Source organism: Micromys minutus (assembly GCF_963924665.1).
Source record: "Micromys minutus genome assembly, chromosome: 1".
Taxonomy (NCBI): domain Eukaryota; kingdom Metazoa; phylum Chordata; class Mammalia; order Rodentia; family Muridae; genus Micromys; species Micromys minutus.
In genome coordinates, this window is record NC_137969.1 from 19680156 (window position 1) to 19824334 (window position 144179).

General features: G+C 38.7%; 1 protein-coding gene across 2 annotated transcripts; it reads left to right on the forward strand.

Annotated features, from left to right (window-relative positions):
• Positions 1–24003: 24003 nt before the first annotated feature.
• RAB28 (RAB28, member RAS oncogene family) lies at positions 24004–106877 on the forward strand. 2 transcript variants are annotated; one of them, XM_080927073.1, is made up of 8 exons: positions 24004–24261; positions 28596–28692; positions 33704–33792; positions 54904–55033; positions 96875–96978; positions 101525–101602; positions 104830–104924; positions 105967–106877. In XM_080927073.1, exons 1-7 carry the CDS (start codon positions 24187–24189, stop codon positions 104917–104919), a joined length of 663 nt encoding a protein of 220 aa, XP_080783199.1. In that variant the 5' UTR covers positions 24004–24186; the 3' UTR covers positions 104920–104924; positions 105967–106877. The 2 variants fall into 2 exon arrangements, with proteins under 2 accessions (XP_080783199.1, XP_080783198.1); XM_080927072.1 differs by lacking the exon at positions 104830–104924.
• The last annotated feature ends 37302 nt before the right edge of the window (positions 106878–144179 follow it).

Here is a 144179-nt window from a genome sequence, read left to right on the forward strand (position 1 = left end):
AATGACCCCACAGTCAGAAGCTGATTCAGTGGTATCTGCTCAGGAAGAGCTCAGTTGGGTCCCCCCTCCCCCTCCCACTCACTGAGCCCATTATTTTGGGAAAAGAGGTGAGTTTTTACACTTTTTTTTTCTGGCAGCCTGCGGCCTCTCAGCTAGTTTCAGTTTCCATTTTAAAAATACAATTTTACAGGCTTACTTGTTTGAATTCCCTTTTGACAGTTAACAATCGGAAGTGAAATGGGACATTCTTCCAGAAACTAAATGACCTTCATTATCAAACTTATCACTGGGTGGGATTTAATTTAGTCCAAAATATTTTATACTCCCAATTTTCTTGAGATCACAATGACATGAGCTTGTTTTAGAAGTAGAATATATTCGTATAAATTATTTCAAAGACAGTGACTCAAAGGAATTCTACAAATTAGATTATTTGCTTCTGCTCTCTCTTTTAGTTTTAAATTATATCACCTCATCCAACAGAATCCACATTTTAATGAGGAAAATTTAAGCATATCAAATGTGCAGTCAACATTAACAAGTTAGTATGTGCAAACCCTTTTGCAATTTTTGATTGCTATAAAATGGAAATTACTCATTTATCAAAACCTTTTTAAGTCTTAACATATGGAAAAACATCAGATTAATATTGTACATTTTAAAATAAATCACTTAAGCACGTCACAAAATTTTAATTCATATTGACTGGCTGTGACTTGCCCTGTTATATGAAGGCCACATTTTAGAGATAATTTAAATAAAATCTAAAATAAGATAATTGGGTTTTCAAGGTTAGGCCACTATTTGATGCAATTGTAACTTTCTTCTGATGTAGAAGTGATGTCTGGGTAAATCAGGTTGAACCCCTTACTTTAGGCCTTTTCCCTGAGTTTGAATTTTGACTTCAATAAAAAACATATATAAAAAACATAATGTTAGAACTTTGAGGATGGCGCTTAAACATGTCTTTACTATTATGAAGAATTAGGTGGTGTTGTGGGTGGAAGGGGCATTTTCATTTGATGTCCATCTGAAAGAATCTACTTCACTTGCAAACAATTCTGAGAGATTATGCTCATGGTGACCTTAGAAACCTGTGACATCACATCCTCTTCAGAGTTTCTCTTTGTCTTTTGGTTCTCATGCAGAATAAGGAAGTATGTATAATTCAATACTATGTAGTAACTTTCTGAATGGTCTTTCTCATATTTCCCCTTTGGAAGCCATTAGATAATTTGTTTTTATAGTCCTGAGTTAAACATTCAGTTTCTCAGCACAGAGCATGTAATCACCAGATTATTAGACGTGTCATAATTTAAGGAGGTGTTCATGCTTGTTTACTTCTGTGCTGAGAGTTTCTCAAAATTACAACCTTTAATTCTGATTCTCAATAGCAAGGAAACAAAAACAAAAAAAAAAAAAAAAAAAGAAAGAAAGAAAGAAAGAAAGAAAAGAAAAAAAGAAAAAGAAAAATCACCCAAGATGCACATAAAAGATGCATTAAAGGGGTTTCCTACTCTATGTTTTTTTATTATCCCTCTACCTTACCACCCACCAGCATTGTGAATTTAAGACAGTCAACATAATTGAGTAAGTAAATTACCAAAACCTAGGCAGCTGCTGCAGACACCTAGCAGTAGGCTGTACCTTGGTTCTAATGTTCTCGTATTAGCACATTAAAACAAGCAGAAAGGGGCTCTTAATTACACTTTGCTTTATGGGAACACAATAAATTCCTTTTGTTGACCTTGCTGCCAACTCAATGGTGTTTTTGTGCAGGGTTGAATTAAGAGATATCAAAAGCCGTAGATTGAAGGATTATTCCGAGTATTTAAGGAACGTGTAAGTAGGTAGTAATGAACCCATGGCACAAACCAATCTGCTGGTCTACATGCAGAAGTACCAGTTATCCAACATTTCAAACTGACAGCTTGTAAATGTAAATTTTATTAAATGCACAGCAATAAAAATTTGTAGGTTTCTGTCACTTTGAATTTTAGTGGCTCGGAATGAGGCCTTTAGCCTTTCAAATCACAGCAGGCAGAAGCAGGGCTCTCATGCATTCCGAGTTTAAAAGCCAGCGACCGGTCTGTCTCAGGGTTTGCTTTTGCTCACATAATATCCTTTGCAGAATCCAAGATGGATGGGTCGTGTCACTGACAGGCCTGCAATTTCCATCGCCTTCCTCTATCTGGGTTAACACAATGTTTCTCCTGCAGCCCTGGTGGAGGTGTGGGTGTGGAGTGATAAATGGATAAATGTTAAAGAAATTTCAAAAAGTAAATTAATAAAGGAATAGGAAATGGTATCTTGTGGTAATTGCCAACATGGAACAAAATTTGTATACTGAAAAAGTTCAGGCTCAGTCGCATGTAAGTTATAGAAAATAGCCAACTGTCTGAATTCACATAAAGTAAGCCTGTTGTGAGAAATTATTGTGAGGACTGAACCCTTGGTTAAAATGTTTTAAAAGATTTCCAAAATACAGAAAGGAAATTAAAACATGCATAGATCAAGGCTTCGTTCACGACCAAAATGATAGTTGGTTTTTCAAGGAAAGAAAGACCAACGTTAGTCACAAACAGCAACTCTTCCCCATTCCCTGCCCTGGCTTAATAACACAAGTGTTTAGTTTCTGTTTTCATCATCCTGCAGAGGAACAGCTTTAACTGATACCTGACCAAAGTGAAAGTTTAAACATGATCATCGAATATGCAGTTTGTCAAGTAATATTACTTTGCTGTGGTGAACACTGTTGCCGTAAACGGCTTTCTCTGGGAGAAAGAGTTTGGCCACCTGCACTTGTTAAACACCCCCCTGGCACTTTTCTTTTTTCTAAGAGTTGAAGTATTAGCTTGTGCTCTGGCCGCATTCCAGTTTGTGCTAATGGCATTCGTCCTCTCAAAGTTTCCTTTGCAGTTTTAATTGGATTTGACCCTTTTCTTCACTTTAAGGAGCCTGCTCCCCGAAACAGTCTCATTCTGGCAGAAAGAGGGGAGACAATCCTCCTTTCTTTGCCCAAGCTTCTGGAGAGTATTACGGTGTGCTGTGCATTATCAAAGTGAATTTAAACACAGCACATGTGCTGTGTCAGAGTTCTAGTTACAATTAAAAAACGTTCTTTGAGACGGGCACAGACTCTTCCTTCAAATGGCTCTATTTTTGAGTATTTTACTCTAATTTTAATTCAATACCTTATTTAAAAGGTACAAATCAAGAATGCCTTATAATAATATATATATATATATATATATATATATATATATATATATATATATATATATATATATATATTGAAAGTTCAAACCTTGTTCAAAGACCTGTTTGGATTAGCTACCACTAACTTGAAGCTGTTACAAAGGTTGTACTTCTTCATATTGTTATGGTTTGACAACTGAAACTCAAGTTAAATATAAATGTATCAGTTGCAGCTTTTTTTTTTTTTTAAGATTGCCACTTTTAAGATCATCTTTTATTTCAGACTTCTCCATTTCTTCTGTATCTTCTGGTTGAATCTGCTGCCAAGATCAATTATTGGTCTGATAAGAATTCTCAATACAGCCAGATTTCTTCATTTCAATTTTTTTTTTATTTTGAGACAGAGTCTTAGTGTGTAATCCTGGCTGGCCTAGAACTCTATCTATAGACCAAGGTGACCTTGAACTTGCTCACCTCTGCTTCCAAGCTGTGGTTCATGTCACTCAGCACTATACATAGCTAATGTCTTTTTGTAAAATTCTACCGGAATTACAGATAATTATGAGCAGCTATGTGGGTGCTGGGTGCTGGAAATCAAAATATTTTTCTGAAAGAGCATTAAGTACTCTTATTTGATGATCCGTTTGTTTCTCTAGTCTTGGAAAACAATCCAAAGAACATAGCATGTGTGTGTGTGTGTGTGTGTGTGTGTGTGTGTGTGTGTGTGTGAGAGAGAGAGAGAGAGAGAGAGACAGACAGACAGACAGACAGAGTCAGAGAGAGACACAGAGAAAAAGACACACACACACAGAGAAGACAGAGAGAGAGAGAGGGAGAGAGAAGAGGGAGGGAGAGAGAGACAGAGAGACAGAGAGAGACAGAGAGGGAGAGAGAAGAGGGAGGGAGAGAGAGAGAGGGAGAGAGAAGAGGGAGGGAGGGAGAGAGACAGAGAGAGACAGAGAGGGAGAGAGAGAGAGACAGAGAGACAGAGAGCTAGAGAGACAGAGAGACAGAGAGGGAGAGAGAAGAGGGAGGGAGAGAGAGACCCTGAACACATGCATGTTTGCAGTATTGCAGTGCCTGCACATAAGTTAGAGGAAAATAATAATTGTCCCAGGGACTTGCTGAGTCATCTCATCACCCCGCCTCTATCTCCTTCTTCACGTCTGCCTTCCACTCCTACAGATTTATCTATCTGTCGCTGGAAAAAGAGAAAGCTGTGATTCCATCCATACTAAACGGTTTTTCTGTTCTCATTTCAGAAGCAGTATGCCAACTAATTGCATAGCATTTGCCTTGAACTAGGTCTCAGAAACCATCCAGGGATGCCTAAGAGTATTCAGCAGGGTGCGCACAGATTACATGCAAATGCTGAGGCATTTTAGATAAGGCATTTTAGCACCCTCAGATTTTACTTTCTTTTTTCAAGACAGGGTTTCTCTGAGTGGCTCTGGCTGTCCTACAATGAAACCAGGTTGCCTTTGAACTCAGAGATCTGCCTGCCTCTGCTTCCCTAGTGCTAGGATTAAAGGTGTGTGCCACCACCACCCAACAAGTATCTTCAGATTTTTATATCCTTTGAGGGTTGGGACACACAGAGGCAACTGTCTCTTGGCGAGCACTGTGGGAAGAATAGTGCTAGAGTAATAACAGAAAGTAGTTCTTAATATCATGACTTATTTTGGAGCTGTAATTTTAGAATTTATATTTAATTATCCAAAGTATCTGTCTACCCTTTCCCCCAACTTACATGTGTGTGGCTAATACAAATCATAAATTATATAGCATAAAATAATAGTCTTTTTCTCCCTGCTCTTGTGTCAGTTCCAGACCCTTTTCAGTAATCATCCTTGATAGTGCTTTGATATTTGATCTTCCGGACAGACACATTTTTTCACACATAGTTTTTGTGTTGTGTGATTTACTTCATGAAATAAAATCACCCTATACTTGTTATGCAGTTTGATCCTGCTTTGTGTTCTTATAAACCCTCCACAGTAGGATGTATACAGCATTCGCCTTTCCATATTGACACATATAGACATGGTACTTAATGCTCTAAATTTAGAGGATGCAAATTATATTCCTAGTCAATACCCCATTGATGAATGTTGTATTATTATAACCATGTCCCTTAAATACTCTTTTTTATATAGATAGGCTGATTGCTTTAGAATGAATTCCTGTTGGCTGGGCTGACGTTGTCTCAGGTTGCAATTGAGGCAACCGTGATCTGGAGAGATAATCTCTTTTTTTATATTTTAAAGATTTTAAAATGTAAATGTGAGTCTATGAATAGATAAGGTTGTGAGTCACCTGATGTGGGTACTGGGAGCCACGTTCTGTCCCTGAGTCTATGTATACATATGGTTGTGAGCCACCTGATGTGGGTACTGGGAACCAAGCTCTGTTCCACAGCTAGAGCAGCAGTAAACACTCTTAATGGACAAGATGACATTATCTTTCTCAGGACACAGGCTTTGGACAGAACTGCGATGTTTACCTTTTTCTCTCAACTTTAGTGAAACTTCTGTTTTATGCACTGGACATTCTAAGGAATCCTCAGATCTTCCTGGACAGCCAGTCTAGCCAAATCAGTGAGCTCTAAGTGCCTGACAGACCTGTTTCAAAGTCATGTTGGAACCTGAATCATCCTGCTCAGTAATCTTCCTAGTATTACTAGTAATACTTCCTAGTTGCCTTACCATTGTTGACAAATGTGATTGGTTTCTGTAGATGAATCTTGCACTAACCAGTTTTGCAAAGTCTTTTTAGGGAGCTGAAGAGATGCCTCAGTGGTTAGGAGTATTTGTTCCTATTGCAGAGGAACCTGGCTTGGTTCCCAGCACCCTCTGTTCAGGTGGCTCAACCCACCTGTAACTCCAGTTCTAAAGTATGTGATGCCCTCTTCTGGCTTCTGTGGTAACTGCATGCATGTGGTACACAGACATGCATGCAGGCAAAGCATCCATAGACATCTGCTAAAAACAAGCAAGCAAGCAAAAACAAACAAACAAACAAGACAACCCAAATAAATGCATTTAGGGCTAGGCTATACTTTTTCAAGTTGTCCTCTGACTTGTATGAGCATTCTGTGGAAAACACATGCACACATATGCAAACACAAAAATAAATGCATAGAAATTTTAAAAAGTATATGTAGGTTTGTTAGTTTGGTTTTCTAATATTTTCTAAGTAGATGATCTTACCACCTACAGAGACACTTTTGTATTGTTCCTTCTGGCTCTTCTGATGATACATAGAAAGCAAAATAATGCTTCAAAAGTCTTTGTGAAGTCTCTCAAGAACTAGTTTGCAAATAGGATTGGAGAAGTTTTCTTCTATTTCTCATTTTAAGGGTTTTAAAAGACATCATACATGAATATAGACTTTTAGTGAATGTACTTTGGCTTCTGAACATTTTTTTTAGTCCTGTGTGTATGTGTGTGTGTGTGTGTGTGTGTGTGGCACTGGGGTGTTATGTACACTCCAGTGCAGTGCTCACAAAGGCCAGAGGCATCAGATTTCCCTGAGGCAGAAGTTACAGGTGGTTGTGATTCATTGGACAAGGGTGATGGGGACCAAACTCAGGTCCTTTGCAAAAGCAGTATGTGCTCTTAAAAGCTCTGTCTTCTCTCTAGGCGATAGTTTCTGTCACCTTTTAAAAGGACCAGGGTGATTTTACTTCAGAAATGGTCAGTCCTGTGTACAACATAGACATTAATGCAAAACATCATTGATGAAAAAAAGTTTTATTAAAATAAAACTCCTACTAAAAACCATGACTAAAGAAAATTTTAGTTTAAAAGGTTTCCCTCTGGCGTTGGGACAGAAGGAAGATACTAGCTTCGGACACTGCTCTGCCCCATGGGCAGTAGACGTCTGTGATTATAAAACAATTGAATTCCTTCCTCTACTTTTGTAAGACTTCATGTCATCTATAACCACAGAGTTAATGTCATTCACTTGCCTCATTTTTCTGATTCACTATGGATTGTCTTGTGTGCTCTCTTTATATATATATATATATATATATATATATATATATATATATATATATATATATATATATATATATATATATATATATATATAGTTAGTATTGTATGGTCAAGGAAAGACTGCCTCAAATCAAAATGGTGGGGAGCCATTCTGGCTATGAGGTCTGTTTATAGGTGGAGTGGTTAGATGGGAAATGCCCCGAGGGACATGTCCATGTATTTCCCTGTACACCTGTGGCTTATATGACACTCCATCTTTGAGGGTAGCATTTATGGGAGATCACCTTAAATTATTTAGACTGTCTCTGAATGCAGTCATATGCAAAGGAAGAACGTATTTAGAGAAGGGAGAGCTCATTAGGTGATTGGGGCTGATGGGGAATTATACATTGACCTCCCGGGGGTGGAGAGGGGAGCACCAGGAGCTTGAGGAGAGAAGGAGGACATGAGAGATGCTAGAGCAGCTGTCTTCCTAACTTATGCTCACAACCGAAAAAGAATACAGCTCTACCATTATAAGCACGATGTTTGTGGGATTTTTCTTTAAAAGGAAATCTATTTATTTATTTATTTATTTATTTATTTATTTATTTATTTATTTAATGTATAGGAGTACACTGCGGCTGTCCTCAGACACACCAGAAGAGGGCATCAGATCCCATTACAGATGGTTGTGAGCCACCGTGTGGTTGCTGAGAATTGAGGGATGAAAGACTGTACTCTCGTGGACTATGAGCACAGTATTTTAATAATACTAGAATAATCAGGGAGATACGTCTACAAGATTATGAAAAGGCAGCCGAGCTTTGGAATGTTCTAGAGTTTTACGCTGCCATGATTTCTAGTATATAACACAAAAGTTCTTTTAAGGACACAAAGGTGTAGGAAGGAGAGAGGGAAGGTAGAGGTAGATTCGAGAGGAATTGGGGGAAGAAAGAAGAGATGAATATAATCAAAATACATGGTAAGGAATTCTCAAAGTATTAATAAAAATACTAAAAATGATAAACTACAAAAAAATTCAATAAAAAAATAATGTTGTCCCACCAGCGACTACTAGATGACCATTTCTGAGCTTAGAAATAAGTGTGATGTCTAAGAAGTGGAAAATTACTGTCAGGATTTCTAGGAGGAACTTTTCAGAGGCCATTACTGCACCCATAGGGGACCTTCTCCTGAATTCACTTCATTAAGTGTTTTTCTCGTTTACAGGGACCCTCGTCTTGTGACAGTGCACTGTGTGTGGGGTGGGGGTGGGAGGGGAGAAGCAGGAGGCTCTTAGCTTTGTGAATCAAATAATGGAGCTGGGAGATAGGTATTTTCCCCTGACGGACTTCAGCTGTGACCCCGACTACTGGAGTTCACCTTTAATGTAATTGCAGCCCAGCGAGGGACTCCTTCTGGAAACCAGCTGCTTGATCCGGGATTCATTTATCAGGGGGATTATGACTCCAAACATTTTTCTAGACTGTTGTGACCATTTAAAGGGAGGGGGGCAAAGAGGAGTCTGGGGAACTAATTAGGAAGGAGTGGCTCCCCTCAGTGTCTTGACCTTAACCCCATGGAGAAAGTACAGGGATTTGCTTTACTTAGTAAGTGAGGAACACAAATAGTTGGGAAAAATGCTCTGGGGTGTGACTTCCAGGAAATCATTGACCTGATGAAAGAAAGAAAGAAAGAAAGAAAGAAAGAAAGAAAGAAAGAAAGAAAGAAAGAAAGAAAGGAAGGAAGAAAGAAAGAAAAAGAAAGAGCAAAACACCAGAAAAGCACAACATTTTCAACCCAACACTTGAAATTATCACGGTAATATAATTTAGTTTGTGTTTTCCTGGTTGCTGATAAATAAAGTCTGTGGTTAGCATACACAGACTAATATAAAGACTATTGATCTTTCGTAAGCCTTGAAGTTTTCCCACAATGAATGTGGGCATCCTGTGTGCGTGTGTTCCTGTGCATGTGTGAGTTTGCTTGCAGTGTTGGGGTTTGAACCCAGAGTCTTAAACATGCTGAGCAAGCACTGTATTTCTTAGCTACCTCTCCAGCCCAGTATATTCTGTCTTCTATATACACACATTTTAATAATTTTCATTAGTTTTGAAAAAGGCATTAATATTGGCATCTTCCACTCCCTTTGTCCTCTTCTGAACTGTGGTTGTGTGTTGTACCTTCTTTTAAAACATTATTTTAAAAAAAGATTTATTTATTTCCTGTATGTGAGTACACTGTAGCTGTCTTCAGACACACTAGAAGAGGGCACTGGTTCCCATTGCAGGTGGTTGTGGGAATTGAACTCATGACCTTAGGAAGGGCACCCAGTGCTCTTAACCACTGTGCCATCTCTCCAGCCCATGTTGTACCTTCTTATTCTATTCTATTTCTTGCATTTTCTGCCATATTTATGTTAGGTCCTGGGCGATTTTATTATATCTATATTCTGTTGCAAATGAGCCATTTAATGCATTCATAGAGTCTTTAATGTCAGTGATTGTAGTTTGTGTCTTAAAAGTTCCATTAAAAAAACAAACAAAACGAAGTTTAGGTTTGTGGAAGAAGGACTTTATATAGAGTTTATAATTTGCTAAATGTATGAGAAGCAGGAATGTGTGTGTGTGTGTGTGTGTGTGTGTGTGTGTGTGTATTTAAAAGCCTGTCTTGTTTTCTCCCCAAGCCTCCTGCTATACATAAACTTAGACATAAATGAAATTTCACATATAAGCAGTTAAATAAAAACAAATAGTTGAATTTCGATTTCTTAAATAGTTTTTAGAGCTATTTCAAATAATTAAATCCAATTTAGGTCTTACCATGCTTTCGTGAGGTCACGTGTATTTCCATCTTATATATAACAAGACTGAGGTCAACAGGCCTGCCTAGGGCCACCAAGTTGGTTGCAAGAACTGAAATGAAGCCAGTGTGTTATTGATTTCATGGTATTCACATAGTAATGTTTATGAACCTGTGGGAGTGAGGAGCTGATCATTAGGAGGAGTTGTGCTTTATTATATAGAAATGGACCCTTTCTTTTGAAAAGCTAATTAGGTTTTGCGCCAGACTCAGTGTTTCCTGAGTAAATGACATGGCGTTTTCAAAATTTCTTCTGTCATTTCCCATACTTAAGATGTCATGTTCTGCAAAGCGACTAGTAAACTGTGGCTTGTGATACCTGAAGATTTGATGCATACTTTTTCCATTTTTTTTATTAGATAGTCTCTATATTTACACTTGAAATGTTATCTCCTCCCCCACCCCTCCCTCTTCCCCCTCCCCGTCCACTTGTCCTCACAAAGGTGCACTTGCTCCTAATCACTCTCTCCACCCCCATTGCCTTGGCATTCTTCTACATTGGGCAAACATTTTCTCCCTGGACCAAAGGCTTCTTCTATTGATGCCAGACTCTGCTGTCCTCTGCTACATATGCAACTGGAGCCATGGGTCTCTCCATATGTGCTCAGTGGTTGGTGTTTTAGTCCATGGGAATTTTGGAGGGTTTGGTTGTTTGATAATGTTTTTCTTCTTATGAGGTTGCAACCCCTTTCAGCTCCTTCAGTTCTTTCTTTAGCACCTTACTTGGGGTCCCCGTGATCAGTCTGATGGTTAGCTGCAAGCATGCTCAGCTCTATCTGTATGACTCTTGCAGAGCCCCTGAGGAGACATTTCTGTCTGGTTCCTGCCAGTAAGTACTTCTTGAGTATTCAGAGCTTTCTGGGGCTAGTATCCACTTATCAGTGAGTGCATACCATGTGTGTTCTTTTGTGACTGGGTTACCTCACTCAGGATGATAGTCTCTAGTTCCATCTATTTGCCTAGGAATTTTTGAAGTCATTGTTTCTAATAGCTGAGTATATTTTTGTTTAAATACTCTGGTGAAGGAATTTGGTAATATACAGCAGTCCTGATGAATCTGCTGCTTCATACTACGTGGTTAAGGAAGTAGATTTGTAAATTTATCAAAATGCTAATCAATGTTTATTTTGTGTCCTTCACAGAAGGCACCGGAGTTCTCTAGAAAAACAGAACTCTCTTCCCTTTACTTTCTCTGTCTTTCTCTGTTTCTGTCTTTGCCTCTCTCTCTCCCTCTCCCTCCCTCCCTCTCTCTTTCTCTCTGTGGTGTGTGTGTGTGTGTGTATGTGTGTGTGTGTGTGTGTGTGTGTGTATGTGTGTGTTTATGTGTGTAGGATCACAAGATTGTGAATATGGGTATTTTATGGGACTAGCAACTCTGATAGAACTTTTATACTTTGGCCATCATGAGGTTGAATTTCTTCTACAGGGAATCCCAGTTTTTGAAATTAGTTATCACACAGCAGGTAGTCAATCTACCACAAGTTGTGAATAAATAGGCTAAATCCAGTATTTTTTTTTTATTGAATTCAATTAGATTTCTTGAGGACAATGATTCTCTTAGGGTCACACCAAATCTTTTGCCTAATTTAATCACAAAGCTTACCCTTTCTAGTATTTGAAAAACAAAACAAATACAAAAACAAACCCCCCCAGTTTCTTCCCCTCACCCCCTCTCACTCTGTATCAGGGTTGACCTGGAACTTACTATGTAGCTCAGGCTGGCTTCAAACTCCCTTCTGACTCAGTTTCCCTCTTCAGATCTGGCGCTGCTGGGGTGATCCTCACTGGTTTGCTATGGCTGCCTTGCAGCCCAGCTTCCTTGTGTATGTCGGCTCTGATGGGCGCACTTGATGCCATCCCCATTGAAACCACCACAGTGAAATAAGATTCGTCCCTGTAGTTTCTGTTCTTCATAGGACTAGGAGACTCACAAAGATGATGTCAATGGTTCACATTCATAAAAATGACTGCAGACAAAAAGTGGAGGTCACTCAGGTCTACGCTGCTGTCTGACCACTGTGCCTTCATGATCCTTCATCCTTCTGTGACACCAATGTTTGTAGATCATATGCTGGAACTCCATACAGATTTAAGGAGAAACTAAAACCTTTGGCATATGAACCATTTAGAAATGAGGGTTTAAGATGGACATTGTGGTACATGACTTTAATTCTAGCACCCAAGAAGCACATGCATTCTGATCTCTATGAATCTGAGGCCAGCCTAGTCTACAAAGTGAACTCCAGGGAAGCAAATACTGTTACATAGAGAGACTCTCTGAGAGTAGCTAACTGACTAGCTAGCTAGCTAGCTAGCTAACTACCTAACTAACCAACTAACTAACTAACTAACTAACTAACTAACTAACTAACTAACTAACTAACTAACTAACTAACTAAGGGTTTAAGTATTAGGTATCTGTGGGCTTAAATAGGTCCAAAGAGATTGTAGCATCTCAGAGCATTCTCCAGCACTTTTCAAAAGGTTCAGTGATAGCCTTTATTTTCTTTTGAGCTTTATTCAGAGACAGTATCCTAAGGTTAAGATAATAGCATCATACTAGTCTGAATGTCTTACAGTTACATTTAACAACATGGATAAACTGGAAGTCCAGATGACATAGCTAGAGGCCACCAAGGGAGACACCTTCATGGAGAGGGAAGGTCTATATAAAACAAGGTTTCAGTAGGATCAAAGGAAAGGATGTTTTGTCTTGTGAACCCACTACCATCCTGTAGAATCTGGAAATGTCCAAGAAGTCACTCAATCCTTTCTGTGGGTTCTTGACAGCCAGGGAAATAAATATTCTAACAGGTTTCACAACCAAGCTTTGAATTGTACTGTATTTACTCCCCAACTTCTGGTTTTCACAACACTTGCACACATATTACCTGATTTAAACATGCCAGCCTGGCTGCTGGGTTGTGACAGGTCTGGTTTTCGCAGCTGTACAGTTGATTTGAGACGTCTCCGGCTCTGTTCATTTTTGGTTTTGTCTGGAGCTCTGCTTTGGGGAGCAGTGAAGCACGTCCCCCAAGCAATGAGGCAGAACTGTAGACAGCTGGGAAGTCAGAGCCCACAAACCACCAGCGGTCTGTCAAGCATGAGTTCTTCTCTTCCGACAAAAGCTTTAAGATAGTTGCGAAGCCAATAGATTTTCCTTTTTTTTTTTTTTTTGACAGTTTTCATACTTGTATATGGTACATGATGTTTGTTCTCAACATCCTTCTCCTCCTCCCCACCGATTCCTTTCTTATAGTCTTGCCTTTATTGAAACATTCTTTTTCTTTTAAATGAATGTTCATATGTTATATTCTGATCAATGGTCCCCCTCACCCACCTCCTCCCAGATTCTCCCACCTTCTTATCCATATGACGCCATGTCTTCTTCCTTCTCCATCTCTTTAGAAAACAAATAGGCAGAAAAAAAAAAAAAAAAAACCCAGCAAGAAGTAGAACACACACACACACACACACACACACACACACACACACACACTCACACATACATACACAGAATCAGAAACCATAATATTCAGGAAAAAGACTGGTAAGATTAAAAGAAAATGCCAAGACAAATCAATATGAAAAAAAAGAACCAACAACCACCGACAAGAACACTTGAGTTTGCTGTGTGTTTATTATTTAGTGCTGGGCTCGGGGGCCCATTTTTTTTATTCATCATTTGTTTACATTTCCAATGTAATCTCCCTTCCCTGTCTCCCCTCCATAAAGCCTCCACAGGACCAAGCATCTCCCCTTCTACTTCTGTTGTGGTCCACTCTTAAGTATGGCTTACAAACCCAGTGAGAGTCCCTTTTTTCTTCTTCCTCTATGTTTAATCCACCTGCCCCCTATCTCTTCATAACTATTCCATTTCCCCTTCCTTGGGATACCCTTCCCATTAGTCCTTTACTTTATACCTAATCTCTGGTTATTCAGATGGTATTATGTCTATAGAAAGCTTAAACACTGACATCCACTACAAGATACTGCATACCTTAATTTGTCTTCTGAGGTCTGGGTTATCTCACTCAGAATGATTTTTTTCTAGTTCCACCAATTTACCTAAAAAGTTTCATTTTCTCTTAATAGCTGAATAATATTCCATTATGCAAATGTGGCCCATTTTCTTTATCGATCCATCTGTTGATGGACATGTAGGTTGTTTCTAGTGCCTGGTTGTGGTTAATAGAGTATCAGGGAACATGAATGAGCAAATGTCTCTAGTATGATGTGGAGTCCTTTGGCCATGGGCCTAAGAGTGATAGAGCTAGACTTTCCGATCTGTAGCCTGCATCTTTATCTGATGGTGTTCTTTACCATACAGAAGCTTTTCAGTTCTGTGAGGTCTCCTTTATAGTTGTCAGCAATTTTTTTTATGTACTAGTAGAATATAGTGACCACACAGCACATTTCTTTTTTTTCAATTTTATTGGATATTCTTTGTATTTACATTTCCCTTCCTCCCACTCCCCTCCCTCCTCCCCCTCAACTTGTTTCCATGAAGGTGCTCCCTCTCCTGATCACCCTCTCCACCTCAGTGCCTTGGCTGGTTGATGATGTTGTTCTTCCCATGAGGTTGCAAACCTTTCAGTTCCTTCAGTCCCTTCTCTAGCTCTTTCATTGGGGTCCCAAACATTTTTCTTATCCTCTGGAAAGTGTTATTGTTAATTATATGACTTTTATTGTTGATTTATTTTTCATCTTTCCTTCACCAATTTCAAGTGACATTTATATTGAATAAAAAATTACTAAAACTATATTCCGTATGAAGTCATAATTCTTTGTAATTTATGAATAGGGATTTATAGCTTAGTTTTTATTTCTCTAACTAAGTTTTACTATGCATTACAATCACACATACACATACATATAATTTTAAGTAATGCATTGTTGCCGTGATAATTAAGTTTGATGTCTACCATCGTCTACATAGCCTTTTGGGCTCCAAAATGGAGAACTTTCTTCGGTAGCAGCATTTCCCTTCTCTGAACTTGTCTGAGGAGTTCAAAAGCCCTCACATGTTTCTTTCTACCTGTCATGTAACCTTGGTTAAGATTACAGGTCCAACTTCCTTTCTTTTGAGATTCCTGGAATATCTCTTTGCTAACGAAGCATCTCAGTACCTTAACCCTTCAGCCAATGACATTTGCCCATCCTGGATATTTTGACCTCCATCCCCAAAGTAAAGTTAATCTGCCTCTCACAGCTGGTCCTGTGTCATTTCCATATGAACTCAAAGGGATTCTGAAACCCTTGTCTGTCATCTCTGCTCCCTTTGCTGTCATGGGCAGTTATTAGCCGATAACCCCCAGGGGCAAGTAGGGTCACAATAAATACATATTTACACAAATATTAAGTATAAATGTTGAATCACCCAAAAGTACACATGTCCATCTGACCGTGGATCAAATCGAGAAAGAAAATTCCTCCTATTCCAAAATTGTCTTTCCCAGAGGCAATGGCTATTTTGACTTTTTTTTTTTTTTATATTATTTTCTTTACTTACATTTTAAATGTTATCTCCTTTCCAAGTTTTTCCTCTGGAATCCTTCTATCTCATCCTCTTCTGCCTCTATGAGAGTGTTCTCCCACCCACCCACTTCCTGTCATCTCCCCACCCCAGCATTCCCCTACACGGGGGTATTGAGCCTTCACTGGGCCAAGAACCTTTCCTCTTGTTGATGCCTGACAAGGCCATCCTCTGCTATGTATTTTTCTGGAACCATGGATCCCTCCATGTGTACTCTTTGGTTGGTTTAGTCTCTGGAAGCTCTGGAGGATCTGGTTGGTTGATATTGTTGTTCTTCCTGTGTGGTTGCTCCTCCTTCAGTTCTTTTTCTAACTCCTCCATTGGGGACCCCACTCTCAGTTCAATGGTTGGTTGAGAGCATATGACTTTATTTCTCAGGCTCTGGCAGAGCCTCTCAGGAGACAGCTATATCAGGGACCTGTCAGCATGCACTTCTTGGCATCCACAATATTATCTGGGTTTGGTGACAGTATATGGGATGGATCCCCACAGTCTCTGGATGACTTTTCCTTCAGTCTCTGCTCCAAACTTTGTCTCTGCACTTATTCCTCTGAATATTTTGTTTTCCCCTTTGAATAAGAAGTACAGCATTTCCTCTTTGGTCTTCCAACTTCTTGAGCTTCATATGGTCTGGGGATTGTATCTTGGGTAACCTGAACCTTTGGGCTATTATCCACTTATCAGTGAGTGCATACCATGTGTATTCATTTGTGATTGGGTTATCTCACCCAGGATGATATTTTCTAGTTCCATCCATTTATGTACCACATTTTCTGTATCCATTCTTCTGTTGAAGGACATCAGGGTTCTTTCCAGCTTCTGTCTATTATAAACAAGGCTGCTATGAACATAGTTTTGACTTCTAATGGCTGCAGATTTTTAAACCTTGCATGAAAATACTCATAGAAGTTGTGCTCATTTGTGTCCAAATTCTTTCATTCAGTATTATGTTAAATAACTGGATAAAAAGATAAGAATTACGTGACGGTGAAGTGCATGTCCCTAAATGGGACACATCATTTAGTGCTATATCACTCCCTGCTAGGAGGCTCAGGAAGCATCGCTGAAGGGAAGAGCTTAAGAGGCAGAGGATGGGGAGATAGGCAACAAAAAAGATAACTTCTAGACACGACACAGCCATTGTACTCATGAACTTATAGCAGCCATGGTTATCTGCACTAGACATGCACAAGATGAGACCCACCATTATTCACCATGGGTGGGGAAATGGGTCCATGAGACACCGTATTTGAAGGACTTTGGCAGTAAAGGTTATTGAGGGAGAGGGTGTCATTTTCCTCAGTAGTGTGGCCATGCACTTCTGTTCTTGCTCCAGGAAATATCCTCCTACCCTACCTGTCATTAAATTCAAAGTGTCATACTCAAGAAGACCCAAAAGTCGGAGGAGGACCGGTTAGGAAGATAGTTTCCAGCAAGGGGGAGTGGGGAGGAAAGGGATTAGGGAACAAAAAGATCTGTGTGGTGGTTTGAATGAAAATGGCCCCCACGGGCATACAGAAAATGACATTGTGGGAAGTGTGTCCTTGATGAGAGAAAGTGTGTCACTGGGTGTGAGCTCTGAGGTTTCAAATGCTCAAGCCAGGCTTCATGTTTCTCTTTCTCCTCCCTGAGGACCTGGGTGTAGAATTCTGAGCTACTTCTGCACCACCATGTTTCTGTGTGTTTCCACGCTTCCTGCCATGATGAGAAAGGATTTAAACCTCTGAACTGTAAGCCAGCCCTAGTGAAATGCTTTCCTTTATTAGAGTTGTTGTGGTCGTTGTATCTCTTCATAGCATGACAAATGCCAAATAAAACACTTGGTATATAAGTGTATGAAACTGTCAAACAAAGAAAATACATTATAATTCTTTCATCCTCTCGCATATAGCAACACATTAATCTCCATTGCTGCATAATATTCTGTTGTGTGGTCACATCACATATAAATGATCGATGAATGTCATTGGAAAAGTTCGGAGTATTATGGGTAACACTCCTATGGATTAAATTATTTTGCATGGCTTTGAAGAGATTTTCATTGAATAATTTACTAAAAATAACTTTTTAAAAAAGATTTATTTATTATATAGCTGTCTTCAGACACACCAGAAGAGGGCATCAGATCTCATTACAGATGGTTGTGAGCCACCACGTGGTTGCTGGAATTTGAACTCAGGACCTCCGATAGAACAGTCAGTGCTCTTAACCGCTGAGCCATCTCTCCAGCCTCTAAAAATGACTTTTTAAATAAAAAAAAATACATTTAATTATTATGATTCTAAAACCTGGGAAGTACGCAGTGCTGATAAGGTTACTGTCTGATGAGGGCTGGGCTTCCTTATTCTTTCCCTGTGTTCTCTCACAACAGAGGGGTAGCAGGACGTTTGGGGTCTCTTCCATATAATTCCAGTCATGAGAATCCTGTTCTGATATGTCATCTTCCAAGGGTCCTACTTCTCACATTCCACACAGGGATTAGAGTACAAAATTTGAATTTGCTGCCAGTGATAGAGAAGTTCACACTGTAGTCATAGAATGAGAATCTGGAAAAAAAAAAAAAAAAAACTGTCAAATAATACAATTAAGCCCTACAGAGAAATTTATAACCTTAACAGTAAAGGGCCAGTTAGATTTTCCCCTTTAGGATGGAATATCGGTGATCCAAAAACATGTCCTGGATGACAGCATCTGGGAGCGAGGTCAGTATAGCAGGGAGAGCACTAGTGAGGTGAAGAGGGATTGGCAGTGTGGAAAAGGGATGTCCACCTTCCTGCAGGCTCAGAGCCGGCACACATGCCCACCATCAGCCTACCTGCCTGTGTCACTTATAATTCCTTCTCAGTGAAACCCAAGGAGAAACCAATGGTGGCAGTAAAGCTGATATAATGTTTCCCATGAAAACGTTAATAAGTAACTCAAGTGAATGTCTTTCTGTGCCAGCCATTATCTCATACTTAGTCAAGGTAGGTTTGTTGGCTTCTTTTCCTTGGTCTCCCAGAGTTGCCAGGTATTTTACTTACTGAAGACTTCCCTATGGCAGGATTGTGGACCCCGCATCTGTTCCACCACAGGGCATGGCCACTTGGGGAGGCAGAACGTGGGAGGTTTGACTGCGCTTATCCCCTACCCCATCTGGCTGGTGCTGTAGGGAAGCACCACTGAGGTGCTACTCACAGTGGCATTCGTGGTGGTGGCCTGGGACAGCCAGAGTGCAGAGAAGTCTTCCACAGATGGCCTAAATGGTGGGTCTATAGGCAAATTTCTCCATGGCTCCTCATGGCAGATCTTGATGCAAAAATCTTGATGCAAAGATGTTGAAATCTGTCTGTGGTTTCAACCACTGATTGCTATGATGATACGTGGACATGTAAAACCACATACCACTTCTCAGGGTGAGCTTGAGATGAAATACCTTTGGCAGGGAAGAGTGTGCCCTCCAGGCCTCTAGGTACCTCATTAGAATGGAGATCTGTCTTAATCCTACACCACAGGTCACATCTCTTTTCCTATTATCTTGGTCTGAGATGTTAGGGATGCCTCATCTACATGTAGAGGGGCTTAGGGAGTGGCCCTTATGTGACTGATGGCCACAAATTTATGGGGAGGTGGTAGCTAGTGATAGAGGCCTGGTGTATGGGAGCAGATGAAGCTCCTACTGCCCCCTTCAGGGTCTCTGGGGCTTCAGAGCTTTCAGCTCAGCCGAGGAATAAGGCTACCTCTCACTGCCCCACACCCTATTAAACTTTATTAAACTTAATTTGCTTTGTGTTTTATCTTCACAAATAAATGTTTTCATAGCAGCAAGTCAGTATCCATTATCACGAAGCATGCTTTTTCAAGGGAGTTTGACGCTCCATCATGAATTATTTGCTCTCCAAGTACTTAATTTGCCAACCGTAAGTAAAGTCCACAGCTCTCTATTAAAATTTCAACCACTCTGTTATGGAAAGTCAATTAGATGGCGAAAGCTCACCACCTTTATGGCAGTCATCACAAACTACAGAGTTCACGTGGTGCCTGGGCCAAGGCTGTATTTAGGTGGGAGGGTTGGGTTGACTGTCTGTCCTCTACAGTTTCATGTGTCCATTTGCCAACAGTGCCATCTTTCACGGTGATGAGAGTCATCTCCACTTCATAACTGTGTTTGAAATGGTTTCAGCGTCCTCTCAGGACAACTCTATCTTGCTGATGCTCAGTTCAAAGATGTACTTCCACACTTCATGTGGTGAGGCTAATGAAATGCCTTTTTGTATCACTGGATTTTTTTAAATTAGATGTTTCTGATCTGATTTCTTGTGTGGGGGCTGCTACAGATTTTAAAGCTCTGATAAGCTTTTTACTTTCCAAAGTCTTGAGAATTTTGTTGATTTCTGTTAATGGCAAATTACTTTTGTATCAAATATCTCTTCTCCATATTCCTTTATTTCCTGAACCCCCATGATTTGATAGACTAGTTTTTCCTGGTTTCCAGACCCCTTCATTTTGTTAGCATTCTGAGAATACTTTTTTCTATCTAGAGGCCTGTATCACTCCTTAAAAGATCCAACTGACCCATGGCCATCAGTCTACTGATGGGAACTCCCATTTTGCTCGATGTGCGGCATTTAATTTTAGATTATTTGATTTGTGTTTCCATAAGGAAACTGGTAGCATAATTCTGTAACTCTGCTTTCTACTTTCACCAGATCCATGTCTTGTGGCTGCACCTTCACCTTCACCTTGGCCAAGAGGGCAATTTCGAGATTAGAAGTAAAGTCATCCCAGTGGAGTGTGCCAGAAATCCTGGGGTAGGCACACATGCACTGGACTGACAAGCGACCCCAAGATATGAAATTGGTTTCTAGGATATGAGCATTTGGCTTTAGTAAATGATGTCAAATGTTCTTCTAAAGTGTTTACAGAGATTTACATCCTTGTTACCAGTGTATGGAAAGATGAAAGACTCCAAATCACCATTATTGTACTATATCTTCCTTCGTAAGTTTAGTGAGCTTGATACATACAGCATAGGGCTAGCTTACTGCAGTTGTCTTTCACATTTCTCCTATTACTAATGAAGCTGAGAACCTCTTCATGCTATTAACTCCTCTGTGACATGCTTATCCAAGCTCACACTTGGTGTTCTATTTGTGTGCATGTGAAATTTTAGTAACATGGGTATAATTTCCAAATCTAGCTATAAGTCCCCTGTGACTTATATGCAATGAAATCAACTCTTCCTGTTTTCAGTTTTATCCATTTACTATTATTTGTGGTGCTGTGGGTCAAAACCAGGGCTTTGCACATGGCAGGTAAGTATTCTACTGCTCAAAAACATCCTTAGCCTAAAGGGGTCTTTTGATGAGTAGAATTTTGAAATGGTTTAAAGGTTTTTCTGTGGGCCTGATTGTGTGTGATATAAATATGTATGTGAGCCAATATAATAACTATGTGTGTGGGTGTACATGTCAGGGACATGTGTAGAAGTCAGAGAACCACTTTGTGGACCCAGTTCTTTTCTTCTACTTTTACTTAGGTTCTGAAGGTTGAGGTTGGGCTATCAGGCCTACCCATTAGATTGTCCCTCTGGAGAAAATTTTTAGTCTTCAGTCATGCATCCATTGCACATAGCTTTCTAGTTAGGGATGGGACTTTGTGTTTGTTTCTTCTTAGTGCTGGGATTTTTGTCTAGTTTGAATCTCTGTATTGTGTGTGATGCCAAAGTCTCCCTGAGTTCATATGTGTATCAGTTCCATTCTTTATATAAGGCACTGTTCCTTGGAGTCATCCCCTATCTCTGGCTCCTAGAATCATTCTGTTCCTTCTTTTTCACTGAGGACTGAGGCTTGAAGGGCAGGTTTGATAAAGACATCCTATTTAGGGTTGAATGCTCCGAAGTGTTTCACTTTCCACATATTACCCAATCATGGTCTCAGTGTTAATTACTTTCTACAAGAACTAGCTTCTCTGATAAGAGTTGGGTGATGCACTGATCTATGGGTATAGTAGTATGCTACTTGGAGTCATTACTATGTTTCGTTAACAAATAACAGTAGTAGGTGTTCTTCTAAGGCCCATAATCTATTTAGTCTCAGATTCTTGACTCCATTAACAGTATCACGTATGCCTCCTATCAGATAGATAAATCTGATAGATTGTTAAATCCTGTGTGTGTGTTTGTGTGTGTGTGTGTGTGTATGTGAAAGTGTGTATGTAGTAAACTCCCGTAACAGTTGTGAAATTACTGCATCATTATATCTTGTAGGCAAGTTGCTATTGTAGGCCACATAATTTGTACCTGGGTGAAATTGATTAATTTTCTTCTCTGGGAGACATTTCAGGTTCAAATTGCAATAGTAACTATTAGATTGTTAAGAATATAACCCAGGGAGTCCTGCATGATTGCACTGTCTTAATCTTTGCACATGGGACTCAAAGGCAGATGGATCTCTGTAAGTTTAAGGTTTATAACAGTGAGCTCCAGGCAAACTAAAGGTTACTTAGTGAGACCTTGTCTAAAGAAAAAAAGGTTATAGCAGAATGTTTTCTGAGATTATTTTACCTTCATTAGTGATGAGTAATAACATTCCCATCTATGAGTTGTTTTAATATTTTTAACCTATCTGAAAAATCCTGTTGATCTATTAGTGTCCCCTTTTGGACTAGCTTCTTGTGACTGCTATAGCAAATTACCATAAACTTGCCAGTTGAAACTAACACATTTGTTTGAAGTTGTGGGGACAGAGGTTCTAAATCAGTGCCATTGGACTGAACTCAAGGTATGGGGAATGTGTTCCCTCTAAAAGCTCCAGAAGAGAACTTGTTCTCTATCCTGGCCAGTTTCTCCTGGCCACCAGCATTCCTTGGTTTGTGGCTCCATCACTGCCATCTCTGTTTCATGGTTATATTGCCTTTTTTTTTTTTTTTCTTTTTTTGGTCTGATCCAACTCAGATTCCACTTCTTCCTTATAAGGATATATGTGAATGAATTGAAGTCTTACTACATAGTCTTCTTGTCTCTAGATCTTTAATCACATCTATTACATAAACTTAGTATTTGCTAAGGGGGTCTTGTTATCTTTATGTGATGTAGCCCACTACATACTCTTCCTTCAGACTAAGACCTATAGGCTTGTTCACGTCTATGTCCTCAATGCTCAGAAGTCTTCTGAAGAAGGCAACAGTCACTAACACTTGAAAGATTAAGCATTATTGAGTCACCTTAAACATCTTTAGTGTGGGGAGTTTTGGTTTTATTTGAGAAGTCCTGCATATTAGACTAATGGTATTAGGATGTAGTTGGAATTTGCAGTGAGAAACTAGAAGAGATTATTCTAAGGACTAGATGTTACCCAGCTACAGTCTTCGTTTATTCTTTGAAGGGGTCTAGTACTTGATTGTCATGAGTACTGTACCTGAGAATCCAATGACATTTTTGTATTTTGTGGATTAGTTGTATTTTCCTTCAGATTGTTTCTTGGATGTATTCAAGGCTAACAGTCTTCCATACTAGAAGATCTTTCCCCCTTTTGCTTTGCAAAAAAATTGACTTTAAGTTTTTAAATTCTCATTTAAGTTTTCTTATCTTGTCTTAGATATTTAAAATACTGTTATAACACAACTGTTTTCATTTTCTATAGCAGCATCGTCCTATGGAACTTCATAAACAACAGTTTTCCTCCAGCAAACTGTACTTGTTGAGTTCCTGAAGGCACAAAAGGCAAAGGAGGCCCTGATCCCGCTATGGAAGGTTGCTTTAACTTCACGGGGACCCCAGGGTTCCCGGCCACTCTGAGGCTTGCTGCTTTGAGGCAAAGCCTATGAGGCCAGTGGTGCTCAGTTCACTCAGTTCTGCCTTACTAATGAAATGTGGAGTCTGGCTGTTCAGAACACGAAGAGTTAGAGGGTAAAAGAGGACCCAGCACCAGAGACCCAGGACACTCCGAGGCTACAACGTCTTCCATTCCGCCGAGGCCTTAGCATTTCCAGCTGCTCCATTAGCAAGCCATCCTCCTGGTAGGTGCTCACCTTCTCTGGCAGGAAGGATCCCGTGAACGCGCCGCCTGAAGCGTCCTCGGCCGCCCAGAGACAGATCCCGCCCCTTGCCTCTTCTAGGCGCCAGGTTTCTATGGCAACCCAACCTCGCCACGGCCCCACACCCTTGGACTAAATCACTCATATGAGTTATGTTCTCAGACCTTATGGAAATAAGAAAGAAGGACAGAATGCCCGAGAGCTACTCTGCTCTCATGTGGTTTCACTTTAAGCGAGTAAAGACACGGTTGCTTTTGTCTCCTTGCCAATATTGCGTCCGCGAGCAAACCCGGACGCCCCGTCTGCATCTACGTACTCCCCCTCCATTGCAGCGTGATGGTTGGAGCAGGGGCGGGGCCTCTTTTGAGTGACGTACGGGGCGGGGCTTTTCGGGGGCGGAGCCCTGCTAGGGGGAGGGGAGGAGGGCAAGATGGCGGTCGGTGAGTGATTCTCCCTGGGTTCTTTCTGGGCCGAGGAGACGCCGGGGCGGGGGACCCGCTCGTGCAGCCTGCTGGCCTTCTCACCCCCGCCCCCGGAGGCCTCCTCTTTCCCGTCCTCCACCTCGAGGGCGGGCCAGCATCCTCCGACACCATGTCAGACTCTGAGGAAGAGAGCCAGGACCGGCAACTGAAAATCGTCGTGCTGGGGGACGGCACCTCCGGGAAGGTCAGTCTCCGGCGGGCCCGGCTCCCTGGGCTGCAGGAACTGTGGTCCCATCAGGCCTGTCGGGCCCTCAGGAGAGCCGAGCGCTGTCCAGCACTGCGTCGTCCTCAGCAGTCCCTCAGACTTGGCCTGGCTCGCTTCAGGCCGCGGCCTTCCTCGCGCCTGCGCCCTGTGCGCGTGCCCGCCGCCCTCCGGACAAGGCCAGCTCCTGGGGAGGGCCACTACCCAAAGCCACACGAGTCGTGACGATGCGCTGGCCTGGTGCGCTCCGTACACCTTAGCTGCCTTTTTAGTGGCCTCCCTCACTTTAGTTCCAGTCTGAGCACCACTCAGTGCAAGGGTTCATTCCGTCGGTATTCGTTGAGCTCCCGTGCTGGTCAGGATGTCGGGGGACACTGGGACCTCTCTGCCTTAAAACCTAGCCTTCTGTGACCGTTGGTTGCAGGAATGAATGGGCGCGAGCAGGAGGGTACCCGCAGGCCGTTAGTTCCCTGACTCCTCGGCGAGAGTTCTTGACCCCAAGTTGTGAACCGAAATGGGATAAACGTTGCCTCAGTGCCTGTTACTCGCTCTAGGGAGAGGGTCCCCAGCATCTTTGAGGACTGCGGTGTACCTTCCCAATAAAGTGATGCCCTCCTGTCTGGGCGCCCCCACACCTGTCGCAGCTCTCTTGGGGAAGGTCGCTAAAGTTTCTCTTCCTCCGTCCTGCCAGCGTAAGGTCTTCCTAGGAATCAGGTCTCCCGCATCTGTGACTGCTGGAGTTGGACCCAGTTTCTGTGGTGACAACTTTTGGATCATTCCCGGAAGGATGCTTTTGCACACGCTCTTTCGTGCTTTGGTTCTGAAATTTGGGTTCCCAGGGTCGCTACCGAAGGTTTCATTCTTCGGTAAAATTTGGAGTCTTCTGTTAATCCATTCCTTATTTCCCTAGGATACTTGTCTGTCGAGCACTGTCCTGAAGCAAACAGTTTAATGCAATTCTATATTTTTTGAGCAAAGAATAGAGCTTGGCTGCTTTTGTTTAGGACGTGCATGAAATATTGTGCACTTAAATGTTTCAAAGAAGCAAATTGATGTACGTCAGCATTATTTCTAAACTTTAATTCAACAAAAAGCTAGATTAGTTTATAGGTTTCATTACTTAGATTTTCTTTTGAACTGCACAGTGAACAACTGAATTAGCCTTGCATTTCAAACCATGACACTTCATAATATTATTACCTAAAAACCCCTATATTGCCTGTTAAGTCTACTATTATTTTTATTTTTATTTATATATTTATTAGATATTTAAATATTTAAGTATTTACAATATTTAAAATTTAAATATATCTCATCCAGTATTTAAAATAGTTGATATTATATTTTTTAAAGTTTCACTCATTTGTCTGCTAATATTTAATACATGCTGAAACACTGATAGTTATATATATATATATGTATATATATAAAAAAGTTTAGACAGTCATACATTATTTTGTCTTTGTTGCAAGTTTAGTGTAATTAGTTTGCACCTCTGTTAAAAGTTCTGATCAGTGTTGAACAATGTATAATTTTTTTTCTCTTCTGTATGTTTGCGTTAAGGTTGTCACTGAAGAATGAGTGATCTTTTTATGGTGCCCTGACTTGGCCTTTATCTGCTTAAGTAATATATTTTAAAATGTCATAACGTTTCCTTCTCTATACCTCCTGAAATGAACCTCTGACCCTTAACTGTGTTCTGTGATTACCACAGCAAACTCTGCTTTCTAACAGTGCACTCAGCTCTCAGATTATCCACAGCACCATTCTTGTTCTGCTTCTTTTACTTTTATGAAACCGCCTAGCTTTCATTATTATTTGTATCCTCACGTAACTCTTTGCCATCTTTGTAGTAGTTGAGCTTTCAACACTATGCAGGCAGAAGCGGTAACAGCACTGGGAAGACCAGTAGCAGTTTCTGGAAAAGATGCTTTATCCATCCCTCTAGAGCCACGTTTATGTCTTTCCTTTCTGTTTTAGATATTCAGTTTAATCACACATTTCTGAAGATTTTTTGAAGCAAAATATTCTTTTGTTATTATAATAAATACAATGATACCTCTTTGGTATCATCTCAGTGTATAGATTGGATAATGTTTCCCAAACCAACAGAAACACACATCAGCAAGTAAATAGAAATATTTCAGAAATGGTAGCTGGTTGTTCACGTTAAGAAGGGCATTTATACAGAAACTTGTGAAAAATTATTGCATATGAAAAATGACACTAAGGATAAAGAATGGAAGAGGACGTGCCTCCCACATATGCAGCTGATTCTCTCATTTTTATAGCAAATGTCAGATGATTTAACAACCTATATGTGTGGCTTATGACGTAGATGTTTGTCAGTTTATTACTTTGAATTTGGAAGCCCTGTGATTTTGAGTCTTTGTGTTTGCCTCAGAGTTTTGTGGGCAGGGCTTTAAAAATCTGAAAATCTTGTTTTCAAGGAAAGAACTTTACTCAGAATCTTTCCAAATATAATTTTTTTAGTAAATGAAGTATTAGGTTTTCTTATTGCATTTTCCAAGTAAAAATTGTTTTGTTGTTTTTCTTCCCTGGCTTTGTACTCTCCCAATCATACTGGTATTCATTTTTGAATATTATTGAATATAAAAACAATTCATTAGAGAATCTTCAATGAAAGTGAAAAATATTCCAACTAAGGCTGTACATGTGCCTTATTTTCCTGACTTTTAAATATTTTCAACCATTGATATGTGAAACATTTGGAATACTTGCAATACTGTAAGTAATGGTATTTTTCTCTAGCCCACTGAGCCTCTTTGCACATACCTTGGTGCTTTATGTTTGCCAGACTTAATGGAATAATTAAAACTGACTGAAATCCAAAAGATCTTTAAAAACCATATAGCTTCATCTTCGGTTCTGGTTTCTCATTTTGATACTGTTACTAGTTTTAATGACATAATCCATGCAGTGAGTTTATTTCTAAGTGTCTGGTCGAACATCTTTCATATGGGAGTGCTCAATGAATACTTGCTGCAAAAATATTAGACATTTATTATAACTACATTATTGGATTATTAAAGAGTTTGGAGTTACAGTGCAAATTGTCCTTTGTGGGAAAAATATATGGCCCTTGAGTAAAAGAAATGTAACTCACCTTGCTAAAAGAACTTGACTCATGGCCAAGGGTTTCTTAGAACTCCTGTTCTAATATTATAATTAACTATTTATCTTAGTTCTTTTAAGAGCTGACTTTCAGAATAAGACAAAATTAAAAGGAAAAAAAAAGATATCAAACAACAACAATAACAAAAAACAAAACAAAACAAAACAAAACAAAACAACAACAACAACAACAAAAAAACCCCAGCTAACCTGTTCTGAAGCTTAATGATGCTCCCTTTCTCTGCCTTTGGGTAGGCTTTCAAGTAAGAGCAATGCATTTGAAATGCTTCATTCTGAGTTTAGAATCATTTCAGTTGTTACTAGGAGTATCTTTTGCTTTGAAAAGAAATGACTCTCTAAAGGAAAGCCCTTCAGTGAAATTTAGAGCTTTTATTTAAAATGTACATGAACATCTGTTGTTTATAATATCTTGTGACTTGTTAGCACTGTCTTCAGATAAAGAATAGTTATTTTGCCTGTTTTTCTTCTAATCTCAGAATACTAGCCCTTTTATTTAAGTGGTACATATTATCATGACATTTCTGTATAATTTTTTTTTGCTGTCTTAAGTGTAGAGATGAAAATGAACAAAATGTTTCTTATAGAAAAGCCAGAAAAATTCTACAAGTAGCTTTCTCTTAATAAGTCTTTCTTTTTTTCAATTTTATTGGATATTCTCTGTATTTACATTTTACATGTTATACCCTCTCTCCCCACTCCCCTTCAGCCTCCCCCTCAACTTGCTTTCATGAAGTGTTTCTTATTATTAGCTAATAGTACAGCTATCCTCAGAGCATGTAACCTTAGAAGGAAACTTAAAAGAGTTCTCTGAAAGTTTTATTGAAGCAATATGTAAAATTGAGATCTTAATCATATTGTTGCTTTAGCTCCCATTTATAATTCTCAGAGTTTATAATTTCCATCACGGAGTAGGAGCTTGAAAAATCAGAATACCTAATGAACTCTAACTGATTAGATTAGGCTACTGTTTCCACTGCTGGTTATAGGCAAGTGTAGTATTCCTGGGGAGGGTGAGTCTCTACACTTGTGACTGATTACAGCTGTTAAAGGTTGTTTGTTTGATTAATTAAAGTACACATGTTAGAATCACTTAATGTTTACATTTTTAAACAAATTAACTTTGCTATTCTGTGCATCCATTTTTTTTTTTTTTTTTTTAGACTTCCTTAGCTACGTGTTTTGCTCAAGAGACATTTGGGAAACAGTACAAGCAGACTATAGGACTGGATTTCTTTTTGAGAAGGATTACCTTACCAGGTGAGAGACTATAAAACCTACAAGATTGTGCAAGTCTCACTCACAGAACAACCTTACTACGTAAGAGACTATAGAACCTTACCTATGTGAGGCCTCATAAGTCTCATAGGAATATGTTCAAGAAATTAGCTATCATTAGCATCTAGTATGAGAGTATACTGTCCACTGGGGTAAGAAAAAGTTTATATGTTTCTCTATTCTATTGCTATTACTAGCAACTCTGTATTTTCTTTCTTGAGAATAAACAATAGTTACTTATACAATTACAGAAAACTTTAAAAAAATTAAATTCTATACATTTGTTGACTGCTATTGTATTAATTAAATGTAAAAATATTGGGAAGGATCTAAAAATATTATTTTGATTAGCTTCTGTTCAGTTTTTGTTTGGAAGTTGGAACAGAAGTATAATGTAGCTATGGAACTTCTGTGCCCTAATATGTGAATGCTGTTTTATGCAAGGCAGCATGAAATTGCTGGCATTTAATAGACCACTAAAATTTAGGGTCCCTAGGCACTCATAAAAGTACAGTTTGAGCATTCACGATGTTTCAGTTCACCATGCAAAGAAACTATTTAGATGCCAGTTGCAGCACATTTTGTGGGAAATTCAGGGAAATAATAACACAAAAAGAGTGGTTTATATTTCAGGTTAGTTTCTGAACAATTGGAGCTTTAAAATGTATCCATTTAATTTCAGTGATTAAATGATGTTTCAAATACTTTATTAAAAGTAGTTATCTTGATTGATTTTTAAAAAACATCACTGTCTTTTCTGTGATTAAGTGGTTGCAATTCTAATATCAGATTCCTATTCTGAAATGTGAATGTCAGTATCATTGGAATCAGTTCCCTTCTCAAATGCCCCATCTATTGGTAACTCCTATGGAAATTATAGAGCAGTTAAGGAAAGCTTTTGGCTATTGGAGATATTGTTTATATCTCATGACTACTATCTGCTGTTGTATTTTTTGATGGTTTATGATTGGATCTCAATCCAAAATAGGTTGGGTGATACAGTATAAGAAAAAAATCTAAATTCTAATTTTTCCATTGCTCAATTATTGTTCAGAGCATATGTGTAGTTTGCTCATTGTTCATTTATATTTTCTTTTCCTGTAGTCAAGATTGAAATATCATTTTATTTGCTCATACTGAGCGAGCAGCTGCTAATAGGATAGATGCACAGGTTCTACAGCGTGCTTACTGAAAATATCACTGTGCAAGCCTGACTTAGTGATTCTGATTGTTGGATACAGAGAGCCCCAGTCCAGTGTTTTGTTATCAGTTATTTTCCTGTTAGTCAAAGCAACAAGTTTCCTTGCTAGTTTTGTTTAAAATTTTTAATTTTTTAGTTGAAAGACTGAAATAAAGGAACAAAAATCTGCCCAAATATTAATATTATAAACAAAAGATAATTTTGGATATTTTATATATATGATATTTCTGATGATTTCTGACCTGTTGCACAGTGATATGAATTAAAAAATTGTAACTGCTTTGTAAAATATTGTTATTTTTGAAATACAAATTTATGTTTAGGTTTAGAAAGATTTTGTGTTAAAATGGCATTAGGAAATATATGCTTTTAATGAATGTATGTTTTAATTTTCCTAATGAAGTTCGATAAATAGAATTTCAGAAAAAAATGATGTATTTTTAGAGACAGTTTTAGTTACTTAATGGATGCAAAATTATTACAGGTATTTCAGTTAAAATTATTTTTAGTATATTTTGATTTAATATAAAATTTAATATAAAATTATATTTTAAATAATATTAAATATATATTTTGTATACTCTGGCTCCAGTTTCAAGCCATTGTAATGTCTAAGGTATGATGATTAGTGTTTGTATCATTTGTTAACTAAAACATCACAAGAAACATTCTTTGAATTTATAGTAATGTAGCATAGCATGTGAATTTAGTATTTGTTATGAGTTTAGTCACATTGTTAGGGCTGTAAACTCCCTGACCATTTATTTACATTCTCTTCATGCATCTTTTCAAGGTCATTACTTTGTGATACTAACCCGTTTTAGTGTGTTTCACGATCTGGTATGCTGTGTAGTCTGGATGCAACCACTGTGCAGATTTTGTTGCTTAAAATAGTGTATCGGTTAGTCAGAGATTCTGCTGATAGAGCTTCTTAAGAGCCTTAGTCAAAATACCTTCAGGAAGCCTGTGGTACAGTCCAGTAAACAGCGCTCATTCTACTGTGAAAAGGATTTCTGAGTCTTTGGCACAAGAAGTGGGCAGGCCTGTGTTTTTGAGTTCCATCGTGACTGTGCGGCACTCTAAGCAGGGTTAACCAAGGCACCAAGTGTACTTATACAGGGTCGCTGGTGAATCCCTGTGGTGGCTTGACTGGTGACAAATGCAGCTTACCTGTAAATACCACTTCATTTAATTTTTTTTTCCTAGCCACATGTCATTTCTTACAAAGGACAGGGATTTTATAGAAGTTTGCATTTAAGATTAAAATGCTGACAGTTTCTTTAATGTTCTTTATGTTTTGAAAATTTGGTTTAGATGGATTTTTTAGTTTAGGAAATATTATATTAATTAACTGAGCATCTTTGTGTAGCTTTATAACTCGTATTGAAAATATAATAGCTGTTGCATAATATGCTGACAAATACTTAAATGTAAATAAGTTTAAATCATAGTTTTATGTTATTTTTGGGTCTCAGGTAGAAAGTATCCATTTTATTTTTAGTTTTATATACTAATAAGTCTAAAATTAAAATGTAGATGTTACAGTATTTTTCTAAGGATATGAAATAACTATGATGATAATATCACTCATTGAAGGTAAAAGCTATAGTAATTTTTCTTGCTAGATTTTTTGCAAGTAAAGTTACATGTTACTAATAATTCTAGGGGGATTTTACTTCTTAGTGACTGGAATCTATATCTTAAGAAAATAAAATTTAAGCAAATAACAAAAAGTTTTCAGAAAGATAAAGATTTTAAAATTACCTTCTTGCATTAATATAAATCTTCTAGATGACAATTGAGTCTCTGAGCTATCTGCTTAGGTGACTCTCACCAGAACTTGGAAGCCTACAGTAAAGAGTGTTTCTCAAGTTATAGCAGAACTATTTATAATGTGAGATTCAGAGAAGCTTTGGACATTAGAATGAAAAAAAAAAAAAAAAAAGGAGATGGGGAAAAGCATCCTATCTAGATGCTGGTTTAAGCAGTAGGGATAATCGGGCCTTGAGGAAATGGGATTAAATACTTAGTAATTATTAATGTGTGGCCTGAAATTTTACTCTGTGTGCATTTCTCTTGGGGGGGAGGGCGCTGTCTTTTGCTGTAAACTGAGGGCTTCGGTTTTGCAAGTGAAATGGCTGCAGGCTTCAGAACTTCCTTCATACCTCTCTAGTGATGGTTAGCTTGTTCCCCCGACTTGAGATGGCATTGGAAAAGACCAGTTTAGCTTTGGTTTTCATAAAAATTAGAATTTTAAGAAACTGGACTTATATAGTTTGTTGGCTAATAGTCTGTGATATTAGTTTCAGATTAATAGAGCTTTAAGAAAGTTCTGGTCATTATTCAGTGTTGGAGCTGCATGTATGGCAGTGACCGCGGCGATAAATTTCAGTAGCTCCGTTAGTGCTAATGGGTGCTCCTCCTGGACACCCCTGCACTGCAGCGGACGGGACACATCCACACCCAAATAATGGAGGGTTGTAATCCACGTCCACAGAACGAAGCTGAAGTGTAAAACTTTGGTGATTAATTCATCCTCATGTTTCTTTTTAGAAGTATAGTTAAAAGGTGAAATGGACATTCTCAGATTTTAGCGTTTTACATCGATTTAAAAATTCATGGTTTTAAAAATTCATGGTTTTAAAATCTGTTTTCTTTTTGAAGAGAGTTCATTTTTTTTAGTTTCTAAATTTTTATTTAAAAAATTTCCCAATTTCTGAATCATTTCGAGGGTACCAGGACAGACTTTGGAGAAAACACTGTAATTTTAATGAGAAAAAAGTTTGAAAATTTTAACTAATATATATTGTACGTAGTCTCTGAATTTTGCAGCTAAATAATTAGTTATATTGTTAAAAGAGAAAAGTTTATTCAATTTTTGTTCATGTCAATATTTTGTAAAATGCATATACAAATTCAAGGGTTGCCTTTTAGTGTTCTTGGTGGCGTATACAATGCGTGCGTGGGTGGAGCACTGGATCACTATGAAGGCTTTGAAGGACACAATAATTTGTTTCAGTCATCATGCTTTGTACAAGCATGACTGAGTTTAGAAATACACTTTTCCTGTAAACACTGTTTGGGCTCTGAATGGAGCTCTTTAACATTTATATTTTAGAGATTAAATACAAAAACATACTTATTATGTTTTCCTTTACATATAATAGCTGACATTCAAGTTAAAACTTCATTTGAATAGAAATTATGAGTGCATTTTTATAGTGTTTAGAGCACATGGAGTTTAGAGCTGACAACACAGTTCTTGAGTAATTGGGTAGGTTGTGTATAAAACTTTTATCTTTGTATTGAAAGGGTTTTTCTTTCTCTGTAAACATGTTTTATATCGATTCATTCTCTGAAAATAATTTGTTAAGGTTTAAATTTGTAAATTAATGTATATAGTATTTTATTTGTTCTATTTTTATTTGTGAGATGTGTCTCAGTGTGTAGACCTGCTGTCTTAGAACTCTAGGACAGTTCACCAGCTCACAGAGATTCTCCTGGAATGCTGGGATTAAAGACATGTATCACCATGCCATGCACTGAATTTTATTTTATATTAAAGGAAATAATAAAGATGTTTCCATAGAAATATTAGGTAAAGTTTCCCCTGCACAATTTGTTTGACAACAGCGTTTTCAGTTTTAGATATTTGACCATGTAAACTTGCAGAACAAAATGCAAATTAATGTCAGAGTTTAATGTTGTTACTTCCTGCTCTGTGATACTGTGCTTAGCTGTTAGACTGTTAGTTTCTCTGCATTCCTACTTTATATTATTTTTATATTCTAGGAAATTTGAATGTTACTCTTCAAGTTTGGGATATAGGAGGGCAGACAATAGGTGGCAAGATGTTGGATAAATACATCTATGGAGCACAGGTATGATGCAAATTCTGTGATTATCTTAATATTTTGCTTACTTTCCTTACAAAAGTATTCAGATATACATCATACATACATAAACATACTTTTACTTTTACTTTATTTTTATTTAATGTGTATGGATTTTTAAAATTAATTAATTTAAATTTGTTTTGCTTGCACGTATGTCTGGGTATCACATGTATGTGGTGCATAAGGAGGCCAGAAGAGGGCATCAGATTCTCTGGGAGTGGAGTTGCAGATTCCTGTAAAGCTGCTATGAGGGGGCTCTTAAACCAGTGTTCTTTTAGGAAAACAGCCAGGGCCATGTCTCCAGCTGGCTAATTTCAGTTTTTTTGTTTGAGACAGGGTGTCAATATGAAGCTCTGGCAGGTCCAGGCTGGACTAAGAACTTAGAGGTCTTCCTGTTTCTGCCTCCCAAGTACTTTTATTAAAGGCACAGGCCACCACATATGGCTTGCTATTTTAATTTTTATCTGATATGTAGATTTTATATGTACTAGTTCTTTGGTTTCATTTTTTTCTAGACTATATTTGCAGTGGTTTGGTGGAAATTGGAAAATGCTTTAAAACTATTGTACATATTTTACTAGATACTACTGTTGTTAGTTGAATAAACACAGTAATTTGGTTTCATGACTACTACCAATAATCTGATAAATTTAAAGGGGTATTTCATTTTAAGTTGAAAAAACTTATAAAGAAAAAAATATATCTAAATATCTGTCTTTTTGACCTGTGTATTGACTTATTAAATACTTACAATTCAGACTAATACATGTAACTAATTCTGTATTAGACAAATAGATATAATTATATGTATAAAATAATGCAATAGTTTAATAATAATAATAATAACAGTATGATTTTAGAGAAAAGTCTACATATAAATGATATTTGAATATTTGCCTAAATTTCTTTTGGCAGTTTGACCTTGTAACAGATATAATTTATGTTTATGTAATTTATGCTTGTGCCTTTTTTTTTTTTTTTTAAAGGCCTGACTAATTCTATGGTACAGGCTGACCTAGAACTCACTTGTAGCCCAGGCTAGCTTTAAACTCATGGCAGTTCCTTTCTGTCTTAGCCACTAAGAGTTAAATTACAGGTTTGAGCCACTATGTCTGGCTATAATTTATGTTTTAAATAAAGTTTACAAATAGAAAATGTACTTTAGTAAAACTTTTTAGGAATTATTTTATTTTAAAGATACCCAGTGAAGAATAAGCCTTTTAAATGGTTTGGCAGATTGCCTTTCCTTTTTGACAGAGATGTTAAGGATGCAGTAATGTTACTTATCATTGTCTACTGAAGTAGCATGTTTGTGAACAAGCGCAAAAGGGCATGGCACTTACTGCACTCCTACCCAGGACTTGTGTATGGACTATGTACTTTTGCTTTTGCTTCTGGTTTTAGTCTGCAGCTTCTCCATTATTGTGAGACATGAGGGTAATCTCTAAATGTTCATAGTGCTTTATTGGAATTTGGTGTTTTAAGTATAGAAATCATAATTTGCTTAAGTGAAACTATGTTTCTTATAAAAAAACAAATTTGTAGGATAAAGACAGAACTTTATACAATTTGGCTCTTATCAGTAGGCATGGAAAATGGAATCTATTTTATTCTATAAAATATTGAGAAGTAGAAATGAGATGACAGGCTTCTGGGTCATTTGTGATGGCCCCAGAGGCAGTTGTTTTCACTTAGGTTTGACTCTTAAAACATTCTTCTTTATCTTTTGTGCATTATTTTGTTTCTTTGGCAAAGTCTTTCTGTTCCTGCTCACATGCACACTTGTGACCTGATAGTTTATATGCATCAACTTTTAAAGCTGCAGCTCATGGCTTTTGGTCCTTCTTTTTTTTTGCAGTTTTTTAGAGCTTTTCCCTCTATGGTGCTGGAACGTTAATCCTACAGCTTTATACACATGAGGCTAAAGCTCTGTCACTAGCTACATCCCCAGCCCTTGTTGTCTCTTATTAAACGAATCCTGATTAAAATAGATAATAGGCAGAAGAGAAGTAGCTGGCCGGAGGATGCAGGGAGCCACAGTCCTTGTTGTACTACGAGAGTGAGTAAATTGAATTTGAAAATAACAGATCTTTTTCTCCTTGTCACATAAAATATATCTACAGGCCACATACCTTTTTTTTTTTTAAATAAAAATTGAGATGGTCACTCTTCTAGTGATAAATGACACAATGTGTCACAAAGAATAGTTTATTTTTTAAAATTCAATTGTGTTTATGTACGCACACACATGTGCCACAGCGCACTTGTAGAGGTCGGAGAACAACTTTGTGGAGTCTGTTTTTGCTTTTCACCTTTGTGTAGGTTTATTATGTTGATGTGTCTTGTGAGCCCAGAATATTTTTGTTGGTAGACAAATAGAAGTAATTTATGCATCATTGGATAGATATTATAAAAGTTGATTTTTTTTTTGCTTTAAAATTGCACAATACACTGTGTATGAATTGGATTTTATTATTTTTGCTTTACTTTAAATCATGAAAAATATATCATTTAAATGAATTATTTGAAAATATATTACTTTTATATAAAAATATTATAGTGAAAATCATAAAATATATTAACTGTTCTCAGGTGTCTAATTTACTATATTCACAATATTATGCAACTATGTCCTTAAGTCAATGTATATTTTGTAGTGTTATATATGTGCTTAAAATGTGAAGTTGAATAGAACTTTCTTCAGGTTTTGTTTGTTTGTTTGCTTTTGGTTTATTCTGAGATAGGATTTTCTTTTTTGGTATAATTTGATTTTCCTGGAACTCACTCTTTACACCAGGCTGGCCTTGAACTAAGGCTTCCCAATTGCTGGGATTAAGGGTATGCATTGCTGCATCTGGTAACCAGAATTCTTATATTTACTTTTGAGGACACGTGGGTTTGGTGAAATAAACTTCATTTTCTAGAAAAAAAGTGAGTGTTATGTGCCTTCTTCCAATGTGTTCTGCATGGCTCTACCTTGATGTACACATTGACTTCTTAGCCACAACTTTGTTACCAAGCATGTTCTCTGTTATGCTAAATAACAGCATAATATAGTGTTTCTGAGAAATTCATTCTAAAAACTTGAAATTCTGAGATGAAATAAATTATCATAAGTTAATGATAATGCAACAACCTTTTTTTATGCTCTCCAGAAATTCTAAACCTAAAAGGTTTGTCAGATACACAAAAGTATATTCACCAGTAGGCACTTCTGTTGGGATATATGTAAATACCTCAGCCAAGGACACCAACATTTGGGGAGTTACTTTTTAACAGGACATAAACGCTTCATACACAGTGTTCTGGGAGTATGATTTTAGGATTCTAGCTTAATATGCTACTTAGGAAAGCCCTGTTGAGGTTTTCTGACTTCTGCATTGCTTATAGAATCATCTTACATAATTTTTTTTAGTATTATAGAAGAATTATCTTTTAGGTCTGGGTCAAGTATAAGGTGTAAAGCATTGTTCTTATGTGCATGTGAATATTTTTTAAAGTGTTAGTGTCCAGAAAGAAATTTATTTGGAAGATGGAAGTTTACTAGGTTTTAGATAAAATTGATCATTTTACCTTCTTCACTTTTTCTCCTAGCAACATAAAACTTTAGCAAAAGTCCTATTGAATAGTGTAGGTTGAAACCAAGTGTACTGACCTCCAGAATTAAAGATATTTTGACAAGAACTAGTTTTAAAAATTAAAAGAAGTTCTAGTAAATGCCTAGATTTTAAATTGACTTGAAAATGTCTAGAAGTCTTCAGTAAGATGTTATAGGCTATTTTTCCTAGTGGTTAGGAGCAAATACACAGTACATAGTGTTTAGTGCCCTGTAACCTGTGGCTAACAGAGGGTAATAGCGAACCTCGGGGAAGGGCTGGATGGTTCATTTTTGTAGCTCTTTCCATCCTGGAATCTAAGTGGTTTGCAAACACTGCTCTACTGAGGATAAACTCAATGAAGTGCAGTCATTTGTGAGGTAGAACACAACTACTGTTGTGCCCCACACAGACGAGCCTGCTTGTTACCACCAAGAAAATGATTTGGTGCCAGCATGACAGCCTGAGACAGATTGTATCTAAAAGTTCGACTCTTGAGACCTTTTACTATGATTTTTTATTGAATATTTGCCAAATGTAGCTATATTTATAGCCTTCATACACTGGTGTTTCTTTAAAATGTTTTTATTTGTAGTTTTAAAAATTAAATCGAATTATATTATTTCTGTCTTCTTTTACCTCCCTTCAGTCATTTCTATTTCCCCTTCCCTTGGGTCCTCTTCAAATTGATGGTCTCTTCTTATTTAATTATTATTCTTATGTATCTATAAATGCATAATTATATAAATACAACGTGCTGAGTCCATTTGTACTAGTAATTCTCTAAATTGTAAGTATACTATGTTATAGCCATTGCATAGTATCTATGATTTAATTAATTTCTCTGGGTAATTAAGAAATGAAGTAAATTATTTCTCTTGCGGGATAGATGAAAAAAAAAGCAAATCAATGAACTCTTTTATTTTTTTATTTTTATTTTTATAGTTTGGGCTTTATTGCTAAAGATGGTTGTAAGCCACCATGCAGGTTCTGGGAATTGAACTCAGGTCAAGAGAAACAAGTATTACTAACCTCTGAGCCATTTCTCCAGCCCTGAACCTTATTCAATATTTTATAATTATTAAGACTAAGATTACTTCTTGAGTTCCTTGTATATATTGGATATTAGCCCTCTATCAGATGTAGGATTGGAAAAGATCCTTTCCCAGTCTGTTGGTTGCTGTTTTGTCCTTTTGACAGTGTCCTTTGCCTTACAGAAGCTTTGCAATTTCATGAGGTCCCATATGTTGATTCTTGATCTTAGAGCATAAGCCATTGGTGTTCTGTTTAGGAATTTTTCCTGGTGTCTATGTGTTCTTCCCCACGTTCTGTTTTGTTAGTTTCAGTGTACCTGGTTTTATGTGGAGGTCTTTGATCCACTTGGACTTGAGCTTTGTACAAGGAGATAGGAAAGGATCGAATTGCATTCTCCTGCGTGCTGACTGCCAGTTGAGCCAGCACCATTTGTTGAAGAGGCTGTCCTCTTTCCATTGAATGTTTTTAGTTCTTTGTCAAAGATCAAGTGACCATAGGTGTGTAGGTTTATTTCTGGGTCTTCAATTCTTTTCTATTGATCTACCTGCCTGTGTCTGTACCAATACCTTGCAGTTTTGATCACAATTGATCTGTAATACAGTCTGAGGTTAGGAATGGTGATTCCCCAGAAGTTTTTTTAATTGTTGATAATGGTTTTTGCTATCCTGGGTTTTTCTGTTATTCCAAATGAATTTGCAAATTGCTTTTTCTAACTCTATGACGAATTGAGTATAAAGAATTTTGATGGGGATTACATTAAATCTGTAGATTGCCCTAGGCAAGAAGGCCATTTTTACTATGTTGATCTGTCCAATCCATGAGCATGGGAGATCTTTCCATCTTCTGAGGTCTTCTTCAATTTTCTTCTTCAGAAACTTGAAGTTCTTGTCATACAGATCTTTCACTTGCTTGGTTAGGGTCACAGCAAGGTATTTTATATTCTTTGTGACTGTTGTGAAGGGTGTCGATTTCTTTGTTGGCCTGTTTATTTTTTTGAATAGAGCAAGACTACTGATTTATTTGAATTGATTTTATATCCAGCTACTTTGCTGAAGCTGTTTATCAGCTGTAGGAATTCTCTGGTGGAATTTTTGGAGACACTTAGGTATTTTATCATATCATCTGTAAATAGTGATATGTTGACTTCTTCCTTTCCAATTTGTATGTTTTTGACCTCTTTTTGCTGTCTGACTACTCTGGCTAGTACTTCCAGTACTATATTGAATAAGTGGGGAGAGAGTGTGCAGCCTTGTCCAGTCCCTGTTTTTTAGTAGGATTCCTTTATCGTCTCACTATTTAGTCTGACGGTGGCTATTGGTTTGCTGAATGTTGCTTTTACTATGTTTTCTATATGGGCCTTGAATTCCTGATCTTTCCAAGACTTTTAACATGAAGGGGTGTTGTATTTTGTCAAATGTTTTCTCAGCATCTAATGAGATGATCCTGTGGTTTTTTTTCTTTTGAGTTTGCTTATATACTGGATTACACTGATCAATTTCTGTATATTGATGCATCTCTGTATCCCTGAGATAAAGCCTACTTGATCATGGTGAATGGTCGTTTTGAAGTGTTCTTCTATTCTGTTTTCAAGAATTTTATTGAGCAATTTTTCATCAATAACCACAAGGGAAATTGGTCTGAAGTTCCCTCTCTTTTTTTAATTGAACAACATTATTTAAATAGAAAAGATAAATGTACAGATTTTAAAAGCATTTTTGCATAACAGTATATGATTACATTTTTGTCAGTACTTGATTTTTTTTTAAAGGTTTGATAGTATGTATTAAAATCTTACTAGTTATAATGAGCATAAAGGATATGTAAAACAAGATATAACCTGGAAGTACTCAAGTTTTCTTGGTGTGTAAAGATTAAGCATAATAATTTTTCTTTTTTTTTTTTTGGCCTTTGTTTTTCGTGAACTTCACACATTCTGTGAGTTGTTTCTCGGGTGTTCAGAGCTTTCTGGGATTAGTATCCCATTATCAGTGACTGCATATTATATCTGTTCTTTTGTGACTGGGTTACCTCACTCCGGATGATATTCTCTAGATGCATCCATTTTCTTAAGATTTTCATGAAGTCATTGTTTCTGATAGCTGAGTGGTGCCCCATTGTGTAAATGTACCACACTTTGTGTATCCATTCATCTACTGAAGGACTTCTGGGTTCTTTCCAGCTTCTGGCTATTATAAATAGGGCTGCTATGAACATTGTGGTGCATGTGTCTTTGTTGTATGTTGGAGCTTCTCTGAGGTATATGCCCAGAAGTGGAATAGCTGGATCTTCAGGTAGGACTATGTCCAATTTTCTGAGGAACTGCCAGACTGATTTCCAGAGTGGTTGTACCAGTTTACAACCGCATCAACAGTGGAGAAGTGTTTCTCTTTCTCCACATCCTTGCCAGTATCTGCTGTCATCTGAACTTTTGATGTTAGCCATTCTGACTGGTGTGAGATGGAATCTCAGGGTTGTTTTGATTTGCATTTCACTGATGGCTAAGGATGTCGAGCACTTCCTTAGATGCTTCTCAGCCATTTGATATTCCTCAATTGAGAACTTTTTGTTTAGCTCTGTATCCCATTTTTAATAGGGTTGTTTGATTCTCTGGTGTCTAGCTTTTTGAGTTTGTATACCTTGAATATTAGGCCTCTATCTGATGTGGGGCTGGTAAAGATCTTTTCCCACTCTGTTGGCTGCTGTTTTGTTTTCTTGACAGTGTCCTTAGCCTTACAGAAACTTTGCAATCTCATTAAGTTTCATTTGTCGATATTTGACCTTAGAGCACAAGCCATTGGTGATCTGTTCAGGAAATTTTCTCCTTGTGCCTATATGTTCTAAGATTTTCTCTACTTTCTCTTTTAATAGTTTCTGTGTACCTGGTTTAATGTGGAGATCCTGGATCCACTTGCACTTGAGCTTTGTACAAGGAGATAAGAAAGGGTCTATTTTCATTCTTTTGCATGCTGAGTGCCAGCTGGACCAACACCATTTCTTGAAGAGGCTGTCCTTTTTCCATTGAATGTTTACAGCTCCTTTGTCAAAAATCAAGTGACCATATATGTGAGGGCTCCTTTCTGGATCTTCTACTCTATTCCATTGATCCACATGCCTATCTCTGTACCAGTACCGTACAGTTTTTAACACAATTGCCTTGTAATATAGCTTAAGGTCAGGGATGGTGATTCCTGCAGATATTTTCTTGTTGTTGAGAATGGATTTCGCTATTCTAGGTCTTTTGTTATTCCAGATGAACTTGCACATTACTCTTTCCAACTCTATGAAGAATTGGGTTGGAATTTTAATGGGGATTGCATTGAATCTGTAGATTGCTTTTGCTAAGATGACCATTTTTTAAAAAGATTTATTTATTTTATTTATATGAGTACACTGTAGCTGTCTTCAGACACACCAGAAGAGGGCATCAGATCCCATTACAGATGGTTATGAGCCACCATATGGTTGCTGGGAATTGAACTCAGGACCTCTGGAAGAGTAGTCAGTGCTCTTAACCACTGAGTCGTCTCTCCAGTCCCAAGATGGCCATTTTTATAATGTTGATCCTTCCTATCCATGAGCATGGGAAATCTTTCCATTTTCTGAGATCTTCCTCGATTTCCTTCTTCAGAGATTTGATGTTCTTGTCATACAGGTCCTTCACTTGCTAGAGTCACACCAAGGTATTTCATATTTTTTGTAACTATTGTGAAGGGTATCTTTTCCCTAATTTCTTTCTCCACATGTTTGTTCTTTGAGTAGAGGAAGGCTACTGATTTGTTTGAGTTAATTTTATATCCAGCCACTTTGCTGAACTTGTTTATCAGCTGTAGGAGTTCTCTGGTGGAATATTTGGGGTCACTTAAATACACTATCATGTCATCTGCAAACAGTGATGTTTTTACTTCTTCCTTTCTAATTTGTATTCCTTTGATTTCCTTTTACTATCTAATTGCTCTGGCCAGGACTTCCAATACTATGTTGAATAGGTAGGGAGAGAGTGGGCAGCCTTGTCTAATCCCTTATTTTAGTGGGATTGCTTCAAGTTTCTCACTGTTAAGTTTGATGTTGGCTGTTGGTTTGCTGGATATTGCTTTCATTATGTTTAGGTATGGGCCTTGGATTCCTGTTCTTTCCAAGACTTTTAACATGAAGGGGTGTTGAATTTTGTCAAATGCTTCTCAGCATCTAGTGAGATGACCATGTGGTTTTTTTCTTTGAATTTGTTTATATCGTGGATTACGTTGATGGATTTCTGTATATTAAACCATCCCTGCATCCCAGGGATGAAGCCTACTTGATCATGGTGAATGATCATTTTGATGTTTTCTTGGATTCGGTTTGCAAGGATTTTGTTGAGTATTATTGCATCAATGTTCATAAGTGAGATTGGACTGAAGTTCTCTTTTCCTGTAGGGTCTTTGTGTGGTTTAGAAATGAGGGTTATTGTGGCTTTGAAAAATGAGTTGGGTAGTGTTTCATCTGACTCTATTTTGTGGAATAGTTTGGAGAGTATTGGTATTAGGTTGTCAATACATGTCTGATAGAATTCCTCACTGAACCCATCTGGACCTGGACTTAGTTTGGTTGGGAGGCTTTTGATGACTTCTTCTATTTCTTTTTTTTTTTTTTTATTTTTATTTTTTAAGATTTGTTTATTTATTTCATATATGTGAGTACATTGTCATTGTCATCAGACACACTAGAAGAGGGCATCAGATCTCATTACAGATGGTGTGACCCACTATGTGGTTGCTGGGAATTCAGGACCTCTGGAAGAGCAGTCAGTGCTCTTAACTGCTCAGCCATCTCTCCAGCCCAACTGCTTCTGTTTCTTTAGGTGTTATGGGATTATTTAGATGGTTTACCTGGTCCTGGTTTAACTTTAGGATCTTGTATCTGTCTAGGAATTCATCCATTTCCTCCAGATTTTCCAGCTTTGTTGAGTATAGTCTTTTGTAGTAAGATCTGATGATTTCTTGAATTTCCTCAGTTTCAGTTGTTATGTCTCCACTTTCCTTTCTGATTTGTTAATTTGGATACTCTTTCTTTGCCCTCTTGTTAATCTCCCTAAAGGTTTATCAATCTCTTAATTTTCTCAAAGAACCAGCTCTTGGTTTTTTTTGATTCTTTGAATGGTTCTTTTTGTTTCTATTTGGTCAATTTCTGCTCTGAGTTTGATTATTTCTTGCTGTCTACTCCTCTTGGGTGTATCTGCTTTTTTTTGTTCTAGAGCTTTCAACTGTGCTGTCAAGTTGCTAGTGTATGCTCTCTCCAGTTTCTTTTTGGCAGCACACTGAGCTATGAGTTTTCCTCTCAGTGCTGCTTTCATTGCATCCCATAGGTTTGGGTATGTTGTGTTTTCATTTTCATTAAATTCTAGAAAATCCTTTATTTCTTCTTTGACCATGGTATCGTTTAATAGAGCATTGTTTAGTTTCCATGTGTATGTGGGCTTTTTGTTGTCTTTGTTGTTATGAAAGACCAGCCTTAGACCATGGTGATCTGTTAGGATGCATGGGAGTATTTCAATCCTCTTATATCTATTGTGACTGATTATATGGTCAGTTTTTGAGAAGGTGCTGTGAGGTGCTGAGAAGAAGGTGTATTCTTTTGTTTTAGGATGATATGTTCTGTAGATATCTATTAACTCCAATTGGTTAATAACCTCTGCTAATTTCACTGCATCCTTTTTCAGTTTCTGTTTCCATGATCTGTCCATTGATGAACATGGGGTGTTGAGGTCTCCCACTAATATTGTGTGGGGTGCAATGTATTTTTTGATCTTTAGTAGGGTTTCTTTTGTGAATATGGGTGCTCTTGTGTTTGGAGCATATATGTTAAGGATTGAGAGTTCCTCCTGACAAATTTCCCCTGTAATGAGTAAAAAGTGTCCTTCCTTATCTTTTTTGATAACTTTTGGTTGAAAATCTACTTTATTCAATATTAGAATGGCCACTCCAGCTTGTTTCTTGGGGCCGTTTGCTTGGAAGTTTTTTTCCCAACCTTTTACTCTGAGATAGTGTCTGTCTTTGTCTCTGAGATGAGTTTCCTGTATGCAGCAAAATGCTGGATTCTGTTTATGTATCTAGCCTGATAACCCATGTCTCTTTATTGAGGAGTTGAGTCCATTTATGTTAACAGATATTAAGGAATAGTGGTTGCTGTTTCCTGTTATTTTTGCTTTTAGAGGTAGAATTGTGCCTGTATGTCTTTCTTCTTTTGATTTTCTTGCTTAGGTATTTTCTTGTTTTTACTAGGATGTAGTTTCCTTCCTTGTATTGGGTTTTCCACCTATAATCCGCTGTAGTGCTTGGTTTGTGGTCAGATATTGTGTAAATTTAGTTTTGTCCTGGAATATTTTGTTCTCTTCATTTATGGTGATTGAGAGTTTTGCTGGGTATAGCAGCTTGTGCTCTCTTAGGGTCTGCATGATGTCTCTCCAGGATCTTTTAGCTTTCCTAGTCTCTATTGAGAGGTTGGGTGTGATTCTGATTGGTCTGCCTTTATATGTTACATGACCCTTTTCTTTTACTGCTTTTAGTATTCTTTCTTTGCTTTGGGCACTTGGCGTTTTGACTATTATGTGTCGGGAGGAATTTCTTTTCTGGTCCACTCTATTTGGAGTTCTGTAGGCTTCTTTTATGGTTATGGTCATCTCATTCTTAAGGGTAGAGAAGTTCTGCGATTTTGTTGAAGACATTTACTGTGCCTCTTAGTTGATATTCTTTGCCCTCTTCTATTCCTATTATCCTTAGGTTTGGTCTTTTACTTGAGTCCTGGATCTTCTGAATATTTTGGGTTAGGAGCTTTTTGTATTTTGCATCTTCTCTAACTGTTTTGTCTATGTTTTCAATGTTGTCTTCGGCCCCTGAGATTTTCTCTTCCATCTCTTGTAGTCTGTTGGAAATGCTTGCATCTGTGACTACTGATTTCTTTTGTAGGTTTTCTACCTCCAGGGTTGTCTCTTGTAGTGTTTTCTTTATTGTTTCCATTTTTATTTTAAATTTCTTCTTCAATTCCTTTATCTCTTTGGTTCTGTTTTCCTCTAGTTCATTGATTTCTTTGAGTGTTTTTCTTGTTTCCTGTTTAAAAGTTTCTGTTTCTTTATGCTTTTCCTCCCTTTCTTGTTTAAGCATCTCTATCATCATCTTGAGTTATGATTTTGGATCTGAGTCTTCTTTTTCTGGAGTGTTTGGCATTCAGCTGTTTGCTGTGATGGGAGACCTGGGTTCTGGTGTTGCCAGGTTGTCTTGGTTTCCATATAGTAAGTTATTTCTCTTTCCTCTTGCCATCTTGTTGTCTGTGATTATATGTGGTCTTGTTGTCAGTGATTGGTTCCTGTCTCTCCTGTGTACCTGGCCTGTGTCCCTGGATTTCCGCTGTTCTCAGTGGCACATGGCCTGAGTGTTTGGTCCGCAGGCATCGGCCCTCTGGGTGGAAACTGAGTCCCTAAGGCAGAATTCCTGTTCCCCTTAACCAATTGGCGGGGGGGGGGGGGGTCGCCCTATCTGTGTGCTCGGCCCAGTCCTCTCTGTGCCCTGGCTACTTGTAGTGCAGTCTCATGAGGCCTGCGTCCCTGGCTTTCTGCTGTTCCTGGTGGCAGATGGCCTCTGAAGTTCTCTTTCTTTGGAGGATCTTTGGGTGATTTAGGAATAAGCTTAATTGTGGCTTCGAAGAATGAGTTGGTTATTGTTCACTCTGTTTCTATTTTTGTGGAATAGTTTGGAGACTATTCGTATTAGGTTTTCTAAGAAGGTCTGATAGAATTCTGACCTAAACCTTTCTGGTCCTGGGCTTTTTTTTTTTTTTTTTGTTTGGGACGCTTTTGATGACGGCTTCTATTTCTTTAGGGGTTATGGGATTGTTTAAATGGTTTATCTATTCCTGATTTAATTTTGGTACCTGGTGTCTGTCTAGAAAATTGTCCTCTAGGGAATCAAATAATCTTATTAAAAGATGGGATAAAGAGCTATACAGAGAATTTTTAACTGAAGGATATGGAATGGCTGAGAAGCACCTAAAGAAATGTTCAACTTCCCTAGTCACCAGGGAAATGCAAATTAAAACAACCCTGAGAGTCCACCTCACACCAGTCAGAATGTCTAAGATCAAAAACTCAGGTGACAGCAGATGTTGGTGAGAATGTGGAGAAAGAGGAACACTCCTCCATTGTTGGTGGGGTTGTAAGTTGGTACACTCTGGAAACCAGTCTGGCTGTACCTCAGAAAACTGGACATAATACTACGTGAGGGCCCAGCATTACCACTGTGCATATACCCAAAAGAAGTTCCAACATCTAACAAGGATGCACAACCATGTTCATAGCAGCCTTATTTATAATAGCCAGAAGCTGGAACAAAACCAGATGTTCTTCAACAGAGGAATAGATACAGAAATTGTGGTACATATACACAACGGAGCACTACTCAGCTATCAAAAACAATGACTTCATGAAATTTTTAGGCAAATAGATGGAACTTGAAGCTATAATCCTGAGTGAAGTAACCCAGTCACAAAAGAACACTCATTGGTATATACTCACTAATAAGTGGGTAGTATCCCAAAAGGCTTGGAATAACCAAGAAACAATTCACAGAACATATGAAGCTTAAAGAGAAGGAAGGCCAGAAGGTGGATGCCTCAGTCTTTTTAGAAGGGAGAACAAAACATTTATGGGAGGAATTAATCGAACAAATAGAGGATCAGGGATTGGAGAAAAGATCATCTAGAGACAGCTGGGGATCCATCCCATATGCAGCCACTAAACCTACAAAGTATTACCAATTTCAACTAGTGGCAGGAACCTGATATGGATGCTTCCTCAGAGGCTTAGCCAGAGCCATACTGATATAGCGGAGGATGCTTGCACCTAACCATCGGACTGAACACGGGGACCCCAATGAAGAAGCTAGAGAAAGGACTGAAAGAGCTGAAAGGGTTTGCAACTCTATGGGAAGAACAAAATGATCAACTAACCAAACCTACCATAGCTCCCAGGGAATAAAACACCAATCAATGAGTTCACATAGAGAGACCCATTGCTCCAGGTGCGTATGCAGCAGAGGATAGTATTCTCTGTCAACAATGGAAGGAGAAGCCTTTGGTTCAGGGAAGGCTTGTTTTCCCAGTGTAGGGGAATACCAGTGTGCTGAGGTTGGAGAGGGAGCACCTTAGTGGAGGCAGTGGAGGAACAGGGTATAGGATTGAGTTAAAAGAACATAACATTTGAAATGTACATACAGAGAGTATCCAATAAAAAGAAAAAGAAAAAGAAAAAAAAAAAGACTAAGATTACTATAATCTTATTTCAATAAAAATATAAAAGCAGTCACTAGAAAAATTATTAAGAATATGAAATGTTATAATTAATTTTCTCTAGATTTTCTAGTTTTGTTGAGTATAGGCTTTTGTAATAGGATCTGATGATTTCTTGAATTTCCTCATTTTTTGTTGTTATGTCTCTCCTTTCATTTCTGACTTTGTCATTGGATACTCTTGATGAGCTAAGGGTTTATCAATCTTATTGATTTTCTCAAAGAACCAGCTCTTGGTTTTATTGATTCTTTGTATAGTTCTTTTTGGTTGATTTCAGCTCTGAGTTTATTTCCTGCCATCTACTCCTCTTGGGTGTATCTGCTTCTTTTTGTTCTAGAGCTTTCAGTTGTGCTGTCAAGTTGTTAGTGTATGCTCTCTCCAGTTTCTTTTTGGAGGTGCTCAGTGCTGTGAGTTTTTCTCTTAGCACTGTTGTATCCCATAAGTTTGGGTATGTCATCCCTTCATTTTCGTTTAATTCTAAGAAGTCTTTGATTTCTTTTTTTATTTCTCCCTTGACCAACGTGTCATTGAATAGAGCATTGTTTAGCTTCCATGTGGGCTTTTTGTTGTTGTTGTTGTTGTTGTTATTGGAGACCAGTCTTAGTCCATGGTGATCTGATAGAATGCATGGAATTATTTTGATCTTGTATCTTTTGAGGCCTGTTTTGTGACCAACTGTATGGTCAGTTTTGGAGAAGATGCCATGAGGTGCTGAGAAGAAAGTATATTCTTTTGTTTAGGATGAAATGTTCTATAGATGTCTGTTAAATCCATTTGGTTCATAACTTCTGTTAGTTTCACTGTGTCTCTGTTCAGTTTCTGCATTCATGATTTGTCCATTGATGAGACTGGGGTGTTGAAGTCTTCCACTATTATTGTGTGTGGTATAGTATATGCTCTGAGCTTTAGTAGTGTTTCTTTTATGAATGTGGGTGGTCTTCTATTTGGAGCATAGATGTTCATGATTGAGAGTTCCTCTTGATAGATTTTTCCTTTTATGCATAAAAAGTGTCCTTCCTTGTCTTTTTTGATGACTTCTAGTTGAAAATCAGTTTTATTTGCTCTCAGGATGGCTACTCCAGCTTGTTTTTTGGGACCATTTGCTTGAAAGTTTTTTTCCAACCTTTTACTCTGAGGTAGTGCCTGTCTTTGTTGCTGAGATGAATTTTCTGTACACAGCAAAATGCTGGATCATCTTTGCATATTCAGCCTGGTAGTCTATGTCTTTTTATTGGAGAATTAATTCCATTGATGTTAAAGGATATTAAGGAATAGTGATGGTTGTTTCCTGCTATTTTTGTTGTTACAGGTAGAGTTATGTTTGTGTGATTTTCTTCTTTGGTGTTTGTTGCAAGAGGATTAGTTTCTTGATTTTTCTAGGGTGAAGTTTCCCACTTTGTGGCGGTGTTTTTCATCTATTATCCTTTGTAGGGTTGGATTTGTGGACAGATATTGTGTAAATTTGTTTTTGTCCTGGAACATCTTGGTTTTTCCACCTATGGTAATTGAGAGTTTTGCTGAATATAGTAGCCTGGGCTGGAACTTCTTTTTCCTTAGGGTCTGTATGATGTCAGTCCAGAATCTTCTAGCTTTTATAGTCTCTGTTGAGAAGTCTGGTGTAATTCTGGTCAGTCTGCCTCCATATGTTACTTAACCTTTTTCTCTTACTGCTTTTAGTATTCTTTCTTTGAGCATTTGTTGTTTTGACTATTATGTGTCTGGAAGAATTTCTTTTCTGGTCCCGTCTATTTGGGGTTCTGTAGTTTTCTTGTATGTTCGTGCTCATCTCTTTTTTTAGGCTAGGGAAGTTTTCTTCTATAATTTCGTTGAAGATATTTACTGGGACTTTCAGTTGATATTTTTTGCCGTCTTCTACACCTATTATCCTAGGTCTTCTTATTGTGTCCTGGATTTCATGAATGCTTTGTCTTACAATCTTTTTGATTTTTTATTTTGTCTGACTTTTGTGTCAATGATTTCTGTTTTATCTTCTGCTCCTGAGATTCTCTCCTCCATTTCTTGTATTCTGTTGGTGATGCTAGCATTGCATCTCGATATCTTTTCTAGGTTTTCCAATTTCAGGGTTGTCTCCTTTATTTTTTTCTTCATTGTTTCTATTTCCATTTTCAGTTCCTTCACCTGGTTGTTTGTGTGTTCCTTTAGCTCTTTAAGTGATTTTTGTGTTTCCTCTTTAATGACTTCAACTTCTTTGCATGTATTCTCCTTAAGTGTGTTATTTATGTGCTTCTCAAAGATCTCCATCATCATCATGAAGTATGATTTTAAGTCTAAATCTTGTTTTTCTGGTGAGTTCAGATATCCACTATTTGTGGTGGTGGGAGAACTGGGTTCTGATGTTGCCTGGTTGTCTTGGTTTCCGTTTCTTAGGGTCTTGCACTTGCCTCTTGCCATCTTGTTACAGGTGATGATATGTAATCTTGTTGTCTCTTATTAGAGCTTGTTTCTCTTGTGTGTCTGTGGGCCTGTGGTCTCCAGACGAAGATTGTTTCTGGGTGTTTCTCAGGGCAGGTTGTGAATTTCGAAGTCAGAGCTCAGTCCTGATGTACCTGGGCCAGGTCTGGCCTTGGGCCAGAAGTGTCCACTCCCAGGCAGTAACTCTGCCTGTGCCTTGAGTGTTCTGGGTGGCCTCTCTCAGGGTAGAACGTGGGTAGAAGAAGTTGTCTCACCCTTCCACCTTTCTGAGCTCCCAGGGACCTGTGGGCTGGCGGGCTGCTGGTCCTGATGAAACTCCCAAGGCAACTGATACAAGAATTTATTTTGGTTTATGGTTATAGAGGGTTAACTGTCAGTCACAGTGGGGAGGCATGACAGCAGATGACAGGCATAGTTATAAGCACAGGAGTCTGAGAAATCATATCTTCTGCTGCAGATTCAAAGTGTCCTCATCAGAATGGTGGTATTCCTTGGACTAACCCCTTATGTGGAGGCTTTTGACAGTTGATGTGTTGGTGTTCTTTTATAAAAGACTAGGGTAGGAGAAGGATTACTGGATCCTCAACTGGGATTCCAGCAGCTCCCTCCCACACCTGTCTGCCACGTGTATGTGATTCTGTCCTACTTGAACTTGGTCTCTTGGTCTTGGGAGGTACTGGAGTATGTACAGTATATAGAAGGTTACTTGAAGGGCTGCTCCATCTCTGCAGCTACAGGGAAAGCAGTATCTAGGCTGGAGAGAGACCTCCTGGGAATATGGCTGTAAGTAAGCCCTGTAAACTTAAGACTTTCTTAAATTGGATTTCACTTTATTTTGGAATTTAAGTGAAATGTACTTTATTTTGTCTTTGGTGCCCTTTACTGATGGGTGTATCCCTTTGTACACCCCCCAGGGAAAGAGTTCCTGTAGTAAATACCTAATAATTTTCTATTGAATTATGCACAGAGTGAGTGAATAACAAGAATTTGGGAAGATGAACGTTTGATAAGAAGTTTTACGTTGCTTTGGCCCTGGATGTGTTATTCTTTTACTTACAGCTCTAGGTGCCAGAGGTATCAGGTCCTCTAGGGTCTATTTCATCCCACTTGGGCTTTTTAGTTTCAAAGAACTCTTTTTCAGTAGAACGCTGCACTTGTAGATGCCTTTATCCTGGATCTCTGCTGACACTGTATGGAAGAATGGGAAAGTTCTGTATTTTAATGAAAATGTTAGTCTTTCAGTGGGCCTTAGTTCAATGAGAGGCTGGCTAGAAGAGTCGGAAACTTTCTTTTACCCAAGGGATATGATGCTTTAAAGAGTATTGCAATGGTTACATTCTCCTCATCAGAACCAGGAGCAGGAGGTGACCTTGTTTTTTTTTTTTTTTTTTTTTTTTTTTTTCCTGCTCTGCAAGTTCCTGGAGGTAAACCTTGTGAAAGTGTGGTGTGGTCTGAAGACTGGGCTGCTGAGAGTCCTGCGAACTTCAGTCAGTCTGCAGTTCATTGCAGCCTATTTGTCCTTCAAGTAGAGGAAGGCTACTGATTTGTTTGAGTTTATTTTATATTCAGCTACTTTGCTGAAGTTGCTTATTAGCTATAGGAGTTCTCTGGTGGATTTTTTGGGATCACTTAAATATACAATTATATCATCTGCAAATAGCGATATTTTGACTTCTTCCTTTCCAGTTTGTATTCCTTTGACCTCTTTTTGTTGTCTGATTACTCTGCCTAGTACTTCCAATACTATATTGAGCCACTGATAATTCTTAAGTAAAACTACATTCAATAGAAGTTTATGACATATACATGGACTAGAACCTTTATTAGAGATCCACATGTCTATACCTCTTGAATCCTAGGCATGTACCACTGTGCTAGCCAGCAGTACACAGTGGCAAATGTGTTCTGCTTGCATGTATTTTGTCTAACTTAGCTATTGTTTTTTACATTGAGTAAAGAGTTTCATGTATTAATTCAAAGGTTCCACAGTCTCAAGGATTAGTTATCACATCTTGGCCTTTATTTAATGAGTTTTAAACATCTCAAAGTTACCATGAGAATGTAATGGACATTGAATAATAATTTTTTTATTATTTAATGATAAAAAATATTAAAAATATGGCTAGATGGGGTGGAGGTAGAGAGATGATTTAGCAGTTAAGAACATTGGATATTCTTCCTGAAGACCTGGCTTCAATTCCCAGTACCCACATGGCAGCTCACAACTGTCTGTAACTTCTTGGATGTGATATCCTCATACAGACATACATACAACATAAGTGTACATAAAAATAAAAATAAATAAATTACTAAAATGTCATGTACAATTATGCAAACTGCTAATTTCACATTATCTATTTAGTGTGTGTTCCTAGTCTTCTAATCATATAGATGTATTAAACATCCTAAAAGTGAGACCACAAAGAATAATTAAAGGTGTGTCCAGGCCTGGAATCCAAGGGTACAACTCTTTCAGCCAACAATAAATACCATCACCCCCCACCACAGAGGGAGTAGAGTCAGTAAATTGGGGAGTGGTTATCTCTAGAGTTCAGCTTTGAAACTATATTTTTCAAGAAATTAATATTGTACTTTTTATTTTAGATAACTCTATTTCGTTAATGTTCTAAAAGGTTTTTGAAACTGGGTCTTGCTCTGTAGTCTAGACTGTTCTTGAGTTCACTATATAGTAGAGGCTAGACTCAACAGTCCTTCTGCCTTAACTTCTGTAGTTCTGGGAAAATAGCTGTGAGACACCACATCTGACTTTAAAATTACAGAATGATAAAATTGAAAAAGATCTTGGAAACTACAGGAATCTTATTTTAAGATACAGTTGTTTTTCAATGTGTATGGATATTTTCCCTGCATGTTTTATCTGTGTATGACAAGTTTGCAATTCCCCCATAGGCCAGAATAGAATGTTGGATTCTCTGCAACTAGACTCACAGACTGATGACAGCTGTCATATGGGTGCTGGGAACTCAACCAGGTCCTCTGGAAGAAAACCCAGTGCTATTAATTTTTGACTCATCTTTTTACTCCCTAGAAATCTACTTTTAAAGATAAGAGATAGGTGACTTAAGGGTCAGTGTGGCTTAATGAAAGCTCAGTACTGGAAGATCATACTAGCAGCCAGTCTTTTTATTTTAGGACTTCAACTATTAATTTTTGGCAGTTTTTGTAAGCGAGTTGTTGACTATCCTCAAGATTTAATTTTTCATATAAACTTAAAAATGTTGTTAGAAATGCTATGTGGTCAAAATGAATTATTTACTAACTGCTATAATCTCTGTTGTCTATGCTCCCAAGGTTGTTCACGTTTTTAGTTTATGTGTTGGGTAGAAATGCTACGTAGTGTTCCAGTAGTGTCTGTATTCAGTAATGTCACATTGCAGCTGCAGTGGAATACACCCTTATTACTAACTTACTACCTTCTGTGACTAATGTGTTGTATACCAACCTATTTATATGTGTAGCTAACCTGGAAGACTTTCTTGAACTTTAGCATTCATCTCCTTAGCAGTCAACATGATGCATGTATGGTGTCTGCAGACAAGCATGTTTCATCATTTAGTCCCTGGCTACAGTCCTGGTTTCATCAATTATCTATCTGGGTCACCTTGGTTATTATAACCATTTATCAGTAAAATGGGGATCATGCCAATCTCTGGAGGAGCTGTGAGGATTGGTGTAAAGATGTCAATCTGTGTTTGATGTTTAGCAGATGCAAAAATAGTTATATTATTATAACATAAGAAGTAGACATGAATCCCATAAGTGACTTCTCCTGTAAGCAGAGATTTGTATTAAGTGTTGAACCACACACTGGATGAGAATCAAGAATGTAGTGCTGTTATTTTTGTGTATGTATATACTTGTCTTTCTTCCTTCACAACATAATGGGATAAATTTAAAATGAATATGATCTATAAGAGGCAGGAAGCAACCCCTCTCTTATATTTAGGTTTTCTTGGACTCTTATTATAGTATCATGTCCAGTTTTACATTGCTCATTTTAAAGAGGATGTCAAAAAACTTTATGTAGTGTGTCCTGGGAAGACTCAATAGCATGATTAAAGGGACAGAAAATAGGCCCTTTGAGGCAGCCTTAAGGAACAGAGTTTATTTACTCTGGAAAGCAGACTGCTAAGGAGTTACTTAACTGTCTTCAAGTATAGGAAGGTTATTATAAGCAGGATACTTTTCAGTTGTTCTCTAAATGCACAGAGGGCTAAAAGAGGAAATCCACAATTCATTTAAAGAAAATTGTGTTAAACACTGAAATTGCCTATCAAGGGACATCATGGAATCTTCATTTTTGAAGACATCTAAAATTGCAGAGGCAGCAGATGGTCACTTACTGGAAAGTTTGAATGGTTGACTTTGTGAAAGTGAGAGGCAGTGTGTAGTCCTTGTGCTTTACTGTGACAGAAGTTTCTTATCCTGAATTCACTAAGAATTCTTTCGGTATCTTATTGGGAAATTACAACTTTGAAAAAATGCCTTAGCTTGCATTGCATCTTTTTCTCAGAATTTATTATAAATGGGATTATTTGTTATTGTTTCTACTTAGAACGCATATTTAAGTTGAAATCAATTATATATAAAAGCAACTGCATTTTATAATATGCCTGCTATATCTGAAACTTTGAAGAGTATTATTAATATTATTTCAAAAGTATGTTATAAATATTCTATAATTCTTTTGCAACAGGGAATCCTCTTGGTATATGATATTACAAACTACCAAAGCTTTGAGAATTTGGAAGATTGGTATTCTGTGGTGAAGACAGTAAGTGAAGAGTCAGAAACTCAGCCCCTGGTTGCTTTAGTGGGCAATAAAAGTAAGTTGTTACTCCTTATTTATGTATAAAAAGTTTTGCTTCTGTGGACTGAATGTTTGTGTTTTCCTACCAACTGATGTATTGAGACTAGAGTTTCCAATATGGTGGTAAGTAGAGGTAATAGCTTTTACAAAGTGACTGGGTCATGATAGCAGAGCCCTCATGAATGGGATTAGTGGTCCTTACAAGAAGAAACACAGCAGGATTCTTTTTCTTAGGAAGAAGGTGACCATCAAACCAGAAAGAGAGGTCACATCAATATCTGCTGTTACCTTGATGTTGAACTCATCAGTCCCTGGAACTAAAGGAAATAAAGTCTGTTCATTGCTCTTTGGTAGTTGATTATTGTAGTCCAAGTGAGACCTGGTAAAAGCATTTGCCTTCTTTTTTTTTTTTTTTTTTTTTTTTTAAAGACAGGGTTTCTTTTTTTGTGTTTAGTCCTAGTTGTCCTGTAACTTCACCCTGTAGACCAGACTAGCCTCCAACTCACAGTGATCTGCCTCCCAAGTGTCCGGCTGACATTTGCCTATATTGTTGATCATTTTATTCCTAAAATATATTTGCTATCTGGAAACAGCTTTTTTGGAGTTTAAGTAGAAAAAAATTTAAAATATGAATACCCAGCCAACATTTTTTTAGTGATATCTAATCTTTGAGCTTTGTAGTATATGATATGGATCATATTGAAAGAATAACTTTCAACTATGTGAACAGTCATACCGTGAGATTAAGACCTACTTTTCAGTAGCTTTTTTTGAGGATTGCTCTATCATAATTGTATTGTGACTTTTGGATGCTTTTGTAAAGGTAAGTTTAAGACTATTAGTGTATGTTCTGGCTTTCTGTGAAATTCAGGAAACAACATGGACTGTTAAGAATGGTAACAAAGCCGTAGATTTTATGACACTGCATTATAGTTTCAGTTCTGTTCTTGGGGTTTTGTGACATCTCACTTTATGACTATATTTTAGAGAAGGAATAGTTCCTGGGTGGCAGTTCATTATTCCTCTTACCATCTTTTATAAGCTTTTCCTGAAGTTTGAAGGGTTTATTTCTGAAATGCAGATGTGTGTGTGTGTGTGTGTGTGTGTGTGTGTGTGTGACAGAGAGAGAGAGAGAGGGAAAGAGAGAGAGAGAGAGGAAAGAGAGAGAGAATTGTGTTAGGGAGAAATACTTGGTAAAAAGTACAGATATGTAATTTTTTGAGATCAGTTTCTTGAACTATGATATATAGCATCTAGAAAGCATAAAACTGAACTGGCAACTCAAATACTATTTGGTTCATTGACCTATAGTACTTTTGAAAAGAAAATATTAATAAATTTTTAGATACATGAGGCATTATGGTATAATCTGATAGTCTCCAATTTACTTGAGGTCAGAGAAAGAGAAAATGAACTTAAATTATACCATGGAGGATTTAGTTGGGAACTGTTTCCTTGAGTCCAAGAGTTGTTAAATCAATGCCTATCTCTACCACCAAGAGAATTACCTTCACTAAATGTCTGAAACATGCAATACATTTTTCTCTGTAATTATTTAGGGAATAGTATTTCCTAAAGGGTGACCTAGATTTCTGCATTGTAGTTTTATATACTAAAATTTGCATTTAATAAACCTAATTTCTAATTTAAAACCATTATAAAGCAGGTGTGAAGCCATTTCTCTGCAGAGTTAAAAATAATATTGTCAGCTGTCTTGAAAAAAGTATTATATGTCACAAAATGGCATGGTCTTTGGTAGAAATTGTAGTGTTATTTTTTCTTTAGTTTAACTAAAAATTGCACATCTGTTTTATAAGTAATTCTTTTGGAGTGGATTATGATTTGTAGTTCATTGAAATCTCCCTTCCAAATAATAGGTTTTGGTCACTTTGGGTTCTATTTCTGTGTACAGCTTTTCATTTGAGATGATAATTTCTTGGTCAGTTGTCATGTTCCCAAAGCATGAACTTATTATATTCTACTTATACTCTTGTTGGAGGTTTCCCATCACTCCATGGGAAGCTGTAGGGGAGAGAGGGAAATTGTGATTTGTTTTTGTTTCTTTCAGGTTATAATCTAAGCATCATCTGAGATAATTGGCACAGTAGTATATAATTATATGCAGTATGCTGTGTGCTTAGGTTATCCTGTGACACATCCACTGTTGATTGATGTCAAAAACAGAATATTAGACTAGACTAAATACTGGTCTAGGCTGGTGGTGTTATGCCCAGGTAATAAAAATAAGACCTTATGTAAGTTATTTAATTTTTTTTCAGAAAATAGATTTCTGTATTTGAAGTTTACTGTTATAAAAATTTGTACTTTTAATTTTTGAGTTAGTGATACTCCCTTTAAAAAAAAAAAAACAAAACTATGTACTTATCATATGCTCCTTCAGAACAACACACAGCAAAGAGTATAGTTATAAAGACTGTTACATCTGTGACACAGGTGAATGCTCCCTGGCAGTTATTTACTGTGTAATCTTTCATTGGCCCAATTTCATGTGATTATAGAATGAAGGATTATTCTACAGTTAAGCCTATTAGGCCTTTAACTTTGAGTTTCCAGAATATTTTACAATTTGTGTTTCTAAATTGATGTTACATTAGTTAATATGATAGTGTGTGTTTATTTTTCTATTTGGGAAATACAATTTTATTTAAAAGTAGCAAAATTCACAAAAGACAACACATTATCAAAGCAAGAGAAACAGTGGATTAAGAGTAGAAACTGGTTTGTTATACTGTTGTTTAAATATGGTTTCCTTTGGCTAAAATTCGTTTCTATTTTTGTTTTCTTTTGTTGAAAATAAATTTTTTCAAACAATACATTCTGACTATGTTTCCCCTCTCCTATCTCTTCCCAATTCTTCCCCATCCAGATCCACAGCCCTTCTGTCTTTTCTTAGAGAACAAACAAGCACCTAAGGAATAATGATAGCATAAAGCACACACTTCCCACACAGGAATTCCATAGAAACACAAAACCAGGGACCATCATATATGCACAAAGGACCTGTAAGGACTCTCTACACTACTGCTGGGCATGAGCCTACAATTAAGAGTGTTTTGTTTCATCTTGTTTTACATGTACGTTATGCTCATTGTAACTAGTAAGATCTTAATGCACACTATCAAACCTTTAAAAAAAACCAAGTACTGACAAAAATGTATTCATATACTTTTATGCAAAAATGCTTAAAATCTGTACATTTATCTTTGTTTTTTAAAAGAAAGTTGTTCAATTAAAAAAAAAAGAATCAACAAAACTAAAAGCTGATTCTTTGAGAGAATCAACAAGATAAACAAAGGATTAGCCAAAGTAACTAAAGGGCCTAGAAGCCTTATCCATATTAACAAATTCAGAAAAAAAAAGTGTTTTGTTTTGTTTCCCCAGTGAGACTCCCTTGGAGACAAGGAATTTCTAAGAGATTGGAGCTAGCTTTTTGGTTAGGGGTGTAGGCATGTGTCCACATCTCCTCTCAGTTCCGGGATACCAACTGGTGTAGACCTGTGAAGTCCTGTGCATGCTGTCACAGTTCGGATGTTCACCTTATACACCAGCTGTGCTCTTTAGAAGGTCTTTTCTTTTTCTATGTCTTCTGTGCCCTCTGGCTCTTACATTCTTTCTGCTTCCTCTTCTGTAGGGTTCCCTGATCCCTGAGGGGACAGTTTTGTTTGTTTGTTTGTTTGTTTTTGTTTTTGTGGAACACAAAGCATACCTAAATACATCCTGTTTAATCCTGAATATTCCAAGGTCTTTCACTCTGTGCACATTGTCTGGCTGTGGATCTCTGTTTTCCTTCCTGTCTGTTGGAGGAAGCTTCTTGGATGACGATTAAGCAAAGCACTGACCAATGAGTATAGCAGAATATAAGAGTCATTTTATTGGTAGAACCATAGTATTTGGCTTTACCCTAGGTCCCTGGGCTATTCAGTTTCCAGTTCTTAACCACTTGAATAGTGTTGGGTGTGGTTTCTATTTTATGGAAGTAGGCTTCATTTAGGTTTTCTTGAGGGTAGAGCTTTCCAGGGTGAGGATTGATAGGATTTCAGTTCTTGAGCTTGGGGTTGAGCTCAGGGATTGGTGGGATTTCAAGCAGGCTTTTTACTCTGTAGGGTGGAGTCTGCTCACCTGCATCTGGAGGGGTTGGAGCCAGCCTTTGTCACCATTGGAGTGTTCTGTGGGCAGAGCCTGATGATTGGATGTCCTCAGGGACAAGGTCTGGCCTTTGAGTGGCTTACAATATCCACATGTAAGTGAATACATACCATATTTGTCTTTGTGGGGTCTGGGTTACCTCACTCAGTGATTTTTTTTTTCCTATCTCTATCCATTTATATCTGAATTTTATAATTTTATTTTTTAAAAAGTTATTTATTTTATGTATGTGAGTACACTGTAGCTGACTTCAGGCATATCAGAAGAGGGCATCAGATCCCATTACAGATGGTTGTGAGCCACCATGTGGTTGCTGGGAGTTGAGCTCAATACCTTTGGAAGAAGAGTCAGAGTGCTCTTAACCGTGGAGACATCTCTCCAGCCCACATAATTTCATTTTTAATGGCTGAGTAATAATCCACTGTGTATATATGTACCCCAATATCTTAATCCATTCATCTGTTCTTGGACATATAGGCTGTTTCCAATTTCTGACTATTAAGAGTAGATCAGCCAGAAACAACTCACAGACTATATGAAGTTCAAGAAAAACAAAGGCCAAAAAAAAAAAAAAAAAAAAAAAAGATGAAAAATCATTATGTTTAATCTTTACACACTAAGAAAACTTTGAGTATTTCCAGGTTACATCTTGTTTTACATGTACTTTATGCTCATTGTAACTAGTAAGATTTTAATGCACACTATCAAACCTTTAAAAAAATCAAGTACTGACAAAAATGTATTCATATACTTTTATGCAAAAATGCTTTTAAAAGCTGTACATTTATCTTTGCTTTTTTTAGAATAAAGTTGTTCAATTAAAAAAAAAAAGAGTAGATCATCGATGAGCATGGTTGAGCAACTGTCTCTATTGTATTCTGTATTGTAGAATGAAGTATCTTTGGTTATGTGCCCAAGAGTGGTGTAGCAGGATCTTGAGATACACTTGCTTTGTGTTCTATTTATTGAAGACAAAGAATATGTTGCTCAAAAATACAGCCTGTAGAAATAGTAAGTCTTAGGTAAAGTCAGTGAGAGACGTATTTGTAACATGTTCTGAGCTTATCATTAGTAGTGTATGTCATTACTTGATTTTTGTTAAAAATAGAAACATTTTTAGAAAAATACAACACTTTTAGCCTATATATTATTCTAAAACTATGTCAGATATTAGTTAGTGATATTTCTTAGTACAATCTAAGATCGTTCCTGAAATATAGAATGTTGTTTAAGATCACAGGGCTTTGGATATAGAGAGACTTACTTTACAAATCCAATTTCTACATTTAACAAAACTGTGTGTCTTCACATCTTTAAGTCTTGATTCCTTACATCCGGAAATGAGAATAGGAGTTTCTGTTTGATAAGTTTAAAGATTAAATGAAATACTATATTATATGAAAAGCAATAAATGTTTTATATATAGGAAACATTCAATTTTTACTTCAGTGTTAATCATAATTTTTTACAAGCATGAAATATGCATAGCTTCTATCTGGATGATCACAAATATAGTCCATTAGATTCAAAATAGATGTCCTGTGAAACTGTCAGGCAGGGAATGATTTTTAGGAAATCCTTTGTCACTGTCTTATTCTACCCATCCGTATGTGCTGAGGGAGGGCCATTGTTTCCACAAACTTTAAAATGATCGCTATGACATATAAGCTGGCCATTGTTAATTTTCTTAAAGACTGAGCCAGAGTCACTGCTCAAGAAGTCGGCAATGATTCCACTGTGATCTTTGTCCATGTTACATCTGGAAACAATTATATGCATACAAGGCAAAGAACTGAATCCACCTGGCTTAATCCCTGTTTCTTTGCTGTTGAAAGTTGTGCTTTTCCAGCTTTGGGGAACTCTAGCTTGAAGAGGCCATGTTGCAGCACTTAGGAGTATTTGGTTTATTATGTTCACTTATGGGCACCTTGGTGGGTCTGGCCATGTCCCTCCTACAGATAGCCTTCTGACTAGTGTTCCTGCTCCTTGCTTTGTGCAGTTAGTTGCCAAAGGAAAACTCATAGGCTGCTCCTACTGGAAACCTTTAATCCTTTCTCATTGTTCTGAGTGAAATCCAGTCTCCTCCAATTTAACAAGGTCTAGGTGGTTTGACTCCGACCTGCTGCAGATTTCATCACCTGTTTCCAATGCTCAGGCTTGTTCCTCATTTCTCCATCCTCCTCTGCCTTTTCATAAGCCATCAAAGTTCATGCCTTCTGCAAGACATGCTTTTCTCTGGTTTCTGCTTTCTGTTAGCTCTATTTTCTCACTCTCATCTTGTCCTAATAGTCATCTCCCCTTTTTTATTGGATATTTTTAATTTACATTTCAAGTGATATACCCTTTCTAGGTTTCCCCTCCATACCCCGTATCCCATCTTCTTCCTGTTTCTATGAGTGTGTTCATTTATCCACCCTCTCCCGCCTCCCTGCTCTGACAATTCCCCTATATTGGGGCATTGAGCCTTGGCAGGACCAAGGGCTTCTCCTCCCATTGATGCCCAACAAGGCCATCCTCTGCTACATGCACAGCTGGAGCCCTGGGTCTGTCCATGTGTCCTCTTTGGATAGTAGTTTAGTCCCTGGGAGCTCTGGTTGGTTGGTATTGTTCTTATGGGGTTGCAAACCTCTTCAACTCCTTCAATTCTTTCTCTAACTCCTCCATTAAGGACCTCGTTCTCAGTTCCATGGTTAACTGCGAGAATCTGCCTCTGTATTTGTCATGCTCTGGCAGAGCCTCTTAGGAGACAGCTATATCAGGTTCCTGTCAGCCGGTACTTCTTGGCATCAGCAATATTGTCTTGGTTTGGTGGTTCTATATGGGCTAGATCCCCAGGTGGGGCAGTCTCTGGATGGCTTTCCTTCAGTCTCTGCTCCAAACTTTGAATATCGATGAAAAAATACTCAATAAAGTTCTGGAAAACTGAATCCAAGAACACATCAAAATGATCATCTATCATGATCAAGTAGGCTTCATCCCAGGGATGCAGGGATGGCTCAGTATACAGAAATTCATCAACGCATTCCACTATATAAACAAACTCAAAGGAAAAAAACCTAATAGTCATCTTAGAGTCACTGCCTTTGGCAAGTCAATCTGAAGGAGCCATGTAGGCCTTTGTTGTGGTCATTCAGCTCAGTTGTTTGTAGTTGTAGTGTCATCTGCCACTGTTCCTTGTATGTCTTCTCTCTAAATCTAAACTTCATGAAAATTAGGGATATCATTACCTGCATAAGGATAAAGCCTATTCATGAGATGATTGAAAATAGAAAAAAGGGTTTGTGGCCTAGAATGTTAGTCAGGGAAATGATTTTCATGGTTGAGAACTTCCCACATGGATACAACATGAAAATGTTTTTTTTTCTCAATCAGAAAGGGTATCATTATGTGTCCCTAAGGCCAATTTGTCCCCTGGATTTCACCTTAGGGAATATTGCCAGTAGGAGTTTCTTAGAAACTACATAGCAGTTATATTATGCTTGCTCATGTTTGAAACAAAATATAGATTTCATGTCATTTTTTAGATTACATAAATATAAAAAGTTTAGAATGTTTGCTGTTTTCTAATTTGATTTTTTTTCATTATTTCCAAGATTTTAATTTATGTCTGCAATGGAATATAGTTTTAATTTCTCTTGAGTGCTTTAGGCAAGATTATAACAAATACAATGATATTTGGGAATGTTAACTTTTTAAAGATTGATTTAAAACTAAGTTCATGCTTTATAACTATATACCATCTTAATTTGTCATTTTCTCTCTTTAATCTGTGGCGTGTTCTTACCATCTGATCAGTCAGCTTGCTTCTTCCCCAGCTAGCTCACATTCTGAGGTGGACAGATTGTAAACAGAGGTAACAGGGGTTACATGGGAGCTGCCCCGGCCCTGATTTATAGCTTCTCGGTTAGTGGTGGTAGGGTGGTTATCAGGAACATGGATTGGGGGCAGGAATTACCATGCGCCAGCATAGAGTGGATGGATGAATGATTTCTGCTCTTAAAGATATTAACCAGATCCTTTCCCAAATAAAGACTAATAACTCAGATTTTTAAACAATCTTCATGACAGATGAGGGCATAGAGAAGAGTGCATCAGGACTATTTAACAATGTTGAGTGTATATTCTTCCTAACAGTGATTGATTGTTCCTGGAGTACTATCTGTCCAGGAAGTGATGTTTTACACTGGGAAGTTGAAAGGTTACATTTTAACACACCCTATAAGTTGTGTTCTCTGTACTCAGTGGATGTGTATTGGAAAAATAAGTGCATTTGAAGCTGAAAATTGTATTCATGTTCCCAATAAAAGTATCACAAGGCTTTAAAAAGCCTTTTTTTGTTGTTGTTGTTAATAAACTGTGAGAAATGGCTGTGTAGAATTATAGAAACATGCTTACGTACACTGTAAATCCTTTGAGGCTTTGAAATTCTTTTAACTGGACAGTAAATAGGTGAGACAAATAAATAGTTAACATTTGATTCTTACCCTAAAGGGTTCATATCAACTTCTATAAAATTTATCAGCTACAGTATTATAGCAAGGGCATTTATTTCAGAGAACTGTAATTTATAAAGCATAAACACCTCTCTTAAGGAATTGTGAAGTTTATTCTGTTTATACTTCTAAACTGAAGCCTTCTGCCCCTTTTGTTTTTTTATTACTTCGCATCTTTTTAATTTTTTATATTTTGAATATAACAATTCCAGAACACCAGACCCAAGTGTTATTTTAGATAGACCTGCTGCTTTTGTTCCCACAGCTTCTGTTTCTTTACACGTACAGTTTTAAAGAACAGCTGGGGTTACCTGCTCAATAGAAGTGAATTAACCACGTTGAGTCATCTTTATAGATGAAAAGAGGGTTCAGAAAGTTGAAGAGATGGCTCAGCAGTAGAGAGAGAGTCTTGCAGTTCTCAGGCAGCTGATTCCTTTCTTAAAACACAGTTGCACTTGGCTTGTAGTATACCTCAGATTGTCCTCCTACTTCCACTGGCCATTTTTCAATTTCTTTGCTGATATATCTTCATTTTCACAAATTCTTTTTTTCAATTTTATTGGATATTCTCTGTATTTATATTTCAAATGTTATGCCCTTCCTCCCCTTCTCCTCTCCCTCCTCCCCCTCAACTTGCTTCCATGAAGGTGTTCCTTCTCCCAATCACCTTCTCCACCTCAGTGTTTTGGCGATTGATGATGTTGTTCTTCCCATGAGATTGCAAAGCTTTCAGCTCTTTCAGTCCTTTCTCTAGTTCTTTCATTGGGGTCCCCATGTTCAGTCTGATGTTTAGCTGCAAGCATCCTCATCTATATCTATATGACTCTGGCAGAGCCTCTGAGTAGACATCCATACCTGGTTTCAGCCAGTAAATACATCTTGGCATCAGCAATAGTGCTTGGGTTTGGTGGCTGCATATGGGGTGGTTTTCCAGGTGGGGCAGTCTCTGTAGATCTTTTCTTCAATCCCTGCTCCTCTATTTGACCTTGTATTTCCTCCTCTGATTTGTTCTCCCTTCTATGAAGGACTGAGGCATTCACATTTTGGTCTTCCTTATTTTTGAAGTTCCATTTCTTGATTCTTGATCTTAGAGCACAAGCCACTGAAATTTCAGGAAACTTTCCCCTGTGCCTATGTGTTCTAAGGTTTTCCCTACTTTCTCTTCTAACAGTTTCAGTGTACCCGGTTTAATGTGGAGATTTTTGATCCACTTGCACTTGAGCTTTGTACAAGGAGATAAGAAAGGGTCTATTTTCATTCTTTTGTATGCTGAGTGCCAGTTGAACCAACACCATTTGTTGAAGAGGCTGTCCTTTTATAATTGTATTATTTATATACTTTTTGGTATCTAGTTTCTTGTTCTTTATATATTTTGAATATTAATCCTCTCTCAGATATCAAAATAGTTAAAAATCTTTTTCCATTCTGTAGGTTACTGCTTTGTCTGAATCACAGTGTCCTTTATCTTACCGAAGCCTTTCAGTTTCCTGAGGTTTACTTTACTAATTGTTGATCTGAGTGCCTACGCTATGCTTAGCGCCTGTGCGTCTGTTCAGAAGGTCATCTCCTGTGTCAGTGCATTCAAGGCTCTTCCTCACTCTGTCTTCTCCCAGGTTTGTGTGTATCTGGCTTTATGCTGAATTGAGTTTTGTGAAGAGTTATACATATAGTTCTATTTGCTTCTTCTCTATGTAGATTTCCAACTTGACTATGAAGATGCTTTCTTTTTTTCCATTGTATATTTCTGGCTTTATAAAAAATCAGATGTTTATAGGTGAATGTATTTATGTCTGGGTCTTCATTTTGATTCCATTGATCATGACCAACATGTTTGTTTTTATGCCAATAGTATGTGTGCGTGTGTTGCTTTTTTTTTTTTTTTTTAGAAAATATTAGTTTATTATCAGTGTGTTATTAGAAAAATATTGAAGGCGTTAATTCCAAATTTATTTAATTGACATCTTTCTTGATGCAGATAATTTTTATATCCACTTAGGTACAAAAGTTTTGTAAGAATGATAACACTTTTATTGCATTATAATTTCATATTTTTACAAGTCATAATGCACACACCGAAGTATATACATGGTGCAAACAGATGGCAGTATAACCACTAAAAGATTCAAAATTCAAACTAGAATTTTAACAGGTAAAATACTTCACATGTTTTTAATGGAAAGTAACTGTTGAGAAATGTTTTGTTATTGCCTCATTTGAGTCATTCCCCATCAGATGAACATAACATTATCTTCTCCATTCAAAATGGCACATTTTATCTAAGCCAATTTTGTACACATGTATGCAACTTCTGTAAATATACATATGTGTACATATGTACAGATAGAAATCTACAGTGCACAGACGCTTCTGCTTTAATACCCCTGAACATGTTGATTAAAATGATTACAATGTTTCTATTATAAAAACCACTTGGAAAGTTGCTGTAACTTCATAGGATTGAAGGTTAGTCTTATAGAATTAACAGAAAAATATGAGGTAAGCAATATGTCCTTTACAAAAAGCTGGATAGTGGTCCTGCACTCGTCTTTTACATTACTGGAAAATGGTATTTTTCATTTGAATGTTTTTACATCTTCTTTGTCTTGGTTTTTGCATGAAATATACAAGAGAAGTTAAGGTGATGTTGTTGGAGGAGCTGTAGGAGGCCTGTTTGTTAGGTTTCTATGGGTTTCTGTTTGTCTAAGTTCCAGTTCTCTTCTTTGGAGTTGTTACTGATTTCTGTTGGCCTTGTATTACTGCTGCTGCTGCTGCTGCTGCTTTTGGTGTTCTGGGAATACTGGGCGAGTTTACCTCACAACATTTGTTACATAATAATATACATGATGTTTTTTCTAAGAAGGACTGAGGCTTCCACATTTTGGCCTTTCTTCTTTTTGACTTTCATAAGGTCTGTGAGTTGTTTTTTGGGTTTTCAGTGCTTTCTGGGGTTAGTATCCAATTATCAGTGACTGTATATCATGTGTGTTCTTTTGTGACTGAGTTACCTCACTCAGGATGATATTCTTTAGTTCCATCCATTTGCCTAGGAATTTCATAAAGTCATTGTTACTAATAGCTGCTGGCGAGGATGTGGAGAAAGAGGAACACTTCTCCACTGTTGGTGGGGTTGTAAACTGGTACAACCACTCTGGAAATCAGTCTGGCGGTTCCTGAGAAAATTGGACATAGTCCTACCTAAAGACCCAGTTATTCCACTCCTGGGCATTTACCCCAGAGATGCTCCAACATACAACAAAGACACATGCACCACAATGTTCATAGCAGCCCTATTTATAATAGCCAGAAGCTGGAAAGAACCCAGAAGTCCTTCAGTAGATGAATGGATACACAAAGTGTGGTACATTTACACAGTGGGGCACTACTCAGCTATTAGAAACAAAAGTTTAACTCTTGAGACACCCAACTCAGTGTTTACTGTTTCTGCTGAGAGGACGGGCTTTCTTCTGTGGCACTGTAGTTGAACTTGAAATCAGGAATGTTAGCATTAATTCTTCTTTGAAAGTCTGTAGAATTCAGCTCTAGAACCATTTGTTCCTACACTCTTTGGTTGGAAGACTTAGTGACTGCTGTTTGAGTAGCCACTGTAGGTCTTTTTAAATCATCCATCTGATTTTAGTTTAACTTTGGTAAATGGTATATATCTAGAAACTTACAGATCTTTTAGTTTTTCCAATTTTGAGGTTTTTAAAGTGTGTCATGAGTCTCTGGATTTCCCAGATGTCTGTTGTTATGCGTTCCATTGTTTGTGATTTTGTTTACTTGGATATTCTCGTTCTGCACTTTAGATGGATCAGGGTTTGTCAGTTTTTGACTAGTTTTCTCAAGGAACCATGTCTTTACTTCATTGCTTGTATTTTTTTTTCTTCTATTTTACCGATTACAGCTCAGAGTTTTATTATTTCTTGCTGTCTAGTCCTTTGTATGTAATTTCTACTTATTTCAGAAACTTCAGGTGTGCTGTTAAATTACTAATATGAAATCTCTCCAAATTTTCCACATGGCACTTAATGTTGTAAATTTACCTCTTAGAACAATCACTATTGTGTCCCATAAGTTGTTTTATTTATTTATTTATTTTTCCAATTCTAAATGTTTTCTTTTCTTTTCTTTTCTTTTCTTTTCTACTCTTTTCTTTTTCCTGTCTTGACCCATTATTCATTCAGTAGAGAGGCTTGCTTTGTGTCTGAGTAAGCAGTCAGTTTTGGAGAAAGTTTCCTGAGGTACTGACAAAAAGGTATATTCTTTTGTGTTGGGGTGGGTGAAGTGTTCTTAAGTATCTGTTAGGGCCATTTGGTTTACAATGGCTGTTAGCTCCAGTTTAGTTTCCTCTGTTTACTTTCTTTTTGGATGACCTGTTGGTGAGAATCGGGTATTGAAGTCTCCCACAATCCGTGTGTGAAGGTCAATATGTGATTTAAGCTCTAGTAGTGTTTCTTATAGATCTGGGTGTCCTTGTGTTTGGGACCTAGATATTAATAGTTGAAATGATTTTTTTGGTGAATTTTTTTGATGAGTATGTTTTATCTTTATCTCTTTTGATTAGTTTTAGTTTGAAGTTATTTTGTTAGATATTAAAGTATTTAACTCCAGCTTGCTTCTTAGATTCATTTGCTTAGGATATTTTTTTCAATTGTTTACTATGAGGGAATGTTTATCCTTGATGTTGAGGTCTGTTTCTTGGATGCAGTATCAGGATGGATCCTGTTTTTGTATCCATTCTGTTTGTCTAAGTGTTTTTATTAGGAAACAAAGGACACGTTTATAGGCAGTAACAGGCAATCCTGCTAAATTTATATATTTCTTCTTTTTCTTTTCTTTCTGAGCAATGCTAAGGCTTGAACTTAAAGTCTGATGCATGCTTGATAAACATCCTACCATTGAATTGTCCATCTAGGCAGTGCATATATTTATTATGAGGACTAAAAAAACCCTAAGCTGAAATTTTGTTAAATATCTTTGAAAAATTTAATGATTAAAATGTTGGCTATAATTAATATTTAGAAATTAAAGCCTTTTCACTTTTCACTACACAATTTTTTTAAATTAAAAAAATTAAGTTCTAAAAGTGATGCAATTTTGATAGCTCTCTGAATTGTGAGAGCTGTTGTACTTTTGCTGTGGATTTTTATCTCAAGTTTATTTTTCTATTCAGACATGTGTCTAATGAAAAAAAAGATGCTGCACAAACCACTGCTTGAGCCTGAATGTGCTTCTGTGTTTGGTTGGGCTATAAATGTTATTTCTGGCTGTGTCCTTCATACTTAGCTCTTCTTACAACAAATGGAAAGTCCTTAATTGTACCTAAGGGAATAGTTAATCCACAGTGGACAGATGGTGGACAAAAGCTGAGTCTAGTAAATGAAATAAAATTATAAATGGTAAAGATGTAAGTACCTACAAAGTCAGGCTGTTATGACAGATCATGTATTTGAGATTAGCAAGTCTTGTGTGTAGAATAATAGTCTTTTAGGCATACTTATGTTGTGTGTGTATGTGTGTGGGGGGACTGTATAGCCTGGTTAAAAATGGTCTCCACAGTTATGTATACATTTGAGATATGTCTCTGATTCTAAGAAGAAAGGCTGATGATCTCACATTTCTGTAAAGTGACTGCTCCTTGATTGGAAGCAGTTAGTATTGACCTAGAACAGCTCTTGGGCTTTGTGGATCTGAGTATTCTGTGGAGTATGGTCTCCAGTGAAAGGCTAAGTATTAATGGAACATGGTCACAGTCTTTTCACATAAAGGAAACATGTTACTTGTAAGTTTTCTTTTGATTTTACTTTTACAGTTACATTGAATGTCTTTATTCATTTAGTCATCCATAAAGCAAATATTGTCCCACATGCAATGGATAATAAGTCTTTTTAGGACTTCTTGTGTGGTATGTTACAGAACATTAACTGCAAGTAACCACCTGACCTGAGGGATGCCTGGAAGCATCATTATAGTGAAATGAACTTTTCTTCAGATATCACTGTAGCACACTGATTTATAGCAATGTCACAAGCTGCTACTATGAACATATATTCTCATTGTTATTTAGAGAAAAATAGAGAATGAGAGTCTCCTGTTGTAAAATGTATGTTATTGACAATGGGAAAATGTGACTATAACTGTAGTCTCATTTTGTTTAATAATTAAGGAATTAAGCATGCTACATGAGCTGATGTTCTAAAATGCGGTAAGCTTTTTAAAATGCTATATGTGTGTTAAGAACTAAAATATCCATGATTTGTTTTTATGTTTTTATTGGATACTCTCTGCATTTACATTTCAGATGTTATTCCCTTCCCCCAAATCCCATCTCTCCTCCCCCTCCCATTGTCTCCATGAAGGTGCTTCCTCTCCCAACCCCCCTCTCCACCTCAGCTCCTTGGCATTCCCCTACACTGGGAAAAGGAGCCTTCCCTTGACCAAAGGCCTCTTCTCCCATTGATGCCAGAGAATGCCACCCTCTGCTGCATATGCACCTGGGACCATGGATCTCTCCTGGTGAACTCATTGGTTGGTTGTTTGGATAGTTGATAATTTTGTTCTTCCCATGGGGTTAAAATATCCATAACTTAAAACACCTTTAAATTAAGTGTCATAGAAAAATAGGAAGATTTATGTAATTATTTAGTAAAGCCAATGCATAAAGCATAACTTCTGCAAGTATATATATAGTTTACAATTTAAACAATTTTAATTACTTAAAATATTATTTCTCCCGTCCCTATCTTCTCTCCAGTATTTTCCATACGTGATCCCTCAAATTCATGGCCTTTATTGTTAAGTTAAAAAAATATATTATATTTAATGTATATTCCTATATATAAAAATATAACATGCTCAGTCTCTATAATGAACCTATAAGCATATAATTTCAGGGTTGATTACTTGACTTTTCAATACAGATGATTTTTTTTTTTTTTACTTTTTAAGATTCATTTACTTTTTTTTATTCGTTCATTTATTTTATTGATGAGTGCTTTATCTGCATATAGATCTGCACGGCAAAGAGGGTATTGAATGCCTAAAGCCACCATGCAATTGCTAGAAACTGAACCCAGGACCTCAGTGCTCTTGACCTACGGGCATCCTCTCTATACCCACCTAGACCGTAAAATTCTTCTTTTTTTTAATTGAACAACTTTATTTTAAAAAACAATGATAAATGTTCAGATTTTTAAGACCTTTTTACATAAAAGTATATGAATACATTTTTGTCAGTACTTGATTTTTTTTAAAGGTTTGATAGTATGTATTAAAATCTTACTAGTTACAATGAGCATAAAGTACATGTAAAACAAGATGTAACCTGGAATTAGTCAAAGTTTTCTTGGTGTGTAAAGATTAAGCATAATGGCTTTTCATTTTCTTTTTTTTTTTTTCTTTTCTTTCTTTTTTTCTTGAACTTCATATAGTCTATGAGTTGTTTCTGGGGTGTTCAGAGCTTTCTGGGGTTAGTATCCAATTATTAGCGACTGCATATTATGTCTGTTCTTTTGTGACTGGGTTACCTCACTCAGGATGATATTCTCTAGATGCATTCATTTTCTTAAGATTTTCATGAAGTCATTGTTTCTGATAGCTGAGTAGTACTCCATTGTGTAAATATAGAACAATTTTTGTATCCATTCATCTTCTGAAGGACTTCTGGGTTTTTTCCAGCTTCTGGCTATTATAAATAGGGCTGCTATGAACATTGTGGTGCATATGTCTTTGTTGTATGTTGGAGCTTCTCTGGGGTATATGCCCAGAAGTGGAATAACTGGGTCTTCAGGTAGTACTATGTCCAATTTTCTGAGGAACCGCCAGACTGATTTCCAGAGTGATTGCACCAGCTTACAACCCCACCAATAGTGGAGAAGTGTTCCTCTTTCTCTGCATCCTCACCAGCATCTGCTGTCATCTGAATTTTTGATGTTAGCCATTTTCACTGGTGTGAGGTGGAATCTCAGGGTTGTTTTGATTTGCATTTCCCTGATGACTAAGGATGTCGAGCTTGTCCTTAGATGCTTCTCAGCCACTCGATATTCCTCAATTGAGAACTTTTTGTTTAGCTCTGTACCCCATTTTTAATAGGGTTGTTTGATTCTCTTGTGTCTAACTACTTGAGTTCTTTGTATACCTTGAATATTAGGCCTCTATCAGAAGTGGGGTTGGTAAAGATCTTTTCCCAATCTGTTGGCTGCCATTTTGTTTTCTTGCCTTACAGAAACTTTGCAATCTCATTAAGTCCCATTTTTCAATATTTGACCTTAGAGCATGAGCCATTGGTGTTCCTGTTCCCCTGAACCAACCGGGGGTCAGGGGTGGTGGCGTGCTTTCTGTGTGCTCAGCCCCGACCTCTCTGCACCCCAGCAGTCTCACCCTGGATCTCCCCCAGATGATTTTTAATATGTCATGAAACATATGCTCTTAGGAAGCTTAAAAGCTTCTACAGGTAAATCTTTTAGTGTTAGGGAAATACTTTTCAGCTAGACTTTCAATCTACAAAAGAAAGACAACATTTAATTTAGTTGTAGTTCTGGGAAGAAGAAAAATCTGAAAAGGTTAAGGGAAAAAAATAAAATTTAAAAGTTTAAGAGAATAGAATAGCTCGGAACTAGGTTTTTGTAAAATTTTCTAATGTTGCAACCCTTTAATACAGTTACTCATGTTTTGGTGATCCCAACCATAAAATTGTTCTCTTGTTACTTCATAATGGCAGTTTTGCCACTGTTAATAAATTGTAATGTACATATATGATATGCAGGATATCTGATATGCAGCCCCAAAGGGGACCTAACCCGCGGGCTGAGAACCAGAGTGCTCTAAAGATTTGATCTCCATCACCTCTCAAGTGCTGGAGTCACAACCACATGTCATCATTTTTAGTTTTATCATTCTTTTCTTAATTAATGATTTTAGTGAGATGTAAATTAATGGGCTTCCTGACCTTTTATACATAAATATTATTATATTTTGTTTTTATGTATTCTGTTGGCTAGTTAGTGCTTAGGAAAAGATCAAAGAAGAACTTTTTCTTGAGGTCCTTGAAGGAAGCTTGATCTTGACTTTTGTGGACTATGACAGAGTTTTTGTTATTTGAGACAATAGTTTGTATTGCTTTGATAAGACAGTCTAAGGAAGCCAATGGTTCTTCTGCTGAGAGTAAGGATGCTTTGCAATCTCAAGTGGATATTTTAATACAGTATTTTCTCCTGGGCAGGCTTTTATTGTTGAGAATAGGGTTATTCTCAACTCCCCTTTTGAGACTGTTTCCCAGTGCAAAGTCAGATTGTCTTCAAAGGCATTGTTTTTTTCTGTTCCCATTTTTCTCAGTGCTGGAATTATTTGTGCATACCCTGCACACATAGCACATAGGTCCATTTTTAATACACAGAATGTTTTAGAGATTTCTGACTTTATACTCGGGGTTTAGTGCTGATTTTATTATCTTTAACAGCATCCAAAATGATTTTTTAAAAGATGGGATTTATTTATGCATTTAGTTAGTTATATTTTTATTATTTATTTATGTATATCCATTTTATATACTGCTGCATTTCACAAAGGGATTTTCTTTTAAGTGTATCATATATTTTGACTATATTGACTATTCCATAATCTTCCCTTCCTTCTTTTTTGTCTTCCTTTCTTCTGGCTTTTTCTTAACTATTCTTCTGTTATCATCTCATGAGCATACATGTGTATATATGATCACATACACACAGTCTGTCATCTACAAAGGAGAGAAACATGTTGTATTTATCTTTTAGACTCTGGCTTATTAATAACATCTTGATAACATTTTGATATAATTGGCTTATAATTTGTATGAGTTATGTTTAAAATCTTTGTTATTGCTTCCTTTTGGATTTATTTCTGTTTTATGTGCATTGATTGGTGCTTTACCTCCCTCTGTGTGAGGGTGTCAAAATCCCCTGGAAGTGGGGTTAGGGAAGTTGTAATCTTCCATATGGGTACTAGGAATGGAACCCAGGTCCTGTAAAGAGCAACCAGTCCCTCATTGTTGCCTTTTAAATGGGTTTTCATTTTATTAATTAGTATCATTGGTTTTAATTTTTTCCACAGTGTTTTATCTGACTTATTTGTAGTTTGTTTTGTCTTCCATTGTCTTCTGTAAATCAACTAACTTCTGTTTTTTAAAATTGTTCCTCTTGGATACTTGGAATTTTTCCTTTTTTTTTTTTTTTTTTTTTTTTTTTTTGAGATGTTATTCCTCTACCCCAACCTGCTCCCATGCCCTTCCCATTGCCTTCACAAAGGTGCACTCCCTTCTGATTCCCCTCTCCACCCCATTGCCTTGTTATTCCCGTACACTGGGAAAATGTGCCCTCTCTAGAACAATATTTTTCTATTGTCTAATTGCAGGCAACCTAATTTTATGCTTAAAATACATTTTGACAAAGTATTCTTAAAATTTAACAATATTTAAAATTATCATTAAATTACTAAATTTAAAACTTATTCCAGAGTTTTATCAGCAGCATACATTAAAAATTTCAACCCCTCTACTCCAAACAGAAGTAGTTTTATACTTTTGCTGTTTCTTTGACATGTTTTCATGTTAGGTTTTTACTCTGGTTTTACAATATACTTTATTTCATGGTCACATCACTAGCTTTTCTTTAGTTTTCTTCCTTCCTTTCGTCTCTTACTTCCTTCCTTGCTTCCTTTCTTCCGTCCTTCTATCCTTTCTTTCTTCCTTCCTTCCTTCCTTTCTTCTTTTCTTTTTTTTTTTCCTTTTAACATGTCACTCTATATAGTTCTTCTGTGTTAGAATTAACTATGTAGCACAGGCTGGCCTCAAACTCATAGAGATCTGCCTGTATGGTATATATAAACACATATAGGTGTTCACCTATACATACAAAAATAATAAATATTTTTTAAAAAAGAAAATGAAAAACTGAGATGTTAACTTTTACTATTCCTTCTACATTTTTGCTTTCATAGAGTTTAGAAGATTTAAAAATATTTTGTAGTATTGAAACTTAGTATGTTTAGATTAAAACAGTAGATACATTATGGTACATATATGGCTCTTAGTCTTCAAAACTTTCGTTATTATTAACTCAGAAAAAATTATCTTTTCCTCTTCCCAGCTTCTATTAGGAAAGTATTTGAGCTGCTTCAGGTATTTTCAAAATCTCTTAAATAATTTTTCATGGTAATTAGCTCCTTTGATTTTACCCTTTTTCTTCAGAATTGATACAATTTGTATCATATTCATTTTATTTTTTAGTCTCTCTTATTCTGGAACATATTAGAAAAATTACATTTCAATTTCTAAGATTTTCTTCAGTATTCTAATCTAATCTTGCTTCATTTTATTTTTTGATGCAGTGCTTAGGATAGACCCCTGGGCCTGTGTGTGCTAGATGGGGCCTTATTTCTGAAACATTCCCCTAGTCTGCTGCTTTATTTTTTACAGTATCAATACTGACATTTATATTATATATGTAATTACATAAATGTATACATACATGCTTTCTATTTTGTAAGTGTATACAACTTATTCATAAATTGACATCTAAAGTTAAAATCTGAATACTTGTTTCAGTGACATATGAATCTTCACTGTATTTGGGTACAGTGAGTTATGTATACAAAAATGATATGATTTTGTTGTTAATTTTGATATGTTTGACAGAAACAGAGTTGCTTATAGTTATTTGCTATCTTTGCGAATCAGATTTCTTAAAAATGTTTATTTTATTTTGGCATATTAATGTACAAAAGGCAACATAATAATTAATAAATTAATTCTAAATTCACTGGGTCAAACTTACTACTAACATTTCAGTTAAGAATACTACTAAATATTTGCAGAATAACATTGTAACTTATAAACCATCTGATGTCATTGATATGCTTGCTTAAGGAACACATTTTATCATACTATATTTATATTTTATATTCAAGTGTTAGCATAAAGAGTTATTTAAAGCCAATCTGGATGTGGTGGCAGAGGCCTTAAATTCTAGCAGGCAGATGCAGGTGAATCTTTTACTTTATGGCTATCCTGGTCTTCAAAGTTCCAGGACATTCAGCTCATTCAGGATTACGCAAAGAAACTTTGCTTTAAAACAAAAGAAATTTTAAAAAAGTTATTTAAAACTTAACATCTGTGTAGTGACTCTTAAAGTAAGAATGCACTGTGATTGGTCCTTGAATCATTCTCTTCTCTATATATGGATTTTCATTTTTTTAGATATATATAGTTCCTGCCCTTAATTTCACCCAGGTCCTCAGCACCTCCCACATATTCAATTTTATTTTTTTCCCTCCAAGTACTCTCTTCTAAACAAACAAATAGCAAATGAGACAAAAAGTGTACACACACACACACACACACACACACACACACACACGGAGTGTATTTTGTGATGGCCAACTACTCTTGGGCATTGGGTTTGTCCTGGCATGTGACTGATACACCTAGTGACAAGCCACTCGAGAAAACTGACTTTCCCTTTCCCAGTGGTTACCAATGGTGAGTAGCTTTTTGGTAAGGGGTGGGACCTCTTTTTCACTTCTCCATCTCCCAGCTGAGGTTTCGTGTGGTTTGAACTGTGCAGATCTTGTGTATGCTGTCAGTTCCTGTGCATTCATCTGTCCTGTTGTGTGTGTTGTTCCTCAGACTCACCCACTGCAGCTCTTACAGTCTTTGCATCTTTCTTTTATGTAGATCTTTGCGTCTATAGGGGACAAAGACATCCCATTTATGGCTAAATGCTTCAAGATATCTCACACTCTACACATTGTTCATTTGGGGTCTCAATGCTAATTTCTACCTACTAGAAAAAGAAGTTCTTTGGTGAGATTTGTGTAATGCACTGACCCATGAGTATAGCAATATGTTCTGAGAAGTTAGTTTATTATTTTTATTTAGTAGGAAAAGAATACTAGCCTTTTCCTTTAGTACTACCCATGGACTATTTAATCTTAGTTTTGTTAGTTTGTTTTTTGTTTTTATCATTTAGCGGTGTCAGATATAAATTTTATCTCATAGATTGAATTTTAAATCTAAATCAAGTACAATAAAGGTTATTAGTCACTCCTATATAGTTATGCTACTGTTCCACTAGCATATTTTGAGGGCAGATCACTATTGTTGGTGTCAGGGTTTTTAGCTAGGAGATACTGAGGATTACTTCTCTGTTCTGGGACCCTGCATAGTACCTTGCAGAATCATGAATATTAGTCAGTAGGAATGATGATTCTTGTTGGTCATCAGCTTGATTTCTCTGTCTGATGACATGATGTCACCAGCAATAGGGCCCAAATTACCTTTAGGTTGTGGAGAGTAATCAGTAACCCTGGGAATAGCTTGTGATGTTTGGGGATGGTAGTCTATGGGACCTGCTAGACCAACAACTTTACAAGGTATAGCTCATACCTGATACTGGGGTCTTTATTTGCTAGCATAAGATATTTTGTTGAAGCACTGTCTTTCTCATTATATGATGATAATACTATTTAAACCTCCCCACAGGTTTCCATTTGTTTTTTTTTTTTTATTTTGGGTGGGGGGTGCAGTGGACTTCATTGATGGTATTCAGAGGAAGAGGGAGGGTTCTCTATGGGTTTTAAAAGGCCATTAGTGGTAGTTGTCCCTCCCCACATTCCTTTGTTTACTCTGCCCTCATATTTTCCCCCATTTAGTCCCATTCTATTTTCATTGTCATAACACAACATTCTGTTTCTCTTCCCTTGGAAAATTACATTCTCCACACTGGTCCCTTAATATCCACCTAAGCTATGGTTTTTCTAATTGAAACACACACACACACACACACACACACACACACAGCTCAAGCTTAAGTGCTAACATCAACATAGAAAATATGTAATGTGTATCTTTCAGGGTCTGGGTTACCTCACCAGGATTACTGTTTCTAGTTCTATCCATTTACTTGCAAATTTCATAGTTTTCTCAACAGATGAATAATATTCCACTATGTAAATGTATCATGTTTTTCTTATCCATCTACTAGTTGCTGGCAATCTAGGAAGTTTCCAATTTCTGGCTACTATCAGTGGAACAGCACTGAACAAGGATGAGCAAGTATTTCTATAGTGAAGATGTAGAGGCCTTTGGCCATATGCGTGAGAATGATATCGCTAAATTTCGAAGTTGGTTTATTCTAGTCCTAGCTCCCCAAGGAATCAGCACACTTCATAGTGGCTGTTCCAGTTTCCACTCCCATAAACACCCGTCTCCTTTCCCTCATCCTCACCAGCATGTGCTGTCCTTTGTTTTATTTGTCTTTGTCATTCTGACTGGTATAAGGGAAAATTTCAGAGTGGTCCCCCTATACTTTTTAAATTTTCTATGTTAATATAATTATAGTCACTTCCCCTTCCCTTTTGTTCCTACAAATCCTCCCATGTTTTATCCCATGCATGTGAAATCTCTCTCTCTCTCTCTCTCTCTCTCTCTCTCTCTCTCTCTCTCTCTCTCTCTCTCTCTCTCTCTGTGTGTGTGTGTGTGTGTGTCTTTCTGTCTCTCTCTCTCTCTCTTTCTCCCTCCCTCCTCCTCCCCACTCTGTCCAAAATATAAATGTGACTTGTATGCATGTTTTCATTTGGTGTTGATTAACCAATTGCTCTTCCCTATGGAAACTATTTCTTTTATTATTCGCATCACTTAGCTGCCATAGTTCTTTGCTTCGGGTTAAAGTTCTGAGGTCTCTCCCCTTTTACTTTGGCATGTCCACTGTTGTCACTGTCATTTAGGCAGTCATGCTGGTGAGTGGATGTAACTCTGCCATTACAAGGAGACACCGTTGCACAGCAAACTCTGATCTTTTGGCTCTTACAATCTTTTCCCCCTCTTTTTACCAATGTTCCCTTAGTTTTTAACATGGGAGTGTTTTGTTGATGTATCACTTGCGACAGGGTTCTACATCTTTGTTTTGATTGGTTCATGGTTTTCTGTAGTGGACTTTGTTGTAAAGAGAAGCTTCCTTGATGAGAAGTGAGGACTGTATTTATCTGTGAGTCTTCAATCTATTGGTGAGGCTTGCCTTCTGAACCTGTGAATCTCAAATTCAATGATTTCTTTTATAGGTTGCCTTGCCCATGTCTTATCACAGCAATAGAAGTATAACTAAGACAGAGAGCCTTGGGCATATTCATTATTGCTGTTCTGAAATCCTTGTGTTTTTTGCAGGGTTTATTACAATAAGGTTGCTAGCCTATGCAGAAGACATATTTTCTTGGTTGCTATTTTTGATACTTTGATCTAGGTGACTGGTGATATGATCTAGACTTGTGGTATTTTCTGGCGCAGGTATCTTGTCCTGTCCTTGTTGGTTAGTGGTTCTGATCTTTGATTGCTGTTACCCAGCCTGGATTCTAGCCAAGTGTGGCTATTGTGAGGTCTCTAATGGAGAGCATTCTGAGGGTTGGATGTGAGACACAAAGGAATGGAGGTAGACAAAACTGAATGGCTAAAAGGTGCAGTTGGGAAGAACCAAGGGGGCCCAGGGTCCATACCATAAAGCCATGTCTCAAGAGGTTGAAGGTGGGCTGAGAGGACTGTATGCAGATTTTTAAGTAGAGAATAGTCAGCACAGGCTTATAAAGTCTAAAATGTGTAGATATTGGAAGTATTTCTGCTTGGATGGAAGGCTATCCCGGGACTAGGAAGCCTGGGAACTATACAGCTCTGAGGGTAGAAGGTATCCTAGTGGAAGTGTATCCGAGACAGGGGAGCTCAGGAACCACAGCCCTGAGAGAAAGCTTCTGCAGAGGCATTACAACTCCCAGGAGAGGGTATCCTTGGCTTAGCTGAGGAGCTCAGGAGCTTTAGCCCCACTTCGTCTCTTTCATCTCTTCTCTTCATTGCTTCTTTTCTTCTTGGCTTCTTCCAATGAGGGAGTCACACCAGACAGCAAACCTCCTGAAAGAAATTTATTGGAGATTGAGGGATGGCTGCCCTTTGCTCCTGGGAGCAGACTGCAGGGAACTGGACAAAGGGGAGTGCTTATTTAGGATTTCTGAGGGGGTTGAGTTTCTCACGCAGAGATTTCCAGAGTAAGGATTGGCAGGTTTCAAGTCCTAAGCTTGGGGCGGGGCGGGATGGGGTTAGGATTGGTGTGTTTTCCAGTTCAGAGATTGGTATGGTTTCTGCTCAGGGATTGCTGTTTTGTCCTGCTCAGGGATTGGTGGCCTTTTCTCCCCTGCCTTTTTTCTGCATTGGGCCCATGAGTTAGGGTGGGAAGTCATTCCCTGTTGTAGCTAGGCTGAGGTGCCATCTCTGTGGAGCTGCTGGGGAGTGTGGCAGGGGAGCTAGAAAGGAACTGCTGCCACTGTTGCCAGTTTCTGTAGGACAGCTCCTGCAGTGGTGGTTCACTAGAGCTGTAGGCTGAGGCAGGAAAGCTGTGGCCACTGTAGGCAGATCTGTGGAGGCTGCAGTCTGAGAAGACATGGTGCTGCCAATTTTGACAGGAGCCCCCATTTTGGAAAGTTCCTGTGGGACATTTACCGTATGTAAAATCAAGCTAATGCATGTAGAATTAAGAAATTGTTTTGAAGAGCTACCCAATTTTTTAATAGATTATTTTTCTATCTATGATTACTTCTTAATTAAAATAATATTTACAATGTTCTATAAAAGGAAAAATTGCTTCAGTGAATATTAGACTTCTACAAACTGAAGAAGTGAGAAAATTGTCTATGTAGTGAGAAAGTCTCACTACAGTTGATACCTGAAAAGCTGTCATACTTATTTGTTGTAAATTCCCATGGTGTAGTCTTCCTCTATTCTTCGGATAGGTACTAATTAGAAAACATGTGATTCAAAATTGCATACTTCTCTGTAATTATTCCCACGAATACAGTATTCACTGTGAAATTTGCAAGTGCTATCCATAAGTACTGATTGTATTTCTGACTTAATAGAAGCTTGTCGGCTTTTCTGAATATTTTTCTTGTGCTGCCGAGTAAAAGACGTCTATTATATGACAATGTCAGAACACCATTGCACATTAGGAAAGCTACTGACTGAAAGAACTGTGGTTTTCAGAAGTTTCTTTAACTTCCTGTCTATCCCAAATAAGCTGACAGCTTTCTTTAGCTTCTTTTTGGTGTAAACCCACATGTTTATTATTTCAGCTTCAGAGAGCATATTACATTTATGAGCTAGACCACTGGGGTTTCATGCTGAGCGAGGACCATCGTGTGCTATATTTGAATCTATTTCTCAGAGTATGCAATTTCCTAGAATACGTCTCACTAAGAGAAAGACTGATGTTAAGTCAGATATTCTTGAACTGAGATTTTAGTCCTGTGTGTCTTCTGAGTAAGAGCATTTAAAATCTTTTAGCAAAAGATCTTTTTTTTTCAACATGAGCTCAAATTGACATTATCAGTCCAATATGTTCTACACAAAACACTAACTTTTAAAAATGAATACTTGAATGTGGAGTTTACAGAGTCCTTGGTAATGACTCAAATACATGTATAAACTTATCTATAATTTGGGATTATCCCAAAACATAAAGAGGCTACTTGGTTATAAGAAAAATGTAATAATATGGCAGGTGAATGAGCAAAAAGAAGTTGGAATTGTTAAAACATATTAAGTAAAATTGAACGTTTTATTTTCATAAAATAGTTTAGATTTATTTTATTTTTTATACATGAATGTTTTCCTTTCATGTGTATATATGTATTATGTGCATCCTTGGTGCTTGTAGAGGTCAAAAGAAGGCATTGTATTATCTGGAACTGAAGTTCTGGACAATTGTGAGTCACCATGGTAATGGGCATTGAACCTGGGTCCTCTGTAAGCACAACACATGCTCTTTCTTTCAGTTGTTTGTTGAATTTGTTCACAAGTATGTATATATGTATGTATGTATGTATGTATGTATGTATGTATTTATGTATTTATTTATGTATTTATTTATCCACTTTACGTCTCCGTTGTTCCCCATTCCTCTTCTTTCTCTGTCCACCTCAGGGATCAACCTGCCCTAGCACATCTAGTTCCATCAGGACTAGGTGCATCTTCTCCCACTGAGGCCAGACAGATCAGCCCAGCTAAGGGAAAGGGATTCAGAGTCAGGTAATAGAGTCTTGAGTGTGAAACAGCCCCACGTCAGTCGCTGAAGGACCACATGAAACACATGTTCTTACATGCTGAGCTGTGTCTCTGGCCTCCACTCATTTTCTAAAAAAACCTTTTTGATTTAAAACTGAACAACACCAAAAGTGGTTAGTATAATTTTGCTTCTGTCTTTATATGAACTTCTTCCCCACAAAGCCATTTATAACCAGAGTTATAATTTGATATGCTAATATGCTGGAAGTATAAACTGAAGTTTTTGCAGAAGAGAATATATTTATGGCTTGACATTGAGTTGCCTGTTTCTTCAGGGTATCTCCTTTTCAAGAACTAAGATCACTTATCAATATTCTATATTTTATGATTTAGTAAAACTTAATTTTTATACTTAGTCTTAGGTTTATTCAGGAATTAATATTTCTTTTTCAAAATGATTGTTTTTGTTTGAAATTACTCTTTGCCTTTTCTGTAAATGAATGCATTATTTTCTTTAGAAGAGTCACTTTTTGGACATTTGTCGTATTTATTCTTGGTGTATTGGGTAGTGGTATCTTCTAAGAGTTTATTACACCACACGTTACCATTACAACCTAAGGAAATTCTATTAAAGAGCTTAGCTTTATTAGAATTTAAATTGACTTGATTAAAATTCATTTTCATTATTTAGAAACGTAATTGCACACTAAACTTTAGTTCTTGTGCATGTGGACATCCCCAGACATGGTTTCTTCTTGTCTTCTTTAAATCCCATCGTCTTATTTGATCTCGGGTGGATCCTCTGTAGCACCGAAGTGGGACAGACAGAGGCAGAGTTAGAGCCATGCATGCCGTGCACACAGTGCACACAGCGGGAGGTGTGGGACGAATAGACCTCTGAAGTTTGGAAACCAGCTGGACTATAAGAAAAACTTACAACATCCTGTCACAGCTAGAATAGGAGGTTTAAGGCAGGAAGAGTTTGTATTTTATTTTGAGAACTATAGAAAGCCACTAAAGGTATTTATTTCACCAGTAGTTTAAAGCTAAAGTCAATAAGCTATGACCTGTGACTCCTTTTGCTTTATTTACTTTTTATGAGCCACTAGGCATGCTTTTACATGTTAAAGTTTTTAGAAAAAACTTAGTGGAAGGATACCAATTATCATACCTGAATGATAAAAAATCAAATGTTAATAGTCATAGTGATATTGGAAGAGAGTCACACTTAGTCTGCTCATAGGATTGCCTTTCCACTAAAAGAATAGAATAGTTACTTCAAAGGATATAAGATTCACAAAACTTAAAATATTTATAATCTGGCCTTTTATAGGAAAATATTTACAGCGACCTGGTCTAAATAAAACAAAATTTTGGGGAGACTCATACTAGATAGAAAGCAGTCTCAACTTTATATTGTCCATAAAGAACCCACTTAAATATTAATACAGATATAAATAAATACATTTTAAAAAGTAAGGAATGTGGGATGGAGAGATAGTCCAGAGTATGGTGTACTCTTGGAAAGGAGACAGGTTCAGCTCCTAGCAACCACCTATTTGAGTTACTCCAGTTCCAGGATTCCTAATACCACCTTCTGACCTTAGCAGGTAGGCATGTGGCACACAGACATACATACAGGTAAAATATTTATATATACATAAAAATAAACCAAGCAGTGGTAATACAGCACTTAGGGCTAAGAACTACATAGTTTCTTATTCTCTGTATGAGAATAAGTGTTTCTTCTCTTTGTTAGTTGGTATTCAAGTAGCATCTATTCATGTGATGAATAAAAAATAAAGGTAGAAACTTTGTGGGGAAACTTTCTAGCTGTGTTGTGAAGAGATGCTTAACTATAGTTTTCTTCCCTTTTAAAGATGTGTTTCATTTTATATATGGTATGTATGTATGTTGTCAACAAGACCGAAAAGGTATAACATACATGAGTCATAGAACATAGAAAAAATTCAAGTTGGTATTGATCTGGACCCATCATCCCTACTGATTAGCTTTCATAGTGTTGGAAGGTGCTCTGCACACTGATAGAGGAGAAATGTAATTATCAGTCTCACCCAGCTGGGAACCTTGTGAGCTATAACTATAATGTGGCTGGCAAGACATTTTTATTGATGCAGGAGCGGCACATATGCTATGGGAGTCACCAACCATAAGTGTGTGTGTGTGTGTGTGTGTGTGTGTGTGTGTGTGTGTGTGTGTGTGGACATATGTACTTTGGTTCACATGGAGGCCAGAAAAATTGAATTTCTAGAGTTGTAGGCAATAGTGAGCAACCCTACATGAGTTCTTAGAAAACAAACTTGTGCTTTCAACAGCTGAGCCATCTTTGTAGCCCCTGTGTATATAGTTTAAAGAATTAATACAAGGCTAGAACTTTGCTCATTGCTAGTATAGATCAGGCACCTTTCTTGTTCACTCATTGCTACCTTATAGTAATTTTATCCATTGCTTAGTCTTTTCCTTTTGTGCTTTTCATCACCCATCTACTATTTATTAAAATTAGTTTTGCTGTTTCAAAATTTCATAGAATTTAATAAATTTCACTGCTTTTCCTTATCACTTGTATGAGATTTGTTTTTATTATAATACGAAACTATGAGTTTTGAAATATAAATGTAGCATCCCTATAAAGTGAAAAGATATTATTTTAAACAATATCTTTCACGTTTTTATGGTATTAACTCTTTGAAAGTCTGGTAGAATTCTGTGTTTATCTAACCCTGAGCTTATTTTGGAGGAGAGCATTTAAATCATTGTGTCTATTTTACTAGGGACTATAGATTTGTTTAAATTGCTTATCTAATCTCAATTTAACTTTGGGAAGTAATATATAGTGAAAATTCTTAATTTTCTTAGGTTTTACAGTTTGGTGGAGTTCAGGTATTCAAAACATGTATAATTCTTTGGATTTCCCCATTGTCTGTTGTTATCTCCTATTTTCATTCCTACTTTTGTTAATTTGTTAATACAAATTAACAAAAATTTTACCTTTTAATTAATTTAGATAAGGGTTTGTCGGTCTTAATGATTTTCTGAAAGAATCAACTCTTTGTTTCATTAATTCTTTATACACACATTCACAGACAGAAACACACACGTGTAATTTTTGTTTTATTGATTCTTTTTTGCCATCTCACTTTATATATGATTTCTTTTTTTTTGTTCTAGAGCTTTCAGGTGTGCTGTTAAGTTACTACTATAAGATCTCTTACTTTTTTAATGTAGGCATTAGTGCTGTGAGCTTGCTTGTTAGATCCATCTTCATTATGGCATGTTGTGTATCCATTTTTATTCAATTCTAGAATTAATTTCTGTCTTGACCCATATTTCAATCAATAGTGAATTGTTTAGTTTCTATGAGTTTGTAAGCTTTCACCACAAAACCTTTCACCCAAGAGTTGTTCTACCTACAAGAGATGGAGGGAAAAAGATGGAGCAGAGACTGAGGAAATAGGCAATCAGTGATTGGCCAAACTTGAGACCTACACCATGGGACAGAGCCCACTCCAGATACTATTAATAATACTCTGCTCTGTATGCAGACAGGCACCTAGCATGGCTGTCTTCTGGAAGGCTCCATCCAGCAGCTAATGGAGGTGGATGTAATAAACCACAGCCAAGTAATAGATGAAGCTTAGTTAGAGTTGTGGAAGAGTTGGGGAAAGGACTGAGGGAGTTGGAGGTGTCAAGGATACCACAAGAAGACCTACAAAGTAAATTAACCTGCCCTCATGGGGGCTCCTAGAGACTGTACCACCAACCAAAGAGCATGCCAAGGCTGGACCTAGGCACCCTACACATATGTCACAGATATACAGCTTAGTCTTTCTGTGGGTCTCTTATAAATTGAAGCAGTAGTTGTTTTAAGATTCTGCTGCCTGCTTTTGGATACCTTTCCTCTACATGGGCTGCCTTGACTGGCTCATTGGGAGAGGGTTCACTTAGTCTTGTTGTGACTTGATGTGCCAGGTTAATGTGTGGGTTAATACCCATGTGGGTGCCTTCCTTTCTTTGAGGAAAGAAGCAGGGGAAGTTGGGGCAGTGGATTCTAGGGTGGGACTGGGAAAAAAAGGGGGGGCTGCAATCAGGACGTAAAGTGAATAAATATTTCACATTTATTTATGTATTCACTGTACATGTTCTTTGCAACACCCTCACCTCACCATTTCCCCTTGACATAGCTCCTCTCCTCCTCTTTACCTCTGAGGAGGGGGAAGACACATTTGGGTACCAACCCACTCTGGCACATCAAATCTCTGCAGGACTAGACACATTCTCTTCCACTGAGCCCAGACAGTGTAGCCCGGTTTGGAGAAGAGGATCCACAAGCAGGTAACAGAATGAGGGACAGCCCAACTCCAGCTTCTTGGGTACCAGAATGAAGACCAAGCTGCACATCTGCTATGACCACAATGACCCTGTGGTCATTGCCTCCTGCCCATTTTCATTCACTCTACAGGCCGTTTCTCCACAGCTTTTCTCATACTTGATTTATTCTGCCCTGCTCCCCCACCCTCCTTTTAAAAATTTTTGAAAAGCTAGAGAGAGAGAGAGAGAGAGAGAGAGAGAGAGAGAGAGAGAGAGAGAGAGAGAGAGAGAGAGAGAGAGAGAGTTGTGGTGACAGGGGTCAAACTGCAAAGAGAGACCATAGCAAGTGTTCTACTGCTGGGAACAGCCAGGGAAGTTGAAGGGAGGTAGTTTGCTAAGAGAAGAAGAGGAGCCTGGCGAGTAGATTTGGAGGGTAGAAGGAGAGATGAGGAACTGCAGTTAGCCTACCTCTTTCCCTGGCTGAACTGGCCTTAGGTTTCCAGAAAGTGGCTGTTGCAGTTGAGGGCTTGGCCATATACATGAGTGTTGGGTTAGGAAGTTTGGAAGGGAGATCTGTGTGAGCCACTGGAGATGGGGGCAGGGAAGGAGGGGAGGCTAAAGCAGACGCTCTACTTCAGACCTGAAAGTAATACTGGGGTTAGATTTGGAGGAAAGGAGGGGAAGTCTTGCAGTTGGCCTGTCTGCTTCCCTGCTTGGACTAGACTACAGGTTCGCAAGGAGTCCTCTGTCCTTATCTTAAACCCTAAAACCTTTTGTCCCCACCCACTCACTACTTCTGAAGTCACTACTGCATTTGGGAATTGTTTGGTTTACTTGTTTTGTTTTCAGCTGCAAATAACAAGAAGTCAGTGAGCGTCACAGAAGTACTAACAACCTCATCATCTCAAGAATACTGAACCTTATGAAATCTAAAATTTTGTTTCTCAAAAGTACTATGAACTATCTGAAAGGATTCTAACCTGAGGAGAATGCTTGCCACAACTGTGGGCAGTATCATCATTGTAAGATGTACTTACTCTAGTGGATAAACAGGCCAGTAGAAATTGGAAAGACAAAACAGCTCATTAAAAAACGTTAGTGTATAGAAAAATGTTAAATTCTCATCTTTAAACTGACTTTAGAAACTAAAGTAGCTTCTCTGAAGGTACAGTTTTCTTTTCTATCCCTGTGTGGAACTCAGTAATAGTGAAGGCACTTACTTTGGTGAATAGGTTAATTTAAGAAACTGCAAAGTTAAAGTCAAGTTCTGGTCATTTATTTTATTTTATTTTCTTGCACTAGCAATTTTTTCGAATATGGCATGATTTACTATGGCATCATAGAAAGACAGCATTAGAGAGTGTACATGTCAGGGTAAAATTAAACACATGCTCACAATCAAATTAATGTATCTCATCTGTCTTCAACTAATAACAATCTGTCATGTTATCTATCTGAGTAGGGGCATAAACAGTTTATTTTGTGTTTGGAGTAACTTCCTGGAGGTAGTTAATGTGACAAGTAGTTTGTTTGAATTGAGTATAACCAGATCAACACTGTAGACGTTTTCTTGATAACCTAAAAATTACTGTGAAAATCTACACAAGTGCTGTATTGATATTTTGCTCTTACTTCTTTAAGTTCGGTTGTAGCAGCTTTTTTAACCATTTCACAGAGAATATTGGTGCTGCTGTTATATGTGGTATGAATCAGAGCAAAAATAGCTGATATTTTGAATGCTGTCTTCTTTGACAGGCACTGGACATCGATAGTGTAACTAGTAAGCACCACAGAGCACTTTTGTGTTTTTACAAAGCATAGTTACTGATTTGAATGAAAAAGTCATTAATTGTAGACCATATTATGATTGGATATTGGAAAAGAAGCACATGGGAAGTCAGTATACTGCTGAATTTAAGGCCAGCATAAAGATAAGGTTTGTTTTGAACAATTTCAAACTTTAAAATTGAGTATCATTTAATCTTCTCATCAACCCTGATTACATTTTATACAATTAGGTTTTAAAAATCTATTGTCTATTTATTACTTTGACCACAATAGTCAGTAACTGTGTAGATAGTTGCTGTGGAAATACTGAATAAGGGAAATGAAATACAGTTCGCTTTCAGCACCCTGGCTTGCCTTACTTTGTACATTTTAACATCTTATTTTAACCCTTTAGGTCTCAGTTAAGGAGGAAGGTCTTCCACAGCTCCATGGCTCTCCCATATATTGCAATTGCTTACCTCATTTTTCTTTCATTATGATGTTATCTAGTTGATCACCTTTTCCTCTTCATTTTGGATTATGATAATTGTTGTAATATCCTTATTGTATCGAGGGCAGGGTCTCTATATGAAGCCCAGCATATCATCTTTACACTACATAGCCCAGGCTGGCCGTAAACTCATGATCTTCCTGATACAGCTTTCTAAGTACTGGGATCTCAGATCTACCACCATGCTCAGAAGACTCATTTATCCGCATGTCAGCTTGTTTATTGTTCTTCTCTTTCTTACAGTCATGAAGAGCAATGCTTATAGTGCTCACCTTTTTCTTCTTCTCATTAACTTATTTTTTTATTCACTTTACATCCAGATCACAGCTCTCCCTGGCACTTCCCTGTCCCACCCTTACAGATCTTTCCTGCTTGATCCTTCTCCCTTCTCTGAGAAGAAAGGGAAGCCGCCCACCCCGCCCCCGATTCCACCCCACCTCAGGACAAAGCACATCCTCTCCCACTGACACCCAACTGGGCAGTGCAGGTAGGGGAAGGGAATCCAGTGGTAGGCAACAGAGTCAGAGACAGCCCCTGCTCCAATCATTGGGGGGCCCACATGAAGACTAACCAGCATATCTGCTACAAATGTGTAGAGGGCTAGGTCTAGGCCCTGCATGCTCTTTAGTTGCTGGTTCAGTCTCATGGGCCCAGGCTAGGTGACTTCTATAGGTATTCTTGTGATGCCCTTAATTCCTCTGACTCTCACTTGACCCAGTAACTACAAGTTGAAGTTTGAGACAGAATTTCTTCATCTTAAAGACTGAATAACCATTTTGTACTTACCAATTTGGTTTATCCATCTATTGATAGACATTTGGGTCCATTTTCATTTTTTGTCTCTTGTCTCTAGTGCTGTTATGAGTGGGTATGCAAAAATTCTTTTTCGTCAATATTTTTAGAAACTAGCTTTAAAAGGAGCAATCTAATAGGAAGACACAGAAGGACTGACTAATAGTGTAAGGAAGTCTCTTTCTTATTGATCCAGAAGCCGGGTCTTGTGATTTGAATGTGGCCACTGAATGTCATTTTCCTTGATTTTAACATTGGAAGAGAGTGAAGCAAATACTAAAGCTGGCCTGTTCAAACTATCTCTACTTTAGTCCAAATAAAAAACATACCATGCTACATAATTAGTTCTATGTCATGTGATAGTTATTCTTGATTTATCTTGATGGGATCTAGAATTACCTAGGAAACAAGTCTCTGAAGATGTCTACAGGAGATTATTTTCATTAAACTGATTGAGGTGCTCACTGTGGATGACACCTTTCCATGGGCTAGAGTCTCAGACTGAATGAAAGAGAAAGCAAGATGCGGCTCATTCCTGTATACTTGAGTACTTTATATCATTTTCCTCTTCCATCTACCCTCAGCACTCATGCTTACCTAAGATTTATGGATTCTTATCCTGTATTACATGTATATTCATATAAAATTATAAACACTGCTTGCTGAGTTCATTTAGTGTTGCCCCTAGGTATGTGTATTTCTTCATTCATCCAGGAAGAGATAAAAACAAACAAACAAAACAAAAAACAAATAAATTTATCTCCTTATGTTTCACAGCCAGAAGTGTAAAAGGGATGCAGGGTTCCTGTGCTGGTTCAGAACTCTGCTAGAGAAACAGTAGCCTTCAAACTAAAAACTCAGTATGATCTTCAATGAAGCCTTTTATGAAATGAGAAAGAATTTTCAGCTGATAATCAATTACTAGTATTATGTAAGCATGCTAGACATTCAAACATCTAAGTTTTTACATATTAGCTAGGTCTCTTCCTTAGGAAGTTAGTTTACATTTTTTTTTTTTTCAGAAAGAAAGTTATTCCCATAACCTCTTCGTATGTATTAGGGAAATATCTTTTTTTTCTAAACAACTTTATTTTATAAAACAAAGATAAATGTACAGATTTTAAACATTTTTTGCTTAAAATTATACATTTTTTGTCAGTACTTTTTTTATCAGATTTTAACATAATTTTTACATAAAAATATATGAATATATTTTTAGTCAGTACTTGATTTTTTTCAAGGTTTGGTTGTATGCCTTGAAAACATAATAGTTACAATGAGCTAAAGTACATGTAAAACAAAATGTAACATGGAAATAGTTAAAGTTTTCTTGTTTTGTAAATTTTTTTTGTTTTGTTTTGTTTTCTTTATTTCTTGGACTTCATACAGTCTGTGAGTTGTTTCTGGGGGAGTGCAAGCCTCTGGGGTTAGTGTCCCACTATCAGTGACTGCATATTATGTCTGTTCTTTTGTGACTGGGTTATCTCACTCAGGATGATATTCTCTAGATGCAGCCATTTTCTTAAGAATTTGGTTAAGTCATTGTTTCTGGTGGCTGAGTAGTATTCCATTGTGTATATGTACCACAATTTTTGTATCCATTCATCTTCTGAAGGACATCTGGGTTCCTTCCAGCTTCTGGCTATTATAAATAGAGCCGCTATGAACATTGTGGTGCATATATCTTTGTTGTGTATTAAAGTGTCTCTGGGGTATATGCCCAGAAGTGGAATAGCTGGGTCTTCAGGTAGTACTATATCCATTTTTCTGAGGTATCACCAGACAGATTTCCAGAGTGGTTGTATTAGCTTGCACCCCACAAACAGTGGAGAAGTGTTCTTCTTTTTTCCGCAGCCTCACCAGCATCTGCTGTCATCTGAGTTTTGGATCTTGGCCAATCTGACTGGTGTGAGGTGGAATCTCAGGATTGTTTTGATTTGCATTTCCCTGATGGCTAAGGATGTGGAGCTCTTCCTCAGATGTTTCTCGGCCATTCGGTGTTCCTCAACTGAAAACGTTTTGTTTAGCTCTGTACCCCATTTTTTAATAGGGTTATTTGATTCTCTGGTGTCTAGCTTTTTGAGTTCCTTGTACACCTTGGATATTAGGCCTCTATCTGATGTGGTGTTGGTAAAGATCTTTTCCCATTCTGTTGGTTGCCGTTTTGTTTTCTTGAAGATGTCCTTAGCCTTACAGAAACTTTGCAATCTCATTAAGTCCCATTTGTTAATCTTTGACCTTAGAGCTTGAGCCATTGGTGTTTTGTTCAGGAAATTTTCTCCTGTGCCTATGTGTTCTAAGGTTTTCCCTACTTTCTCATCTAATAGTTTCAGTGTATCTGGTTTAATGTGGAGATCTTTGATCCACTTACACTTGAGCTTTGTACAAGGAGATAAGAAAGGGTCTATTTTCATTCTTTTGCATGCTGAGTGCCAGTTGGAACAGCACCATTTGTTGAATAGGCTGTCCTTTTTCCATTGAATGTTTACTGCTCCTTTGTCAAAAATCAGGTGACCATATACACGAGGGCTCATTTCTGGATCTTCTATTCTATTCCATTGATCCACATGCCTATTTCTGTACCACTACCATGCAGTTTTCAGCACAATTGCCTTGTAATATAGCTTGAGGTCAGGGATAGTGATTCCCGCAGACGTTTTTTTGTTGTTGAGGATGGATTTCACTATTCTAGGTCTTTTGTTATTCCATATGAAATTGCACATTGATCTTTCCAGTTCCATGAAGAACTGGGTTAGAATTTTGATGGAGATTGCATTGAATCTGTAGATTGCTTTTGGTAGGATGGCCATTTTTAAGATGTTGATTTTTCCAATCCATGAGCATGGGAGATCTTTCCATTTTCTGAGATCCTCCTCAATTTCTTTCTTTAGAGGTTTGAAGTTCTTGTCATACAGGTCCTTCACTTGCTTAGCAGGAGTCACACCAAGGTATTTCATAGTTTTTGTAACGATTGTTAAGGGTACCTTTTCCCTAATTTCTTTCTCCACATGTTTGTCCTTTGAGTACAGGAAGGCTACTGATTTGTTTGAGTTAGTTTTTTATCCAGCCACTTTGGTGAACTTGTTTATCAGCTGTAGGAGTTCTCTGGTAGAATTTTTGGGGTCACTCAAGTACACTATCATGTCATCGGCAAAGAGTGATGTTTTTATCTCTTCCTTTCCGATTTGTATCCCCTTGATCTCATTTTGCTGTCTAATTGCTCCAGCCAGGACTTCCAGTACTATGTTGAATAGGTAGGGGGAGAGTGGGCAGCCTTGTCGAGTCCCTGATTTTAGTGGGATTGCTTCAAGTTACTCGCCATTAAGTTTGATGTTGGCTGTTGGTTTGCTGTATATTGCTTTTATTATGTTTAAGTATGGGCCTTGGATTCCTGTTCTTTCCAGGACTTTTAACATGAAGGGGTGTTGGATTTTGTCGAATGCTTTCTTAACATCTAGTGATATGACCATGTGATTTTGATATTTGAGTTTGTTTATATGGTGGATTACATTGATGGATTTCCTTATGTTAAACCATCCCTGCATCCCAGGGATGAAGCCTACTTGGTCATGATGAATGATCGTTTTGATGTGTTCTTAAATTTGTTTTGCAAGGATTTTGTTGAGTATTTTTGCATCAATGTTCATAAGTGAGATTGGTCTGAAGTTCTCTTTCCTTGTAGGGTCTTTGTGTGGTTTAGGTACGCGGGTTATTGTAGCCTCAAAAAATGAGTTGGGTAATATTCCATGTGATTCTATCTTTTGGAATAGTTTGGCGAGTATTGCTCTTATATCCCCAATAAATGTCTGATAAAATTCTGCACTGAACCCGTCTGGTCCTGGGCTTTTCTTGGTTGGGAGGCTTTTGATGACTTCTTCTATTTCTTTAGGTGTTATAGGGTTATTTAGATGGTTTACTTGGTCCTGGTTTAACTTTGGGACCTTGTATCTGTCTAGGAATTCGTCCATTTCCTCCAGATTTTCCAATTTTGTGGAGTATAAGTTTTTGTAGTAGGATCTGATGATTTCTTGAATTTCCTCAGTTTCAGTTGTTATTTCACCACTTTCCTTTCTGATTTTGTTAATATGGATACTCTCTCTTTGCCCTCTAGTTAGTCTGGCTAGGGGTTTATCAATCTTGTTGATTTTCTCAAAGAACCAACTCTTTGTTTTGTTGATTTTTTTCAATGGTTTTTTTTTGTTTCTATTTGGTCTATTTCTGCCCTAATTTTGATTCTTTCTTGCTGTCTACTCTTTTTGGGTATATCTGCTTCCTTTTGTTCTAGGGCTTTTAGCTGTGCTGTCAGGTTGCTGATGTGAGCTCTCTCCAGTTTCTTTTTGGAGACACTTAGGGCTATGAGTTTTCCACTCAATACTGCTTTCATTGCATCCCATAGGTTTGGGTATGTTGTGTTTTCGTTTTTGTTGAATTCTAGATAATCCCTAATTTCTTTCTTTATTTCTTCTTTGACCCTGCTATCCTTTAACAGAGCGTTGTTTAGTTTCCATGTATATGTGGGCTTTTTGTTGTCTTTGTTGTTGTTAAAGACCAGCCGTAGACCATGGTGATCTGAGAGGATGCATGGGAGTATTTCAATCTTCTTATATCGATGGAGGCTCGTTCTGTGTCCAATTATGTGGTCAATTTTCGAGAAGGTGCCATGGGGTTGTGAGAAGAAGGTGTATCCTTTTACTTTGGGATAGTATGTTCTGTATATATCTATTAATTCTAGTTGTTTCAAAGTCTCTGCTAGTTTTGCAGTGTCCTTGTTCAGTTTCTGTTTCCCTGATCTGTCCATTGGTGATAGTGGGGTATTAAAGTCTCCAACTATTATTGTGTGGAATGAAATGTATTTTTTGAGCTTTAGTAGGGTTTCTTTTATGAATGTGGGTGCTTTTTTATTTGTAGCATATATGTTAAGGATTGAGAGTTCCTCCTGACAGATTTTCCCGGTAATGAGTAAAAAGTGTCCTTCCTTATCTTTTTTGATAACTTTTGGTTGGAAATTTACTTTATTTGATATTAGAATAGCCACTCCAGCTTGCTTCTTGGAGCTGTTTTCTTGGATTTTTTTTCCCCACCCTTTTACTCTGAGATAGTGTCTGTCTCTGTCTCTGATATGAGTTTCCTGTATGCAGCAAAAGGCTGGATTTTGTTTATGTATCCAGTCTGATAGTCTATGTCTCTTTATTGGGGAGTTGAGACCATTTATGTTAATAGATATCAAGGAATAGTTGTTTCTGTTTCCTGCCATTATTGCTTTTTTGGGTTGAGTTGTGTCTGTGTTTTTTTCTTCTTTTAGTTTTCTTGTTTAGGAGTTTTTTTGTTTTTACTAGGCTGTATTTTCCCTCATTGCATTGGGTTTTCCACCTATAATTCATTGTAGTGCTGGGTTTGTGGTCAGACATTGTGTGAATTTTGATTTGTCTTGAAATATCTTCGTCTCTCCATTGATGGTGATTGATAGTTTTGCTGGGTATAGCAGCTTGGGCTGGCACTTGTGCTCTCTTAAGGAGTGCATGATGTCTTTCCAGGCTCTTCTAGCTTTCATAGTCTCTGTTGAGAAATCGGGTGTGAGTCTGATTGGTCTGCCTTTATATGTTATCTGACCTTTTTCCCTTACTGCTTTTAGTATTCTTTCTTTACTTTGGGCACTTGATGTTTTTACTATTATGTGTTTGAGGTATTTCTTTTCTGGTCCAACCTATTTGGAGTTCTGAAGGCTTCTTTTATGCTCGTGGTCATCTCATTCTTGAGGGTAGGGAAGTTTTCTTCTATGATTTTGTTGAAGATATTTACTGTGCCTCTTAGTTGATACTCTTCTCCCTCTTCTATTCCTATTATCCTTAGGTTCGGTCTTCTCATTGTTTCTTGGATTTCCTGGACATTTTGGTTTAGGAGCTTTTTGTTTTTTGCATCTTCTCTGGCTGTTTTGTCTATGTTTGCAATGTTGTCTTCTGCCCCTGAGATTCTCTCTTCGATCTCTTGTAATCTATTGGAAATGCTTGCTTCTGTGACTCCTGATTTCTTTTTTTTGGTGTTCTGACTCTAGGGTTATCTCTTTTAGCGTTTTCTTTATTGTGTCAATTTCTGTTTTAATTTCCCTCTTCCATTCCTTTATTTCTTTGGTTCTGTTTTCGTCTCATTCTTTGAGTTTTTTGAGTGTTTTTCTTGTTTCTTCTTTAAAAGCTTCTGAATCTTTTTGCTTTTCCTCCCTTTCTTGTTTAAGTATCTCTATCAGCATCTTGAGGTATGATTTCAGGTCTGTGTCTTCTCTTTCTGGAGTGTTTGGAATTCCGATGTTTGCTGTTATGGGAGAGCTGGGCTCTGGTGTTGCTAGATTGTCTTGGTTCCCTTGGGATATAGTCTTTCTCTTTCCTCTTGCCATTTTGTTGTCAGTGATATGTTCTTGCCTTTCCCTTGTATCTGGTCTGTGTCCCTGGTTCTCCACTGGTCCAGGTGTCAGATGGGTCGAGCCCTGTTTTATGCCTCAGAGTCGTTGGGTGTGAGCAGAAGTTCCAACATTCTGTTTCTGGTTGCTGGATCAGGCAAGGCAGGGCAGGGCAAGGCAGGGGGTGCACTTTCCCTGTGTACTCCGCAGAGATCTCTCTGCTCCCGGCAGCCCAGGTCCTCCACCCACAAGTTGCTCAGCCTCTACGAGCCTCCGTTCCGGGTGGCAGGTGGGCCAGGCTCCGCTCTTCATCCGGAAGTCGCCTCCGGGTGGAAACAGAAGTTCTAATTTTCTGTTCCCAATCGCTGGATCAGGCAAGGCAGGGCAGGGCAAGTTTGGGTGTGCACTTTCTGTGTGCACTCCACATAGATGTCTCTGCTCCCCTGCAGTCTAGGTCTCCCACTCACCAGTTGCTTAGCCTCTATGAGCCGCCGTTCTGGGTGGCAGGTGGGCCAGGCTCCGCTCTGCGTCCGGAAGTCGCCAGTTGCTCAGCCTCTGTAGTTTACATTTTTAAAGAATAAGTTCTCTTTGCTGATTCAGAGAGCTTAATTACCTTTTAAGTCATGTGACCATATTTGTCAAAAAATTTGATACCATTAAGTAAACCTTGAGAGGGTTATAGTGTTGTGCACAAGAAACTGTTGAGTAAAGAATTTCATCTGAGAGAAAAATAGTGTTATACTAGTATTAGGTATGAATTCTATACTGTACCTTAAAGCCCAGGAAATATATCTTGCTCACAATCCTCAATTGATACTGTTAACAGTTTGAAAAGCAGCTGCATCTTTGTGAAAGTAAATTGTAGTGTGAATAAATTAATGTTACTATATAATATAAAAGATTTCAGAATTACTCTAATTATTAAATTATCTTGTAAGTAATTAAACTATTTCCAGCCAAATATACTTGTATTTGTATGTCCTATCTTCAGTGAGTAACTGTTCTTACACGAAGTACACTGAGCAGATGTGTTTGAACATTGTCATGTGTGTGCATTTGTATAGGCGAAGTTGTAGTAGGGTATCACATACTTCTGAGCACTTATTTTCCAGTCCTTGTTCACAATCTAATTCTGGCTAATTCTGAAAGAATGATGTATGAAATAGGCTTACTCATTATTCACAGTGTATAAATGTGGAAACTGAAGCACAAGGAAGTTAAAAAATTGTCTAATATTATAGAGTGGGTAATGACATTGGAAAGTACATTTTAAACATGTTAAATGGACTTTTATGATTCTAATATTGAGTTTTGTTCTCTCTTTAACATTTTTCCAGTTGACTTGGAACATATGCGGACAGTAAAACCTGATAAACACTTACGATTTTGCCAGGAAAACGGGTTTAGTAGCCACTTTGTTTCAGCCAAGACTGGAGACTCTGTAAGTAAAGCAGTGGAGTGTGTTTTAAGTGATGCTTTGTCTTTCTAATGTTCCTGGAAAGTACACTTCTTTTTTTTTTTTTTAATAATTACTTTTATTTACACTAGTTAGCTATTAGAAACAATGACTTTATAAAAATCCTATGAAAATGGATGCATCTATAGAATATTATCTTGAGTGTGATAACCCAGTCACAAAAAACAGACATGATATGCAGTCACTGATAATTGAATGCTAACCCCAGAAAGCTCTGAATACCCAAGAAACAACTCACAGGCCCTATGAAGCTCAAAAAAAGAATGGCCAAAAAGTGGAAGCCTCAGTCCTTCTTAGAAAAAACAAACAAACAAACAAACAAAAACCAACATGTGTATAGCACCCTCTCAGAGTGGGGTACACCTAGACCTTAAATTATTAATAACTCAAGAGTTAAGAAGATAGCCTTGTGGCAATTTTTGGTATTTAAAAATTATTATGTTTAATCTTTACACACCAAGGAAACTTTGACTATTTCCATGTTACATTTTGTTTTACATGTACTTTATGCTTATGGTAACTAGTAAGATTTCAATGCATGCTATCAAACCTTTAAAAAAATCAGGTACTGACAAAAATATATTCATATAGTTCTATGCCAAAATGCCTTTAAAAATCTGTACATGTATCTCTGTTTTTAAAATAAAGTTGTAAAAAAATAATTTTATTTTTTAACAGTTCAGTCATCATCCCCCTCCTGGTCTGCCCTCCCACAGCTCCTCATTCCATCTCCAAGAGATGTTCCTCTCCCCTCCCCCCACCACAAGTACACTTCTACTTCTTAACAGAGAACACAGTGATTCTTTTGGAGAGAAGACATAAATAGGACATATGAGAATGCTTATGATGGTTAGTTAATTTTATAGTTGATTTAACAAGAAGTATAAAATACCCAAGTCACCCATAATTCTGGCCTTTAGGAATGTCCACTCAGACCCTCAGAGGATCCTCTTGTGTTCTTTTACTGGAGGCTTTTCCGTGCTTATCCTTGTTTACTTTGTGGTAGGTGTGTATGGATCTGATTGTGTCTCGTGTAGGTGTATCTTCTAGAGCTCCTGTCACAGGGCTTACTCTGCATGGATGTTGAGTGGTAGAGATAAGGTTTGTGAGCCCAAGTAATGATATTTCAATTCTACCATTTGAACCAAAACAAATGTTCATTAAACACTAAGATCATGGTCTAGTAGTTTTAGATTGTGTTTTTTTTTTTTTTTTTTTTTTTTAATTTAACGTTTTATCTGTAAAATTTTTTCCATGTCATTTAGTGTTATAAAATAAAATAAATTTAGTCATTTACTAAATGTTCAAAAAGGTATTTAATTATGTACTGTTGTTCTTGGACATGTAGAGATTTTTATAAATTTGAAATTTGAGTAACTTTTAGTTATTAAATTTTAGTAACTTTTAATGCTTTATTTTCTTTAGATAGATTCTTTGACTGGGGATTGAAACATGTTGCCCGATGTTCACCAAAAAGATTAAATTAGCCTATTCTTTTCCTAGTACTGTAAGACTGCAATTTCACTGACTCTTGTAATACTAAGGATTTAATTGTTTTTAAACCTTTGCCTCAGTGGTAGAGCAGTACAAACAAGAACACAACAATTTACAACAATAAAAATCTTACTAATTTTGAATTTCTTTCATGAGAGTTTAGGCTGAAATTTATTAAATTTTACTATTTACTTTTTACTTAACTGCTTATTTTTTATTGGTTAAACAATACTATGTTCACATTCATATTAGAGACAACTGATTGTTATGACTCTTGCGTCAATTTGTCCCTGTTCAGGTTTATGCTCATTTGTTCGTTTGGTTTTTGAGACAAGATTTTTCTACGTAGCTCTGGCTGTCCTGGGATTTGCTCTGTAGATCAGACTGGACTTAAGCTCAGAGATCCACCTGTCTCTGCCTCCAAAGTGCTGCCATTAAAGACATGAATCACCATGCCTGGCTGCTGTCCAGTGTGTTGCTTAACTTAGGTTTGCTTTGTTTTGACTGTTTTCTTTTTATTTGGTGCTAGGGCTAGGGCTTTGCTTATGGTTGTTAATTTTTTTTAAAGTAATAGTTGTTTAAAGATTTATTTGTTTTCATTTATGTGTGTGTGCTTGCTTGTGTGAGTTCTTTTATGTGCCTTGCATGAATGAAGGACCCGACAGAGGCTAGAGAAGGACAGGGGATCCTCTGGAGCTGGAGTTAGTGGTGGTTGTAAGCCATCAAGTGGGTCCTGGGAAATAACCCTTGAGTCCTCTGGAGGAGCAGTAAGTACTCTTAACTTCTGAGCCCTCTCTTCAGTCCCCTAGAAATAAATAAGTGAGGAAACTTGTGACTTATATTTAGTTAGTGATCATGAGGTGAATTGGGCTAGAAACCTGGTAGAATAGTTATAGAGCAAAAGCAAATTATATAGCAGAAATGATTAGGCCTGAAGCTCCAGAGATTATGAGGACTTGGCAAAAGCCAACTACACATAAAGGATGTTTATAGAAATGTTCATTATGTATAGCTGTAATGGACTCTATCATTTCTTTACCCTGAACAGATAAAGCACAGTAAATAGTACCAAGTTGTTTTACTTAGGGAATAATGGAGAGTTTGGACATTGATAAAAGAACCAAAAGTGTTAATGGTTTGGAAAGCAAGACCTGCTAAAACATACTAAAGCCAGCTCAGGAGACCAGCATAGAACTGGTAGTCAGACACCAGAGCACTAAAGTATATATGAACTTATTTTAATTTTCAGGAATTGTGGGAGTTTATTATGTTATTAGATGTGTTGGTGTGTTCTTTACATTTGTCATTATAATTGTTATGTTAAATCCTTTTAAATGGGGCTAGAGAGATGGCTCAGTTGATAAGAAGACTTGCAGGTCTTGTAGAGAACCTTAATTTGGTTCTTGTGTAGTGGTTTACAACCATCTGTCAACTTCATTTCTAGGGGATCTGACACCTTCTGACCTCTACAGATACCAGGTACACATGTGCTGTACATAAACATATGTAGGTAGAAAACTCAAACACACAAAATAAAAATAAAGTGAGAAAAAGCCTCAAACACATGGGCACATGGGAAATTTTTCTGAACAGAACGCTAATGGCTTATGTTCTAAGATCAGCAATAGACAAATGGGACCTCATAAAATTGCAAGGCTTCTGTAAGGCAAAGGGCACTGTCAGTAGGACAAAATGGCAACTAATAGTTTGGGAAAATATCTTTACCCATCTCACATCTGATAGAGGGCTAATATCCAATATATACAAAGAACTCAAGAAGCTAGACTTCAGAGAATCAAATAACCCTATTAAAAAATGGAGACAGAGCTAAGCAAAGAATATTCAACTGAAGAATATTGAATGACTGAGAAACACCTAAAGAAATCTCTTAGTCATTAAGGAAATGCAAATCAAAGCAACCCCGAGATTCCACCTCACACCAGTTAGAATAGCTAAGATTAAAAATTCAGGTGACAGCAGATGCTGGCAAGAATGTGCAGAAAGAGGAACACTTCTCCACTGTTGGTGGGATTGCAAGCTGATACAGCCACTGTGAAAATTATTCTGTTGGTTCCTCAGACTCAGATTACCCAAGATACAATTTACTGACCACATGAAGCTCAAGAAGAAGGAAGGATTTTCTTCCTTCTTCTTCCTTCAAATGGATGCTTCAGTATTTCTTAGAAGGGGAACAAAATAATCAAAGGAAGAAATATGAAGACAAAGTGTGGAGCAGAGACTGAAGAAAAGGCCATCCAGAGACTGCCCCACCTGGGGATCCACCCCATATGCAGCCAGCAAACCCAGACACTATCAAGGATGCCAAGAAGTACATGCTGACAGGAGCCTGACATAGCTGTCTTCTGAGAGGCTCTGCCAGAGCCTGACAAATACAGAGGTGGATGCTCACCTAGACAACCACGGAACTGAGAACCGGGTCTCCAATGGAGGAGTTAGAGAGCTCCTAAGGACTAAACTACCAAACAAAGATAGACATGGAGGGACCCATGGCTCCTGCTACATATGTAGCAGAAGATGGTCTTATCTGTTTCGATGAGAGGAGAGACCCTGGGTCCTGTGAAGGATTGATGCTCCAGTGTAGAGGAATGCCAGGGCAGGGAGGAAGGAGGGAGTGGGTAGATAAATGGGGGAGCATCCTCATAGAAGCAGGGGGAGGGAAGATGGGATAGGGGTTTCTGCAGGGGAAACTGGGAAAGGGAATAACATTTGAAATGTAAATAAAGAAAATATCCAATAAAATAAAAGAAAAAGACTTTTAAAATGTCTTTATTAATAAATGCATGTTTAAACTAATTCAATGAATTGCTTGAATTTTTGAATTTTCAAATGTAATTTAATTCTTTAAGAATGATTTCACTTTATGTGTTGCTATATTTGATAAATAGAGCCATGTTTGGAATACGTGCTGTTTATGCTTCTTTAAAAAGTTCAGTATATCTTAAGGTAACTGAAGCATGCCTGTTTTAAATCATTTAAACCTATTTTTGTTATGTAGGTCTTCCTGTGTTTTCAGAAAGTTGCAGCAGAAATCCTGGGAATCAAATTAAACAAAGCAGAAATAGAACAGTCACAGGTGATTATCTTAAAATTTATATTTTTAAAAAGTAACAAATTTCTTGTGACAATCTTTATTTATCAGTTCTTCCCCATTTATTCTATATACATGTCACCCAAAAATCTTGGTAATAGATTACATGTATAAATGAGTGTTTATTGCAGAAAATGGAAAATGAATTTTTTAAAAATAATGATAGTCTTGTAATTTTGTCCCTTTTAGTAGAAAAAATGAATAAAATTTTATCAGTTCATAGTTAATGGATTAAGGTTCAGAAAATCCTGTTTTGTGTTTCCTTTTGTTTTTTATTAGAGGACCTGACTGTACAGCCTCTGGTGGCTTCCCATACCTTTACCTCAGAAGTGTAGGATTATAGACCCTGCTTGTACTTCAAGCTTTTCTTTTTGTTATTATTATTATTATGATACATATGTATTCAGATTTTATATTTAATAAGTTTTTTGTTATGCTGATGCCTTTAAATTTTATACTATTTTATGAAGACGTGTCAGAGTCACCAGCCATAGGCAGCTTCATGCTATAGTAATTTGATTCATGTCATAAATACTTATAATGAGGTTTCTGTGTTTCTTCTATGTACTGAGTATTTATACTCCACTATTTTAGTTCTAATCTAGATTGCTTCCATTTGGGATTCTAATGAATCAATTGGGTTATCAGCACATTTTAAGTTTTGAAAGAAGAAAATGGGAGAAAGGATATTTTTTTCATACAGCAAGCCTTTTTTTGGGACTGCATAATGTCAAGGGACCATAGAGCAATCTAAGCACAAAGAGGAATAAGCTTCATAGCAGAGCAGGCAGATACTTCAGTCGCCATACAAAAGCATTTCTGCTTTTGAATTTAGATTATAGTTTCATTTGCTCTCCCTCCCTCTGTCCTCACCAAACACTCTCCTTTCCCCTGAGCAGATTTTCTTCTATCACAATCTAAAAATATGGGCCATTGTTTCTAGTTTCTCAGATTGTTCAGAGTAGTAGTTAAAGCTTTGGGAGAGAAATTGAATTTCCCTGAACCATTTCTCTTATGTCTAGCATTGGGTTCTTCACTCACACAGCAGGCGTTCTGTGAGGAGAGCACACATTCCTGTGCTAGTTCCCTTCGGTCTGAGGCTCCCAGTACAATATTTAAGCCCTGACATTTTTACACATTAGTTAACAAACCATGATCTTATGTGGTTTGATTTAGACATATATTAGTTCCTTCAAAACAAAAATTCCTGCAATGTCTGAGATGCATGGGCAAGCTAAAATGTATATTCCTTGTTATCTGAAATATAACCATGCAAATAGTAGGGTGCTATGGATTTTTGTTGAGGGTTAAATTATACAAATAGCACAAGCCTCAAATCTTCAGGAGATCTTATAGAGTTCAGAGTTGTCTTTTCCAAATATTGCTCTTCTGAAGCCATGCTGAGTGACACTCACCTTCCTGAGGGAGGCACCACTCATGTTTGTTTGTCTAACCTTTACCCTTACACGCTAAACATTGCTGACCATGTTTTCCCAAATATCCTGTTGTTTTCTAATCATTTTAAATTTAAATATGTGGTTAAATACTTTATACTCAGAGAGTATAGTGGTGGACACTTTCAATCCGAGCACACCAGAGGTGGAGGATCTCTGATCTCTGTGCATTTGAGGCCAACCTAGTCTGTATAGCAAGTTCCAGACCTGACTGGGCTGCGTAGTGAGATGGATCTCAATTAACCATTAAACAAGCAAGTGAGCAAGCATTGAGACTTTAGATACAATCTAACTAAGCAACTACAGGTTTGAAAACATGGCATATAGTTTCATGTGCAGCAGTCAAGGCTCCAAGGAAAATTTTGCCTTATGGATTATTCCTTAATTTGATAAAATATGTGATGAGAGCTGGTCATTTATATTAGTTAGTACTTTGACCCCAGCATTTTACACACAGCTCAGTAACCTGGCTATGTTTATAAACAGTGCTTTGCTTAGTGAATGGCTTTTTCACACCATTATTATGGAGGTGAAAATTCATGTTTCTTCATTGTAATCCATTGTTTGGTATGACACAGTTATGTTGAAGGAGTTAGAAGATAGTGCACCTTTTATTGATGTGCCCTCCTTCCATATCATGTGTCAGTTAGCAATGCTTCTGTGGATGTCCCAAGCCAGGTGTTTGATAAGTGAAAAATCTTGTCCGGAATTAAAACTACCCACTATAGAACTTATGCAGAACCCAGCTGACCTCCCTGATTTATACACTACAGAGTCCTGCTCATTTCTTCCCAGTGTTTATCAAATCTTTATTAAGAAATGTCTTCACAGACAGTTACTCGTGTTGAGGTGTTTTCATTTTAGTAAATGAATGTGTGCTGTTAGGAAAGGAGAGCTTCTGAAATCAGGTCTGAGCAGTCAGGCAGAGAGTACTCCTCACTTCAGATCCAAAGATTCGAGGAGCTTGTTACTTCTCTGTACCTGGTTATCCCACAGAGTCCTATCCCCAAGGAGAGAAAACTAATGTGTAGTACTGTGGGTTTGTTTATTTAGTAACATTCTTGAAAACAAACAGGTATTGTGCCTTAATATTGTATTTCATGATTCTTTTACATGACTCATAATTGTGTTTAAGGTGATTTCTATATGAAATTTGGAAACATGGCAGTTGTGGTTAGGAGGATGGGAGTAATCAGCAGCAGAAGCCCTGGGGAAGTAAAAATTACAAGTATGAAAGCTGTAGAGGTCATGCACTACCTGTGATTGCTGAAACACCTGCTTTCATCCTCCAACGTGTCCCCACAGCATCCCACTCATTAGTGAAATACTTAATTTGTATGACAACAACTGATTCTATTCTTTGCCCATTATCTCTATAGTAACAGGAATAAATCAGATGGCTTAGTCATGCACGCTTAGCACCGAGTGACTGATAGTAGACCATCAGCAATGCTTGTCAGAGAAAATGAACAAATACTCCCACAGTCCTCTGCACTGCTGAGAAGTTAAAGTCACCTATTTCGGTGTCTGGACAGAATTCTGAAGAATAACGTGTATTGGCTCTCTTACTTCTTCCTTTTATGTGTGAACATTCCGCTGGTTCTTTTGTGACATGTTTGAATTCATGTGTTAATTTTCTTTTTTCTGCTTTGGTTTTCTCTTCTTTTGTCAGTCATTAAGCATGCTTTTCATTTTGTCTTCTTTTTCTCTCTTTTTTTCTTTCTCCTTCATCTTGTTTATGTTGTACGGAATTGACAGCGTATTGTCAGGGCAGAAATAGTCAAGTACCCGGAAGAAGATAATCAGCACCCCAGCTCTGCTCAGAGTAGAGTCTGTTCAGTACAGTAGTGCAGGTACTTATGGGTGAATTATTGCCTCTGGGGAGGGGGTGAGGGCTAGTTATATTACCTTGTTCTTCCTTATGAAGGAACATTATTAATTAAAATGACATAAGTCTCGGTTTAGAACTTTGAAAAATTGGTCTTCAAACAGGAAAATTATAAATTAAACAAGAAATTGAGAACAAATTAAGATACAATTTCAGTTACTCTCAGTTATGTTTATCTTTATGGGTGTTTATTATACGTGTAGTGCAGTTATTTCATTAGTAATTACCACCACCACCAACCTCGAAATAGATGGTGATTGAAAGGTTATTTTAAATTACTTTAAAGAAAGGCTTGAATTGCCCTTCTTTCCCAGTCTATGTGCATGAACTTAGTAAAAGCTAAAACCAAAAGAGGGTTTGTTTTCATTTCAACTTTTGCTTAGAGATGGAGTATTAGACATTTTGCTAAATTCATTGTTTTAGACTGAGTATAAGATGGAAGGAAGTGTGAAGTTATCTTTTGATTTAAGTTGATTTATAGGCGTGGATACGAGGTGACTTTGCAATTCCTCATTATGTCATGGTTTATTAGAGTCATTATGCATAACACAGAGTGAACTATTTGAAGTAAGTGTTCTGAGAGGAATGTTTTGAAAACTGGAAACATTTTAACAGTGTAGTTTCTCAGAACTTTTTTATTTTCTATGAGAGTCCTTTAAAACACACCTCTTTTTCTAATTCACAAAGTTATGCATGAATGATTTTAACTTGTACTAAAATTATAGCCAGGGTTTAAATTTTCATATTGATTTGTGAATTTTTAATAAAACGTGGGGTTAACTTTAATAAGTATTAAAATACATAATTGATTGACTTCCTTAAAAAGGGGGATGGCAAACAAGAAATCCCTAACCTGACTATTTATTAAATCTGGCTGATTGTTTTTAATACCAACTCCTGTTTTATCTGTGATGTTTGTTATTAGACATTCACCAGAGCTCAGAAAACCATTGATACGCAGGGACCTGTTCTGATGTCTTGATAATAACTCTTTTCTTTTATGGCAGAGAGTGGTGAAGGCAGATATTGTTAACTACAACCAGGAGCCCATGTCAAGAACTGTTAACCCTCCTCGGAGCTCCATGTGTGCAGTTCAGTGAGCACACACGGTATTGCTAGTTCTGACTGCTCTTCCCCTGGATTGGGCCCAAGCTGCCTGGGAACATGTTTTATCAGTGACTGTCTCTGTCGTCAGCTCACACTTCCTCCTGCTCTGCACCTTCATCCTTTATTTGTCTCACAGTATGAGGCAGCTCCCTGGACTGGAAGGAATTCAGATTTGGGACCATATGTTTTGAAATCTGAATGGAGAGTCCATTCTCTGGATTCAGACTGCCTCCTCGTTCCAGAAGAACCATGTTGCTTCTTTATTTCTTCACTTCGTTTTCTCCCAGATATTAAAAAACAAAACAAAACAAAACAAACAAAAAAAACAGCTATGAAGATGCTCCAAGCTTTGATCATCATTTTCTATCTGAACTTGTGTATGTGAAAGTGTACTTCAGAGCACTGATGGTGAAAGTTACTCAAGAAGGTGTTCCTGTTCTGGCTACCAAGAGTAAAATATACAAAGCTGTATCTAATTGAAAGTGCTTCAAATGAGGCTGTAATAGAAATATTTTTTCATTTTTAAAAGGAGCCTAATGTGTTTATATTGTAGTTTATAACTCACAAGTAGTGAGTATTTGATATTGTATTTTTATTACTGTATCATGGTCATTGCATATTTTATCATATTTGGCTTAGATGGCTTTATGAATTTTGATAAATGGTTCAGCTGATCCTCCACATGGAATTTCTCGTACAGACTGAGAGTGCTTCCAGATGAGTCATGATATCCTTGGATCATTGTGGATCGGTCACACTGTACCTGATGTTCAGATGTTTTTCTCACATAAATAAATTTATTTAAATTACATTTTCTGTAATTTCATTCATTCATCTTTATTTTTTGTTACTAAAAAACGAAGTAGATTTGGACACAGGGCTAGCAATCTTGTGAGGTCTAGTGCGCAGCCAGTTTCTTAAGGGCTCCTAGGCATTCTGTTGGTGTGTTTGTAGTTGAGCCTGGAACCTGCCATTTCTGGGCTTCTATCAGCCCTGGCCCATTTTCTGCCCAGCTCATGCCACCCTTGGTTCTGTGCACATAAAACCAAATCCATTCCTATCTGCTGACTGGTACTCTGCCGTCTGTTCCAGGCCAGGACTCCTCCCCTCTTGTCCTCTCCTCTCCTGTACCCCCTTCTTTCCCTCACCATTCTCCCACAGTGTCTGCTCCCTGTCCTAACTTGGTCAGAATTGTGCTGTCTTTTGTGGAAAGGCTCAGTGCTCAGCACACACTTGTTACTAAAGTAGGAATGACGCTCCCTTCACCGCTCAGTCCACTGTACATGAGGTTATTCTCAGCTTCATGGCATGAGCATCACCACCTCTCGGGTACTTTCTGCTCTTTCCTGTAGCACAAGGCACAACTTTTCTCTGGGAGCCTTCTATTATTTTCTTAGGAGCCATAAAAACATGCCTTGAACTTCTCTCTCATGTCCTTCAATGTAAGCAATCTCTAGAGATTTGTTTCAAATGTGTGCCAAAATTTGTATACCCTGTTTAAAGCTGTTAGCGATTTTAGAAAAACTCATGTCCTATATGTCTAAGGATTTGAGAACAGAAAAAGTATTTGCCTAAGATGAAGGGATATGAGTTAGACCTGGTGGAGCATCTGTCTTTTCCTCAAGGAGCTGCAAGGTCAAATATTAAAAATTGTGGCCATCCATCCTCAGGATTTTGGGTTACTTTTTCATGTTATTGCTATTTTAAAATGTATAATAATTTGGTACCTTTTGAAGCTGTTCAGGGCGATAAGGCCTTCATTCTTGTCCACATGCTGTTCCTGTTAGCTTGTGCCTAATGTTTTCAGGCAAGGGCATTCAGGAGAAGAGGATGCTGCCCAGTGAGAGCTGAATCCTCAAACATTCTTCAGTGCTCTTTGGACAGAGATATTTGTTGGTGCTGCTGTTCTAAATGCCGCCGGTGATTGCAGCCCATGGCTAAGCTACATTTGCCATGGCTTTTCCTTCAGTTGAAGGGTAAAGCACACCCTCTGGCCCCTTTGTTGTGATGGCTTTTACATAGATATGGAAACTTGAGGAATTCAGAAGTTTCCAACTTTTCATGTGCACATGATAGAAACTGAGCACTGTGAGAATCCAGGGGCATAAACCAGAAGGGGCTGTGGTGGCAGCAGAAATTGTGTGGCTTTGTAAAGTTTGAACTGTCTGTACCTGAAGAGGGAGAGGGGAGACACTGGCCTTTGTAGGCTTGCCTTTAGGCACGGAAGATTCCAGAACTTGTCACATGCACTGTTTTGTTTTTATGCCAACTGATGAGAGAAGAATCATCCCGTCATGATGGGAAACTGGAGTCAGGAGTGAGTATGCTTGGTGAGTGGCAGGGCCAAGAGCTATGCAAAATGCTTTTGATTGAGAACAGAATTGCCGGACGCTGATGCTTGCTGGCCACACATTTGTGTCACTCAACTGATTTCCTAGGTCAGGCTGTGAGTAGTTCTGCAGAAGTGGCGATTGGCCTGTAGGGTGCCATCCCCACGTTCTCAACAGTGACTACCTTGATGAGCAGCACATGTCTTGACCACTAAGTTGAAGATAGATTAATCCCCTCTCCCCCTCCTTCTTCAGCCCTATTGTTTTTCTGTATGTTAATTAAATATGACCAGGTATTGAAAATCTCAGTAGAGATAAAGCAAACACAAACTGCGTGCGGAACAGCATAAGGGAAGCAGGTTTCTGAATTCTACAGCACCAACTTTTCCTATACTTCAAGGCTTACTTTTGAATCAGTATAGAATCCATGTTCATTTTACTCTAACCGCTACCTTTCCTGTTTACAGTTTTTGGGGCTTATAGGGTAGAAGCAGGGCTGGGGAGGGTCAGCCATAATGCCTTTCTGGAGCAAGCTGTGCCTTGAGCTGTAAGCAGTATTTGTCAACTTTTTAAATTGTTTTTTCTAATGTATATTTCTTTTAAAACAGTTTTCTTCTTGTATAAGCGAATGGTTGTCTGTACTAGTGGTCTTTGCTTGGGTTCCCAAACAGATATCAAACTAGATCTTTACAAAGTAAAAATCTTTGTTATGATAGAATATTCCTTAAAGAGAAGTGCGGTTAAAAACAGATTTTAAATAGGCACAAACAGGACCAAAAGCACAACACAATTACCATCAAAGATTAGCGTAATCTTAGGCCGATTTACCGTCTGAGCACCTCCATAGTCTGGAGTCAGCAGGTCTGCAGGGCATGGGGTTCTGCATTTATATTAAGCTCTCAAGTGATGTTGATGCTGCTAGCTCGTTTTGTCTTTTTTTAAAGTCTGATTTGCAAGAGACTGGGCTACTGGCTACACCGCCCCCCCCCCCCCCCCCCCCCCATGGATGCTCCTCTTTTTAGAGGTTAACAGTACATTCCAAATAAGGTGATGGTATTTGACATCACATAAAATAGTTGAAAGAAGATGTGTGGAGAGGAGAAGGCCAGGGTAAGATGGCCAAGATAGTACTATACAGATAGATTTGGGATGGGCTCTAGGAGAAGAGTGATAGGCTTTCAGAAGTAGGATGAAGAGAATGATGCGGAAAACAGTCAGTCTGGCCAAGGAAAAAAACCTTCAACTGTTTGCTCCCCAAAGATGGACGTTTTACTATCTGTGTGTGGCACAGTTGTAAATGTCTGCTTCTAAGGGTTATGCAGCTAAAAATCAAAGAGAAATGCTAAGAGTAGAAGACAATGAGGAATGGCAGTGATTAATACAGGCCTTCTAATGTACTTTGAAAAGTTTTGTTGGCCAACTAAAAGTTACATGTGAATAAGGCCCTTCCAAGCACACATGGAACCTTCATGCAAGGTAGAAAATATCCATTTCTTTCTCAGGCCATTTCCCTCTTTTGGAGAACTTTTTACTGTTTTATAGGAACAAGACATATGTCTTGCACAACCAGTGAAATATTTACATCACAAATGCTGTGAATGGTGGCCTAGTAGGTAGCCTGAACCAGACCTTTGGACCAGGTTGTAGCCCTGTGCCTGTATACTTAAGCTTTTGGCTATATAGCTGATGACATTAGAGATTATTTGTCGGACTTTGTCAGAAGGCAAAGCCACATGTTCAGGCTGGGGCTGGGAACAAAGAGCACATAGGTGTCTGCCTCAAGGAGACTAGAGGAGAAGCAGGTGAGCTACTGTGGCCTCATGTAATCTTCCGTTTCCCAAGACTCCACCCACAGGAAAGGTGATATGTGGACCATTACAGCAAGTTAATTTACCCGAATGAGGAAAGAGGACAAAAGTGATCACAGCCTGAGAGTAGCTGCCCTTCTCCACTCACTGGAAATGAACCAATCTGGTACTGACAGTCTTATGCACTGAGCTTGGATCACACACTTAGTTCTTTCTAACCTGCACTGTACCAGCTTTCTGGGCTTTGATGTTAGGAATGAGAACACTCCTCCCTGATCCCAGGCTGTTTTCATTACTGTCACACTGCACATGGAAGTAGAAGCATCTGTACATAGTGTGGGAGGCATACACCAGCACAGTTAGCCACCCTTGGTTCTGCCTCTTGACTGCCCCTCTTAATCTTTAGTGGTACCCACAGATTTTATATGGTAGAACTTGCTGACATCATGTCTCTCAAGTCTCCCCTTTTCTACCAATATAGCCCTCAGCCCCTGACACCTGGATTACCCAGAGGCCTCCACAGTGGACAGCACACACTACTTCGGGAAAGAGTTTACCCATGAGTTTATCACTCTTTCAGATCCCCTCTATGATCCCATATGGCCTTTTCCATCAAGGGCATTAATTTTTCAGTTAGATATTGAGAATCCTTTAATGGCTTTCCCCCCAGTACCCGCTCTTCAATACTGATGAATGCTTTGTTTTATCAGGTGAGCCCCACACTATTACCTTACCTAGGATTTCATTAGGGAGAGAGACATTGCAGAGGACAGTTAGGACACCTTCCATAAAGCGTACTGATGTCCTGGTCAGTTAGACCACTGAACCCCTCCAGCTTGGTTTCCTTATAGAAGAAACGGGCAGGAGGAGAGCAGTGTAGGGAATTTGCTGTGTCAGTAACCCAGTGGCTCATTTAGGACAATGCAGGTATTCTGTTACTCATAAGCATGTTCCTAATATAATGTATGGTCCAGCCTTGTCTTCTGGGGGATCTCTATGATTCTCACTTCCTGTTATTCCCATCCTGGTGATATCCTTTTCATTAAATTATGTCATCTATAGTCAGGAACTGAAGAAATGAGGACACATGGTCTCCAAGGGCAGGCCACTGAAGATGCCATCACTTTTGTCTCAACCTCTTGAATGGCTCCTTCTAGGAGAAGCCAGACCCCATGCTGTGAAGACTCTAGTTGTAGGCAGACACATGAGACACTGTGCCTGACAGTCCTCTAGTGCAATCAGCTTAGAATCATCCCCCAGCACCAACCAGGCCCCAACGTAATTGAAGCTTTAGCTTCCTATCAGAGTCTAGCCTCAGAGAAGTAGCCAAGTGTCTTAGTCAATGTCCTATTGCTGTGAAGAGACAGACACCATGACCATGGAAACTCTAATAAAGCATTTTATCTGGGTTTCAGAGGTTTAGTCCATGGTGGAGAGAACAGGCGGCATAAAGGCAGTATTGGTATACATCCAAAGGCAGCAGGAAGAGAAAGACACTGGCCTGGTTTGAGCTTTTGAAAACTCCAAAGCCTACCCCCAATACAAACTTCCCCCAACAAGGTCACATCTATTCCAACAAGGCTAATTCCTTTCCATTAGCACCACTCCCTAATGACCAAACATTCAAAAATATGAGCCTATAGGGGCCGCCCTTCTTACTTAAGCCATTACACAAAGAAGTACCAAGCTGAACACCTCAAACTCTGACCCAGAGAACTGAGGAAAAATCATTATTGTTTGAAGTTCTGAAGCATTAGGGTAGCTTATTTCACAGCAGTAGGTATCTATTATAATGACTGTTAGTATTTTTGACAGATGACGATGCTGCCTACCGAAAACCATGCAGTGCAGCAGCCTTTACTGTCCCCATGCACAGGTGGTGGTCATGACTCTTAGAGTATTAATTACATCAGCATATATATATATATGTATATATATATATGTATGCTACTGAAGACATAGAAAAATATTTACAGTCCCTATTAAGTTGGATTTTCTTAATATTTAGTATTAATTAAGAATATGATTCTCCAAATAAAGGCAGCTCTATCATCTGTTCTGATTGTATAAACGATGAACAGGGAAGAAATTAAGACTTCCTTTGTTGGCATTGGGTCATAGCCATCTGCTAGACATCTGTGTACACACACACACACACACACACACATATCCAGAAGCTGTACTCAATATAATAATTAACATGGTACCAAATAAGTAATGACACTTGCCCTTTTCTGGCTGGGTAATATTATAAACATTTTCGTTTATCTATGGACATCTTTGTCAATAGTTGTGATATGATAATATTCATTTACTTAATTTACTAGTGTGATGTTTTTCTTGCTTTCATGTTATTAAAAACTATTCTCTGTGTAATGTTTTATGCTTCCTTTTATATAGTTACCCTGAAGGTAAGCTCCAAGAATTGGTCAGAGCTTACCATTAGCTTACAACCTATGGCTGATCATAAGATTAGTTAGAAAACATGTCATCTCAAAGCACTGACAAACTGTCCTCTAGAAAGAATGTCTTAACTTGTCTTGCCAACCCAAAAGAGTGCCTGCTTCCCAGTGACCTTGTATATTAATGCACTAGACACAGTAACTTACAACACCCTTACAAGCAGGTTATTGCTCTGCAGAGCGACAGTTATGCAGACTCGTCTATTCATGTACAGTGGTCATGGGGGCTGGCTCTCCGCACCAGTCTAAGGAAGTAGGAAGACCTGAATGGCAATGAAAGGCCCAGCCTATGAGGATGTTTGCCACTGCCTCTATTTGACCCTAACATCTTTTTTTTCTTCTATTTGTTATACTACATTGTTCCATTGTCGAGCTATTTCTTATATATGAACACCTTTAGAAAGCTTTTTTTGGGCTTTGTTTATTTTGTACTGCATAAAGTCACAGCACACATGGAGCTGTTAAAACAGAAGCAGCTACTGTTGTGTGCACAAAGTTTTTGTTCTTATTTTGCTTTCTCTTTTCTCTGAAGACTCCTAGGGAGAAATTACTAACCTCTTTTTTCCCTGTCGCCCACCTATATACAAGCCTTTTCCTCTTCAAGTACCATCAAGGCAGACTGCTTCCAGAAGGCTTCTTATCCTATTGCTCCCCTTACGGTCAGAAACCCCGGCCTTGTGCCAAAGTATCTTAGTGAAAGTTTGTTGAATGAGTAAAACCTATCTGCATTGTGAACTGTCGAGAACTACAGTTTGGGTATAAGCAGAGCTAGTCCTGTTGTGGAAACTAAATGGAGGGACAAATTTTGTCCTAGTTAGAAACCAAATTTTTTCTGCCACCTTCCTTCTCTTTACTTGTAATAAATTTGTTGGGTAGAATCAGAGGGTCTATGCAGTGAATTTGTTGGGTAGGATCAGAGGGTCTATGCAGTGAATTTCTTGGGTAGGATCAGAGGGTCTATGCTGTGAATTTCTTGGGTAGGATCAGAGGGTCTATGCAGTGAATTTTTTGGGTAGGAGCAGAGGGTCTATGCTGTGAATTTCTTGGGTAGGATCAGAGGGTCGCAAATGTGTTTGATCATTTACCTGAGAAGCTGAAGCAACAGCAATCTGTTGACTCAGCACTTCTAGATTCTATCTGGGGATCACTGAGCACTGTTTTGTATATTGACCTTTCTCTCATGTGCACAATGATGTTGTCAAGAGTGAGCTTCAGTTTGCAAATCTATAAAATGGGACAGCAACCAAGATGGCATCGCTTGAGGGTTTTAGGGTTAAAATAAGGGTGTGGGAGTCAAAATCTAATAAAACCTCAATTCCAAACCAGAAGATGAACTGCATCTGTGCTTATCTCAGACAGACTGGGAGTAGATACTACTGAGACCAGATACTACTAGAAAACTAAGCTCTTTTTGTTATGGAAACTTAATCCCCTGTGAGGCCCCATTTTTGTTTGTTTGCTTTTTTGCATCTTCGACGGACATTCCAGGTTCCCTTGCAGTCCCATCACTTGTCATCTGTTGGAACGTTCTCCAAATCTACTCTGACGTGGGCGGAAGTCTTGCTTCCCATTCTTGCTCAGCTTCACAGAGGCCATGGCTCTTGAGTCAGCCACTTCCTCTCACACTGGCCCTGTTTCCTGTTCTTATTCGGATGCCCTCGCCGTCCCAAATTTGTCTTCTGAATTGGCCAGTGATACACTGATAGATTGGCTTGCTCCTCTGCGCTGGGCTGGAGACAGAGAAGATGGTATGAAAGGTTGCCATGACATCGAGGGAATGGAGGTGTTTCCTTACTTCTTTCATGGCTGATTGGTAGAACCTCCTTGGATTCTGGTGCCACCAATTCTAGGTTTTCCTTCAGACAGCCGACAAGCTGGAAAGGAAGGACAGAGGAACTGAAAATGTCCCAAGTAACTCTAAAAGGCCAGGTATGCCAAGGCAGGTACATGCAGCTTTTATAATGGCCAGTCTCCATAGGTCACCCCTTCTGCCATGCAGTTCACCAGGGCCCTCTGATGTAGTCCTTGCCTTAGGGCGCTGTACAATTTGAGGTTCTTGTCCTTTATAGAGCGGGTAGAAGTGAAGTAGAAGATAAAAATGTCTCATAAGAGATAAATGTCTTGTCCAAGGTCACTTTTTAAAATTTATACATAAATTTTATGTATAAAAATATACATAAAATTTATTTATTTTATGTATATGAATACACTGTAGCTTCAGACACACCAGAAGAGGGCATCAGCTCCCATTACAGATGGCTCTGAGCCACCATGTGGTTGCTGGGACTTGAACTCAGGACCTCTGGAAGAGCAGTCAGTGCTCTTAACCTCTGAGCCATCTCTCTAGCCCCGAAAAAGGTCACTTTTCGAGCAAGAGGCATGGCCGGGATTTGAACTTGCTTTCCTGGACGGGGGGAGCTGCCCAGCCTGGCCGTACTCATACTTATTCAGGCTCAGTAGTTAGCATTTATATTTCCAGGGAAATGAACTAGAATGGGATTTCTTTTAAGTTTTTGGAGCCAAAATTATTTTAATTTTATGGCTGGGAAAAAATGTAAACTTACATTTTCAGCAGACCAGAGATGATAAAGTATGTGTTTGTCAAATAAAATTCTTTACTGTGATAAAGTAAATCATTCTTTGGTCTGTAAAAAATTAGGCCTCACTTGAACTGTTTTCACTTGGACCTTTGCTAATATTTCTGTTATCTCCATTAGGGATTACTATGACAAATGCCTTCTATTCGCTTCGTTAAGCACTTGGGTGAACGTGTGAACATGCAGAGCTTCGTAAGTCACAAGGAAATGAAACAACATGGTCTTCTGGAAATAGCTTGAAAGCCCGGCAGACTGGGACTAGCATCTGGCTCTGCCACTTAGGACCTAGAGCACGCTTGGTAAGATTTCTCAGCTTCCCTAGGCTTTGGTTTCCTAATGTGTGATGTAGGCATCACCATCTCTATGTAATTTTAAGAATGGGGTGAGAAGGCACTCTGTAGCGTTCTACAGAGATCCTGGTAGGGGTGGACGTTCACTCTGTGTCTTGATATGTTTACACATAACTCTCAGGGTAAACACTAACTACTTACTCTCTATGTTGTTTGCCCCACGGAGGGTAGAAACATAGAAGATACAGGAAGGGGCTGGCTCTCTCTACTAAGTCCTATCCTCTGCTAGCAGGTAGAAGCCACATACTCAACACATGAGCCTGTCCAGAACACACTTGCTCCAGCGTGGCTGAGGTCATGGAGGTGGGAATAGCAGACACAGATGAAAACACAGCAAGCACAGTTTATTTCACTGAGGGACACAATGTTTTTCAAGTTCAGATATGGATGTAATTGGCTTGCTGTGGGGCAACTGTGATATATTCTCTTAATGGTGAAATCCCTGTGTTTGGAAATGGGCCTAGGCAGGACCGGGTAGGAGATTTTCTATTTCTACTTAGGTCAGGGTGAGTTGTAAATTCTGTATGGATTTAGGTCTGCTAGAGCACCCAAAGCCCATTCGTAACTGCTTAATGGAAGTTCTGGGTGTGGTCAGCCTCCTCCCCATCGACCTGATGGCCTCTTTATCTGCCTACTGTCCAGAAAGAATCAAGTGTAAACTAACCATTCATGTAAATTCGCTGTCAGGTCACTGAACCAATATGTTATGGTTAATCTGTTAAAACAGCAAGGTCCCTGCAGTTATAAACACTCATTGATAAGCTCCTTATAGCATATACAACCCAAGAAAATGAATGGCACATACCACCTGTCCTGGAATCCCTGCCCACATTCACACTGCTTGTCCAGATGACCTCTACATTGAGCTCAGATCACCCTACCCCTTCCAACTAACGTGATACCACCTGACCTCAGCTCTGTGCTGCCTTTGGCGTGGGGATTGGGTCCAATATTCTACAGAAGTGCATAAAGTCAGCTTAGAGAATGCATGTGGGTGTGAAGACATATCAGGACACTGTTGCGAATTTTGTAAGATGCCAGTTTGTTTGGTATTGTGTTCTCACCGGCATCCCAGATACCAACCCCATTGTCCTATTTTGTCCTCAATCCTCGGTGTTAATATATTCCCATAGAGATGCCTAGTTTCCTTGGGTCAAAGGCCCTCGGGTCAGCAGCTGATTTTCCGAGGTTGGGAGGGAAGGCTCGATTATACATTAATTTGGTGGATGGGGGAAAGATTTCTGGGGAAGGGAGAAACTATCGGAATCTCAGATTTTGGGCAAAGTCATTATCATTGCCCATGGAAAACACTGGGACTATTATGTCTATCTTTTTTTTTTTCCTTCAGTTTTTTGAAGCTTTCAAAACAAATTCCAGTAAAATGGTAGTAAATACAACTATGCTGGTAGCAATGATGGCTATTCCTCTACCGTAGTGTAAGGATGGCTTTACTAGTCTTTTGGTCTAAAAGTTCTTTGCAGTTTTCTTTAAAAAGAATTGCAGTTCTGTTTGTCACCTTTTGTCCCTTCCATTTGCTGTGACTTTATCTTGTCTCCTCTTTTGTGAGCATGACTGTTCCCTCTGATAAATATATCATAATTCCACACCTTCACTGGCATTCTCCTGCATACTTGCTTTCCTTAGCCCTGGTAAGTGGTTTACTGTGAGCATTGATGAACCCATCTCTACACCTGCTGTGCCAACAGCTCCAGACTTAGCTGCTCATACTTACCTGCCTCAGGCCATTCTGACCCCTCTGGCTTCAGCTTCTGTACCGCCTACGGGACCTTATAAAAAAAGACACGATTCTTTCTCCCTCCTGTTTCTAAATCTTCAGCACTGCCAGTTATATTCCTTCTGTTTTCTGAAGCCCTTCACTTTGAGGACAGCTTACTTCTCTCTGTACTGAATCTCATGTTTCACATCCATGTGAGATCTCAGGGACTTCTGGCTTCCATCTCCTTTGACTTCCTGAAGCAGCTCTTACGAGAGCCACAGAGGACGACCCCTGATGCCTTTCTCAGGGTGAGCCTTGGAACTTGGTATCTCCCCATAATAGACTGTGTCTTTGATTTCTGTGTACCTTCCTCTACAGTATTTGTTTCTACAGACCTGATTTCTGTGTACCTGTCTCTCACCCATTCCTCTCATGTTGGCTCAAAAGGTTGCTGTTCTTGCCTTTCTTCTCCTTCTGTTTCTTTTCTTTTCTTTTCTTTTCTTTTCTTTTCTTTTCTTTCTTTCTTTTTTTTTTATCCTGGCTTTAGCCACTCTCACTGTGTCTGTTAGCCAAGGTCCCTGAAATAGCAAAGCATGGATGGAGGGATAAAGAGACAGAATTTAGGGGGATGGGGCTCATGTAATAATGGAGATACAGTTGTCCCATATTATCTTTTTCCCTAAAGCTGAAGAGTCAGGCAAGTGACTTGTGAAATTCAGTGCAGAGATGAAGGCCAGAGAAATTGATAGTATCAGCCATAAAGCCCCAAGGTCCAAAAACTAGGAACTCTGTCTGTGGGCAGAAGGTGATGGATATACCAGCTTGAGAGAGAGAGAGAGAGAGAGAGAGAGAGAGAGAGAGAGAGAGAGAGAGAGAGAGAGAGAGAATGAGAGAAAAGAATCTGCCCTTCTTCAAGCCAGATTATGTGACCTTCCCATTGGTGAGGGGTATAGTAGTTCAAAAATCCAAATATCTCTGGAAACACCCTTTTCAGAAACATTCAGAGATGAGCTTCTGAATATGTCTCAGCCTATTCATGCTGATATGCAGTATTACCCACTCACACACAGGGCATTGCTAATCCCCCAAACCTGTATTTCTGTCGCCTACTCTAAGGTGATATTTGGTCAGGTTTCTATGCTCCCATTCTACCAACAGACATTAAGAGCTCTCTGCAAGTGCACTGGAATACTTAAAGTTTGGGATATTGTTTCTCTCCTTGTCTTCTGCATATGCTTTCCCAAACAGCTCTTCATGGATTTTTCAGGCCTTAGGGTGGCTCATAACTACAGACATGCTCATAGTATCCCCGGAGTAAAACTCATGATGGTTCTCCTTGCATGAGGCTTCACGCACGATACTCAGCCTCCTTCTTCCCCTTGTCCACGCTTACACTGGTAGTTTTCTGCCTCTCTGGGACTTACAACTTAAGTTTTATAACTAGACCACTTGAAGTGTAACCTCTCAGGCTTCTCCTGTCTGTAACATTCCACCTTACTTTCTTACCTATATACATTTTTCCTTTAACCCTAACCTCAAACCTCACCCATTGTAGAAAGCATTGTTCAGGATCTTCAGGACCCTATCAGTCAGAACAAGTATTTTCACCTAGACAAGCCCCAATATTTATCTGTTCACGTGTCTGTCTGCCTTCCTTAGGAATTCAAGTAAATGTTGAATAAATGAATTAAAAACAGCATCCATATGGTTTACTATTCTCTTTAGCTGTTATCCACTCCAATTCAAAATATTTTATATAGTTCTCTATTAGGAAGCCAGTGGAGAAATGTGTTTACAGGATTCTCCAGTTGGACAAAGGATTGGAATGTCACCCCTGACCTCTCATCTCTGGCACCCACTTTAAGACCACAGCAAAGCTCTCAGAATTTCAAGGCACTGGACATACTCTCTGCCCAACAGATTAATTTTAGAGTCATTGAAATTCCGCCAAGTCTGGGGGGAATGATTTAGAAGCCAGGCTGACAGCCAGCAAAGGAGGAAATTGCTCTCTGTCTATTTCAAGATGAGAGAGTTGTAACCACGGTACTTCTCCTTGTGATGCTGTTCAAAAAAACATAAATTTAATACGTGTATGAAATCGAATCTCCTAACCATAAGTGGTTCAGGGCTGGCTTTGAAGTTTAGGGAATGAAGCCCGATGCCAGTGAGTTCTGTATATTTGGAGAATGTAGCCTTGCACATAAGCAGAGCAGCGGGGTCCCTGACTCTCTGGAAGAGTCACCTTTTGTATAAATAACTTGACAAATATTTGGTCACTGCCTACCATGTTTAAAACATGAGTGCTTCAGGAGTATGAACACACAATTTCAGGTAAGGGTGGGGTGCTCAGCTCCCATCTCTCAGGACCACTGACATGTGACCTTTCATGCTTCTGCAACATGTCACCTTACTTTCCTACCCATGTTCATTTCCCTTTAAATCTAAGCTCAAACTTCACCCACTGTAGAAAGCCTCACTCAGGTTCTTCAGAAGCCTAGCTGTCAGCCGTGGTTTATCTCCTGGTTCCCTTTTCACCCGAGAAATAGGCATGTTCTATTTTCCCTTTAGAGACTTGAGAGAAACAATGAGAAAGAACATGCCATGCATAGCTCTCAGCCTAGATGTCTACTCAAGGGGACAGCCTAAAGTATTTGGTCCTGTGTAAATATAAATTGAGTTGTAAGAAGTCATGGTCTGTATCTTACTATATGTACAATACTCAGTTAAGGAGACTGCAAAACCCACTGGAAATGGACTTCTCTCAAAAATAGAACTACCATCTGATTCAATGATACTACTACTGAGTGTATATAGAAAAGAAATGAAACCACTGTTAACGAGATGTCTTTCCTTCCGTGTTCACTGAAGCACTGATCATAATGGTCATGAAATGGGAACTTTAGGCTCCGTCAGCAGATGAGTGGATAAAGAAATTTTGGTACATCTATACGGTGGAATATTACACAGTCAAAAAAGATGAAATCATCACCGTCACAGAATGGATGTGATGAATGCCATTATGGTGGGAAAAAATCCAACTTCTTCTTTACCTTTCTAGACAGAGCTTTATGACTTCACTCACATGGAGAACTTCTTATAATGTTGGTTTCATAGAAGTTGATAATAGACTGACTGGTGGTTACCAGAGGCTAAGAAAAGTAGAGGGGAGAGGAAGGGATGAAATTTGCTCTTGGATGCTTAGTTTGGGGAAAGATGTTCTAGTGTCCTGTATAACACAGTAGGGTGGCCATAGGTAACCATATATAGTTCAAAAAACTACAATTTAATCTTTTATTACAGAGAAAAGACAGATATGAAGAGTGTCTTAGAATAATATATTGAAATATCACTCATATTGATTTTTGTGCCAATCAAAATTTTCTTAAACATATTTGGCCATCATAATAGACCCTTTAGGGAAAAATAAACCTTTTGTTAATAGTGTTTGCTATATCCACAGTGCATGCTTTGTTTGCTCTCAAGGCTGATTTGGTGCTGTCAACCTGATGTTCTTGTGTGTGGAGTTGGGCAGAACGCAGAGATTGCACCAATGTGGTGTAAACTCTGAGGAGTGATGAAGAAGTTGGCAATAGGAAGTTTTTCCTGTGCTCAGACAAGAGATGCATATAATACTGACCCAAGAACATGGGGTGCGTTTTCTCTTGTAAACGACATAGGAAGGGATGGATGTTTACTGCCATTATTTTAAATATGGTTTACTTAATTGTATGAGTGTGCAACTTGATTTTTAATAATTCTGTTTTTAATATCTTGGCCATAAAGTCCCTAAACTCACATCGTTTCCCCCAAAGCAGTGGGGATAGGAAGTCCAACATATCTTTCTACAAAATCCTCATATGGCGAAATAAAAGCAAAGATTGTGTGAAGCGTGTAATGCACACTTGTGTAAGTGTAACATAGCCCCATAGGCAGTGATTATATACAGTGGAAATTAAAGAGAAACTGAAAAAATTATGCACGCTATTTGTCTCATGTGACAGGTTAGCAATCGCCAGGTCGGGTCAATGTTTTGGAAAACCATCAGGGCTTCAGATTCCTGCTCTCGTTCCTGTGTATGAATCCTCCCCCATCTTCAGTAATGCTTCAAAATTGCCATACGGTACTTCTCTCCCTACCTTTATATCCACACTCCAAGCAGGAATGCGATAAAGAAAAGACTGACATGTTTATTTGGTAAAGAATACTGTATTGTCTTCCTCTGGAAGCTGTAATAATGAGCCTCCAAGAAACAACAGCAGCTATGAACAGTGGCTACAAAGAGCACATGTTTATTATCCAACAGTTCTGGAGAGCTATAGTCCAAACTCATTCTCTTCGGGTTAATATTGAAGTACCGCAGGATTGTGCTCTTTGGTGGAGATGAAATGATGTAGAAGGCAACAGCTTGCCCTCACCAGGCAGAGTTTGTCTATACTCTTGGCTTGGAAACTCTTGAGGTTCATAGGCTGCAGGAGCTGGCTGAGTCCATGTGCCATTACTACACTCCTGACTTGCTACCATCTCTTCCTTCTAAGGGTCTTTGTGATCATACTGAGGCCACCATACTGAGTTAACCATACTGAGGAAATCTAGGCTAATCTCCACTTCTCTAAACCATTACTAGATCCTTCTGCAAATTCTTTTGCCAAGGAAGGAGATATATTGATGAATTCCATGGATGTGAACCACTGTGTGGTTCTTGACAGGAGCTTGGCCAGCATAGGCCATCCCAGGTTACGTGGAAGGCTGGTCAATCAAGGTTTTGCATTTGACATTGTCTTATTTAGGATTTTTATTGCTGTAATGAGACACCATGACCAAGGAGACTCTTACAACAGAAAACATTTAATCAAGGGTGGCTTACAGTTTCAGAGGTTTAGCTCATTATGGTGGGGATCATGGCACTGTGCAGGCAGACATGGTGCTGGAGAAGTAGCTGAGAGTTCTACATATTGATATAAAGGGAGTCAGGAGGACACTGTCACTGGACATATCTTGAGCATAAGGAGCCCTCAAACCCTATGACATACTTCCTCCAACAAGGCCATGCCTACTCTACTCTAACAAGGCCACACCTATTTTAACAAAGCCATACATAATAGTGCCATTCCATATGGACAAAAGTTCAAGTACATGAGTCTGTGGGAGCCATACCTATTCAAACCACCACAGGAACAATAAGAGAGCAGAAGAGAGAAATACCAGTAAGGTTATCCACACACTGAGAAATATAGCCCAGGTGGATCTATAACTCATAGCTTGATTATCTATCTATCTATCTATCTATCTATCTATCTATCTATCTATCTATCTATACATATATACATATATACATATATACATATATACATATAAATGGAATTTTGAAAACAGGTTACTATTTTATACTGGTATGTACATATATACATATATACATATAAATGGAATTTTGAAAACAGGTTACTATTTTATACTGGTAATGGGTAGGCTTACTATGTGTCCTAGTTAGCTTTACCTGTCAACTTGACACTAATTAGAAATCACTTGAATGGAAAGCCTCAATTGAATCCCACAGATCAAGTCAGCCTATAGTCATTTCTGTAGGGAATGGTCTTGATACTTGACATAGGACCTAGCCCATTGTAGGAGGACTATTCCCTGGCCATATTGTCCTGGACTTTCTAAAGAAGCTAGCTAAGCATAAGCCTGTGTGAGCCAGCAAGCAGTCTTCCTCTACGGTCTCTGCTATGCTTCTTGGCTGTAGAGTGAGTTTCTTGGCTAGAGGTAATATGTAGAATGTCACTCCTAGCCCCAAGCTCTGCTCTTGACCACAGATGGGATATGAGTAGAGGCTTGAGTTTTTACCTTGACTTTTCCTCAGTAATGGACTGTAACTGGGAATTATGAGCTGAAAACCACCTTTATCACAGCAACGGAAAGCAAGGTAGAACACTTGGTTGGAGTCACCGCTCCCTCATGCTTCCATACCACCTCTGCTCTCTGCTCACACACTGTGGGTTTATCTCAAGCTTGCAAGCCTGCGTTAGACACATAGTCTGTGCTCACTTTGCTGTTGGCATAGGATAGCAATGGGCTGTCCATCATTTCATTTTCATGGAAGAATTCATAGCTGTCCTCCCAAGCCACAGTTACTCATGATGAAAAATATTACCCGTCTGTCTCTTCTGTCTGTCCTTTAATAGTTTAGGTGTTGTGGTAGGGGAGAGTGGTAGGCAAGGCTTTGCCAAACATCAGACAGACCCATTGACTTAGAAGGCAGAGGTACTCACCAAAGAGAAAATGCGTTTTGGTGCAAGGCCACAATAGTTACCACATAGAAAATTTGGAACATATTATTTCCAGGTTGGCCACCATAAGGAAAGTAGAACCCAAGACAAAAATGGTTTTGTGTTGTCTCTCAAACATAAGTAGAAATTCAAACAAGATAAAAGTGTATGATTCCTTTTGTAAAGATGTTGACAGTAACTACCATTCCATTTGATGTCTCTTTTATAAATTGAGGGACATCAGAATTGTTTGCTCATAAGAGCTTTGTTCTCTGTAGATACATACTGGCTTCTTTTAAAGGATTAAATATTTTCAACCATGCACATAATACATTTGGACTCCTTTTACCAACCTTCTTTTATCATGTCACCCTGTTATGCTCCCAATTTTCTATGGGTCCCATCCCATGTTCATGGCATTTTATTTTGTTTTGTTTCGTGACTCACAGAGTTTAAGCCTGGCTGTTTGTGTTACCGTGGACATGGAGCTATCTGCTTGAGTCTACTGGCTCACTTACATGTATGCGTATGAAGGTACTGACTTTCCCTTCCTCAGAATCTTTTAGTAGCCAATGTTTCAGCAGGAAGAGTTAGTCCATGGGTTTGTTTCTTGACAGAGCAGAGTAGCATGCCTGTATCCTTTTGAACTTTGGGGTTACCATCATGTCAAGTTTTATAATTTCCTTATTTTCTTTCCTCATCTTGACTCTTTTTATTTTATTCACCTTTATGTATAAATAAGAATCACCAATCAAGTCTGATTTCTATCCTATTTTATGACCTTATACTATTCCATTGTATGCATTTACCATATTTAGTTTATCCATACATCTGTTATATATTAATGTCTCATTTTTCTTTTTGCTATCTTTCCTTTCATTGTTTATTAAAATTTAGATTAACTTCTTTGGATCTTATATAGCATTATGCTTTAATGTTTATAAGCCCTGTGAAGTAGTTAAATCTAGTAAGTTAACCAGTACACTTGCTGACATCATAGTCATTTCTTTGGCTGGTCCACTTAAACTTAATTTTATGTTGACAAGTGTAATGCATTGCCATTAATCATAACCATACTGTACAATACACCTCTCAAACTTATAATTCCCACTTAACTCTAATTATGCATTTCTTTGACCAACATGTGTCCTTTTTGAACTGTACTTTACTAATTGCCCTTGTTAACCACAATTCTAATTTCTACTTCCATGAGATCTTTATATATATTATGTGTGCTTTAGGTTAATCCACATTGTTGCTAATTACAAAAGTCAGGTCATTTTTTTTGTGGATGAATAGTATTTCACTCTTTTAATATACTTGTTCATAAATACTTAGGTGGACTCTCACACTTAGCTACTGTACTGTATTTCTATGATGAGTTGGCCATGTAGAGCCCAGCATACTGAATTGTCTTATTTGCATGTATGTCCAGGAGTAGGGTTGGTGATCATTGAGGTCATGTTTGCATTCTCCTAATGGCTGATGGTATTGAACTGCTTTTCTTGTCATTATTGGTAATGTGTATATCACTGGAGACATATAATTATATGTTTGACCACATGAAATGATTAAGTAATAATTTTATATGATGGGTGTTTGTCCTGCCATATGTATATGGACCATGTGTGTTTAATACCCACAGAGGTCAGGAGAGGGTATAAGGTCCTCTGGGACTGGAGTTCACAGGTTGTTGTGAGCCACCATGCGGATGCTGGGTATCAAACCAGAGTCCTGTGCTAGAGCAACAAGTGCTCTTAAATTCTGATTAATTTTTACAACTCCTTTTGCCTCTTTTAAAAGTGAGGTTGTTTGCTTTGAATTGAAGAAAGTGTAGCTACTTGGTTCACAAGCTAGGTTCTAGTGAAGCATGGTTTTAGAGCACTCTATCACCAACACAAAGAGGCATTGGTACCTCCCTCCATCTCAAGCCTGAGGCTCATACATTTGTGTCTGGAATATTCGGATCTCATTTCATCATTTTGACAATCAATAGCTGTTCACCTCAAAAGCGCTCCTGCAAACAGAGGCACATATGTAGATACTTTGAATGGCCAGAGAGGAGAGCTGGAAATCTGGCAGCCAGCCTCTGTTTGGGCAGGCTGGAAAGGGTAGTATGTTCCACATTCTAATTATCTTCCAACCACTGTTGGGCAAAGCTCCACGGGCTTACCTTATTGGCACTTCTGATCATCAGGCTGTGTCCCTTTGAGGGAACACAGAGTGTCTCTTTGCAACATAGATCATGAGGATGGAAAATACAACAGATCTGCTTTTCCAGAGGAACACAGGCCTCCCTCATTGCCCTCAGAGTTTTCCAAATGGTTCTGGGAATCTTAGAAACATGTCTGCCATTTTCGTGTTCTCTAGGGACATGTCCTCTTGCTAGTTTGTGAAAACCTTGCATCTCACCTGTCTTGTTCTAACTCGTGTTTCCTTACCATAGTAACAGCTTCCCATTACACATCAGATAGGAGCCCTGTGCATAGCGTGTAGGGACAAGCTAGGACAGAACTGTACACGGTCCCCAGATTCACTCTACCCCTGCAATGAGCAGTTTGCAGCCTTTTCCTGGAAATGTACAGTTTCTTTAGCCAAACCTATAAAAAGCAGCACACGCTCCTTAGGCTGAGTTTTTTCTACCAAGAGATGTCTCCCTGATTACATGCATCTGTTAGAGCCCCACTGCCCTTTCATCATAGCCAGTTGTGAAAATATTGTCAGAGCAGAGGTTGGATGAAGAGTGGGATCTCTCCATGTTGAGTTTCAGAGTTACCCATCAATTCATTTTCTCTCTTGAGATGAATCTGGCACGTGCATATTTTTGTGCTTTCAGTTCGTAACATGTATGGTTTATGAAAGTGATGATAAATACATTTTCATATTTTCTTAACACACGGTCTCATCATGATGTAGCCCTGCTGACCTCCATCCTGACCTTGAAGTGCAGATCCCCATGCATCCATCTCTAAAGTGTTTGAGATCATAGGTGTGTGCCATATGCCCAGAGTGTTTTGACATTTTATCTTAAGAAATATCACTATATCTTTTGATAAATTTACATATCCATATCAAGGAGTTTATTTCCAAACCTTGGCAGGGAGACCCCCTAAACATAGGGAGTTTAACAAAGTTTGGCACCTTCTTGGAAAAGCTAGAAGAACAGCTTCTAATGGGTTGCTGGATACACGTATTATTCTAGACTCTCCACATGCTATTCTAGCAAACTCCTTGGGTGGAGAAGAAACCAGAGCTCATTTTTACAACATTAACACCCACAGGTGGGGGATGGGCAAAGTGCTGTGCTCATGGAAGAAATATTTCCTTCTTTAACTTGGCTTCAACTTGCATTATAATAAAAAATGGGAGAAGCACTTATGGTTAATTTAACAGACCCATTAGTGAAAGAACCCTTAGAAATTCATCCAGACTTTTCATTATATAAATAGAAGGGACTCCTCAGATGGGGAAAATGCCTTGTTCAAGCTCAGATCATTGGAGCCAAGTGCCACTTCTTCATCATCTTGTAGCCAAATAATTCTCTACAGCTAATTCTGAATCATAGTTCTCCCTACACCTTGCGTTGATGACTGTTACTGGCTAGTAATGGCTCGTGGTATTTACTTTTCCAGGGTCTAACATTTTACCATGTAGCAGGAATCTACCACATTGGAAAAAGAAGGTTTTGGTGGTGAAATCAGTTCAGACCTAACACAGTTTTAGAAACTTGATGGACAAACATTGTTAACCCAGTAAGGCTTCAGCTTCCAATATCAGAAGTGTCATTCTTAAAATTATGTGAGATTATTTCATGGATGACAAATCTATGAATTTTCTTTAAGGAAGGGGTCTCAATTATGAAAAATCAGTATTCTATTTTTTATTGGATGAGACAAACCTCGAGAATAACAGTAATTAATTGGCTGATTCTCTAGAAGTTTTATGAGGACACTAACTACTTCTACAGTGGATGGTTGGTCTCTCTATTTCTCAACTCAGCTTGCCCCTGACTCAATTCTTGTTTCTCCTTCTTTTGAATATAAACTGGAACCTTATAGCTTAGCATCTCTTTGTGGTAAGAAGGTAACACCCCATTTCTTTCATGGATCACATAACAGTCACCAGTTACTGGTATTAGAGCATGAAGCCAGTTTATTTGACAAACCAGGGTCATTTCTGTCTCCATCCCTATACACTAAGAGTAATAATATTGGTGAAAAATAAGGAGTAAGGGAACAAGAAGTACCCAAGACAAAGAGTGGGAAGGCTTGGAAAGCAAACGAAACTGGAGCAGTCAGGCTGCAGTTAGTGGTGGATGTCTACAACATATCAAAGGCTCTGTAAGAAGAATGTTTAGGCACGATATTCTGAATAGTGTAGGCTACACTTTAGTCTTCAGTAGGTGTTGCTGTCTGTCTTAAGAGAGGGTACTTTGTTTTTACACAGGAACACACATTTTTGTTTATGTTGTTGTTCAGTTTGGTTAGCACACCTTGAGTATTCAGTGTTTGTAGTTCTTTTCTTTTAAATTATTTATTTACTTTATATTCTGATTGTAGCTTCTCCTCCCTGTCCCTCCCTCTTACCTCCCTGCCATCCTCTCTTTCTTCTCAGAGAAGGGATGCCACCCATGGGCACCTGTCAGCCTTGGCTTGCAGTATGAGTAGGCACTTCTCCTATTGAGCCTAGACAAGGCAGTTCATTTAGGGGAAAGGGACCAAAGGCAGGAAACTGAGTCAGAGACCTCCTCTGATCCTGCTATTGTGAGACCCACATGAAGACCAAGCTGTACATCTTTTACATAAGTGTAGGGGCTTAGGTCTGTCTTATATATGCTTTTTGGTTGGTAGTTAGGTCTCTGTGAAACCCTATAGGCCCAGGTTTGTTGATACTATAGGTTTTCTTGTGGTGTCCTTGACTTCTCTGGCTCCTTCAGTCTTTTCTTCCTATCTTCCAAAGATTCCCCAAACTCTGGTAATCTCTGCATCTGTTTCCATTGGCTGCTGGATGAAGCCTCTCAGATGACAGTTATGCTAGGCTCCTGTCTGCAAGTGTATGGGGGTACTATCAGTAGTGTCAGGGGTGGGCTCTCTCATGATTCCAGTGTTTTGTAAAGAGAGAACTATCTGGGTTTACTTCATCTGCAGAGTCTACCCGTAAGGATGTTGTTAAAACTCTTGGAAAATATAAAATCAGTTCTTGCTCTGTGGAAGGCTTTTTTAAGAAATAGCTTCTCCCATGAATGTACATACCTCCAAATGACTGTCATGGTTTCTTTACCTCAACATTAAGACAAGATGCAGGAAGATCTCAGGCCCCATCCTTTGCTTTACTCCCTGAACTGGGAATGCTACTGCAGCAGGGGAGGGCTACAAACTTCGCAGAAACACAAACAGTTCACTTGTTTTCTCCACCTTTGCAATTTAAAGTCTAATTAGCAGTCTAAAAGAAGGAGTAACCCTTCCAAGACTCATGGGCTATATTTCCATAATATTTTATGCAAACGGAGATTTCACAGAGAAGAGAAGAAACCAACTTTCACTGCAACTAATCTGAAAGTGTCTTCATGTTCCACTGAGACTCTGGTGACCTTTCAGGGTCCATTAGGGAGGTTGTTAACATCTAGGAATTCTGTTAGGGAGCTCCAAGGGGAAGGTGTAGAGCTGCAAGAATAAGAGAAAGTGGGGAGAAGCTGGTAAGATAAGTCAGCTCCTTCTCTTGAGAACAGTAGACTAGGTTAATAGCCTACCATGTGACCACCCCTCCAGGGACTTAAGGCAGACCAAAACGGTAGAATTCTACTTGTCTTCTCTTGGCACAGCCGTGGGCCTGTGTACTGGAGGCTTTCCACGGAGATCTCTGGTCTGGCTAGATGCGCGGGTTCAGGGGAAGTGGAGAGAACTCGGGCAGGGAGGGAGAACTGCTTCTACCACCTCCACTGCTGGTGCTCCACCGCTGTTTCCACCGTTGCTACTTCCGTGGCTGAGGGGTACAGGGGAAGCTTCTGATGGCGATTTTGGGAGAGCAGATCTTTCCCCCAAGAGGCAATGTTACAGCTCTCATGACAAACTCTCCGACAACAGTCATTCTTGCACATCTTTATTCCTTCTAGATAGAATTCTTATATACAATTTTGGGGTGGGTCAGGGTCTGAGAGTAGGTACTTCCTATTGGCTGGCCTGAGAGCTTGGGAATACCTCATCTACTTTTGGGAGGGCGTGGTTCTGCTTGTACGTGACTGATGGCCATAAACCTCTGTACGGGGGTCTGTGGGGAGGCTGTAGCTACATGAGAGGAGCCTCCTGGGAGTTTAGGGAAGTGCCTACTATTCCTTAGAGTCACCGGGGCTTCAGCCTTATCTGGACCAGGAAACCATTCACAGCCTGCTCCCCCCTCGCCCCCCCTCCACAGCCGTGTGACTCCAAGAACCTGTGGCTACCTAGGAGAAACAGATATCTTGCCTAATGGATCCTGGCATCTAGGGAGACCTACCCTGAGCTCTAGTGGAGGGAAAGGATTTCACTACACAGTGACATTTAGGAAAATCAGAGCAACTTGGTTGTGCCTGAGTTGACTGTGTCAGCACCACGCATCCACCTGGATGAAGACCCCCTGACCTTTCCTAAACCCCAGGGGCTGAAACCCAGAAATGACATCTCCAAGAATTCTTTGAGGCAAATTTTCTAATTACATTTCATCATCAGTGACAACCAAGTAAGTGTAATTTGGGAGGTACCCAGAGACAGAGTTAGAATCATTATTCTCCTGGCACTGAGGAGTTTTTGTCATTGGGGGTGGGGCATTATGTCCACGTGTGAGGCTATAAAGTAGGCAGGGGGTGTTATCCCCCAGTGGCCTGACTCCCTGCTGCTGGTGGGGCCAGGAGAGTTCCTCAGGTGAGACCCTCAGCTTCTTGGTGTTCTAAACTCAGCTTGTGAACCTGGCAGTGGGAGGAGCTCTCTCCTGTCACCCCAGAAATTTCATAAACATCTATTTCATCCTTCCTCATATTTTGTAATACCCAGGATATAGTTTCCAGATAAGGTTTGCCTGCACCCATAAGGATATGCATAGGCAAACTCTCTGTAAGTGAGAGAGAATGTGGAAAGCCATTTTTTTTTCCAGAAGAAAGCTAGTTTTGAAACTGTAAATTGCTGTCAGGATTGCTTCAGACAAGACAAATACTTTAAGACAGAGAGCCTATGAACATTTCTGGGCAGTAGCTACTTTACCTGAAAGAACATATTTAGTATTATAGCATAGTTCTATACTTGGAATACACATACATTCAACACTAAAGAAAATGACCCAGGTAAATGTTTTTGAACAATTGAAAACAAGAATCAACAAATACTCTGTGGGTGGTGATGCTCAGAAGGCAGGTAGAAAGATACAGGTCAAGGGAGGAATCTGCATCTTGGCTTGGGTTGCTTTCCTCAACTCCTTCAGGCCAGCATTTAAATGTTATCCTAGTGCCCCCACCCTGTTTCTAGCATCTCCCACACATGCCTTTGTAGCTGGCCCTGTCCCCTCCTACATCACTCCTTTCTTGTCACTCAGCAGAGCAAACATATTGTGGGTTTTCTTGCTTTTACTGTCCTTCCCTCCCACAGAGGTTGCCTACTTTGTTCATTGCTGTCCTCAGGACCCAACTCAGCTTGGCACCTAGAGAGTACCTGACAGACACTCATTGAACACCTGAGCCCCATTGCATGGGTAGGACTACAATTACTAGTTTGTTTTCCTCCCTTCATGGATCTACTTGTCCTTTGGTATCTATGGAGATTGGGTCCAGGACTTCCTGCAGACACCAAAGCCCATGGATGCTCAGGTTACTTACATAAAATGGTGTAGTGTTTTCATAGAACCCACACAACTTTCTGCAGACTTTAAATCATCTTTAGATTACTTGTAATGCCTAGAACACTAAAAACACTATGCAAGTGGTTGTTATACTGTATTGTCCAGGGAATGGGGACAGGAAAATTGAAAATGATTGTTCAGTATAACACATTTTAAAAAATATTTTCAATCCATGAATGTAAAATCCACAGACACAGAGGGTCATTATACATATTTGACATCATTCTATAAATAGGCATTTTCTTATTGAGTATTTTCCTTCCCTCCCCAATAGCTTGCAGAGCTGTTTCTCAATGGGAAAGAAATGAAAGTGCATAGTTTATTTCAAGTATCTGATGTGAAAAGGATTGGTGAATGTGGGATGGTATCTAACACTTGACTGGTCTGCAAGGAGGAGGTTATGTAGTTTCTTTAGGCTGTGGGGAATCCATAGAGATGCTTGTGATCTAGAGCATGCTGCCTCTCACAGACGTGGCTAGATGTCTCTGAGCAGCCAAACAGAACACACAGAACAAATATAAAAGTTTTTTTGTTTGTTTGTTTGTTTGCCCAATGTAATGGTCATCCCAGGGGCTTACTGATGGATAAATGCACCTTTTCTAGTTCTTTCTGAACTCTAGCTGGCTGGTTCAGCTGTTCTGGCTCAAATGCCTCTTCAAGTTGGCTGATTCAAATTGGCTTCTCTCGGCTTCTTACTGAATTGCTCAGCTTGGCCTCATACTAGCTTTGGCACTTTGCTCTAATCTTCTGCTTCCTTCTCATTCTCTGGCTCATTCTATCTTTCCCTACAACTTGTCTCTGTAAAATTGTCCTGGTAAAACTGTCTCTTCTATCTCTGTCTCTCTGTCTCTGTCTCTCTGTCTCTGTCTCTCTGTCTCTGTCTCTGTTGCTCTGTCTCTCACTGTCTCTGTCTGTCTGTCTGTCTGTCTGTCTGTCTTTCTCTCTCTCTCTCTCTCTCTCTCTGTGTGTGTGTGTGTGTGTGTGTGTGTGTGTGTGCGCGCGCGCTTCTCTTTAAATTCATGTTTCCAGTCTTTTCTTGTCAAAGTTGGTCATTTTCTATCTCTGACTCATTCTATCAAATCTTTGATGCATTGCTTTGTTGGCTCCCAGTTAGATATCACTTTCAAAGATGGCTGCTTCCTTCTACAAACTAAACCTTACTTTCATTGTCAGGGATTAAAAGTATATACTATGGGTATGTCTGTATTCCGGCCAGATAAAATAGTTCTAGATGGTCTTTGGATGTGATTCCCTTGCCAGATTTAGTCATGTTTCTGGATTAGAATTTGTCTGCAGAGAGACTCTGTCCTGCAGCTAAGAGCACATGTTTCAGATACAGGGTGCACCAGCTACCCCAGGCTGTGGCTTTTATACAGCTTGGGAGCAGTTTAGGAGGAAGAGGCTTCATTAGATCCTGGCCTCCATGTTTGTTCATGTTCCTAGGGAGCTCTCTTTGTTATCAGGCTGGGAAGTCCCTGTTGGGTTGTGGGCCCATGCTCTGCCACTGTCATGCTGCTTAGGGAGTTGGGATGTGGGAAGTTTGACTGAATCCCGGGTGGATGCTAGGCTGTACCAAAGCCCGAGACACTACTCTCGGGGTTGGAAAGCCCAGTCTGAGATGAGAGAAAGTCAGAACTGGTTTGGGGGTCCTCAGGCCTGTGACGAAACCAGGGTCATGGGGTTCTCTCAAGCTCTTGGACATCCTGACGCCTCTGGGAGCCATAGAAGAGCAGGGAACAAAGTTGGGGGCCTGCCAGCTGTGTCTAGCCCAGGGATGGGGGGGGAGGGGGAGCTCCAGCTTGTCCCAGTGGGTGAGGTTGTCCTTAGTCTGACAATGGCAGCCTTTGTCGTGGCTGTGATTCAACTTGGCTTCTCTTAGCTTCAGAAGAGGTCTTCTTCTGGAGGCTAGACTATGGCTCTCTAGGCACAGGTCTTCTGCATGGCTCCCCACAGTAGATCCTAATGAAAAGAGGCAGTCTATGGTTCTAAACAGTTTATTGTCATGGTGGAAAATGGATGCATAAAACTATACCCCACTTCCCAGGGTGGGGCTGAGATTAAATACCTTTTGCAGGTAGGACTGACTGTCTGGGAAGGAAAGCTTATTGGCTACACCTTCAGGGATTCTAGGTACCTCATTAGCATGGAAAATTGTTTTGAGCCTATTTGACTGTAATCACATCTCTTTTTCTATTGTCTTGGTCTGAGATATTAGGGATGCCTCATCTACATGTGGAAGGGCTAGGGGCATTGCCTTTATGTGACTGTTGGTTGTAAATCTATTAGGGACTGCAGTGACATGACAGGAGCCTGGTGCTTGGAGCAGGCAAAGCTCCTACTGTCCCTTCAGGGTGTCTGGGCTTTAAGCCATTGGCATAATCTTACCAAGATTCCCCTCACAGTCCACTACCATGCCAGCCCCAGCTCACACCTTTGCTGCTGCTCTTCCTTGTGTGTTATCCTAACAACTGCCAGAGCAGAGTCTCTACTTCAGGGCCCTCAGCTTTCTAGTGAGGTGTTCAGTTATCCTTAAAGGATTTGCCATTGAGGCCTTGTCCGACTCTAATGTAACAGTAATCACAAGTCATAATTGTGGTTCTGAAACCTTTCAGTGACATTTGTTAATGGTACAGTCATCAAAGTGACACAGAGCAGCAGCTTCTATAGGACTTCATGCAGCAGTGATGTGGCAGCACCAGCCACTTTGTACTGAGCACTTGAAATCTGGCCAGTGATGGAAGAGCTAGACCTTACATTTATATTATTTTGATGGAGTTGAATTAAATATTAGTCACAGGTGGTGCTACAGGTCTAGAATGTAAATTTCTTTGTTCTGTGGTTTTGCATATATATGTTTATACATGTATTCACATACACATGTGTAAGTATATATGTATACATGTGTGTCTGTGTATGAGTATACAAGCCCAAGGCTGACAACAGACATCTTTCCCAAATTCCTCTCCACCTTATTCATTAAGGAAGGGATACTCAATTGAACCTGGAGCTTGCTCATACAACTAGTCCTGGCTCTCAAACCACTACTGTCTACCTTCTGAGTTTTGGAATTACAGGTGGGGTCCCACATCCACTTGGCATGTATGTAAGTACTTAAATCTATGATGAAAAGTCTAAATTCGGGTATGCACAGTTATGTAATAAGTATATTATCTAACTCAGCTCTAGGACATAAACATGCGTATATGCATGCATGTATACAAACATACACACACATACATGTTTCTACCAACTAAAGAGAACATAAAATATAACTAAGAGTATATAAGCCCAGAAAGTACAGTGGCTTTGAGACTTTCTGTACCAAACTGTCAATGCCCACCACACGAGGCCTACCACTGATCCTTGAAATATATGGGAGGAATGCTTTCTTGTCATTCTAGGAAAGAGGTAGACTGGTTTATCTGACAAGGCTCTCTAGAGACATAATCAAACAATATGTAAAACGTATAGGAATAGATTCATTCCGAGGAATTAGCTCCTGGAATTATACAGGCTGAGAGACCCCACCACCTGCCAGCTGGAGACCAGAAAAGCCAGTGGTAGAATTCTGCCTGATGTCAAAGGTGTGAGAACCAAGTAAGCTGATGTAAATGCCACCTCAAGGACAGAAGTGCTGTATCTCAGTTCCAATCGACAACCAGCCAGCCAAAGAGCAAATGCCTCTTTCCTACGCCTTCTTTCCTTGTAGACTCTCACAGAATGTGATATACTTTACAGGGTCATAGCTCACATATCAATCTCAGAATCATTCTCACCAAAACACCTAGAAGAAATATTTAATCTGGATACCCCATGGAATAGTCACAGTGACAACTAATTGTGAAATCACTTGTGTATCAACAAGAGACAGGCTCTGTGCGGGTACTGGACCAGTCTCCAAACCCTAGGGACCATACTTTGGGCAGATAGAATTCTGAAAAGAGATGCCACTTGAGGGCCAACCATTGACTAGTCACTCTGATGGCACCTAATCTCCACACTTTACAAAAGAAAAAAAAAGAAAAGAAAAGACAAGACAGGAAGACAGGGACAGCATGCTGAATTTCTACCTTGGAATGCTACTGGTATTTTATTTTACTCATTCACCTTTGTACAACTTTATAAAGACTAGGCTGAACAAACTTTCTGTGGTCTCATGGCTAGAACAAAGCCCGTGGCCTTCAGCTCAGACTTCTAGTTTTCTAGGCAATAGTCTTTTTCCATCCCAGCAAAGCTCTGTTGGAAGGACACAATAGAGCTTTGTGTACTTGCACTGAAGTGAAAAGCTTCTCATATAATAGAGTCAACTAAGGAGTCCCAGGAAGCACACACTTTGAGGCTTTGGCTTCAATTTACAGAGTCATATTTAAAGTGAAATCTGCTTTCTAGTCCTCTTATGAACATCTTTACTGGAGATTTGTGGAGACTTTTATTTATTTATTTATTTTAGAAAACATGTTTGTGGGATCTTGTCTGTAAAGGAGTCTTTTGTTGAACAGGTCAATGTGGGAGATCACTAAGGAATATCTGGATGACCCAGGTAACACACAAGCTGTGTGTCTCTGGGATGTTGAGCAGTGATGGTACCCTTTGCAGCTGTCCAATAAAAGGGACACAAGCCAGACACTGATGTCAGTAGAGATAAGGGAGTGAATACTGAGGTTTTCTCACTATTGCAGCCCCAGGAATTGGGGATGGGCTGTTCAAGAGAGTGGAGTAGACTCCAGCCTTACTCCCAATTTGTTTGTTCTAAAGACCTGATCAGGTAATTTTGGATAAACACCTCTTCTTTGACATCTGTGTGATACAGGATAGCAGGCATCCATGAAGGTTTCTGTCCATCTTTATTCAGATATCTGTTCAAACACCACCTTGTAAGGGAAATATTCTCTGATGACCCGATGTAGCACAATACCCTGCCCATTCTCTATTCCAATTAGCCTGTCAATATATATTAAGAATGGGGACATCCTGAGTTTCGTAGGCAAATGGATGGAACTAGAAAATATCATCCTAAGAGAGGTAACTCAGACTCAAAAGGGCATTCATGATATGTAGTCACTAATAGGTGGATATTAGACAAAAAGCACAGAATACCCAAGATACAGTTCTCAGAACTCAAAAAGGTCAACAAGCTGAAAGGCCCAAGTGAGGACACCTTAGTCCCACTTGGGAGGGAGAAGAAAGCAATCACATGGTGGTGGGCAGAGGAATCTGGGAGGGAAAGGGGATGGGGGAGCCGAGGGGAACATGATCTGGTATTAGGTGGGGTTTGGGGGGGAGAACTGAAGCCCAGAGGGTCAGTAGAAAGAATGAAAATAGGCAATCTCAGGAGGTAGGCGGTTGGGGGGGATCCTCTGGAATATGCCAGAGACCTGGGAGGTGAGAGAGTCAGGAATCAAAGGGAGGGACTCTAGATGAAATGCACTGTAGTGAGGAGAGGGAACTGTAGATTCCACCTCCAGAAGAAAGACAGGGCATCAAGTGAGGGATGGATGGGGTTGCCATCCCACAGTCAAAACTCTGACCCATAATTGTTCCTGTCTGAAAAAAAAACTGCAGGAACAGAAAAGGAAAGGAGCCTGAGGAACAAAAGGTCCAGCCACAGGCCCAAAGTGGGATCCAGCTTGAGGGGAGGCCCCAAGGCCTGACAGTATTACTGACGCTATGGAGTGCTCACAAAAAGGGACCTATCATGACTGCCCTCCAAGAGACCCAACAAGCAGCTGAGTCAGGTGCAGGGTATTTGCATCCAACCAATGAAGCTACTGACCCCTGTGGCTGAATTAGGGAAAAGCTGGAAGAAGCTGAAGAGGAGGTGACCCTGTAGGAGGAGCAGCAGTCTCAATTAACCTGGAACTCATGAGATCTCTCAGACACTGAGCCACCAATCAGGCAGCACACACCAGCTGACATGAGGTCCCTAACACATACACAGCAGAGGACTGCCTGGTCAGGACTCGTTCAGAGAAGATGCACCTAACCCTCAAGAGACTGAAGGCTCTAGGGAATTTAGAGGTCTGGTGGGGTGGGAGATGGGGTTGGAGGAGGGTTTTGGGGTGGGGGATGGGGAGTAGGGACATACTCGTGTATACAGGGGTGTGAGGAGGGTGGACCAAGAGGGGAATACAATCTGGAGTGTAAAAGAAAAAAAAAAAGATTAAATAAAAAGAAGGAAAAAAAGCAGCTCTCAGTTCGGCATTATTAAGAAAGATTTGCCCTTTTGGAGAACCTCAGTGGGTCTCAGGACCACACTTAGAACCAGTTGTCATATTTCAGATCGGCAGCCACCCCAACTTCTTTGCATACAGTATTGTACCATGGCAACAAACGCTGTCTTTCGTCCTGCCTCATTCTTCTGCTCTGATCACCTTCTGACTCTACTATCACCCTCTGCAATACTGCATAATTTACTGACTCTGGTTCTCTTATTAGAATGGGACTTTGTAATGGGTTATTTGATCTGGCTTGTAGTCCTTGCTCCACAAATATTCATGGGAAGGTAGAAGGAAGGGAGGAAGGAAACATGTAGAGAGGGATGGAAGGGGGAGGCAGGGAAAGAAGATATTAGGGAGGGGGGCTAGAGATACAGAGAGCTCTAGGGGGCCAAAATACTTACAATTGTATTATCTTTGGCTGATGAATGGTTGTCTATCTTTGGGGGGTACTGTGTGATGTTTGATGTGTGCAAACATACATGAAACCAGTGGGTACATGCCATCATCTAATGTTCTCCAAACTGTTTTGTGGTGAGAAGCATCTAAAAGGTTCTTTCTTTTTTTCTTCACACTACCAGCTGAATTTGCCAAGGAGAAGTCACTTTTGCTTTATTCAATGTGGCCCAGAGGCTGCAGGGTAGGGTCTAGAGCCCTGGTGCTTAAGACCAAGGAAAAAAGAAATGAGCTATTCTAGAAATTCTCCAACTGGTGATGAGGTTTTCATATGGAAAGCCTGGTCATAAGGGACCAGGGGGGAAGCAAAAGTGAGCAGCAGGACACAGTATACTATCCTAGAGTTGCTTCCTGGCATCCTTCTTTAGCAGAGCAGTGTGGACCTGTCATCAGTGTATACCTTTTCTACTGGACACTGGAAGTACAGACCACGTGACTGAGGGGGTGGACTCCTTATTTTGCTCAGTTTTACTGCATTCTAGGCTAAACGGCATCATGCAGCTAGAAACTGCTGTGTCGGTTAGTGTAGTCACTGTAGCTCTGCATCAGGACCTGAGCTTTATAGGGTCAGGAGTCACCTGCTGTGGTCAGGGATTTGGTCTGCGAGGGACTCTTCAGAGATCTGAGATCATTGAGTAAGGATGGGGTTTGTGAGGGACTCTTCGGCGATCTGAGGTCCTCGGGAAGGTAATGAAGAAACTGACTTTTTTATTCTTAATTTAAAAGCTTATATGTGTGCGAATGCGTATGTATCTGCTGAGGACCAAACCCGGGACCCATGAATGTGCTCTCTAGCTGAGGTATGTCCCCAGCCATTGACCTGTGATCTTAGGGAAGAAACAGGACAGGGTGGATTGAAAGATCCACCAGCAGGAACCTGGAGCCGTTTGTGAGGTTAGGGCAGTCAGAATCCTTTATGGAGAATCTTAGGACTATTAAATGATCCGCAGAAAAATAATAATTTAATGAATTAATTAAGGTCCTGCTTTCACCCTTATCTCTTAAAGACAAGTTTCTCCCTGCTTCCTAAGCTGTCTCAGCATCCCTAGATCCAACAAATTCTCCTGCCTCAGCTTCCAGAGTGTCTGGGACTATAGTCACGTGATGCCACATTCTACTTCTAATTTTTTTTAGGCAGCATAGCTTTGTTTGCTTAGATGTAATTGTACCTCTTACTTCTTAGTACAAGCTCCGTTTGTTGCAGACGTTTGACCCAGTTGACGCAACAGTAGGTCATCAGTAGATAAAGATAAAGCACGGTATGCTCTCTATCCTGTGCACATCCTAGTCTCCGGCTTTCCTGTAGTTATGCGGTGTGGGGAGAGAGCTTACAGAAATGCTCCTGAGAGGGGACACAGGTTCTATGTCAGAGGGAATCTGGAGGTTAATAGAACATGTGTCATGAAAGTGGAAGAAGTATGAGGATGTCACAGAGAAACCTGGCTGTTTGTATCCTCATTTAAAAAAAAATGGAAGGAATTTTAGCATCATAGTATTTGAAGTACTGTAATTATTTCTGAAGTTTGAGGGGAGAAAACGTTATTTATCAGAGTCATTAAATTAGAAATGAGCGTAAGTGGGGACGAATGCTGATACAACAGCGTTCCTTGTTTGTTTATCTGTCTCCTGGGTCCGTGACTGCAAAAGGCATGCAGCTAAAAGGAGAACATTAAAGCAACAAATCAAAGGCACGTCGTTTTCAATTTGTTAAATGAGGTATTGAGGAGAGCAGTGATGGTAGCTGCTGGAACCTAACAACTTCAAGGGCCTGGTGGCACTGTGTGCCAAGAGCTAGAGACTGTTTCATAATACAATTTCATTTATTTCTGAGATTAGAAGTACGCCATTTTCCCATTCCATTCCTTGCTTCCAACCTTCTCATACACCTGTTCTTGCTCTCTCTCTCTTTTAAGATTTATTTATCTATTATCTATCTATCTATCTATCTATCTATCTATCTATCTATCTATCTACCTATCTACCTAGATATCTATTTATTGTGGGTACAGTGTTCTGCCCGTATGTATGCCTGCAGGCCAGAAGAGGGCACCAGATCTCATTACAGATGGTTATGAGGCACCATGTGGTTCTGGGAATTGAACTCAAGACCTCGGGAAGAGCAGTCAGGGCTCTTACCCACTGAGCCATCTCTCTAGCCCCTTTCTTGCTCTTTTTCAAACCCGTAGGCTTCTTTGTTCATTCCTTGCCGTTGCTTGTGTATATGTTTACAATACTTTCTTCTTTGTTCTGGATTTCCTGTGTTCCTTCCCCTTTGATGGGTTGCTGGCCTAAGTGGTCTAATTGCCACGGGCACAGTAATGACTGTACTGAATACCATGAGTTGGGACCTTTCCAGCTGTAACTGAGGGCAAAGACACAGTACTGTCACACAGTCCTGGTTCAGACAAGAGGACTGTGGGGTCAGGGGTCCACGTTGGGTGCAGCAACCACAGCCAGAGAGTCAGAGTCACAACACTCATGCAGCTTGCAGGTACGCAGACTGCCAGAGGTTGAGCAGAGGAACCGCATCTGTCACTGTTCACCTTTGCTGCCCTACTGTGAAAATGTTGACTGAGCTCGGGTCCCAGTTGAGAAATGAAGACCTGACAGGCATTAATGCCTACAATAAACACAGACAGGGGCTCGGGCACAGGGGACTGGCAGTCAGAATGTAAACACAGCCTGGCCAGCCAGGGCTGCTAATTGTGCTTTCCTGCTGAGCTCATTAGCTTCCTTCTGGTTCACCTTTTATAGATTGTGCTCCAGCCTTGGAAGCAGCGCTTGCCTGCAGCTCTGATAGACCCACACTGTTTATCCCACAGATTACCTGGGAAGGCACAAAGCATTCATTTCATGGTCCAGTGATGGGAGAAGTGGAGAAGAGTCGGGCACGGAACGGCTTTTTACACACTGTTAGAAAAACATCGTCAAGGACTCCTGCTTCTATTACAATTATAATTTATTATGGAGTGTGAACGCAACCATGGCATTTACGTGGAGGCGAGAAGACAGCTCTGTGAACTCTCTTCTCTCCTTCCACCTTTATATACCCTAGAGATCCAAATATGGAGCTCAGGCTTGTGGGGTAAGTGCCTTTTCCTTCTGAGCCATCTTCCTGGCCATCTACCGGTCATTTTCTTGACTACTCTTCAAAAGATACCAAAATATAATTATAAAGCAATATTAAATTCAATAGAGCTATCCAAATAAAAGTGTGGCAAGAACAGCATCAAAAAACATCAAACCCCATTTGTTTAGTCCATTATCATCATGGTGGGAAGCTTGGCAGGAAGCGGGAAGACATGGTGTTGGAGGAACTCGGAGTTCTACATCTTGATCTACAGTCATGGAAGAGATGGTTCTCTTCTGCACTGGGTGGAGTCTGAGCATTAGGAGACCTCAAGGCCCGTCTACACAGTGATATGCTTCCTCCAAGGAGGCTACCCAATCTCCAATGAGGCTACTCCTTATGACTAAGCACTCAAAGACATGAATCAGTGGGGCTGAAGCTACTCAAACCACCACACACTCCCATGCTGTTTTGGACCTACTCTTATTCTTTAATATACCAGGGAGATCGAAGTGTTATGTTTGCCACTTATAAAGTTAGCAAAAACCACATTTTTAAAAAATTTAAAAATGACTTAGCTTTTCAGAATGTAATAAAAACATTGTGTCGTAGTGGAGTGCAATAGGAATAGGAAAACAAGGTCAAAGGTGGAGGATTGGCATTTTCCTCTCTTCCACATTCACAGAAAGGCTTCACATCCTTCTGTCAGGTGTTGTCTTTATCAGTTTGTCAAGTGGTTCATTTACTCTTTCAGCAGATCCTCCCTGAGCACTCTGTGGGCAGCAGGTTCTCTTTGAGCTACTCAGGGAAGTCCAGCACGTGAACAAGTTTGTTCTCTCTTCCTTTGTGCTTTGACTATAGTGTGCATAAGGATGGCTCAGGAAGACATGAAAGAAAAATGAAAACAGAAACAGACCAAAGCCCTGTATAGAACACTATAGAGAAGGAATTGAACAGGAGGAGGTAGTTTGGGCAAGTGTTGTGTTTTAAATGTGGTTCTTGGGGTAGGAATCTTTGAGATTGCATTTGAACTGAGGTTCAAAAAAGACAAAGGGCCTGGCAGTTTGGGTATCTAGGGAGAACAGGGGGTGGGGGCAGCCAGTGTCACAGCTCTGCTGGGATAGAATGATCTGTCAGTAAGGAGCCATGAAAAAGTATGGAGTGACCAGGAGGAACATTCAAGACGATGCCAGAGAAACCAGTGGGCAGGCACTGCAAGAGACAGGGGAGGGAGGGAGGTCATGGAAGCTACAGAGAGGTGTTTGAGAAACCATCAAAAGCTTATGAGCGTGGAGTGATACGATCTGACATATGACTGTTTTAGAGACATATTTTATGTACCTTAAATTTTATAGGTGGTAGGCATTCTACTCCGTAAGTTTTGAAAATTGTGATGACACCAACCAGAATGGCTAAGGTCAAAAATTCAGATGACAGAAGATGCTGGTGAGGATGCAGAGAAAGAGGAACACTCCTCCACTGTTGGTGGGGTTGTAAACTGGTACAACCACTCTGGAAATCAGTCTGGCGATTCCTCAGAACATTGGACATAGTACTACCTGAAGACCCAGTTATTCCACTTCTGGGTACATACCCCAGAGAAGCTCCAACATACAACAAAGACACATGCACCACAATGTTCATAGCAGCTCTATTTATAATAGCCAGAAGCTGGAAAGAACCCAGATGTCCTTTAGTAGATGAATCGATACAGAAAGTGTGGTATATTTACACAATTTACTCAGCTATCAGAAACAGTGACTTTATTAAATTCTTAAGAAAATGAATGCATCTAGAGAATATCATCCTGAGTGAGGTAACCCAGTTGCAAAAGAACAGACATAATATGCAGTCACTGATAATTGGCTAGTAACCCCAGAAAGCTCTGAACACCCCAAAAACAATTCACAGACTATATAAAGTTCAAGAAAAAAAAAAGAAAATGAAAAACCATTATGCTTAATCTTTACACACTAAGAAAACTTTGACTAATTCCAGGTTACATCTTGTTTTACATGTACTTTATGCTCATTGTAACTAGTAAGATCTTAATGCACACTATCAAACCTTTAAAAAAATCAAGTACTGACAAAAATGTATTTGTATAATTTTATGCAAAAATGCTTAAAATCTGTACATTTATCTTTGTTTTTTAAAATAAAGTTGTTCAATTTAAAAAACAAAAAGAGAGAAAATTGTGATGAATAATGGCGATACCCAACATTTTCCCCCTTGAATTTTACTTAGTACCCTTTCTATGAACTGCATATGTCCTTAGCAGAACTGTGCTTCTCCCTTTGTAGAACCAATTCACATCCACTATCCCTCTAGAATTGTTAGTTAATGGTTCACTGTGGACCTGAAGCAGATATGCCAGTAAAGACTACACCATGTGCTGGGTACTATACCAGGGAAAGGAACTCAGAGGAAAATAACCTTCCCTGATCATTTACCAAGTTTCAACCTGTTCCTCTTACTACCCAACAACAGGATTATTAGAATCTGGAGCTACATCTCACTGGCTCCTGCTATGACTAATTTAGACAGATCTGTTTTCTAATAGCTCCAACAAGTAGTGCCGGTTACATAGCAGTGGCTCAAATGTTTGATAAATTATGGAAAACAATAGGACTTTGTCTGGGCTGCTGTCCTCAGAAATGGATCTTGGGGGTGTATATATAACATTAACTGACTGGTTCTTTGGTGTTTTTTTGAAATATATTTAAAGTCATGCTCTGTAAGATGTACTCATTGAATGAAAGGGTAAAATGCATCTACTGGGCTGATGAAGTATGAGGTAGTAGAAGGGTAGGTACAAGAATAAGGATGCCTTTAAAATCAGGCAATTTACAAGTTAAAGTCACGTGGCTAAAACATGAATGAGAACAGCCCACTTGTTATACAGACCGAGTCAAGGAGTGGTTTTGTACAAGGTCCCAAAGCTTGAGAGTGGTCCGACAAGGACACAGTCTCTGGCCA

Bases quoted from the DNA above. Each gene is read 5' to 3' on its own strand.
- RAB28 (XM_080927072.1), top strand. From the start codon at position 24,187: ATGTCAGACTCTGAGGAAGAGAGCCAGGACCGGCAACTGAAAATCGTC. The intron at 24,262-28,595 runs GTCAGTCTCCGG...TTTTTTTTTTAG, and splicing joins GGGACGGCACCTCCGGGAAG to ACTTCCTTAGCTACGTGTTT. The intron at 55,034-96,874 runs GTAAGTTGTTAC...ACATTTTTCCAG, and splicing joins TGCTTTAGTGGGCAATAAAA to TTGACTTGGAACATATGCGG.